The sequence below is a fragment of the Coregonus lavaretus genome (genome assembly GCF_964263955.1).
Source record: "Coregonus lavaretus genome assembly, chromosome: 26".
Lineage (NCBI taxonomy): Eukaryota > Metazoa > Chordata > Actinopteri > Salmoniformes > Salmonidae > Coregonus > Coregonus lavaretus.
Genome location: NC_140013.1, coordinates 32882818 through 33018089, shown reverse-complemented (window position 1 = coordinate 33018089; position 135272 = coordinate 32882818). Strand labels below are relative to the sequence as shown.

General features: G+C 43.6%; 2 protein-coding genes across 2 annotated transcripts; both read right to left on the bottom strand.

Annotated features, from left to right (window-relative positions):
• Positions 1–15126: 15126 nt before the first annotated feature.
• On the bottom strand, positions 15127–98097 carry LOC311102119 (phosphatidylinositol 4,5-bisphosphate 3-kinase catalytic subunit beta isoform-like). Its single transcript, XM_084143353.1, has 24 exons — positions 97676–98097; positions 83886–83965; positions 41450–41636; positions 38514–38742; positions 36522–36760; positions 34080–34262; positions 32874–33041; positions 30367–30456; positions 29963–30214; positions 29732–29828; positions 29449–29579; positions 29301–29351; positions 25300–25488; positions 24923–25044; positions 24420–24563; positions 24104–24203; positions 23090–23286; positions 22865–22974; positions 19218–19296; positions 18474–18641; positions 18144–18267; positions 17896–18041; positions 17632–17764; positions 15127–17388 (listed from the first exon to the last, which is right to left on the bottom strand). The coding sequence occupies exons 3-24, from the start codon at positions 41600–41602 to the stop codon at positions 17251–17253; spliced, it is 3243 nt and encodes a 1080-aa protein (XP_083999479.1). The 5' UTR covers positions 41603–41636; positions 83886–83965; positions 97676–98097; the 3' UTR covers positions 15127–17250.
• Positions 98098–118893: 20796 nt separating this feature from the next.
• LOC311101442 (forkhead box protein L2-like) lies at positions 118894–120661 on the bottom strand (the record flags this gene model as incomplete). The annotated part of the gene is made up of 1 exon (XM_084142589.1): positions 118894–120661. The coding sequence occupies one exon, from the start codon at positions 120659–120661 to the stop codon at positions 119744–119746; it is 918 nt and encodes a 305-aa protein (XP_083998715.1). The 3' UTR covers positions 118894–119743.
• Between the last annotated feature and the right edge of the window lie 14611 nt (positions 120662–135272).

Below are 135272 nucleotides of genomic sequence, written 5' to 3'. Positions count from 1 at the left end.
GCCACCTTCCTGTTCAAGTGAGCACAGCACAACAAGGTGAGTCCAAAAATGTATTGTATGCTGCTGCATAAATGATGTAATATGCCAGGGAAATATGTATACTGTAGCTAAGAAAGTAATACTAAGTGTATGTTGTGTAGTAAGCTGTTAGTAGCCCATGTGCCTCACCCTAATAATTTGGTCCCTTTCCAACCACATAACTTAGCCTACTGTTCTGACTTGGTGGTGCACATGTAGCCTATAGCCTGTTTTAGAGAAATGTAATCATATAATATTGTAAGAGCTTTCATTGTCTGCTTATATGCCCCCTTCATTTATCCTACGGTTCTGACTTGGTGTACAGGGAGAACACTATAAGAACGGCCCATGTTCTCAATTCTGTCGCTGTACATTTCAAAAGTGCTGAACAAATAGTTATATTGACTACGTCTGTCCTAGCTCGCTCATTATTGTCTTAATCAAAATTAGTTTGTACATTTGTTTAAGCAAGTCAGCCATATCAGCTTTTTAACAAAGGCGGTAAATGAGGCTGAATTAACTGTTTCGGTGCCAGACAAGGCTCCGCTGGTTAGCCAGATGTGTAGCAGTGGTAAGGTGTTGGGACTCTGCTGTTGGGACTCTGCTGTTGGGACAGCTTTAATTAGGCCCTAACAGCACCGTTTGTCACCGTTATAGTGCAATTATTGTATTGTTTAGTGTTGTGTTGTGGCTTTGCTGGCATGCATCTTGCTTTATTGCTTAGGAGTGACAGACAGAGTGACAACAGAGGAGCACAAGGAGACGCAAAGACAAACAGTGACACACAGAGGTCAACAAGGAGAAGCACAGACAGACAGACGGACAGCTAGAGACAGTAGAGAGGATGCAGCAATAGGGCTGTTGCAGTGACCGTATTACCGCCACACCGGCGGTCACGAGTCATGAAGGCAGTAAAATTACATGTGACCGTTTAGTCACGGTAATTAGGCTTCTCCAAGCTCTGATGCTGCTGATGGTCATTAGCAGCCTACCAAACTTGCTAACTGCCTGGTACTCAGCACTCTATTGTCCCTCTAATCACTCTGACATCAATGCAAATGTAATCGAAAATCTAATCAAACACTTCATGACAGCCCATGAGCTCATGTTGCGCAACATTTCTATAGGCTATGCAATTGCACGAAAAAACAGAGTGATGGCCTCTATTAAAAAGAGGAGGATCCCATCAGCTTTCTATAGGCTAGTCCTACTATATTTATTTCTCAACTTTCCTAATATTAAGCACATTGCTTCTCTTTACAACAGGAGTATAGCCTACCTGGCTGGCATGAAAATGAACCACGGGAAAAGCGTCCTCCATTCGCTATTTAAGTGCATAGATGACATGTATTTTTTCCCGCTGCCCCTGTTTCGAGACAGGTGCATGATAACGGTCCATTCTAAATCAAAACAAATTTATTATTAGTATATGTAAAAACAAGATTAAATCAAGAATAGTCTGAAGGGTGACAATATTTGCCTATCACTTGTGAATTATATATTATCACTTGTGAATGATGCCCAGCATAAGGCAAGAAACAATGCCTTTTTTTGTGACTTTTTCTAATCATAGTCGCACACCTCATGTAGCCTAGCCCATAGGCCTATATGTTTTAATAAGGTTCGTATCACAACTAAAGTGGCCAAATAATTTCTTAAAATTAAGCACAATCTGCTTTACAAGAGGTGTAGAGCCTAACTGGCATACATAAGCAGCGCGTGAGTTTCAAGTTTGGGGAAAATAATTTTCACCATAAAAATGCACCTTCATAATAAAAGCATTACATGCATAATCGCATTTTGCGGTCACTTTTGATAATGGTCTTTTCCCGCTAATGGAACATTCGTGCTTATAGCCTAAGCCATGTGCACATTGCTGCGCTTATAATGTGAAGAAATAGCCGAATAGTTTATCAACATTTTAAGCTAAACGTTCTGATCGTTTTTTTGATGCTAGTGGTTGTATTAATGTGGGATCTATTGCACCCCACAACTGTTCCAGACTATATTTGGGATATTTATTTCTTGCACAGAGTAGAATAGGTCAACTTTTGTACTATGGGGGATAGTAGATTGACAAAGGCTAGTGCTTTTGCTGTTCGTTAGACCTACTCATCTTGTTGGCTGACGGAAAGTAAATGTGGTCAGTTCTTCCAATATCTTCAATATGCAGCTCGGAATTGGATAAGGATGCGTGCAGTTGCGTCCCCGATGTGTCTGTCTTCACTTGTAGCCTGTGAGAAAGACTGATCATGTGATGGAGAGCCATGTGAGTGAGAGGTGCTTTGGAGCGCACAGCACTCAGGGAGAAGGGCACAACGCAGCACTCCGGGCCAAGGGCACAATGGACACAAAAGGCATGGATTTTTTTAGGGTGCATTATAGGCACACAAAGGGAATGCCGCTGCGAAATTCGAGGCATTATCAAGTGCTTTTGAAGTGTGTACAGCCTGCGCAAAAAAAACAAAGCAGAGCTCATGCCTTTCAAGCGAGTTTTTTATAAATCTTCATTAGAGTCGCATCATGCAGCCTTACAATGTATTAAAAATCAAAACATATAGCCCAACGTTTGTAGAACAACTAAAGTTACATGAATAACTCTAAATTAAGCATATAGGAGTACCTATTTCTTTGTTAACAGTTCAACACAGAATAGCCGCATGTGCGCGCTGCCTCAAATCGTTAAGAGAAAATATCCTTTCTATTTTATTCAGCTTTGTTCAATTGTATTCTTCATACTATAAAACAATATAAAATAATGCCATGGAATTCTAAGCAAATCTTGTTTGCTAAATGAACTAGTGTAGCCCACAGCCATTTGGCATAGCCAGATCAGGACCTAACATAAGGACAACTCAGAGTATGCTATTCTGTTCTTCTGAAATACATGAGTATTGTTGGTTATGACATTTATTTTTCCGTTAAACATGTATTTTAAAAAAGTAATAGAAAACCAACCTGTGCCCTCCAAAATAATGCAATATCATTTTCTGAATATATCTTTACTCCTATTTGTGGACAAGTCCGACACATTTAATTATTTTAGCATCTACTATTCCTCAGTGAACGCCAGGCAGACGATGTGACACACTGCACTATGATTATTCCTCGGTTTACTTCTTCTTGGCCAAGTACTGGTGTCGAATCCTCGAGCTCAAAGCGTGACCTGAATTCAGACTCCTCCCCTGCATCTCCCATGCCTCTCCATCATTGGCTGCAAGCTCAGGGTTTCCATGGAAAACATTACGGTAAGACATCAATTTGATGTCATTGATCCAAAACACCAAGACTGACATAAAATAGTCAGCCTCTGTACGTGGAATCCCATGTTGCGTCATGCGTGCCAGTTTGGTAACAACTGGAGTAACTAGCAGAGTGTAACAGGCTAAGGTGATGCTCCATTAGCTGTTACAGGATAGGTACTGTTTGGCGTAGCAGAGAGTTTTTGACCAAACTTAACTTGGCCAGCCAAACATGCAGGCTATCTTCTAAAATGTCCAAGTCCAGTTGCAGGTCGTTCATTTCAATTTAGAAAATGCTCCGTTATTAAAATAAATACATGTTTTTCTCCATGAAGTAATCAAACAATGTGCATCTTGTCTATTTCAAATCTTCTCTCATTGATTGCGGCACCCCAAAGTGCCGCATGTCATGATGACACTCACCCGTCTCGATCAATGATAGAAGATTTGAAATAGACAAGATGGTGACAAGATGGGCTCCCGAGTGGCGCAGCATGCTAAGGCAATGCATCTATCCTTCCAGGCTGTATCACAACCGGCCGTGATTGGGAGTCCCATAGGGCGGCGCACAATTGGCCCAGCGTCGTCCGGGTTTGGCCGGTGTAGGCTGTCATTGTAAATAAGAATTTGTTCTTAACTGACTTGCCTAGTTAAACAAAGGTTAAAAAAAATACACATTGTTGGATTACTTAATGGAGCAAAACATTTAGAATCATAGAGAAGCAACTGGATACAGACATTTTAGAATATTAATGTTTGGCTGAATCGAGAACGAAGATATCAACAAGTTAAGGTTGGTAAAAAATTATCTGTGCTATGTCCAACAGGACCTATCCTGTAACGGCTAATGGAGCATCATATTAGCCCGTTACAATCTGCTAGCTATAACTGGAGATGGTCCAAAACAACAGTCAGTGGTGAAATTACAAATTGAAAAGTGTAAATTGTCACTAAAGTACTGATCAGACTACAATAGGTGATATAACTCAGATTACATTTCACTTTAGTGGTCGATCATTAACTAGTTACTTTTATTTTACAGAAGTGCTACAATGTTGCTACAATGAGATGTCCATGGTAGCCTACAATGAAAACACTATAAAAAAAGGGCTTACTTTGAGGTTTCTAAATTAACCTCATACAGGGCCGGCCCTAGATTTTTGGGGTGAGATTTGGTTTGGGGGCCCCCCACCTCGAGGGTAAAACATTTTAGTAGTCCCCATCTTGACTGCGAAGAGAAAATGTTGCAGTTATAAAGCAAGTTAGATGTAAATCTACACATTTTGCCATGTTGGGGAAAGAAACATTTGCAGTTTTACAGCCAATTTCCTGCAATTCTACATATCTTGCCAAAACGTGGAGATAATCTTTAGCAGTTTTAAAGCGAATTTCCTGCAATTCTACACATTTTGCCATGTTAATATGATATCTGATTGAGAGTGACAAACACAATCAATGGGGTCCCCCTAGAGGTCAGGGCCCCTACGCAATTGCCTTTCATAGCCAGTCGATAATTAAACCATGATTAGATAAGTTTAGATAGCTGGCTAGACTAATGTACCAATCTAAAATGTTAGCTGACATGGGCTAATTGAGTGACTGTCAGTGTCTGGACATAACAAGAGAAAAACTGCTGATGCACAACCAAATTTTGAAATTGCACCCTGTGTATTCTACTATTCTATCTCTTAACAGTAAGTTGAGACCCCGACTGAGTTCTTAAAAAATTAAATAAATGTGTGACCGTTTATGTCGCTTATTCCCTGCCTGCATCATCACAGCCTGCACTTTAACAAAAGGCTACTGTCCATCACAAACACAATACACACCCACACTATGACATATCCTTTTCTCTGAGTGTCCTGTACCCAGAGACCGAGTGGACCTAGACCCCAGAGACCGAGTGGACCTAGACCCCAGAGACCGAGTGGACCTAGACCCCAGAGACCGAGTGGACCTAGACCCCAGAGACCGAGTGGACCTAGACCCCAGAGACCGGGTGGACCTAGACCCCAGAGACCGAGTGGACCTAGACCCCAGAGACCGAGAGGTGAGTCACTGCAGAAGAACAACTAGATGGTGGGTGTACTTAGTGACGGAAGTACTTAGTGACAGAACATATTTATTTAACCAGAAATCCTCACCATTTAAAGCACACTCCAATATGACTGTACCATGTTCTATTTATCTTAGATATGTGACCATCTAACCATGGGAACATTTATGGAAATATATGATTAAGCAATGCATATCCATGCAATATGTTAAATAAAATCAGTGGTTAAATTATATATATTGAACTAAAATATAAACGCAACATGCAACATTTTCAAAGATTTTACTGAGTTACAGTTCATATAAGGAAATCAGTCAATTGAAATTAATTAATTAGGCCCTAATCTATGGATTTAACGACTGGGAATACAGATATGTACAGTTGAAGTCGGAAGGTTACATACACTTAGGTTGGAGTCATTAAAACTTGTTTTTTAACCACTCCACAAATTTCTTGCTAACAAACTATAGTTTTGGCAAGTCGGTTAGGACATCTACTTTGAGCATGGCACAAGTAATTTTTCCAACAATTGTTTACAGACAGATTATTTCACTTATAATTCACTGTATCACAATTCCAGTGGATCAGAAGTTTACATACACTAAGTTGACTGTGCCTTTAAACAGCTTGGAAAATTCCAGAAAATGATGTCATGGCTTTAGAAGCTTCTGATAGGCTAATTTACATAATTTGAGTCAATTGGAGGTGTACCTGTGGATGTATTTCAAGGCCTACCTTCAAACTCAGTGCCTCTTTGCTTGACATCATGGGAAAATCAAAAGAAATCAGCCAAGACCTCAGAAGAAAAATTGTAGACCTCCACAAGTCTTGTTCATCCTTGGGAGCAATTTCCAAATGCCTGAAGGTACCACGTTCATCTGTACAAACAATAGTAAGTATAAACAACATGGGACCACGCAGCCTTCATACAGCTCAGGAAGGAAACGCGTTCTTTCTCCTAGAGATGAACATACTTTTTTTGCGAAAAGTGCAAATCAAATCCCAGAACAACAGCAAAGGACCTTGTGAAGAGGCTGGAGGAAACAGGTACAAAAGTATCTATATCCACAGTAAAACAAGTCCTATATCAACATAACCTGAAAGGCCGCTCAGCAAGGAAGAAGCCACTGCTCCAAAACCGCCATAAAAAAGCCAGACTACGGTTTGCAACTGCATATGGGGACAAAGATCGTACTTTTTGGAGAAATGTTCTCTAGTCTGATACAAATAGAAAAGTTTGGCCATAATGACCATCGTTATGTTTGGAGGAAAAAGGGGGAGCTTGCAAGCTGAAGAACACCATCCCAACCGTGAAGCATGGGGGTGGCAGCATCATGCTGTGGGGGTGCTTTGCTGCAGGAGGGACTGGTGCATTTCACAAAATAGATGGCATCATGAGGAAGGAAAATTATGTGGATATATTTAAGCAACATCTCAAGACATCAGTCAGGAAGTTAAAGCTTGGTCGCAAATGGGTCTTCCAAATGGACAATGACCCCAAGCATACTTCCAAAGTTGTGGCAAAATGGCTTAAGGACAACAAAGCCCTGACCTCAAACCTATAGAAAGTGTGTGGGCAGAACTGAAAAAGCATGTGCGAGCAAGGAGGCCTACAAACCTGACTCAGTTACACCAGCTCTGTCAGGAGGAATGGGCCAAAATTCACCCAACTTATTGCGGGAAGCTTGTGGAAGGCTACCCGACACGTTTGACCCAAGTTAAACAATTTAAAGGCAATGCTGCCAAATTCTAATTGAGTGTATGTAAACGTCTGACCCACTAGGAATGTGATGAAATAAATAAAAGCTATTATTATTCTGACATTACACATTCTTAAAATAAAGTGGTGATCCTAACTGACCTAAGACAGGGAATTTTTACTAGGATTAAATGTCAGGAATTGTGAAAAACTGAGTTTAAATGTATTTGGCTAAGGTGTATGTAAACTTCCGACTTCAACTGTATGTGTAACTGATAGATACACACACACACACAAACACACACTACATGTTAATGTTTGTTTTTATTTGGATTTCATGTAATGGACATGCACAATATAGTCCAAATTGGTGAAGTGAAAAAATAATAATATTTGTTTCAAAAAATTCTAAAAAATAAATAACGGAAAAGTGGTGCGTGCAAATGTATTCACCCCCTTTGCTATGAAGCCCCTAAATAAGATCTGGTGAAACCAATTACCTTCAGAAGTCACATATTTAGGTAAATAAAGTCCACCTGTGTGCAATCTAAGTGTCACATGATCTGTCACATGATCTCAGTATATATACACCTGTTCTGAAAGGCCCCAGAGTCTGCAACACCACTAAGCAAGGGGCACCACCAAGCAAGCGGCACCATGAAGACCAAGGCGCTCTCCAAACAGGTCAGGGACAAAGTTGTGGAGAAGTACAGATCAGGGGTGGGTTATAAAAAAATATCTGAAACTTTGAACATCCCACGGAGCACCATTAAATCCATTATTAAAATATTGAAAGAATATGGCACCACAACAAACCTGCCAAGAGAGGGCCGCCCACCAAAACTCACAGATCAGGTAAGGAAGGCATTAATCAGAGAGGCAACAAAGAGACCAAAGATAACCCTGAAGGAGTTGTAAAGCTCCACAGCGGAGATTGGAGTATCTGTCCATAGGACCACTTTAAGCCGTACACTCCACAGTGCTGGGCTTTACGGAAGAGTGGCCAGAAAAAGCCATTGCTTAAAGAAAAAAATAAGCAAACACGTTTGGTGTTCGCCAAAAGCCATGTGGGAGACTCCCCAAACATATGGAAGAAGGTACTCTGGTCAGATGAGACTAAAATTGAGCTTTTTGGCCATCAAGGAAAACGCTATGTCTAGCGCAAACCCAACACCTCTCATCACTCCGACTGGTCAGAATTGAAGGAATGATGGATGGCGCTAAATACTGGGAAATTCTTGAGGGAAACTTGTTTCAGTCTTCCAGAGATTTGAGACTGGGACGGAGGTTCACCTTCCAGCAGGACAATGACCCTAAGCATACTGCTAAAGCAACACTCGAGTGGTTTAAAAAAGGTGGCTCTACAAAGTATTGACTTTGGGGGGGGGGGGGGGGATATTTTACATCTTCAAAGTGGTAGGCATGTTGTGGAAATCAAATTATACAACCCCCCCCAAAAATCCATTTTAATTCCAGGTTGGAAGGCAACAAAATAGGAAAAATGCCAAGGGGGGTGAATGCTTTCGCAAGCCACTGTATGCAAATTGTAAAGTATTTTGTCTGTAATATCTTTTTCGTTATGTGTCGGACCCCAGTTAGACTAGCTGTTGCCATTGGCGTCAGCTAATAGGGATCCTAATAAATCAAATCAAATCACATGACATCATACACGTGATCTGTGGTTGTGAAGCCGGTTGGACGTACTGAGAAATTCTCTAAAACGACATTGGAGGTGGTTTATGGTAGAGAAATTAACATTCAATTATCTGGCAACAGCTCTGGTGGACATTGCTGCAGTCAGCATGCCAATTGCACGCTCCCTGAAAACTTGAGACATCTGTGGCATTGTGTTGTGTGACAAAACTGCATATAGTGGCCTTTTATTGTCCCCAGCACAAGGTGCACCTGTGTAATGATCATACTGTTTAATCAGCTTCTTGATATGCCACACCTGTCAGGTGGATGGATTGTCTTTGCAAAGGAGAAATGCTCACTAACAGGGATGTAAATACATTTGTGTATGGAACATTTCTGGGAACTTTTATTTCAGCTCATGAAACATGGGACCATCACTTTACATGTTGCGTTTATATTTTTGTTCAGTGTGGTTGCACAATCTCTCCTATTCTGCATAACTGCAGGCTTCAGAGGTTTCATTGATTAATGGACTTCTGATTGATTAGTCCGTGCCTGGAGCACAGGTGTCAACCATGGCCATGTATGAAGATCACAGTAAAGAGAGCGTTAACCAGGTGTACATGTCATGATTTATGAACATGCATATAGGATTTGCCATGATGCGAACTGCTGTCTGAGAGATGAGCTACCCTCACTGGAAGAGGCCTAAATAAGCACCATGGCTCCCTCTGCTGGTCATTCCTGGATGTCATAACACAGCAATAGTTGATACCTGGTCTGTCACACAACTGACTGCTTTCAACCGAAATGTGTCTACTGCATTTAACCCAACTCCTCTGAATCAGAGGTGCGGGGGGCTGCCTTAATTGACATCCACGTCATCTGCGCCTGATGAGCAGTTGTTGTTAGGGGTTAACTGCCTTGCTCAAGGGCAGAACGACAGATATTTACCTTGTCTTCTCAGGGATTCGTTTCAGCAACCTTCCGGTTACTGGCCCAACCATCCTACCCGCCAGGCTACCTGCCGCCGAATAGACAATGGATACTGTTCTATTCCAGTACCCTTAATTGTATAATACCTCAACTTGTGGACCATACCCTTGCACATGTATCAAAAAGGGTATTAGTTGATTGACAAATTGAATTTAGGGCTCTTTTTGAACACTAGATCAAAGCTCCGATAGATCTACCAAATGAATGCCAGCAACACAGGTCAAGTCCCATTTTATTTGTCAGATGCTTCGTAAACAACATGTGTAGACTAACACTAGTGAAATGCTTACTTACGTGTCCTTTTCCAACAATGCAGAGTTACAGATAAAACAATTAAATAAAACATAGAAATAGTGACATGAGGAATGAATACACAGCGAATAATGAATAACAATAACGAGTAAAAAAAGAACATGGCTATATACAGGGGGTACCAGTACCGAGTCGATGTGCAGGTAATTGAAGTAGCTATGTACATAAAGGTAGGGGTAAAGTTACTAGGCAACAGGATAGATAAGACAGTAGCAGCAGCTTATGTGGTGAGTGTGAAAGTGTGAGTGGCAGCAGAATGCATATGTGCGAGTGTTGTGTGTGTGTGGGCGTGGGCGTATGTAGTGCGTCTGTGTTGGGGTGTCAGTGTAAGTATGTGTGAGGGTGTGGGTAGAGTCCAGTGTATGTGCATAGCCAGTGCAAGAAAAGCGTCAATGCAGGTTGTCCGGGTAGCCATTTGATTAGCTATTTAGCAGTCTTGTTTAGCTTGGGGTTAGAAGCTGTTCAGTGTTTCAATATGCTTTGTGTTGTAGTCACGACAGACAAAGATATTTAGTTAAGCAAACTTTACTATGCATGTTGTCAACCAGCACATCCAGTACATGCAGACGGTAAGTAACACTTGGTTTCTGTTTCCTGTGCAACATCAATATGAGTAAAATCAATATTGCTACATGTTCTCTTTATTTTAATTTTATTTTTTACAACAAAGGCAGACTCCACCCAACTTTGGCTTGTAGTCCATGTCTGCAATACACTTGAATGTGAACTGAATGTTTGTTTAATGTCTCGGACTGTCCATTACATTATTATTTATTAATTTTTAATTCACACAAAGTCTTTCAGGTGTATAGGTCTTTGGATGGCCCTACCAGACCTTGTGTGGGGAGTGGTGATTACATCTGGAGGTGCCTGACCTGAGATGTTTGGATCTTCTTGTTGAGGTGCAGCGTCCACCTCTAGGTTGTGTTCCACACCCTGCTGAGCATCAGCTGGTGCTCTGTTTACTGGCTCTGTGCCAGGCTCCTCAACAGTGGGGAAATCCTCCTCTATTTCTCTGCTCTTCCTCAGGTGTCTCCTGTTCCTCCTGAAGACTTGTCTCTGTTCTGTCTTCACCGCGTAGGACCTTTGCTCTACTGTGGCCCTCTGCCACCACTGTTTCTGTCCTGTGAGTGGCTGAACTCTCACCCTGCCATCTCGTTGCAGCTCTGTGAGATCCTTAGCAGAGGTGTCGTAGTACTTTGCCTGTCTCTGCTGTCTTTCTTTGAACTTCTCCTGCTGACAGTTTGCCATCACCGGTCCCAGCAGATTTTCACTCATGATCAGTAGTGTCTTTGTACGTCTTCCTATGAGCGCCATTGCAGGGCTGCTGTCTGTTCCTTGTGACAGGGTATTTCTGTGATCCAGCATGGCCAGGTATGGGTCAGCACCTGCTCTCTTTGCTTTTGCCATTAGTCTTTTGGCTGTTTTCACTGCCGGTTCCACTTTCACATTACTTTGCGGGTATCCTGGAGACAATGTTTTGTGTGTAAAGTCCCAAGCCTTGCTGAAACTTCGGAACTCGTCTGAAGAGTACTGAGGGCCATTGTCTGAGTAAAGGATGTCGGGTATCCCATAGCGTGAAAAGGAACCTCATAGTTTTGGAGTCTCATGAGCATGCGTTGTAGTCTTTTTGGTGCGCTGAGGAGAGGCTTTGTCATGATGCTCTCTAGAGCTTGTGATCTGACTGCACTTCCACAGTTCGTCCATATGTGAATTGGTGTAACCTCTCCATGCCAAACACCACTGCAAGCAGCTCCTTCTCTGTGCATACCCTTTTTCAGTCTCTGTCAGGGCTCTGCTAGCGTATGCTATTGGTCGTCCTCCCTGCATCAAGGCTGCTCCTAACCCACTCTCTGAAGCATCACATTGTAGTAGAAGCTGCTCTGTTGGGTTGTAGTATTTCAGCGCAGGGGTCTGTGCAATGGTATCCCTGATTGTATTGAAAGCCAGCTCATGTCTCTCTGACCACTCCCACAGTGAGTCCTTGTGTGTTATCTGTCGCAGTGGCTCGCAGAGCTCCGTGGCGTGGCTGCAGAACGTGGCTAGGTAGTTTACCATGCCCAGGAAGCGCTGCACCCCCTGCACATCTGTAGGCCTAGGCATCTGTCTGATGGCTGTCACTTTTCCTGGGTCCACTTTCAACCCCTCTGATGTTAGCAGATGGCCAATGTAGGGCACTTCCTTCAGCCTGAGCTGCAGCTTCTCCGGATTCAGCTTGATATTGAGATTCCTGCATCTGTCCAGGAGCATTCTCAGGTTCTTGTCATGGTCCAGAGTCGCTGCTTCATCGTAGTCTCCTTCTCCCACAATCAGGATGTCATCTGCAATGATTTTGACTCCTGGAAGACCTTCCATTGCCTGGTTCAACTTTCTCTGAAAGATCTCTGGGGCTGGACTGATTCCCATTGGCATGCGCAGCCACATGTAGCGTCCCATGGGAGTAGAGAACGTGGTGAAATAGATCAATACACACATAGTTTTCCAGACGGTTTCTTCACTACGATCAGGCTGCTAATCCAATCTGGGCTTTTTTCAAACGCTTTTATCATCCTCCTTTTCTCTAGACCACCAAGCTCCTCTCTGGGTGGTTTATATAGTGCTACTGGCACTCTTCTCTCTGGGTGGTTTATATAGTGCTACTGGCACTCTCCTCTCTGGGTGGTTTATATAGTGCTACTGGCACTCTTCTCTCTGGGTGGTTTATATAGTGCTACTGGCACTCTTCTCTCTGGGTGGTTTATATAGTGATACTGGCACTCTTCTCTCTGGGTGGTTTATATAGTGATACTGGCACTCTCCTCTCTGGGTGGTTTATATAGTGATACTGGCACTCTTCTCTCTGGGTGGTTTATATAGTGCTACTGGCACTCTTCTCTCTGGGTGGTTTATATAGTGCTACTGGCACTCTTCTCTCTGGGTGGTTTATATAGTGATACTGGCACTCTCCTCTCTGGGTGGTTTATATAGTGCTACTGGCACTCTTCTCTCTGGGTGGTTTATATAGTGCTACTGGCACTCTTCTCTCTGGGTGGTTTATATAGTGATACTGGCACTCTTCTCTCTGGGTGGTTTATATAGTGCTACTGGCACTCTTCTCTCTGGGTGGTTTATATAGTGCTACTGGCACTCTTCTCTCTGGGTGGTTTATATAGTGATACTGGCACTCTTCTCTCTGGGTGGTTTATATAGTGATACTGGCACTCTTCTCTCTGGGTGGTTTATATAGTGATACTGGGACTCTTCTCTTTGGCAGCTGGACAGGTTCCACTCGCTCATCCACTTCCAGCTTCAGTTTGCTGGGTAAGCATCCACCTCCCTGGAATACTGAGGGGGAAGAGGCGCTGTCATGCGCTCTTCACAACTGTGTGGACCATGTTAGTTCCTCAGTGATGTGGACACCGAGGAACTTGAAGCTCTCGAACCGCTCCACTACAGCCCCATGTGGATGGGGGCGTGCTCGCCCCTTCGTTTCCTGTAGTCCACGATCAGCTCCTTCGTCTTGATGACAATGAGGGAGAGGTTGTTGTCCTGGCACCACACTGCCAGGTCTCTGACCTCCTCCCATTGGCTATCATAGACCATAACAGACACACGTTGCACACAGATCTACAGTAGGCAGGAAAACCCTCAATATCACACAAGCCTCCTACTTACGCAGGAGACCAAGATCGAGGGCTCTAACCCCATTACCATTCAATGGTGGTGGACATCGAAAAGGAAATTGGTGGCCAAACGTCACAAACACACATCTTATGGCTTGCGATTATTAGACACCCAGGATCTGCTACTCTGGCTTGTTATATTCACTAATGTCAGGGTTTAAGGCCGTCAATGACCTGGTTTGGTATTCACGGACGTCAACACGGTCTGCTCGGACTACAGTCATTCACCTGATTGTCAACTTTGAACAAGGGAAGGACACATAGGACAAAGGTAGACACAAGCCCTCTGAAGATATCTGTGTGATGGGGAAAATGGTCTTATACAGGACTCTGAAGATATCTGTGTGATGGGGAAAATGGTCTTATACAGGACTCTGAAGATATCTGTGTGATGGGGAAAATGGTCTTATACAGGACTCTGAAGATATCTGTGTGATGGGGAAAATGGTCTTATACAGGACTTAGGGCCATCAACAACTTGTTTGGCCTTCACTGACATCAAGAGTGACCTACAGCTGTGTTATGACGGTGAATACAGTACTGAGGAAGATTCAAACAGAGCGATTGGGTTCAACTGGGGTCTTGAGTGGGTCTCCATCATCATTTCCACTGGAAACACAAAGAGCAAGAGAAAATACTAGTTATTTCAACTGCAGACAGAGCATAGGGGACAAACAAAAGATTTGTAGTGTGGGAAGAAAATTCAATAGGGGAGGGAGGGGCTATTTACCCTTCCCCCTTTGAATTCAGAGTTGTTGAAGTAAATAACTATAACCCAAGCTAGATTGCTGGGGAAATGATACAATGGTAATCATTGCATAAATGCTCCATAATTAGCTCCATAATTAGCCATTGCAGTCAAAGACGACAGCACATGTAGTAGTTGAGTCAATGAGTGTTGCTGACTTGGAACAAGACTAAGTCGCTTTGGATAAAAGCGTCTGCTAAATGGCATATTATATTATTATATCACTTCCTTTTCACACTTGCGCGTGCAGTTCTTTTTCAGTTATCATTTTTGACCCAATAAAACAAGCTTGTGTTCAACTGGACAGCTCGCAGACAAACAACAACCTCTCAATCATGGCATTTGCAGGTATTAACAGCTACATAGCACTGTGACCTGCCATCTCCAAATGGAATCCTGTTAGCTGTTGACCCACAACCAAGTTCTATTCAGGATCCATATTCTGGCAATAAGGGTTATGTATGGCATCCCCACCACCACATGACATCAGCAGAGAGGCATGTTGGTCCCCTCCAGCAGAGCAGAGCTGGGCCCGCTCTCACAACCACAGTGGAAAGAATGCAGGATCTCTGGGCCTGGAATTAATCTGCATTCATCAGTGCCCCAGCCACAGGGACCAAATCTGTGCTCGTCATTGTGCCCTGCCAAATTGTTAGGCAAATATACCACATCTAATACACAGACTCGCTGGCACTGCAGTGATTGAACGGGCACACACGCAAACACACACAAAAACGTATTACAAAAGGAAAATGCAGTTAGATGGAAAATAACTTTAATAAAACTCATTTGAAAACAAAAAACAGCAAAACAATAAAAGCCTGTACATTTGACAATATTCAGTGTCTGAGAGACTTAAGAAGGCTAGCGGTGAGAAATACAGCAGCATTACACATTAACCCACAGTGACAACCATTATAGGCTCAGGCATTACGGCCCAAGGGTTCATTTACATAATATACATGTAGACTCCTATACGGATATTGCACAAAATAAAACACAGAGAACCTCATTACAAAACCAGGAAGTAGCTTTGAATCGCAGTGTTAAACCCTCTGCTGGCAAACCCCTCCCACAGGTCCTAAACACCCGCTGATCTAAACATAAAATAAATTAAATAAAAAAAGACACATTTGCACACAAACATTCAATTTCTGAACAGATTATTTAAACAGTAAAAACAAACCTAAAATCGACTGAAGGTTCTCTCTTAGTTTTGGTCCTAAAAGGCATTTTAGTTACATGCTTTGTTTTTCTTATTGAGTTTATTCATTGTGGTTATTGTCATGTGAGCAGTTTGGTGCTTTGAAAGACTAGGTCTGACAACCATAGGCAAGTCTACGTCTAAGACAGAATCTCTATGGGGTAGTGATAATACCTCTATGGGGTAGTGATAATACCTCTATGGGGTAGTGTGGTGATGACGCACCCTTTGTGCCTGTTCTGTTTGTCCAACAACGACCATGATTTGATAAAATGGAACACAGGAATGCTAAATCCACATTCCAAAGCAGGAATACAAAATGAAGTTTTAGAAACATTTTAAGCGCTCTCTTCCTCGTATTTCAAACGGTTCCAGTATTTGATGGTCTAATTCACCCTATTTCTCAAAGGCTGAAGCTGCGCGACCGAATCGAACCGCCCCGCCCACCTGGACGCCTCTTCCCTAGAGCTAAACCACCAAATCAACCGGCGAATGTTAACTCGTCAAATGTTTTCCTACAGTTTTTTTTATTCCAAGTAGGATAGCAGCCTTCATGAGAAATATTATAATATTGGTAACCATCTGGATGTCACCGGGATAGTTTATACAGTGTGGAGCGCATGCACGGGAAATCTGTGTTTCACAACACCAGGACACAGTTTCCTTTGCCCCAGCTTGCTGAGCACAGCTTTTCCAAAGTTCTGCTAACGTTACGGCGAGGGAAATAGCTAGCTAGATACTAGGAGGGGACAGCGGCAGCGGAGTGCGTAAAGTTGAAAAACCTGCACATGCGCATAAAGTTTTGTTTAGCTATCGGGAAGAGAATTTGGATATGCAGCGATTCAGTTTCTCAAAACCTCTCTTCATCGCTCTCTCTGCAGTAGTAAAGTAGTCTGGCACATATACATCTCCGATAGAATAACATCTTAAATGGCAATAAAATTTAAAAAACTAAACAAATACAATCTTCTCGCAGTTTTTAGGCACACTTTCGAGATGAACTGGAGGCCTCGCGAGGACAAGTCCAATAAGACGCACTTCCTCTAGCCATTTGCACGTTTTGCCGTCGTTTTAAGACACTGGGTGAGATGCTTTGGTCCTCAGTCTTTACACACCCACTCTTTACGTGTGCTGTCAATCAAACCGTCTGGTGAGGGGCCTGGAGTGGGTGTGGTCAACCCTGACCTCTCCCTTTAAGTCCAACACAAGGCAGATCAGAAGTCTTGCTGATAGGTGGGTGAAACCACCCCCATCCCCTTCCTCATTGGTTCAGTCTAGTCCAGGCTACAAGGGGGCAGTCCATTCACAACGGGGGGGCTCTGACTCTTACTTAGCAGTGCAAAACTCGCAACCACATTACCCACAAATATGTCACATGATCAGGGAGAGGCAATGGGACTGCTGGACTGGCTGGAGGCACACAGCAGCTTCAAAAGCCAGAGGAAAGGGGTATTTTAAGCCTGTAAGAGCATGTGTGTTTGCTGTGTGTGTGTGTTTAAGATAGTCTTCTAGATTCCCTTCTTTGCGTCCCCAGGCCCAGTCCTGTCTGGTCTGGTCTTCACCCCTTAGCGTCACCCTTAGCCCCCTCCATCACGGTTGTCCCAGCCCTGGATAGACCTCAGACCCTCCTGACCCCTGACCTTTAACCCTCCAGCTCCAGGTTGTGCGTCTGTCTGTTCTAGGAGCGGTTGTCTTTGACCACGTTGTGGGCCATCCAGTTGACTTTGGTGGTCCAGCTCTCTCTCAGCGCCTCGTCAAACTTCTGGCGGAACTGTTTCAGTGCCTCGTCGTCAGTCTTCCCCAGGGCCAGAGAGTCCTACAGGGGAGAAGAGGAGGGAGTTGGAGACTTAACAACTATTCTTATCGCAACATAACATCACATACATGATTTTGGACACCGTATCTTTCTGTAGCACATGTGAAGTGGCCAACTATATACTGCGTGGGTCTGTGCGTGGGTCTGTGTGTGTGTGGGTGTGTGTGTGGGTGTGTGTGTGCGTGGGTCTGTCTGTGCGTGGGTCTGTCTGTGCGTGGGTCTGTGTGTGTGTGGGTGTCTTACCTTTAGGTACTGTATATCCTTGACGGAGGTGAGCTCGGGCAGTCCAGCAGTCAACATGAGAGCAAACAGGGTGATGAAGAGGTTCCCATTCCGCCTCAGAATCAGGTAGGCCTGTTCACAATAATTACGGAAACTAGGGACAACACACACATTCAGTTTACTATACATTCACTCAACTAGCACGTAGACAAATGATAAAAGCTAGGCAACAGATAGTGTTCCCAGGCTGGATCAACTGAGTAGTGAAAGGGGACAGATGCTCACCTGCCAAACTTCTCAGTGTTGCCAGTCTTTCCCTGTTGGATGACGTGGATGAAGTCATGGGTAAGGATGAAGGGGACACGTTCCCTCTTGATGCCAAACTTGGACTTGAAGTTCCCCAGGATATGCCCAAAGTCTATGTGGAAGAGCTGAGAGGCACACACACACACAGGATGTAAGAAATTGATTCTGAACTCCATAAATGAACCTTAGTGATTTTGCCTGCCGTAGAGGGGAGCACCACCACCCACCTGTCCAGTGCTGCGGACCATGATGTTGTCACTATGGCGGTCACCTATACCCAGGACATAGGTGGCCACGCAATAGCCTGCACATGACAGGGTGAACTCCTCGATTGCCTTCTCCAGAGCATCTCTGCATAGTACACAAACACAAAACAAAGTGTTGGCCAAGTGGGAGCTTTCACTGAGTTTGCACCGCCAAAGCATAGCAACTCACCAACATGTTGCCTGTTATATACATATCTATGAAATAGGTCAGATACACATTTTTTATATTAAACATCTAGAACTTTTGGAAAGTCACATTGAGAAAGAGCCCCGGTGTAAGTGTGGTCTTACCCAGAGTTCTTCTCTTTGAGCCAGTTGAGTAGCGCATCCTTGTTGAAGGCTGCGGCGGCCGCCACGTTGCTGCTGGTCAGCTGGATGTTGGCGATGGTATCCGCCGACGACACCACCTCGATCAGCCCTGATCGGTCTCCAGTTGCTAGGCAACCGTAAGGTACGATTCTGCAGACACGAGGAAAAATGGTTTTCCAATTAATGATCATCAACGCCATTGAGATGCATCCTATTTTCTTCATTATTTTTCCTCCCCGCCCACTCTGTCTCGGCACACGACCAGAATGTACGCATGATTACACTCCAACCACCACATCAGTGGTTTTTTATCCTCACCATCTTCATCATCATCATCATCATCCTCTCTGCAGAGTTCCCTCTCCTCTCTGAACTCTTGTCCCTGTAACCTAACGGCCTGCCCCCTAGCTCAACTGTCAAAACAATCCCACACACTGCTCAGCTCCAGATGTGTGTCTGACTGTGTTAAGAGTATGAGAGCGAGCGCTAGTGTGTGTGGATTTGATTAGGATGAGAAGCGGGGTAGTGTGTGTGTGATGCTGGGGGTATGGATGTGGGGGGGTTAGGGGTTAGAGGTCAGGCTAGCAGGGGGTGATTTAGGGTCCCCTCCCCCTCTGTACCCCCCAACACAGCTTCCCCTTCCCTACAGAGAGCAGGAACAAACAAGCCTGACTGACAGAGTCCGCCTGAGGACACACACACCTCTTATCATATTAATATACACACCTAAGGTCCAGATTGGCCTCCTTCCATAGCAGGTCCATCAACCTCAAGATCTGCAGTGTCAACATGTCTTGTCTCAGGTCTGGAGAGAGAAATGAGAGGAACACAATGTCTTTCATTCATCCTTCCAGCTTCAATCAAATCAAATCAAATCAAATTTTATTGGTCACATGCGCCGAATACAACAGGTGCAGACATTACAGTGAAATGCTTACTTACAGCCCTTAACCAACAGTGCATTTATTTTAAACAAAAAAAGTAAGAATAAAACAACAACAAAAAAGTGTTGAGAAAAAAAGAGCAGAAGTAAAATAAAGTGACAGTAGGGAGGCTATATATACAGGGGGGTACCGTTGCATAGTCAATGTGCGGGGGCATCGGCTAGTTGAGGTAGTTGAGGTAATATGTACATGTGGGTAGAGTTAAAGTGACTATGCATAAATACTTAACAGAGTAGCAGCAGCGTAAAAAGGATGGGGTGGGGGGGCAGTGCAAATACTCCGGGTAGCCATGATTAGCTGTTCAGGAGTCTTATGGCTTGGGGGTAGAAGCTGTTGAGAAGTCTTTTGGACCTAGACTTGGCACTCCGGTACCGCTTGCCGTGCGGTAGCAGAGAGAACAGTCTATGACTAGGGTGGCTGGAGTCTTTGACAATTTTGAGGGCCTTCCTCTGACACCGCCTGGTATAGAGGTCCTGGATGGCAGGGAGCTTTGCCCCAGTGATGTACTGGGCCGTACGCACTACCCTCTGTAGTGCCTTGCGGTCAGAGGCCAAGCAGTTGCCATACCAGGCGGTGATGCAACCAGTCAGGATGCTCTCGATGGTGCAGCTGTAGAATTTTTTGAGGATCTGAGGACCCATGCCAAATCTTTTTAGTCTCCTGAGGGGGAATAGGCTTTGTCGTGCCCTCTTCACGACTGTCTTGGTGTGTTTGGACCATGATAGTTCGTTGGTGATGTGGACACCAAGGAACTTGAAGCTCTCAACCTGTTCCACTACAGCCCCGTCGATGAGAATGGGGGCGTGCTCAGTCCTCTTTTTTTTCCTGTAGTCCACAATCATCTCCTTTGTCTTGGTCACGTTGAGGGAGAGGTTGTTGTCCTGGCACCACACGGCCAGATCTCTGACCTCCTCCCTATAGGCTGTCTCATCGTTGTCAGTGATCAGGCCTACCACTGTTGTGTCGTCGGCAAACTTAATGATGGTGTTGGAGTCGTGCCTGGCCATGCAGTCATGGGTGAACAGAGAGTACAGGAGGGGACTGAGCACGCACCCCTGAGGGGCCCCCGTGTTGAGGATCAGTGTGGCAGATGTGTTGTTACCTACCCTTACCACCTGGGGGCGGCCCGTCAGGAAGTCCAGGATCCAGTTGCAGAGGGAGGTGTTTAGTCCCAGGATCCTTAGCTTAGTGATGAGCTTAGAGGGCACTATGGTGTTGAATGCTGAGCTGTAGTCAATGAATAGCATTCTCACGTAGGTGTTCCTCTTGTCCAGGTGGGAAAGGGCAGTGTGGAGTGCGATAGAGATTGCATCATCTGTGGATCTGTTGGGGCGGTATGCAAATTGGAGTGGGTCTAGGGTTTCTGGGATTATGCTGTTGATGTGAGCCATGACCAGTCTTTCAAAGCACTTCATGGCTACAGACGTCAGTGCTACGGGTCGGTAGTCATTTAGGCAGGTTATCTTAGAGTTCTTGGGCACGGGGACTATGGTGGTCTGCTTGAAACATGTTGGTATTACAGACTCAGTCAGGGACATGTTGAAAATGTCAGTGAAGACACTTGCCAGTTGGTCAGCACATGCTCGGAGTACACGTCCTGGTAATCCGTCTGGCCCTGCGGCCTTGTGAATGTTGACCTGCTTAAAAGTCTTACTCACATCGGCTACGGAGAGCGTGATCACATAGTCGTCCGGAGCAGCTGGTGCTCTCATGCATGCTTCAGTGTTGCTTGCCTCGAAGCGAGCATAGAAGTGGTTTAGCTCGTCTGGTAGGCTTGTGTCACTGGGCAGCTCGCGGCTGTGCTTCCCTTTGTAGTCTGTAATAGTTTTCAAGCCCTGCCACATCCGACGAGCGTCAGAGCCAGTGTAGTATGATTCAATCTTAGACCTGTATTGACTCTTTGCCTGTTTGATGGTTCGTCGGAGGTCATAGCGGGATTTCTTATAAGCGTCCGGGTTAGAGTCCCGTTCCTTGAAAGCGGCAGCTCTACCCTTTAGCTCAGTGCGGATGTTTCCTGTAATCCATGGCTTCTGGTTGGGGTATGTACGTACGGTCACTGTGGGGACGACATCATCGATGCACTTATTGATGAAGCCAGTGACTGATGTGGTGTACTCCTCAATGCTGTCTGAAGAATCCCGGAACATGTTCCAGTCTGTGCTAGCAAAACAGTCCTGTAGCTTAGCATCTGCGTCATCTGACCACTTTTTTATTAACCGAATCACTGGTGCTTCCTGCTTCAGTTTTTGCTTATAAGCAGGAATCAGGAGGATAGAGTTATGGTCAGATTTGCCAAATGGAGGGCGAGGGAGAGCTTTGTATGCGTCTCTGTGTGTGGAGTAAAGGTGGTCTAGAGTTTTTTCCCCTCTGGTTGCACATTTAACATGCTGGTAGAAATTAGGTAGAACGGATTTAAGTTTCCCTGCATTAAAGTCCCCGGCTACTAGGAGCGCTGCATCTGGATGAGCGTTTTCCTGTTGATTAATGGCCTTGTACAACTCATTCAGTGCAATCTTAATGCCAGCATTGGTTTGTGGTCGTAAATAGACAGCTATGAAAAATATAGATGAAAACTCTCTTGGTAAATAGTGTGGTCTACAGCTTATCATAAGATACTCTACCTCAGGCGAGCAAAACCTCGAGACTTCCTTAGTATTTGATTTTGTGCACCAGCTGTTGTTTACAAATATACACAGACCGCCGCCCCTTGTCTTACCAGAGTCAGACGTTCTGTCCTGCCGATGTAGCGTATAGCCTGCTAGCTGAATGTTGTCATTGTTGTCGTTCAGCCACGACTCCGTGAAACATAAGATATTACAGTTTTTAATGTCCCGTTGGTAGGATAACCGTAATCTTAAATCGTCAATTTTATTCTCAAAAGATTGAACGTTGGCTAATAGGATTGATGGGAGAGGCAGTTTACTCGCACGCCGTCGGATCCTTACAAGGCACCCGGATCTGCGTCCACGATATCTCCGTCTCTTCCTCACGCGAATGACGGGGATCTGGGCCTTGTTGGGTGTCTGTAGAATATCCTTCGCGAACGCCTCGTTGAAGAAAAAGTCTTCGTCCAATGCGAGGTGAGTAATCGCTGTCCTGATATCCAGAAGCTCTCTTTGGTTATAAGAGACGATGGCAGAAACATTATGTACAAAATAAATTACAAATAACGCGGAAAAACACACATAATAGTACAATTGGTTAGAGGGCTGTAAAACGGCAGCCATCTTCTTCCGGCGCTGTTCTGGGGGAGGGAGGGTTCTGGAAGGAATCACCTTCCATAATACACATCCCTCCATCTTGACCTCACTATTCTTCCCTCTCACTCTCCTCCACTCCCTCTCTCCCCCTGAACTTTAGTGATCTTACATTTCCTCTGTTAGATCCACCTCCTTCCCTCCCTCCCTCCCTTGCCCCTCCCCCTCGTACCGTCTCCATTCTTGAAGATGATTCCCAGGGTGTCTCCCCCCAGCAGCTTGTTGTTGTAGACGATCCACAGAGGCTTCATCTTAGAGTCCATGTACCGACACTTCTCCACACTAGAGAAAGAGGGGGAGAAGAAGAGCAAGTGGGTCAAATCAAAATCATCCAACCACATCCACTCCCAGATCACCCTCTCTACTCCCATCTAACCCTCTCCCCCCTGCCCCTTACTTGATTCCAGAGAGCAGGACGCTGGGGTTGAGAGGGGAGTGCAGGTCAGAGAGGGTCTCTGTGTAGCCACTCTGTCTCAGACAGGTCATCATGGCCTCCTTGGTGAGCATGGCCTCCTTGGTCTTACTGCGGGCGTTCTTGATGGTGCCCAGCTTGATCAGCTCGTTCACAGACTTCAGCTTGCTCAGAGCCTCCACCTAGAGGGAGAGAGGGGGCGTAATGTTGTTACAACATAGAAGCAACGTGATGTACCCCCAATCCATAAAAATCCTGAACAGCTAATCAAATGGCTACCCGGACTATTTGCATTGTCCCCCCAAGCACCCCCTCTTTTACGCTGCTGCTACTCTCTGTTTATTATCTATGCATAGTCACTTTAACTCTACCTACATGTACATATTACCTCAATTACCTCGACTAACCGGTGCCCCTGCACATTGACTCTGTACTGGTACCCCCTGTATACAGCCTCCCTACTGTTATTTTACTGCTGCTCTTTCATTATTAGTTTTTTTTGTTTTTTAGTTGTCTATTTTTTACTTACCACCTATCTTTCTTAAAACTGCATTGTTGGTTAAGGTCTTGTAAGTATGAAAACGTTTGAAAAATACAATTTGATTTAATAATGAAATAATGATTCAATTATACCACAGATGTATGCGGTATTTATGCACTATAATGCAATTGCCTTCCAAATATGACACGGATGCTATGCATGACAGCATGGTCTTACTGAAACATCCCACAGGAAGGAGAGGGGGGATGGACAGCGGTGGACAGGAAGTGGGAGGAAGCTGCCAGCAGTGCGGATGTCTGGGCTAATACAGTGTAGGTCAGAGGTCAGGGGTTTGAGGTCATGCTGCTGTCATCTGACTTCTTTATAAATAACCCCACTCTGAACTGACAGAGGAACTATAGAATTAGAGGTGTTGACTGAATTAGATGTACTGTAGGGATTAATTCACGGATTAAGGTTGGAGTCAGGGCGTGTGTGTGTGTGTGTTGGGGTCCTACCTGTTTCTTCAGGACCTCAATGTGAGGGATGCTTCCGCGACAGTAGGCCTCCAGGATGAGAGAGAACTGGACGGAGACGGCTGGCATGTGCATCTCTGACCTGCAGGGGGCAGCACAGTCACCCTACAGTTAGTCATACCTAGGGTGGGTTAACGCACTTCACGTCACTGAACTTATAACATTAATAAAATACAGCCTATATCTCTGAAAATGTATTTTTGTTCTTTGCACACATGCTCTTTCTCTCTCATATGTACACACAAACCCTTACACGCACACTGTCGCTCTTTCATGTACACACGGCTCTCTCTCTCACCTGAGATGCCAGAAGAGGAAGTGTCCTATGTTGCGGTTGCACTGGGCTCTGTTCAGCAGGAAGCGGGTGAGCGCACAGTCATAGTAGGGTTCATAACGTAACACCTGGACCAGCTGGAGAAGGTACTGAGACAACTCCTCATCACTGGGGGGGGGGAAGAGAGAGAGAGAGAGAGAGAGAGAGAGATGGGGGGAGAGAGAGAGAGAGAGAGAGAGAGAGAGAGAGAGAGAGAGAGAGAGAGAGAGAGAGAGAGAGAGAGAGAGAGAGAGAGAGAGAGAGAGAGAGAGATGGGGAGAGAAAGAGAGAGAGAGAGATGGGGAGAGAGAGAGAGAGAGATGGGGAGAGAGAGAGAGAGATGGGGAGAGAGAGAGAGAGAGATGGGGAGAGAGAGAGAGATAGAGAGAGAGAGAGATGGGGAGAGAGAGCGAGGGGTGGTGAGTAAGTAATACAACAGTAAGTGAACTAGGAATAGGTATGTGTGTCTGCGAGTGTGTATAGACTACCTCATATCCCTCAGGCAGCCCACAGCGTACTCTCTGACGTACTGGTCTGGGTAGTTAAAGTCCAGCAGCTCCAGAGCGTCCCTGGGACTCAGCTTGGGCCAGATCTGCAGCAAGGCCTGGAGCTGAGAGACAGAGAGAGAGATATAATTCACTATGCTTTATAACCAATACAGGAGCACATCAGATATTTGAAGGGGAATGATGAGGGGCATAGTGGTATGGGCTAGGGGTCCATTTAGAATCTGACCATTGAGGCACACTCACAGACAACATTGTCATCAGACTGGATAGAATAGTTTATTGCCCTGGAGAAGGAATTGATTGTGTTAAAAAACACTGTCAATACACAGGCCAGGTTCATGTGGCACAGTGTGTACCTGGGCCATGTCCTCATGTTTGCTCCACTTGACGGAGAGCAGCAGTTTGGGCAGTGACTGGGGGAAGTTCTCCATGCAGTCGTAGCGTAGTGTCCAGATGAGGTCCTTCTCGTTCTCACACAGCTGGGACAGAGGGTCCCTCTCCATGATCTCCTTCAGCTCAATGTGGAACTTCTTACCGCCTCGGCCCTGTGGGGAAACAGTAGTGGTGGTCAGTCACCACTAGGTGGCAGCACAGGGCAAGGAATTACGTTATGTACAGAGGAGTCGCAAGGGGGCAAAAGGTAGAAGTGACCATTAACCACAGATCTGGGATCAGTGGACACTGCACGTAATCCTATCCCCTATTAGAGGGATAAAAATAGATCTGTACTTGCATGCATGTTTGATTGCTTTATGGATCCACAATGGAACATTGTTAGTCGACACACAGAATAAGAGCCCCCCCCCACCCCCCCCAAGAGGCATGTTTTGGCAAGCCCTCTGCATTCACATGGTGTTACACACATATATATATATATATACATATATATATACACACACACATACACACACATATGTATATATATAACCATATATATACAGTGAGGGAAAAAAGTATTTGATCCCCTGCTGATTTTGTACGTTTGCCCACTGACAAAGAATTGATCAGTCTATAATTTTAATGGTAGGTTTATTTGAACAGTGAGAGACAGAATAACAACAAAAAAATCCAGAAAAACACATGGCAAAAATGTTATAAATTGATTTGCATTTTAATGAGGGAAATAAGTATTTGACCCCCTCTCAATCAGAAAGATTTCTGGCTCCCAGGTGTCTTTTATACAGGTAACGAGCTGAGATTAGGAGCTCACTCTTAAAGGGAGTGCTCCTAATCTCAGCTTGTTACCTGTATAAAAGACACCTGTCCACAGAAGCAATCAATCAGATTCCAAACTCTCCACCATGGCCAAGACCAAAGAGCTCTCCAAGGATGTCAGGGACAAGATTGTAGACCTACACAAGGCTGGAATGGGCTACAAGACCATCGCCAAGCAGCTTGGTGAGAAGGTGACAACAGTTGGTGCGATTATTCGCAAATGGAAGAAACAAAAAATAACTGTCAATCTCCCTTGGCCTGGGGCTCCATGCAAGATCTCACCTCGTGGAGTTGCAATGATCATGAGAACGGTGAGGAATCAGCCCAGAACTACACAGGAGGATCTTGTCAATGATCTCAAGGCAGCTGGGACCATAGTCACCAAGAAATCAATTGGTAACACAATACAGGACAACTTCACCGCATCAAAGGGACGATGGACGGGGCCATGTACCGTCAAATCTTGGGTGAGAACCTCCTTCCCTCAGCCAGGGCATTGAAAATGGGTTGTGTATGGGTATTCAAGCATGACAATGACCCAAAACACACGGCCAAGGCAACAAAGGAGTGGCTCAAGAAGAAGCACATTAAGGTCCTGGAGTGGCCTAGCCAGTCTCCAGACCTTAATCCCATAGAAAATCTGTGGAGGGAGCTGAAGGTTCGAGTTGCCAAACATCAGCCTCGAAACCTTAATGACTTGGAGAAGATCTGCAAAGAGGAGTGGGACAAAATCCCTCCTGAGATGTGTGCAAACCTGGTGGCCAACTACAAGAAACATCTGACCTATGTGAATGCCAACAAGGGTTTTGCCACCAAGTACTAAGTCATGTTTTGCAGAGGGGTCAAATACTTATTTCCCTCATTAAAATGCAAATCAATTTATAAATTTTTTTACATGCGTTTTTCTGGATTTTGTTGTTGTTATTCTGTCTCTTCAAATAAACCTACCATTAAAATTATAGACTGATCATTTCTTTGTCAGTGGGCAAACGTACAAAATCAGCAGGGGATCAAATACTTTTCCCCCCCTCACTGTGTGTATATATATATATATATATATATATATATATATATATATATATATATATATATATATATATATATATATATATATATATATATATGTGTGTGTGTACAGTGTGGAAAAAAATTATTTAGTCAGCCACCAATTGTGCAAGTTCTCCCACTTAAAAAGATGAGAGGCCTGTAATTTTCATCATAGGTACACGTCAACTATGACAGACAAAATGAGATTTTTTTTTCTCCAGAAAATCACATTGTAGGATTTTTAATGAATTTATTTGCAAATTATGGTGGAAAATAAGTATTTGGTCAATAACAAAAGTTTCTCAATACTTCGTTATATACCCTTTGTTGGCAAAGACACAGGTCAAACATTTTCTGTAAGTCTTCACAAGGTTTTCACACACTGTTGCTGGTATTTTGGCCCATTCCTCCATGCAGATCTCCTCTAGAGCAGTGATGTTTTGGGGCTGTCGCTGGGCAACACAGACTTTCAACTCCCTCCAAAGATTTTCTATGGGGTTGAGATCTGGAGACTGGCTAGGCCACTCCAGGACCTTGAAATGCTTCTTACGAAGCCACTCCTTCGTTGCCCGGGCGGTGTGTTTGGGATCATTGTCATGCTGAAAGACCCAGCCACGTTTCATCTTCAATGCCCTTGCTGATGGAAGGAGGTTTTCACTCAAAATCTCACGATACATGGCCCCATTCATTCTCTCCTTTACACGGATCAGTCGTCCTAGTCCCTTTGCAGAAAAACAGCCCCAAAGCATGATGTTTCCACCCCCATGCTTCACAGTAGGCATGGTGTTCTTTGGATGCAACTCAGCATTCTTTGTCCTCCAAACACGACGAGTTGAGTTTTTACCAAAAAGTTCTATTTTGGTTTCATCTGACCATATGACATTCTCCCAATCCTCTTCTGGATCATCCAAATGCACTCTAGCAAACTTCAGACGGGCCTGGACATGTACTGGCTTAAGCAGGGGGACATGTCTGGCACTGCAGGATTTGAGTCCCTGGTGGCGTAGTGTGTTACTGATGGTAGGCTTTGTTACTTTGGTCCCAGCTCTCTGCAGGTCATTCACTAGGTCCCCCCGTGTGGTTCTGGGATTTTTGCTCACCGTTCTTGTGATCATTTTGACCCCACGGGGTGAGATCTTGCGTGGAGCCCCAGATCGAGGGAGATTATCAGTGGTCTTGTATGTCTTCCATTTCCTAATAATTGCTCCCACAGTTGATTTCTTCAAACCAAGCTGCTTACCTATTGCAGATTCAGTCTTCCCAGCCTGGTGCAGGTCTACAATTTTGTTTCTGGTGTCCTTTGACAGCTCTTTGGTCTTGGCCATAGTGGAGTTTGGAGTGTGACTGTTTGAGGTTGTGGACAGGTGTCTTTTATACTGATAACAAGTTCAAACAGGTGCCATTAATACAGGTAACGAGTGGAGGACAGAGGAGCCTCTTAAAGAAGAAGTTACAGGTCTGTGAGAGCCAGAAATCTTGCTTGTTTGTAGGTGACCAAATACTTATTTTCCACCATAATTTGCAAATAAATTCATTAAAAATCCTACAATGTGATTTTCTGGAAAAAAAATTCTCAATTTGTCTGTCATAGTTGACGTGTACCTATGATGAAAATTACAGGCCTCTCTCATCTTTTTAAGTGGGAGAACTTGCACAATTGTTGGCTGACTAAATACATTTTCCCCCACTGTATGTATGTATGTATGTGTATTATATGTGTGTATATATATATATATATATGTGTGTGTGTGTGTGTGTGTGTGTGTGTGTGTGTGTGTGTGTGTGTGTGAGGAACAGCAGAGCTGATCTTCGCCTCGGAGAGAGACATTGTGACCGTGCACCATCCTGCCAACACCATCCTGGATCAGCATCAGGACTGACTGGGTTGCCCTGGAAACCAGTCACAGCAATATCCTCCCTCCCCTCTGACATTTGGTGTCTGTATTTCTGTCCTAGAAATGCCTGCTGCTCTGGAGTAAAAGGAGCACTTGTGTGTGATGTAAGGAGTGTGCATGTGTGTAAGTGTTTGTGTGTGTCTGTCTGTGTGTGTGTGTGTGTGTGTGTGTGTTTGAGTGGTTGGAACTCACGACAGTACCATGGTCGAGCAATCGCTTGACCCGGCGATTTCTGCTGCTTTCTCCAGAATCTGCAGGGGTAGATCACACACATCCATATCAGTGGTAGAAATACTTCATAATTACAACCATGTTTGAATACATCAATGTGTGTGTGTGTGTCCTCACCTTGTCGAAGGGGGGGAATACGATGGGGTGAGGGTTGTAGTCAGGGAGGTGGATGTGGAGTGCTGTAGCGTTCTCAGTGTACGGGTTGGTCTGGATGGTTCCTATGGGGTTCAGCATCTCTTCAAGTTCATCTGGGGAACACACAGAAAAATCACTCATACATGCCACTAACATTTTGTTTCTAAGTATGTAGATGAGTTTCAGATATGTGTGTGTAGGTGTGAGCGTGTATAGGTTAATTAAAGTGCTTGTAAAGTGCATGAGGGTGTTTGTGGGTGCTCACCAGGGAAGGAAGACCAGCTGTGAAGGATGATATCTCCAGTCTTCAGCTGTCCTTTATAGTCAAACACCATGGTGTTCACCCAGGCTATAGGGTAGTGCTGCAGAGAGACAGACAGAGAGAGAGAGAGAGGACAGAGATGAATATTAAATGTCTCTGTGTGTATGTGTGTGTGTGTGTGTGTGTGTGTGTGTGTGTGAGAGAGAGCATGCCTGTGCTTTGTGTGTGTCATACCACTTTGCCGGCCTTGCGGATGGTCTGGTACTTGTTGATGTGGGCATTCTTGGTGGACTTCTGCTTCTTGACCTTGTCCATGATGGCGTAGACGGCGAAGCAGAGGCGGGCCATGCGCGGCAGGTCGCTCACGGCGATGTCGAAGTCTAGCGTGCGGTTCCACACGTGTTCCGAGCGTCCACTGCTCTCGCTGCTCACCGCCGGCTTGCACAGCAGCTCTGTGCCGTGGAACAAGCCTGCACGCACCTGGACCTGGAGGGAGGAGGGGGGGGGGGGGAACAAGGGGTTTAGTTCACCACAATATGGTGATAGTGAGAGCTAACAGTGTTCTACTGCCTATGGGTTATAACTACATCCCAGTGCAAACACCAAAAATTCAAGTTCACGTCATCATCAGTGGTTACCTTGGCGGTCTCCTCAGCGTTCACCTTGCTGCCTTTGATTAGGACGATCTTAAACTGGGTGGACACCTCCCATACACAAGTATGCACTTGCTACAGAGAGAGAGTAGAAGAGTAACAGAGGGAAGAGGAGAGAGAAGGAGAGGAACAGAGGGAAGAGGAGAGAGAAGGAGAGGAGAGGAACAGAGGGAAGAGGAGAGAGAAGGAGAGGAACAGAGGGAAGAGGAGAGAGAAGGAGAGGAACAGAGGGAAGAGGAGAGAGAAGGAGAGGAGAGGAACAGAGGGAAGAGGAGAGAGAAGGAGAGGAGAGGAACAGAGGGAAGAGGAGAGAGAAGGAGAAGAGAGGAACAGAGGGAAGAGAAGAGAGAAGGAGAGGAACAGAGGGAAGAGGAGAGAGAAGGAGAGGAGAGGAACAGAGGGAAGAGAAGAGAGAAGGAGAGGAGAGGAACAGAGGGAAGAGGAGAGAGAAGGAGAGGAACAGAGGGAAGAGGAGAGAGAAGGAGAGGAACAGAGGGAAGAGGAGAGAGAAGGAGAGGAACAGAGGGAAGAGGAGAGAGAAGGAGAGGAACAGAGGGAAGAGGAGAGAGAAGGAGAGGAGAGGAACAGAGGGAAGAGGAGAGAGAAGGAGAGGAACAGAGGGAAGAGGAGAGAGAAGGAGAGGAGAGGAACAGAGGGAAGAGAAGAGAGAAGGAGAGGAGAGGAACAGAGGGAAGAGGAGAGAGAAGGAGAGGAACAGAGGGAAGAGGAGAGAGAAGGAGAGGAACAGAGGGAAGAGGAGAGAGAAGGAGAGGAGAGGAACAGAGGGAAGAGGAGAGAGAAGGAGAGGAACAGAGGGAAGAGGAGAGAGAAGGAGAGGAACAGAGGGAAGAGGAGAGAGAAGGAGAGGAACAGAGGGAAGAGGAGAGAGAAGGAGAGGAGAGGAACAGAGGGAAGAGGAGAGAGAAGGAGAGGAACAGAGGGAAGAGGAGAGAGAAGGAGAGGAACAGAGGGAAGAGGAGAGAGAAGGAGAGGAACAGAGGGAAGAGGAGAGAGAAGGAGAGGAACAGAGGGAAGAGGAGAGAGAAGGAGAGGAGAGGAACAGAGGGAAGAGGAGAGAGAAGGAGAGGAACAGAGGGAAGAGGAGAGAGAAGGAGAGGAGAGGAACAGAGGGAAGAGGAGAGAGAAGGAGAGGAGAGGAACAGAGGGAAGAGAAGAGAGAAGGAGAGGAGAGGAACAGAGGGAAGAGAAGAGAGAAGGAGAGGAGAGGAACAGAGGGAAGAGAAGAGAGAAGGAGAGGAGAGGAACAGAGGGAAGAGAAGAGAGAAGGAGAGGAGAGGAACAGAGGGAAGAGAAGAGAGAAGGAGAGGAGAGGAACAGAGGGAAGAGAAGAGAGAAGGAGAGGAGAGGAACAGAGGGAAGAGAAGAGAGAAGGAGAGGAGAGGAACAGAGGGAAGAGAAGAGAGAAGGAGAGGAGAGGAACAGAGGGAAGAGAAGAGAGAAGGAGAGGAGAGGAACAGAGGGAAGAGAAGAGAGAAGGAGAGGAGAGGAACAGAGGGAAGAGAAGAGAGAAGGAGAGGAGAGGAACAGAGGGAAGAGAAGAGAGAAGGAGAGGAGAGGAACAGAGGAAAGAGGAGAGGAACCGAGGGGGAGGGGGAGGAGGAAGTGAGGGGAGGAAAGAGCGAGGAGAGAAATATTTTCATGAATACGCAAGAGAACATAATTGACTGTAGGAATAACACACACACACATACACACTGAAGGTTGGGCGAGTCAAACTTGTCAAGCAGAGTAGATTTACGAGGGTCAGCACAGCAGGAAAAACACTCCACATGACTGGCCCTCAGCTGCAGCCCACAAACATGAATAAGCAGCACACTTCCTGCTGTCCACTAGCTGTGTGTGTGTGTGTAAACAACATTTTGTTTTTCTAAGTAAGTGTGTGTGTGTGTGTGTAAATGAGTGTGTTTTTGAATGTAAGAGTGTGTACTGTATGTCAGTGTTTGTGCATTTAGGTGAGTGTCTATACGACAGAGGAGTACATGTATATTTTTTGTAATGTCTGACTACAGTACACCACCACAAGAACAGTCTGTCCTTCTCTCATTATCTCCTCACTACCTAGAACAATGCTCTACCCTCCTGGAGAGCTGCTGGGTATACAGGCTTGTTGTGCTTGAAGCCCTACTCACTGGTCCAACTACCACAAGACATCACTGTCTGACCAACATCTTTCTTCTTTTCAGATCAGATGCAGTCTTGTTGATGTTGACATTTAGTTGTGATGATTGACATTTGAAGTGTTAATGATTGTCAGGTGTGTTATTTACTGTCTGATGTCACCTGTCACCGTGGGACGTAGTCGTCACGGTACCGCGCAATTAAGCCATAATGAGCAATTAAACTGCACCTGACCTTTAGGACCAGACGAAACGTCAGACGAAACGTCATTAAAGACTCACTAACACATACCTGCACCTATATGCACATGCGCGAGCACACACACACACAGAGAGAGAGAGACAGTGACTGACCAAGGGTCCCCTCCTCTTGGGGGGCAGGGGTAAGGGGGGGTTGGAGCTCTTGCGGTTGACCACAGCTCCGATGGCAGAGATCTCCTTCTCGAACATGGCCTGAACCGTGCTGACTTGGACCAGGGTCAGGTGGGGACACTCCTTAGCCTGGAGACAGGCTTTGATGTACTGGGTCAGAGAGGAGAAGAGAGGTGATGTTAACACCGAGAGAGTACTATTCTTTTTGCAGTCTTTGGTACACACACATCCAAACATACATTTTAGGGTTGAGTGCATTGCTCAAGGGCACAGACAGATTTTTTTACCTAGTTGGCTTGGGGATTTGAACCAGCAACCTTTCGGTTACGGGCCAAACGCTCTTAACCGCTAGGCTACCTGCCGCCCCTTACAAATGTGAATGGCGTGCGCACACACACACACACAGAGAGAGAGAGAGAGAGAGAGAGAGATGAGAGAGACATCACACAAGCCCATATGTTCTGAGGAGAGGACAGAAGAGGGAGAGTACACAAACTGAGGGATGAGAGGGTTCAAAGAGAGAAAATCAGACACACAGACAGATGGAATGTAACCCATATCTAATGTACAGACATGATGCATGTGGATCAGATGGTTCCTGGTTCTAAACACTTTTCCTGGAACGAGAGTAAATGGGGCCGGACCCACTTCTGCAGGGCGTAATGGTCAGAATGCTTCATCACGCGTACACACACACAGGCACACAGAAACACACACACACACGGATTCAGACATACACACATACCAGGTCTGTGAGTAACAGTAATGTGTTCCAGGAAGACAGTGTTATTAATGAGGCGTTATTAGGACATCAGTCAGATGACTGATTCTGGATCACGGAGTCTCGTATATGGCTAAACACAAGGAGACATTCCTCAACCCTAACCTGACCGCTCCCTACACACACTCTGACCTTGGAACATTAACCGTTACAGTCGAGGAGAGTTTACTAGTTATGACATTAATCATTAAGGAATGGTTGAGATAAACAAGGTCATTTTCAGAGGAGAGTTGAGGTCAGCACAGCACAGAAACTCTAGAGGGTAAGAGATTGAGAAAGGGAGCAGTTTGATGGTAAGAAAGCACTCTACAGAGGGTTTGGGGGTTAAAGGTGAAGGGGTCATAGGGCATCATTAAGGTCCCTTTGCACTGTATGCACTGAGGTTTAGCCTAAGAGTAAGGGGTCACCTTGTACTGTATGAGGGGGTGGTCTCCACAGAGGAACTCCAGCTTATCGCTGACCCTCAGAACGTACTGCTCCGCCTGGCGTCCCTCCTCCTCGGGGCCGTGGGTCGTCAGCCATTTCCTCAACGCCTGTTCCATCAGCTCACTAGGACTGGTGCTGGGGCACACCTTCAGACTGGCTGTGTCCTGGAGGGAGAGAACATTAACATCAACACAACACAGAGACACACAGACAGACAGAGACAGAGAGACACAGAGACAGACAGAGACAGAGAGACAGACAGAGACAGAGACAGACAGAGAGACACAGAGACAGACAGAGACCGACAGACACACAGAGACACAGAGACAGAGACAGACAGACAGAGACACAGAGACACAGATACACAGAGACAGACAGAGACACAGACAGAGACACAGACAGAGACAGACAGAGACAGACAGAGACAGACACACAGAGACACAGAGACAGAGACACAGACAGAGACACAGACAGAGACAGACAGAGAGACAGAGAGACAGAGAGACAGAGAGACAGAGAGACAGAGAGACAGAGAGAGCAATGGCGTGGTGCACTTAATGGTCTATATTGCAAAGTGAAATCTCAAAGATAGCGAGGAGAGAGGACAATGGGGGGTTAGTAAAATAACAGCGAGAAAGACAGGGGGGAAAGGGATATAGCTGATCCTGCAGTGTGTCTGCTGCCTCGCAGACAAGGCTTAACACACAATCCCAGCCAGACACCGAAGGCTTACAAAGCATTCAGACAGAGAAACACACACACACACCCCCCTACCCAACCTAACTTGCCGCCTAGTACCCAACCTGGCCGTGAGGGCACAGCCTTCACCCACTCACAATGCCATGACAACCACCTGCTGCACATCGCAGTTCCAAATAGAGCGGTAATAATTCTTCAAATGATTTCACACTTTCATTACAGCCAAGACTATGGGTACTTTCAGGTAATTGCCTCAAATAAAATGGTAACTATAGCACCTTGTACCTTCAAGTGAAAGACTGCAGTTTTGCAATGTAATGTCCAAGTAAATATCATGTAAAAAGGTAGTAAAATAAGGGTTTGATATAACAGAGTCAACTGAAAACCAGGCCAACCAGCCAATGGAGTTAACAAGACTCTAGACAATAAAAGGTCCACTTCATGTACTTAATGTGGCTTACTGTGTCTGGACTCCTAAATAACACACTGACTTCATGCCACCGTCCACCTGAACAGGAGAACACAGACAGTAAGGGTTTTGGCCATTTGTGAGCAGTGAGCTAGTGACCCTAGCGTGTGTTGATCTGAGCTGACCTGTTGACATGCCACGGAATCTACAGAATCTAAACACACTTATTTGAGATAAGACAGAAGATAAAAGACAGGGGAGTATATCTTTATGTGAGAGAGTTTGTTTACTAGTCTGTAGACTACTGAGTATACCAAACATTAGGAACACCTTCCTAATATTGGGTTGCACGCACGTACCCCCCCCCTTTGCCCTCAGAACAGCCTCAATTCGTCGGGGTATGGACTCTACAAGGTGTTGAAAGCGTTCCACAGGGATGCTGGCCCATGTTGACTCCAATGCTTCCCACAGTTGTGTCAAGTCGGCTGGATGTCCTTTGGGTGGTGGACCATTCTTGATACACACGGGAAACTGTTGAACGTGAAGAAAAACCCAGCATCGTTGCAGTTCTTGACACAAACCGGTGCGCCTGGCACCTACTACCATACCCCGTTCAAATGCATTTCAATCTTTTGTCTTGCCCATTCACCCTCTGAATGGCACACATGCACACAATCCATGTCTCAACTGTCACAAGGCTTAAAAACTATTCTTTAACCTGTCTCCTCCCCTACATCTACACTGATTTGAAGTGGATTTAACAAGTGACATCAATAAGGGATCATAGCTTTTACCTGGTCAGTCTATGTCATTGAAAGAGCAGGTGTTCTTAATGTTTTGTAAAATCAGTGTCTGTCTGCATACTGTTGTCTGTATGTGATGGCAGCTGATTGATGACAGCCGAGGGTGTGTAGTATTGTAAATGTTACTACTGATTGATGACGGCCGAGGGTGTGTAGTATTGTAAATGTTACTACTGATTGATGACGGCCGAGGGTGTGTAGTATTGTAAATGTGACTACTGATTGATGACGGCCGAGGGTGTGTAGTATTGTAAATGTTACTACTGATTGATGACGGCAGAGGGTGTGTAGTATTGTAAATGTTACTACTGATTGATGACGGCCGAGGGTGTGTAGTATTGTAAATGTGACTACTGATTGATGACGGCCGAGGGTGTGTAGTATTGTAAATGTGACTACTCGAAGAGAGCGATAATGGCCTCATTCACCCCATTGCTGGTTATATGTTGCTGTGTGTGTAAGTATTTCTGTTATGAAATATTGTGCTCAGTGTGTACAGATACTGTAGTTACCTGGGACTGGTCGAAGTGCATGGTGACTTTGAGGCTGGCCTCGGCCTGTTTGTCGTTGACACAGTCTGTGACGGGTGTGGCTCCTCCCCCTGGCTCCAGCTGTGGAGAGAAGCAGGCCTGCAGCCACTCGCTCCATGTCATCAGCTGTACCCGCTGCATCTTCTCCTCGCTGATACGGAACATCTTACTGCGGAAGTCCTTCACCTCCTGGTCCAGCAGAGCGTCCAGCTCGTGGAGACCTGTGAATGGTTCATGAAGCTTCATAAGCTCTTCATAAACACTCCATGACAGCATTATATGCATTGCATAACGACTTTGCAGGTGATAAGGAGTGCATAACAAGGCCACAAGAGGTGTTACAACATTTTGCACCAAAGATGAATTTGCCGATAGTGTTCCGTTTGTGAACATCTGTGAGCAGTCATTAAGCTATATAAGCACGGTGTAACAGCTTCATTAGAGGCCACACGCAGCACCACAATGACAAAAGCACTAAAGCACGTGAATAACCAGAGTATAACTTCTGCATGAGTGGGTCTAACAGCACTGCATTAAAAGGCATCACCATTCATGTTTAATGCATTACCTCTGTGACTGACATTTGTTTAATGCACTGCCTCTGTGAATGACATTTGATACCTGGCGTGGTAACAAGTAGCAATGGATGTTTATGAGGGATTACAAAAGACAATCCAACCTCAACAGTGTTGAACTCTAACCTGCTGTTTTCATTGAAATACAACTGTCACTGGGTATAAAATCTAGATCATAAATTCATTATACTGTATCTACCAGTTGAACAGAGCTCAGTATTTTGGGGCCGTAGAACGCTTTGAATGATAAAAACATGTTGACATTTAAAACCATTAAACATTCATACATTTATGACCCTCAGCTCTCAGTGTGTGTGTGTGTGTGTGTGTGTGTGTCTGCTTCTTTGCGCGTGTGTGTGTGTGTGTGTGTGTGTGTGTGTATGCCTTTCAGAGTGTGTGCTTTCAGTGTGTGTGTGTGTGTGTGCTTTCAGTGTGTGTGTGGCTAGCCTGCGCCTGAGGGATGTTTTGAGTACCGCTTACTGACAAAAGCCTTTTACAGATCACATCTGACAAAAGTGGAGCCAAGAGGGAGAATATCAATATGGGACGGGTCTCCTTCAATTACTATCACTGACTGACTCCCTCTCTGAACAGGCCTGGTTGGCCAGCAGCCTGGAGGACCTCCATAGACCCCTGACTGACTCCCTCTCAACAGGCCTGGTTGGCCAGCAGCCTGGAGGACCTCCATAGACCCCTGACTGACTCCCTCTCAACAGGCCTTGTTGGCCAGCAGCCTGGAGGACCTCCATAGACCCCTGACTGACTCCCTCTCAACAGGCCGGGTTGGCCAGCAGCCTGGAGGACCTCCATAGACCCCCACCATCACTGTCCTCACACACCCTCAGACCAACACGACGCTGTGTGTGTGTGTGTGTGTGTACACATATACCTATGTGTGTATGCGTGCGCATATTTGTGTATCAATAGACTGACCTTCCCACCCAGTGGCTATATCTTCCCTACCATTACAGTGGTGGTCTGGCTTGCCTCCTCCACTCAGCACAGCATCTTATCACCATCACAGATAATAGTGAGTGACGGATTATGTAACAGACATCAGGAGCCTGTCTATTCTAACCTGACTGTTTCAGCTGATACTGGGATGATGACATGAGACCTCTGGGCAAGACTCAGATCTGACAGCAAAGGCAAAGATATCAATATATTGGAGACAGATTAAACGGTGCTGGTGTGTCTGAAGAGTATATTTGTGTGTGTGTGTGTGTGTGTGTGTGTATACACGTGATCACTGTCTAGGAGCATCCCTACTCTGTTCAAAACACAGGTTACATAGGTCAAACATCAGTGTGGGGGTCTACTGTTACTGTGTGCGTGTGTGTGAGTGAAAGAGTGAGTGAGTGAGTGAGTGAGTGAGTGAGTGAGTGAGTGAGTGTGTCACCTTTTCCGATGAGCACGCCGATCTTGGAGTCGAGCAGGCGTTCGGCGCGGCCACAGTTGCGTGTGACCAGTTTGAGCATGGGCCAGAAGGGCCTGACATCACAGAGGCGCCTGGTTTCATCCTCCAGCTCCTCGTGCACCGCTGCCTGGTTCACACACTCAAACATGTGGCCCTCCATCTCCCCAAGAGACGGGAACAGGGGGTACGACTGGGCCTGCTTCCATAGGAGCTATGAGGAGAAGAGGGGGAGGAGGAGGGGGATACCACAGTTATTACAGAAACTATGGCAAGACAAGTTGACAATCTACCTGTATGATCACGGTCTACACAGACACAGGCTCAGACTCTACAATACACAATCTACAACAACAAGTGGAACCTCAATTATTTGCCAATCGCATCATGACTCACATCACAATAATCCAGATTCTAAAGCCAACAGTAGTTCTAAGAATCATCATGACAGAAATGTTAAGAACCCATGGATGAACAACAACCATATGATGTCATATGATGACAGGGGAACGAACATGATGACACAGGTCCTGAATAGACCAATCAGAACATTAATCATACTTTCATGAACCCATCAGGCATGAATCATGTCTCATGGCACAGTCACAGGGTGTGTGTGTGTGCTTGAAACTAAAGGGCACTAAGAAGAGAAACATGGGGACAGACTAGAAGACAAGGAGTCATGTCACCTCTCCTCCCTTCAGACAAACAACTTGAGTCTCCTGCAACAACAGTCGTGTGTCATAACCAACTTACTGACCATAACATCAGACTAAGTCCCCTCAAAGTATAGACCTTCTTTAGAGGCTGAAACAAACATTTTTTATGTCATGCATGTTGGATGGACTTCCAAAGGTCACAAAAAAAAATTTTTCCTCTAAACCAACACTTATTGAGTACACATCACAGTAGTTCTGGTACTGTTGGCTAGCCGAGGATGAATATCAGACCAGATTTCCTTCCATTATAATAAAAGTGAAAGACGAGGTATTCTAATGGAGGTGGAGGAGTTGTGTGTCATTGTGCCCCTGATAGATGTCATGCCCACATTACATCTGAGAAGGGGAGACATCTTTATTCTCCACCCAGCCAGTGTGTTGTCTATAAATCACTATCTGTTGTTTAACATTGTTAGCTGGCTGGCAGGCCTTCCATCTGGGGACTAATATCCTCCTAAACATCTTTAGTTGAGGAAATAAATACATCTTCTGCTGGTCTACCTGAGCCTCTCCCTCCATTTCTTTCTGTCTCCCTCTCCCTCCATCTCTTTCTTTCTGTCTCCCTCTCCCTCCATCTCTTTCTTTCTGTCTCCCTCTCCCTCCATCTCTTTCTGTCTCCCTCCCTCTCCATCTCTTTCTTTCTGTCTCCCTCTCCCTCCATCTCTTTCTTTCTGTCTCCCTCTCCCTCCATCTCTTTCTTTCTGTCTCCCTCTCCCTCCATCTCTTTCTGTCTCCCTCCCTCTCCATCCATCTCTTTCTGTCTCCCTCTCCATCCATCTCTTTCTTTCTGTCTCCCTCTCCATCCATCTCTCTGTCTCCCTCTCCATCCCTACCCCCCTTATCGCATTCTGCCGTCACACACAGATGCTTTTTAATTTCTATGAGCTTCATATCTCCTCTTCACTGGCTCCACAGAATAGATTTCCACTGAACAAGCCCTCAATACTGCTCCCTGAACCTAATCCAACAACAGGTAGCCAGACTGTAGCTAGCCTACACACCAGGACATAACTGATAAGACTGCATAACTGTCTGCATAACTGCAAGACAGATCATAAGTCATTGAGTCTGTTAGTTTTGTTTTGTAGACATATGGAAAAGCAGAGAGACAAACAAGCACTTCTGTGAATTGGAGTGTTAGGTTACTCCTCATTAGGAACACTGAAGCCAAGGGTGATTCAGAGAAACAGACATTACACACTGTTGTTCACACTCACAAAACAAACGTCTGAACTCCAGGCGCTATGCAACAAAGCCTGTCTGAGAAAAACATGCTGTGTCTGTATGTGTGTGTGTGTGTGTGTCAGAAATTGTGTCTCAGACTGGAGGAAAACATGACATGAGGAGAACACCATCAGGGAGAGGGTCACAGGGAGAGGGATCTCACCACAGGGTCAAATAAAAAACGAACATCCTCCAAGGTATTTACAATTTAAAAGGTCAAAACTAAAATCTTAAAAACATTCATAGTGACTGAAGTATGACACCTTCCATGATGGTAAAGATTACAATGCATTGTTACATTCCTGACCTTTGGAAGTCCATCTCACCCCACCTGTACCCACTAGCTGGGTCACGCATGATGTCATAGGATATTTGCATGCAGTGAGGCTGCAGTCAGAGTGCAGCTCAGAGACAAACAAACAGCCGCCAGTGGTGTCATAACACCCATTAGAAAGCGTCTGTCTGGACTGGAGAGGAGACAACAGTTTACAGCAGCCTACTGCTTGTTATAGTTGTTATGATGGCTTTTAAAATGGCTCAGAACCAGAACTTCAGCCAGGCAGCACCCAGAGTCATTCATTAAAACAATCCTAACCAATCTGCATAATGTTAAACTAATATATGTTGTAAACTAATGTGTTCCTTGAGGGTTGAGTCTAATTGAAGAGATAAAACAACCTGAAAGGTTGAAGATGCTGTAGTGCAGGGAAGGCAATGTGGATAGAAATCCATGTAATTAGAATTGTACTGAATTCTCATGATCACAATAAGAAGAATGATAAATAAAAACATTGAGATTCCTATTATAGGCCTCTGGGCTACACTTTCCAATGCTGTTCTAAATTGCAACTGCACTGTTTTGACTGCTGTCTCAAATGATTAACCTTAGGCTACAGGCAATCCTGTTAATTACAGAATACCCAGCAAAATATCATATAATTACACTTTTCACACACACACCCCGTCCCACTCTCCTACCAGTTTGATGTGTTGTATGGTGGCCTCTCTGGGGACATCCATCTGGATGTAGATGCCGGTGGGTAACAGGAAGTCCACAGTGACCAGGTCCTCTCCAGACAGCTGGGAGTGGGCCGCCCACAAGTCCAGGAGGTCTGTCATGGCGGGAGGCATCGCAGGGACCAACACCCAGCTCAACCATAAGGACCTGGGAAGAGGAAAGAGGACCGTTAAGGAGAGTAACCATGAACTGCTGAAGAACCACACAACCACATGCAGAGAGTATAGAACTGTGACCGTGAATGGCTGAACCACACCTCACAGAGTTCTTCCAATTCCTATTATCCTATTGATATGCAGCCATAGTCTGATGCTCTTTAGTAATGACTGAAGGTTGGGTGGTGTCTGGCTGAGGAGACTGTAATACTCCATCTTTACCCCCAGGGGTAGCCCTGTATAACACAGACTGGCCATGGTTGGGTGAGCACCAGCCTTCAGAGGAATGCCCACTAAGCAAACACAGGAACAAAAAGGTCACCAACCCCTCCCCTCACAACCTTCTCTGGTTTCCCCCCCTTGCATGGACCTGAGGCCGTTGCCAAGGCAATTATCAAGTAAACGGAGAGTCGAGGTACAGTGGCTTGCAAAAGTATTCACCCCCCTTGGCATTTTCCCTATTTTGCTGCCTTACAATCTGGAATTAAAAAGGATTTTTGGGGGGTTTGTATCATTTGATTTACACAACATGCCTACCACTTTGAAGATGCAAAATATTTTGGGGGGTGAAACAAACAAGAAAGACAAAAGAAACCCGGAAAACTTGAGCGTGCATAACTATTCACCCCCCCCCAAGTCAATACTTTGTAGAGCCACCTTTTGCAGCAATTACAGCTGCAAGTCTCTTGGGGTATGTCTCTATAAGCTTGGCACATCTAGCCACTGCGATTTTTGCCTATTCTTCAAGGCAAAACTGCTCCAGCTCCTTCAAGTTTGATGGGTTCCGCTGGTGTACAGCAATCTTTAAGTCATACCACAGACTCTCAATTGGATTGAGGTCTGGGCTTTGACTAGGCCATTCCAAGACATTTAAATGTTTCCCCTTAAACCACTCAAGTGTTGCTTTAGCAGTATGCTTAGGTTCATTGTCCTGCTGGAAGGTGAACCTCAAATCTCTGGAAGACTGAAACAGGTTTCCCTCAAGAATTTTCCTGTATTTGGGGCAATCAATCTTATTTCTTTCTTTAAGCAATGGCTTTTTTCTGGCCACTCTTCCACAAAGCGCAGCTCTGTGGAGTGTACCGCTTAAAGTGGTCCTATGGACAGATACTCCAATCTCCGCTGTGGAGCTTTGCAGCTCCTTCAGGGTTATCTTTGGTCTCTTTGTTGCCTCTGATTAATGCCCTACTTGCCTGGTCCATGAGTTTTGGTGGGCGGCCCTCTCTTGGCAGGTTTGTTGTGGTGCCATATTTCCATTTTTTAATAATGGATTTAATGGTGCTCCGTGGGATGTTCAACGTTTCTGATATTTTTTTATAACCCAACCCTGATCTGTACTTCTCCACAACTTTGTCCCTGACCTGTTTGGAGAGCTCCTTGGTCTTCATGGTGCCGCTTGCTTGGTGGTGCCCCTTGCTTAGTGGTGTTGCAGACTCTGGGGCCTTTCAGAACAGGTGTATATATACACTGAGATCATGTGACAGATCATGTGACACATATTGCACACAGGTGGACTTTATTTAACTACTTACGTGACTTCTGAAGATAATTGGTTGCACCAGATCTTATTTAGGGGCTTCATAGCAAAGGGGGTGAATACATATGCACGCACCACTTTTGTCATTTATTTTTTAGAATGTTTTGAAACAAGTTATTTTTTTAATGTCACTTCACCAATTTTGACTATTTTGTCTATGTCCATTACATGAAATCCAAATAAAAATCTATTTAAATTACAGGTTGCCATGCAACAAAATAGGAAAAACGCCAAGGGGGGGAGGAATAGTTTTGCAAGGCACTGTAAATTTAGCTGCCATTTCTTAAATCATCCTGTGAGTGTGCAATGACCGAAGTTAGTGTGGGACTGGAGTTGCCAGGTTAAAAAAATTCCCTTCAAAAATGTACCTGATGTGTTGTTACGGGTTTAGGTGGTTCAAGTACACACACACACTACAGTAAGTGCTTCAGCAGCTTTGGTAAAGAACCACATGCCGCCCAGTTTCCATTCTGGCTCAGTGTTTCACCACAATAGACCATCCACAATCGCAGTTGCCTTTCTGTAATGACCTATTCCTGAAGAGCATGTGTTTAAGTGCTCCAGCAGGCCACAGTTCAATCTCCATTTTGGCTCAATATCACCAGGCCATTAAATCCAGCAGCAGCCCCATTGTCTCTAATGGTGTTAAGTGCTTGGGTCCATTTTGGCTCTGCAGCGAGTACAGTATCATGGCCCATTTGGAGCCACTATCTTGGCCACTTAACATGATCAGCTATGCAGATACAACTGCTCTTTGACTGCCATTCAACACTCCGAACTAGAACATTCTCTCTTAAAGGGACTGTACAATTACTGAGCCACCAAGACGGGGGTAAGGAAACATACTGAACACACACACACACACACACACACACGAGTGGTGGAACTAAGCACTAGAGCTGGGAAGATAAACCTAAAATGATCAACACCGACCATATCGATCACTTCTCAGGCATTTTGCTGATATCGTTCATTACGATAAGTAGCCTTCCATTTTGAATAAGGCTGTAACGTAACAAAAGGTGGAAAATGTCAAGGGGTCTGAATACTTTCCGAATGCACTGTAAAGGATAATTTTTAAAAACTGTGGTGCACATTAATGTTATAAACGTAACATTCTATTTATTGTTATCATATCAATTCAGGCTATTTATCACAATGTTTGTCTATATCACCCAGATCTACTAAGCACCTTGTCAAATGTGCAGTTCAATGCCTGTCTCAGATAAACAACGCAGGGAGCCAGAGGGTGATGTCACAGAGGAGCCCAGTTACACATGAAAGGAAACGTGAGACCACAGTGCATCTGTCTGTCGCAGTTACAACTAACATGAGGAACACACACTGAACATCCCCCCCCCCGCATCACAATGGGATTTGATAAACTATTAGCGTCCGTTGCTATATCAACGGTGTGATGACCTAATGCGTTGCATTGTGGAGATCATTACAGCAAAAATGACGTTCTTTTCATCCCCGCTATGTAAACAAAGCTGATTTTCGCGACAATTTTGCTGTTTAAACAAGTTTGGTTTAGCTAATAAGATTACATGCATGACAGGACCACCCACCTCACGGGCAAAACCTTGTAGTGGCCCCCCCCTTCACGGTGGAGAGAAAAATTATATATTTTAAAAGTTAATTTTGCCATGGGCTGTAGAGAAAATGCTGCAGTTTTAAAGCAAGTGTTCTGCAATTCTAAACTTTTTGCCATGGGGTGGAGATATGTTGTTGTTGCAGTTTTAAAGCAAAACATTCCCGATATTCTGCGCTTATACCTGGAGCCAGCCCTGTGTGTGTCTAAGGAATTAAACACTGCGGACTGAATCCAATACATGTGATACGTGTGTCCCGAACATACCTATATGCAAATCTCACATTGACATCAATGTAGGATTTGCACATAAGGTCAAGTTAACCGTACATAGCTGATGAGAATATTTCCCCTGGAATAGTGAGTTAATGAGTGTGTATGAGACGTACAGGTGTGATGTCATCATGACAGTGTAAAGGGTAGGGGAGAATGTATAGGGTTTCTGTGATAGCAGAGGAGTCACTGCAGAACTAGGACATCCTAGTCCATATTAATGACACGTATTCCACTGTCACACTTAATGAAATAATTCCATCATGGTCAGTATGGAAAGAAAGGACTGTTGTCATGGTAACACACCATTGTTCTATTGAAACAGTCTCTCCAACGACTGACAAATACATTATGATTAGGATTATTAACAAGTATGTTCTTTGTAAACTGTCGCGGAGTGTCCCTCTAGTACTCTAGTCTACAAATGGGGCAGTGTGTGTGTGAGGAGGGGGGAGGTATGAGGTCATGGTCAGTGATTAAGGACCCTGTGACACTTCTAAAAATACTACAGTGAGTTCACAAAGAGGAAGAACCCCCCCTCCTCCTCACTATAAATACAGTACTCTCTCACACACACACAATCTATACTAGGGCATCCTGAGTCAGCTTTTCCACTAGCTCACTAGCTGAGTGGGTGTTGTTCAGGGGGGAAATGGGGACTTAGGGACTGTACTGACCACATCCAGTCACATCGGCCCACATGGTGCAATATCATGCCCCTTCCCTCTCTGAACATGTTAACTCCCCTTGTGAGTGGGGGGGAATAGAGTGTGAGTGGTCAGTAGGGTGGCGAGTGGGAATAGTGTGTATGTGTGTGTGTGTGTGTGTGTATGTACAGCGGCTTGCGAAAGTATTCACCCCCCTTGGCATTTTACCTATTTTGTTGCCTTACAACCTGTAATTAAAATTGATTTTTTGGATATTTGTATCATTTGATTTACACAACATGCCTACCACTTTGAAGATGCAAAATATATTTTATTGTGAAACAAACAAGAATTAAGAAAAAAAAGAAAAACTTGAGCATGCATAACTATTCACCCCCCCAAAGTCAATAATTTGTAGAGCCACCCTTTGCAGCAATTACAGATGCAAGTCTCTTGGGTATGTCTCTATAAGCTTGGCACATCTAGCCACTGGGATTTTTGCCCATTCTTCAAGGCAAAACTGCTCCAGCTCCTTCAAGTTGGATGGGTTCCGCTGGTGTACAGCAATCTTTAAGTCATACCACAGATTCTCAATTGGATTGCGGTCTGGGCTTTGACTAGGCCATTCCAATACATTTAAATGTTTACCCTTAAACCACTCAAGTGTTGCTTTAGCAGCATGCTTAGGGTCATTGTCCTGCTGGAAGGTGAGCCTCCGTCCCAGTCTCAAATCTCTGGAAGACTGAAATAGGTTTCCCTCAAGAATTTCCCTGTATTTAGCGCCATCCATCATTTCTTCAATTCTGACCAGTTTCCCAATCCCGGCCGATGAAAAACATCCCCACAGCATGATGCTGCCACCACCATGCTTCACTGTGGGATGGTGTTCTCGGGGTGATGAGAGGTGTTGGGTTTGCGCCAGACATAGCGTTTTCCTTGATGGCCAAAAAGCTCAATTTTAGTCTCATCTGACCAGAGTAACTTCTTCCATATGTTTGGGGAGTCTCCCACATCGCTTTTGGCGAACACCAAACGTGTTTGCTTATTTTTTTCTTTAAGCAATGGCTTTTTTTCTGGCCACTCTTCCGTAAAGCCCAGCTCTGTGGAGTGTACGGCTTAAAGTGGTCCTATGGACAGATACTCCAATCTCCGCTGTGGAGCTTTGCAGCTCCTTCAGGGTTATCTTTGGTCTCTTTGTTGCCCCTCTGATTAATGCCCTCCTTGCCTGGTCCGTGAGTTTTGGTGGGCAGCCCTCTCTTGGCAGGTTTGTTGTGGTGCCATATTCTTAAAAATTTTTAATAATGGATTTAAAATGGTGCTCCGTGGGACGTTCAAAGTTTCTGATATTTTTTTATAACCCAACCCTGATCTGTACTTCTCCACAACTTTGTCCCTGACCTGTTTGGAGAGCTCCTTGGTCTTCATGGTGCCGCTTGCTTGGTGGTGCCCCTTGCTTAGTGGTGTTGCAGACTCTGGGGCCTTTCAGAACAGGTGTATATATACTGAGATCATGTGACAGATCATGTGACACATATTGCACACAGGTGGACTTTATTTAACTAATTATGTTACTTCTGAAGGTAATTAGTTGCACCAGATCTTATTTAGGGGCTTCATAGCAAAGGGGGTGAATACATAGTGGGGAAAAAAAGTATTTAGTCAGCCACCAATTGTGCAAGTTCTCCCAGTTAAAAAGATGAGAGAGGCCTGTAATTTTCATCATTGGTACACGTCAACTATGACAGACAAAATGAGAAAAAAAAATCCTGAAAATCACATTGTAGTATTTTTAATGAATTTATTTGCAAATTATGGTGGAAAATAAGTATTTGGTCAATAACAAAAGTTTCTCAATACTTTGTTATATACCCTTTGTTGGCAATGACACAGGTCAAACGTTTTCTGTAAGTCTTCACAAGGTTTTCACACACTGTTGCTGGTATTTTGGCCCATTCCTCCATGCAGATCTCCTCTAGAGCAATGATGTTTTGGGGCTGTCGCTGGGCAACACAGACTTTCAACTCCCTCCAAAGATTTTCTATGGGTTGAGATCTGGAGACTGGCTAGGCCACTCCAGGACCTTGAAATGCTTCTTACGAAGCCACTCCTTCGTTGCCCGGGCGGTGTGTTTGGGATCATTGTCATGCTGAAAGACCCAGCCACGTTTCATCTTCAATGCCCTTGCTGATGGAAGGAGGTTTTCACTCAAAATCTCACGATACATGGCCCCATTCATTCTTTCCTTTACACGGATCAGTCATCCTGGTCCCTTTGCAGAAAAACAGCCCCAAAGCATGATGTTTCCACCCCCATGCTTCACAATAGGTATGGTGTTCTTTGGATGCAACTCAGCATTCTTTGTCCTCCAAACACGACGAGTTGAGTTTTTACCAAAAAGTTCTATTTTGGTTTCATCTGACCATATGACATTCTCCCAATCCTCTTCTGGATCATCCAAATGCACTCTAGCAAACTTCAGACGGGCCTGGACATGTACTGGCTTAAGCAGGGGGACACGTCTTTCACTGCAGGATTTGAGTCCCTGGCGGCGTAGTGTGTTACTGATGGTAGGCTTTGTTACTTTGGTCCCAGCTCTCTGCAGGTCATTCACTAGGTCCCCCCATGTGGTTCTGGGATTTTTGCTCACCGTTCTTGTGATCATTTTGACCCCACGGGGTGAGATCTTGCATGGAGCCCCAGATCGAGGGAGATTATCAGTGGTCTTGTATGTCTTCCATTTCCTAATAATTGCTCCCACAGTTGATTTCTTCAAACCAAGCTGCTTACCTATTGCAGATTCAGTCTTCCCAGCCTGGTGCAGGTCTACAATTTTGTTTCTGGTGTCCTTTGACAGCTCTTTGGTCTTGGCCATAGTGGAGTTTGGAGTGTGACTGTTTGAGGTTGTGGACAGGTGTCTTTTATACTGATAACAAGTTCAAACAGGTGCCATTAATACAGGTAACGAGTGGAGGACAGAGGAGCCTCTTAAAGAAGAAGTTACAGGTCTGTGAGAGCCAGAAATCTTGCTTGTTTGTAGGTGACCAAATACTTATTTTCCACCATAATTTGCAAATCAATTCATAAAAAATCCTACAATGTGATTTTCTGGATTTTTTTTCCTCAATTTGTCTGTCATAGTTGACGTGTACCTATTATGAAAATTACAGGCCTCTCTCATCTTTTTAAGTGGGAGAACTTGCACAATTGGTGACTGACTAAATACTTTTTCCCCCCACTGTATGCACACACCATTTTTCCTATGTTCATTACATGAAATCCAAATAAATATCCAATTAAATTACAGGCTGTAATTCAACAAAATAGGAAAAACGCCAAGGGGGATGAATACTTTTGCAAGGCACTGTATGTGTGCGTGGGGAAGTGTGTGTGTGTGTGTGTGAGTGAGTGGTCAGCAGGGCACTGAGTGGGGGGGAATAGAGTGTGTAGTGGCTTCCTTTCCTCTGTACCATAGCCACTGCCCTTGCCTGAAGCGGGGTTGTTTCGGACGCATACAGTCCACACTCAACGTTTCCAAACGGCCAAACATTCAATGAGATCCAGGGATATAGTGCAACAAAAAATGTTTATTCTTCTTATCTAACAAAAAGGTATTCTCCAATCAACTTAAAGCAGAGATTACTTGAAATGCAAATACATAATATAATATGACCTGTCTGTCTGTATTTCTGTATGTCTATATGGTCAAAAAACTATACCGCTCCCGCATCTAGCAAGGACTCCTCCCCCCGAAGGCCCAACTTCCTGCCTTTATACTAACACAATTAACACAGTACAATGAATGGGCAAGAGGGGGGGCCAAAACTGAGTTACACTAATAACAAATGAATATATCTCAATCCGGTAAATAAATCATAAAGGTACGTACCTAATATTTCATCATATACATTAATATTTAATATATTTACACAAATGTACATGGAGCTCAGTATGTTCAGTCTTTTATACAAAATATGCCCAAATCGGCTCTAACATACCGGCCCCTAATTGTTGACTGCACTGAATGCACAACAATTACTTAATATTCAAACGTAGAGCCAATACAAAAACATTCTATACCAGAGCACCATTACAGTTCATAGCTATATACAAATATACAAGGTGCCATATAGGAAAATAGTCCATAGATCTCAGTCTGAGTTGAAGTGTAAAGGTGTTCAACTTCCAAAAAATGTCAAGAGTTTGACGTCCACAAAATGTATGACATCAAAGAATGTAAGAGTACGACATCAACGAATCAGAGGTGCACGTGATTCAAAGATGGAGCACTGTGTGTGTGTGTGTGTGTGTGTGTGTCTCACTTCGTCGCCTCAAGGAGCAGACAGAGTTTATTGATAGGTCTCTGTAGGACATTGGTCTTAGTCTTAACCATGACGCTCCGGACAAGACCTTTGGCCCCTGGCAAAGCCTTCACCACACGCCCCATTAGCCAAGAGTTCCTTGGGGCGGTGTCATCGACGATGACCACAAGGTCACCAGGACTGAAGTTTCTCTTAGTTTTGTTCCACTTGTTCCGCTCCTGCATAGGTGGAAGATACTCCCTGATCCATCTCTTCCAGAAGAGGTCAGTGATATATTGTACTTGCTTCCATCTCCTTCGTGAGTATAGGTCACTTCTCTGGAATAGTCCTGGTGGCAGGACTGGCTTTGCTTTCAGATGAAGCAGATGGTTCGGAGTCAGGGGTTCTAGATCGTTAGGGTCATTTGTTACAGTAGTGATTGGTCTGTCGTTCATAATCGCCTCAACTTCACACAAGGCTGTCTGCAAAGCCTCATCATCCAGTACTTGCTCTTTAAGGACTGAATAGAGGATCTTTTTCACCAGTCGGATCAACCTCTCCCATACCCCCCCATGGTGGGCTCCAGAGGGAGGGTTGAATGACCATGTCACTCCTTCCTTCAGTAATTTATTTTGAATCTTGTTGTGATCCAGCTCTTTCAGAGCTTCTCCTAGCTCTCTGTGTGTTCCAACAAAGTTGGTGCCATTGTCTGTTCTGATACTTGTTACTGGGCCCCTTCGACAGATGAACCTGCGCAGGGCATTGATGCAGGAATCAGTATCCAGATAACTAGCAACTTCTAGATGGACAGCTCGACTCACAAGGCAAGTAAAGATCACACCATACCGCTTCACATGAACGCGGCCTCGCTTCACCTCTATGGGGCCAAAGTAATCTATGCCCACATGGGTGAAAGGCGGCAAATCAGGTGCTACCCGATCTTGTGGAAGGTCAGCCATCTTCTGTTCCCCAGCTCTAGCTTGCATCCGCCTGCAGAAGACACAGCTCTTAAGGATCTTCCTTGCTAAGGAGTTGGCACAGGGTATCCAATATCGCTGGCGAAGTCTAGAAAGCATGTGACCTCTCCCAGAGTGGCCAACCTGCTCATGGATGTGGAGTAAGATCAGTCTGGAGATGTAGGAGTCTTTGGGCAGGATCATAGGATTCTTTAGTTCCGTAGGCATAGCAGCTTTGCTTAACCTTCCTCCTACTCTCAGAATGCCATTGTCAACTATTGGATCAAGCTTACAGATTGAGCCGCTTCTCTTGGCACATTGTTTTCCTTTTACAACTAGTGCAATTTCTTGTTTAAAGTGCTGTCGTTGCTCAAATCGAATGATGACCTTTTCTGCTTCATTTAGGTCATCTACAGACAGACTTTCTTTTCCAAACGTCAGTTTGAACTTGTCAATTTGTTCCTTCAGTGAGTTTGTCAGACTCTGATCTGATCCTGGATCAGTTTGGGTGAGAACTTTCCTTTTCTGGCTTAACTGTAGTAGAAGTCTCTTCAGTTTCAGCATCCAGGCAACTGCTTTCTTCAAGCTGTTCCATGTTGAATAGTACTCAATCAGTTTGCTGGTCGGACTCTTTTCTTCCACACATGTACTGTTTACGATGACGTCTTTTCTCACCTCTGGATCATCTGGAGGGATGGAGCCAAGCTCCTCGGGGACTTTCGGCCATTGTGTTTCTGTTTTCTCCAGGAATTCTGGTCCTTTGCGCCATCTCTTTGAGTTCAGGAAAGTTTCAACATGTAATCCTCTTGAGGCATCATCGGCTGGGTTGTGTTTGGAGTTCAAATACCTCCACTGTTTTGCTTTCGATAGGTCACGGATCATAGCAACCCTATTAGCCACAAAAGTATGGAATCTCTTGGTATCGTTGCGGATGTATTTTAGCACCGACTGGCTGTCTGTCCAGAAAGTTGACTCCTCAAGTTCAATCTGGAGCTCCAACCTTAACATCCTGTCCACTCGCACTGCCAATGTTGCTGCAGCAAGTTCCAGTCTGGGGATCGTCATCTGCTTGAGTGGAGTCACCCTTGATTTCCCCAGTATGAATGCGATGTGGACCTTTTCCATAACGTTTGTGAACCTAAGGTAGCTTGCCGTGCCATAACCTTGTTCACTTGCATCACCGAAGTGATGCAGCTGTGCGGTCTTGATTTGACCAAAGTTCTCCGGCATCATACACCTGTTGATCTGGAATCTGGAGAGCTGGTCCAGCTCTGAGAGCCATCTCTTCCATGAAATAGAGTGTTCTTCAGGGATAGAAGCTAGTACAGTGCGGCTGTTGCTGACCCACTTGGTCAATTTGAACCCACCTTGAGAGCACACATCCCTGAGGTTTCTTGTGAGAGCTATGGCTTGTTCTTCTGTGGCCACTGACTTGAGGCAGTCGTCAACATAGAAGTTGGACTTGACTGTTTGAGTCACCTCTTCATCGTACCCCTCACAGTTGTCTTCTGCAGTCTTTCGCAGTGCAAAGTTTGCACAACTTGGAGAGGATATAGCACCGAAAAGATGTACTGTCATTCTGTACTCCTCCAATCTTTTGTTAGTATCACCATCCGGCCACCATAGGAATCGCAGGAAGTCTAAGTCATCTTCATGGACACGTACTTGATGGAACATTCCTTCGATGTCTGCCATCATGGCAATGTGCTCTTGCCGAAATCTTAGCAAGACTCCTATAAGCGTGTTTGCCAGGTCAGGGCCTTGAAGGAGTTCACTGTTAAGAGATGTACCTTTATAGGATGATGAACAGTCAAACACCACTCGTATCGTTCCTTTGCGCTTATGGTGAACGCCATGGTGTGGTATGTACCATACCTTGCCTTTCTCTCTGAGGAGCTGTTCTTGTGGTACCTTCTCGGCGTAACCTTTTGTTATCATCTCTTCCATGAAGCCTTTGTACTCTGCAGCGTAACCTTTGTCCTTCTTGAACTTCCTGATAATATTTAGAGGCCGCTGCTTTGCCATGTCGCGGTTGTTTGGCAGGACTACATCTTTGTTGCGAAAGGGCAACGGTAAGTAGTAGTGATGGTCTTTGAGGGTTATGGAGCTTGATACTATCTCCATAAACCTACGATCCTCAGCTGACATCTCACTTTTCTCTTCATACTCTCTCTCAGGGAAGTCATGGTTGTACTGATTTACAAGAAGAACCCCCAGGTCGGCCATTGAGATACGATTGGCCATCACCGTAGGACGCCCGGATTCTTCTGCCATGGTACAACTGTTGAGAGGACCATTCATCACCCATCCAAAGAGGGTTTTCACTGCATACGGTCCGTTGCCTTGGCTATTTATGATTTGCCAGGGTTCCATTGCCTTTGGAGCATTTACGCCAATCAGAAGTTCGACGTCAGCATCAATCTCCTTCAACTGAACCTCTTTCAGGTATGGCCACCTTTTGAGCTCTTTCTGAGTGGGAATGTTCTCTCTTGTCACTGGGATCTTATGTTGGGTGTAGACCTTTGGTAATGCAAGAAATGTGTCGCCTTCCACATTGCCAATCTCTAATCCAGATATCTCAAAGCTCTTGGTAGGACTCTCCTGCCCCATTGTGCGTAGCAGAATTTCAGTCGCACTGCCTTTAGCTTGCAACTGCCTCATGAGTCTCTCCGTACAAAATGTTGCTGAGCTACCAGAATCGAGAAACGCATAGGTTAACACAGACTTGCTTCCATTTGCCACCTTTACTTGAACTGGCACAATTGCAAGTGCACAATCTGTACCGGCCCCGGTATCTTCACCAGCTTCCAGTGAAACAAGAGCACTGCTGACAGTCTCCTCCCGCTTTACTGCTACACCACTCGTATCTGCCTTTTGAGATCTAAATCTCTCTCTTCCTTCAATGTGCAGGATAGTGGGGTGCTTTCTTTGACAGCTCTGACAGGTCATCCTTCTTTTACATTCTCTGCTTAAGTGTCCTCTCATCAAACAGCCAAAACAAAGGCCTTTTGATCTCAGAAACTCAACCTTGAATTCATGTGGCTGTGCCTTCACCTGTTGGCAGTCGACCAATAAATGCGCACCAGCACAAAATATACATGAGATACTGGGAGCATCAGAAGGGTAGGTGCCTGGTCTCTTTACTTTGAATGTTTGTTCTTTTAAAGGTTTTTCAGAGTCACAATCTGCCACTACAGCTACTGTAGTGGCAAAGCTGCTTCCCCTACTCTTGGACTTGAACTGCTGTTTAAAGTCAGCTTCTGTTTTGGGTTTTAAAAACCTTTTGTTGTACAGGGGATCTTGAATATCTCCATACAACGGATCCTGCAGTATTTTGGCCTGTTTTTCCATGAACGTTACCAGGTCACTGAACTGGGCCCTCAGGTGACTTCTCTCTAAAATATCACATGCCATAGACCTCCATTTTTCCCTTAGTTTGTAGGGAAGTTTTGACATGATCAGCTTTATGTTGGAGGGAAGATTAAGCTCTTCCATGTTCTGTAGGTCTTGCATAGCGTTACAGCAACCTCTTAGATAGAGTGCATAACCACCCAGTCCCTTTCCATCATCGGGTTTGATGTTTGTCCAGTTCCAAGCCTTTTCCATGTAAGCAGTGGTGACTTTGATTTCATTGCCAAAGTGTTCCTTTAACAACCTCTTAGCTACTGCATAGCCTCTTCTGGCTTCCATATGCAGACAACTACGGACCAGATCCTTGGACTGACCAGAGGTGTATTGTTCCAGGTAATAGAGCCTATCCTGGTGACTGCTTGTCTTATCTTCTATACCATGCTCAAATGCACGCATGAATGGCCTAAAGTTTAGAGGATCACCGTCAAACATAGGTATCTCCCTAACAGGGAGTGTGGCTTGTTTGTGCTGTAGTACAAGGAGGTCAGCAATTTCATTCTGCCTTTGCATGACAGTAGAGAGGTTATCATGGCTGGTATTATGGCTGATACCCGCAGTGTTGATTCTGTGTCGATTGCTAGACCTTGCTGTTGGCTGCTGAAGAGTGTGGTTTACGACTGTTTTCGGAATAGGGTTTGATGGCTTTGTGGTCGGTTGTTGTAAAACTCTTTGTAGTGGGGTCTTTGGAACTGCACCTAATGCAGCAAACTCAACAGGTGATGGTTCAGGTTCCACATAGACCTCTGGTTCCTGTTTCTCAAAATAAGAGTTCATTCCATCTTCTTGGCTTAGTAAATGGGCTGCCACAGAATGGGATTGAGAAGTTGACTCGGTACTCTCCAGGACCTTCAGTTTGGCATTATATGCTGCTATGTCCGTTTCCAGTGCCATTTTTTCCATCCTAACATTCAGTTGAGCTTTCTCCAGTTCCAATGCATGCTCGTCTTGTAATGATGCTTGGCGAGCTAGTAGAGCTGCTCGTTCTGCCTCGGCTTTAAGGCGTTCAGAGGACACTGAGGAAGCAGTCTTAGAATACTTAGTTTTACTTGATATTTTTGACACATTGGAAATGCCGTCATGTGGTTCAATGAGCGTTTGTGGCTCAACTTCAGCCTTTTTCCATATTTCCACCTCTTTCAGGAAATGTTCATAAGTTCTCATTCTTGGTTGATAATAGTTAATGCTCTCCTGTTCCTGTTCCTCCTCTGTGACCAGCTCTAGCACAGATTCATGAGCCTTCTTAAAGTCATTGAGCACAGCATCAAATGCTTCAAGACTCTCATTCACAGTTGCAATGTTTCCTCCATCAACAAGAAGGACTTTTATTTCATTCATTTTGCGTGTACACACTCCAAGCTTGCCTCTCCGGGCTGCATAGAGTGAATTTAGATGCTCCTCTGCCCTCTCCAGTGGAGTCTTATTTGGGATTTCCTCCTCCATCATTCACTTTTAGTTCACTCAATTTACAATGACACGGTTGTTGGTTTGATTGTTAAACGTAATGCCCCTTTAGACCTCCTTTAATCTTTAAAAACACAGTCATCCATTTCAGCATATTGACCCATTTTGAATTGCACATGTGCAAGTTTGGCATTTTAGATGCATTTTAAACATTTCATCCCGTTGAGGTTTTGTCCCTTTAATGAAGTTTTAACACGCAGTATCTTTAGATCCTTAAGTTGCATTCGTTGCGTTGATGGATTGCATTTCCACGTTAGGCCAAATATTAGATATATGATTAGGCTACATTGTGCATAGGATCTGTGTTTCCCAAACTTAAACTTCTTAATTGTTTTCACAGCGCTGTATTTTGAATTCCATTCCCAAGTTTATCAAACATTCCAATTATAAGCACATTTGCGCTTCCATAATATGCATGATCAAACGATCGCCTTGAACAGGGCAGCTCATTCATTCGCAGTGGTTACTCACGGCTGACGAAATCTAGGAGTTCAAATCCTTCCAAGCGAGCTGTCCTTATGGTCCGAATGCAATTTACAAATAGAACAAAATCCAGCGTGTGTCCGAACCGGAGATTTCCTTCCGGTAGTAATCCTTCACGGAGTTTTTTGACTTGAATGTAGTGGCTTCCTTTCCTCTTTACCATAGCCACTGCCCTTGCCTGAAGTGGGGTTGTTTCGGACGCATACAGTCCACACTCAACGTTTCCAAACGGCCAAACATTCAATGAGATCCAGGGATATAGTGCAACAAAAAATGTTTATTCTTCTTATCTAACAAAAAGGTATTCTCCAATCAACTTAAAGCAGAGATTACTTGAAATGCAAATACATAATATAATATGACCTGTCTGTCTGTATTTCTGTATGTCTATATGGTCAAAAAACTATACCGCTCCCGCATCTAGCAAGGACTCCTCCCCCCGAAGGCCCAACTTCCTGCCTTTATACTAACACAATTAACACAGTACAATGAATGGGCAAGAGGGGGGGCCAAAACTGAGTTACACTAATAACAAATGAATATATCTCAATCCGGTAAATAAATCATAAAGGTACGTACCTAATATTTCATCATATACATTAATATTTAATATATTTACACAAATGTACATGGAGCTCAGTATGTTCAGTCTTTTATACAAAATATGCCCAAATCGGCTCTAACAGAGTGTGTGTGTGTGTGTGTGTGTGGTCAGTAGGGTGGTGAGTTGTGGAAGTGTTGTGGTACACAGTGGTAACACTTCTAGGTGAACATAACCCATTTTGATGTAGAACTAGCTTCCTGCCATCCAGGACCTCTATACCAGGCGGTGTCAGAGGAAGGCCCTAAAAATTGTCAAAGACTCCAGCCACCCTAGTCATAGACTGTTCTCTCTGCTACCGCATGGCAAGCGGTACCGGAGCGCCAAGTCTAGGTCCAAAAGGCTTCTTAACAGCTTCTACCCCCAAGCCATAAGACTCCTGAACAGCTAATCATGGCTACCCGGACTATTTGTATTGTCCCCCCCACCCCACCCCACCCCCTCTTTTACGCTGCTGCTACTGTTTATTATCTATGCAGTCACTAACTCTACCCACATGTACATATTACCTCAATTACCTTGACTAACCGGTGCCTCCACACAGTGACTCTGTATCTGTACCCCCTGTATATAGCCTCCCTACTGTTATTTTATTTTAATGCTGCTCTTTATTTTTGTTATTTTTTACTTACCTAATTTTTACTTACTTACTTTTCTTAAAACTGCATTGTTTTTTTTGTTTAAAAAATAAATAAAAAATAACTTCCCCTTTATTACTTTTCAACCCCACCATCCTTTCCCTACTTGGAGTAAATTAGTGAACAACAATAACCAGGCCTCTACTTCCGGTCTATACTTACTATCTACACCTTATGGACAGAGTTAATTTGACAATAATTCTATTATATATATATATATATATATATATATATATATATATATTATTTATTTATTTTTTGCTCCTGAACTTCTTCTACTCTCAACCTCTCCGATCATTTTCATGATGTCCATCCGGTTTGCTTCTATATGCCATATCTTTCTAACTGTGCTCTTTCCCAAAAGCTCCCAACATACAACCTATATACTTATTATGGACACAGTATGCTTACATTATTAGCTATCTTTGTTATTATTTGTTGTTATTTGTTATTAGTCCCATCCTTCAACTCTATTCAATACCTCCCATCTATCTCTTAACACCATCCATATAGGATTTCTATTTGCCATATATATTTCAACCGTACTGTGATGTTTTACAAAAGTTCTGAACCTTTCTATTCTCATTGCTTCTACAGATTATGAATTAAAAATAAACATTTTTGCTAAAAGTATTATTATATTATTGATTGATTGACTATGACTTTTCAGATCACCCAGTAATGCTATCTGCAAGGTTAGTTCCAGGTAAATATTGCAATCCTTTAGCCATTCCTGGACCTGTGTCCAAAAACAAGCTACAAATGGACAGAACCAAAACAAATGATCTAATGATTCTGTCTCTTCACAGCAAAATCTGCAGAGCTGGGAAGATTGTATCCCCCATATAAATAACATTCTATTGGTAGCAATAATTTTATATAATAATTTAAATTGAAAGATTTTAATTTTTGAATCCGGTGTCGTTTTGCGTGTCAGTTCATAAACACTATGCCATGGGATCGGTACGTCAAAGATCTCTTCCCAACTATTTTGCAATCTATATGGGACGGCTGTCAATCCTTTGGTCCTTAAGTGAAACTGATATACTTTTTTATTTATCACAGTTTTCCTTAACCAATTATGTTCTTTAATGCAAGGCCGACAGACAAGTTCCTTACTTTCTCCCCCTTCCACTTTCCTCTTCCACTTTTGCGGTAAGGCTGCAATTATTTGGTTGTAATTTTGGGTAGAGCAGACATTTCCATATGTTTTTGTTAGCTGCATGTGCGACATAACTCCACCAGTCCTACCGATGATATCATTTACGAAGATTATACCTTTTTTAAACATTCTGTCAAAAATTAGTATATTAGTATATTTGAATTTAACCACAATATTTGTTGCATTATTTGTTCTGTCGTTTCTGGAGGATTAAATTGAAATTGCAACCAACTTTCTATGGCTTGTTTTAGAAATAGTGACATTTGGGAGATTATTTCCTTTTCAAATAACTGAAAGTGAGAGGTTGTAATCTGAATAAAGGGAAAAAGGCCTTTCTTGAACATTGGGTGAGACAATCTTACTAATTTGCTGGAGAACCAGTTCGGATTTAAGTATAACTTTTGGATGACTGAAGATTTTAGTGATAGGTCTAATGCTTTAATATTTAATAATTTCTGTCCTCCGAATTCATATTCATTATATAAATATGCTCTTTTAATTTTGTCTGGCTTGCCGTTCCAAATAAAATTGAATATTTTTTTCTCATATAATTTAAAAAACTGTTTGCTAGGCGTAGGCAAGACCATAAGCAAATAGGTAAACTGGGATAATACTAAAGAGTTAAATCAGGGTGATTTTTTCACAAATTGACAGGTATTTTCCTTTCCATGGTAGTAAGATCTTATCTATTTTTGCTAACTTTCCATTAAAATGTATTGAAGTGAGATCATTTATTTCCTTTGGGATATGTATTCCGAGTATATCCACATCACCATCAGACCATTTTATTGGTAAACTACATGGTAATATAAAAATTGTATTTTTTAGTGATCCAATACGTAATATAGTACATTTGTCATAATTTGGTTTTAATCCAGAGAGGTTAGAAAATGTATCTAGATCAGGGGTGTCAAACTCATTTTAGCTCAGGGGCCACATGGAGGAAAATCTATTCCCAAGTGGGCCGGACCGGAAAAATCATGGTATGTATAACTTAAAAACAACAACTTCAGATTGTTTTCTTTGTTTTAATACGATCAACATACAACATAAAGCTGGAGCCTGAGGACAGTGTGTCCAAAATAGTACAAGCACAACATCACTATTAATCATAAAACACGTCAAGTTTATTTGAAAATTCTAAAGAAAAAGAACACACAAACACACAATGCCTCAGTGATTAACAGAACTGTTTCACAGATCACAGAACTATATCAGGGTGTCATTTCTCAGGCAGAAATGTAGATAAAAATAATGAAATCCTGTTCCCCAAACAAGTGCAAGAACCACAGAGTCAAGAATAGGTTAAATATACAAATAAAATAAAATCAATTAAAAACAATAGCACATCAACATAAAAACATATAAACATAAAGCTGGAGCCTGAGGACAGTGTCCAAAAGCACAACATCACTATTAATCATAAAACACCTCAAGTTATTTGAAAGTTCTGAGGACAAAGAACACACAAACACACAATGCCTCAGTGATTCACAGAAGTATATCACAGATCACAGAACTATATCAGGGTGTCATTTCTCAGGCAGAAATGTAGATAAAAATAATGAAATCCTGTTCCCCAAACAAGTGCAAGAACCACAGAGTCAGGAATAGGTTAAATATACAAATAAAATAAAATCTATTAAAAACAATAGCACATCAACATAAAAACATATAAACATAAATCTGAAAGCGTTGCTCAAACTCCCGTAACAGTCCCGTTATTTTATCTTTGAACCGCTTCATGTCTGCCACATGTTGGGTCGCGCACACATTTTTCAGACAGGGGAAGTGAGCTGCATCACCACCGGCAAGTTGCGTCTCCCACAATGACAGCTTCAACTTGAAAGAACGTATGCTGTCATAATACTGCGTGACAACTTTGTTGCGCCCTTGCAGCTGTTTGTTCAAGTTATTCAGGTGCTCTGTAACATCCACCATAAATGCAAGGTCCTGCATCCATTCTGCGGAATGAAATTCTAACACTGGTTTGCCCTTTTCTTCCATCAACTGTTCAATTTCTTCTCGTAAATCAAAGAAACGCCTCAGCACAGCACCTCGGCTTAACCATCTTACCTCAGTGTGGTATGGCAGGCCATAGATGTGGTCTTTCCCTCTGAGAAGGCTGTCAAACTGACGGTGATTCAGGCTTCTGGATCGGATGAAATTAACAGTTTGGATGACCACCTTCATGACGTTATCCATCTTTAATGACTTGCAACACAAAGCCTCCTGGTGCAAAATACAGTGAAAAGACAAAAAATCACGTCCTCCATTTGCAGATTGCACTTTCTCTCTGAACTTTGTCACAACGCCTGCTTTTTTCCCGATCATTGAGGGCGCACCATCTGTAGCCAGGCTGACAGCGCGGGACCAGTCCACTCAGACCCTGTCCAGCGCGCCGACGAGTGCGGTAAAAATATCAGCTGCTGTCGTTGTATCTGTCATTGGCACCAACTCCACGAACTCCTCGGTGACGGTCAATGTGTCATCAACTCCGCGGATGAAAAAATGGCCAGTTGTGCAACATCTGTAATGTCCGTGCTTTCATCAATTGCAACCGAAAACGCAATAAATGACTTTACTTTTTGCTTCAACTGGCTGTCCAAATCCACTGAAAGATCGGAAATCCTGTCTGCAACTGTGTTTCTTGTCAGGCTGATATTTGCAAAAGCCTGCCGCTTTTCAGGGCACACAATCTCCGCTGCCTTCATCATGCATGTTTTTACAAATTCACCCTCACTAAATGGTTTTGAAGCCACTGCGATTTCATTAGCAATGAGGTAGCTAGCTTTCACTGCAGCGTCACTGATGTCTCGGCTGTGAGTAAACACAGACTGCTGTTTCTTCAGACCCGCCAACAGTTCATTCACCTTCTCTCATCTCCGCTGTCCTTGAAAGTTGTCATATTTGTCAGCATGAAGACTCACATAGTGGCGACGAAGGTTATATTCTTTCAGCACTGCAACATGCTCTGAACACACCAAACATACAGCTTTCCCATTCAATTCCGTGATTAAATAGGATGACCATTTTTCTTGGAACACTCTGCACTCTGCGTCCACTTTTCTCTTTTTTGACAGAGACATATTGGGGCAATGAGGGTGCCAAAGCACATAATGTTAAAAGTAGAAGCCGTAATAAATATCGCGGGCAAAACAAAGTAGCTCATTGGCTGCACGTGCTTGACCTACTTGCTCTGCCCCGGTATAAACGGTTTGCTTGCTTAACACAATTGCTATTGCGCCATCCAGTGGACGCAATTGGAACAGCAGTTTATTTTATTGAAAAATTGCAGCGCATTTTTATACTTTACAAAAATATATATATATATTTTTTTTTTTTTATCATCTCGCAGGCCGGATTAAACCCGTTTGCGGGCCTGATCCGGCCCGCAGGCCGTACGTTTGACACCCCTGATCTAGATCCTCTGAGGCTGTGGAGGGATTCTAGTTGTGGATCTAAAAGAAAACATGAATCATCTGCGTACAATGACACCTTTGTTTTTAAGCCCTGTATTTCTAATCCTCTGATATTATTATTGGATCTGATTTTAATAGCTAACATCTCGATGGCCACAATAAATAGATATGCCGATAGTGGACAACCTTGTTTCACTCCTCTTGACAGTTTAAAACTTTCTGAGAAATAGACATTATTTACTATTTTACACCTAGGGTTACTATACATGATTTTGACCCATTTTATAAGAGATTCTCCAAAATTGAAATGCTCCAGGCATTTATATATAAACCCCAGTCGAACTTTATCAAATGCCTTTTCGAAGTCTGCTATGAATAGCAGGCCTGGTTTCCCATATTTTCCATAGTGTTCTATTGTTTCCAATACTTGCCTTATATTATCTCCAATGTATCTTCCATGTAAAAAACCTGTCTGATTAGAATGAATAATATCCGACAATACCTTTTTAATTCTATGCGCTATACATTTTGCTAGGATTTTTGCATCACAACACTGAAGTGTAAGAGGCCTCCAATTTTGTAAATGGACTGGATCTTTATATTTTCCACTTGTATCCTGTTTCAGTAATAATGAGATCAGACCTTCTTCTTGAGTGTCAGATAATCTACCATTTACATAGGAGTGGTTAAAACATGCTAATAACGGTCCTCTTAGTATATCAAAAAAGGTTTGGTATACCTCTACTGGTATGCCATCCAACCCTGGAGTTTTCCCAGACTTAAAGTCTTTAATTGCATCCAGAAGTTCCTCCTCTGTAATTTCACCTTCACATGAGTCTTTCTGTGTGGCTGTTAATTTGACATTCTCAATAGAAAAAAAATCTCTACAATTAGCTTCAGTTAGAGGAGATGGAGGCGACTGAAAAGAAAACATATGCTTAAAGTACTTTGTTTCTTCCTTCAAAATATAATTTGGTGAATTATGGGTGACTCCGTCAATTGTAACCAGTTTCATTAAGTTCTTTTTGGTAGCATTCCTATGTTGAAGATTAAAAAAGAATTTAGTGCATTTTTCCCCATATTCCATCCAGTTTGCTTTATTTTTATAATATATTACACTTGATCTTTCTTGAATAAGTTTCTCCATTTCTTTTTGTTTTTCCTCTAATTTATTCTGAGCCTCTGTTACAGTTTTTATTGCCATCTATCTGTTCAGTTAGACTTTCTATTTCCTTTTAGTATAAACTCTTTTGACCTAAATTGCTTTTGTTTTCGAGATGAGTACTGAATTGCATGGCCTCTAAAGGCACATTTAAAGGTGTCCCATACAATAAGGGGATTCGCTGTACCTATGTTATGTTGGAAAAAGTCAGTTATAAATTCCTTTGTTCTAATTATAAATAAATTATCATCCAATAGGCTTTGATTAAATTTCCAATATCCTCGCCCACGTGGAAATTCAGTAAGAGTAATGTATATGCCTATTATATGATGGTCCGACCGCATTCTGTCCCCTATCAACACTTTTTTTTACTTTTGGTGCCAACGAGAATGAGATAAGAAAGAAGTCAAGACGACTAGCTTGATTCAGTCTCCGCCATGTATATCTCACTAGATCAGTATATTTAAGCCTCCATATATCTACTAGTTCTAATGTATCCATGACATTCACAATTTCCTTAAGAGCATGTGGGTGATTGTTTGTGGTGTGAATTCCTTTTCGGTCCATTGAGCTATTTTGGTGCATTGTTGGTTAAGGGCTTGTAAGTAAGCATTTCACTGTAAGGTCTACATCTGTTGTATTCCGCGCATGTGACAAATACAAATTTGATTTGATTCAGTGGTCCTGTTGGCTGTGAATCACAGTAACCCTGAGGTTCTGACTCAGTGTGAGGCCTGACCTAACAGGCGTGTTAGGAGTGTGCATGTGGGTTGTGAAGGGTGTGCTTGTGAAACAGTCACACCCTCACTGCTGATCAAACATGACAGAAATACAGAAAATCACTAGATACTCCTACTTCTGGATTTAGAGAGTGGCTGTGGGCTTGAGACAGGATATGAGAGAATACAACTGAAGGGGATGAATAGCCTTTACTGTAGTTCACATGTAGGCCTACTGTAGCAAAATCATAGTTGTGGTCTGGTCTGTACAGTCCAAAAACAATCAACTGGACACAGTAGGCCTACTATAGAGGACAGGGTATTGAGGCTTTATATTGTATATGGTGGAGATAACATATTGTATGTGCAAAGTTTTGATTGTATTTACTCAACACACACAGACACTGTGGTTTTCCATCTGTTCCTGCCTCTGTGTTAAACATCAGTGTCATATCTTGTATTTGTCCATTTGGGGGGGAAAGTGGCCCAGGATATTGGATTTAGTGCTACGCTACAACTCCCCCTCTACCGCCCATCTCTCTGCTCTGTCCCTCTCCCACTGCTCTCAACCCTGTATCAGTGGGTACTGATGTGGCTAGGAGTTATGGCCAGGCAGACATCACAAATCATTGTAACATAAAACCCAACAATTGTGAAAACCTAAAATCATCCATAGTGATATCGTAAAGGCTTATTGCGACGTCACAAAGCATCCATGTCGACTCCATAATGCATCCATTATGACGTCATAAAAGCCAGTTATAAAAACTCTCCTCCCCCCTCACTTATCACCCTGTGGGTGGAGGGAGGGAGGGAGAGAGGGAAGGAAATGGGAGGGAGGGAAAAGGGAGGGAGGGAAAAGGGGTGAGAGGGAGGGAGGAGTAAATGTCAACAGATTTATTTCATGCTCAGCACAGCCCACTCAGAGTGCACCACTGCTTAATCCTCCAGATAATAGTGGCTAATGGCAGCGATGGATGCAGGGTGGCTGTGTGTATAACTAGTTCTACTGAGATTGCGGATAGAGATGCAGGTTCTGATTGTATGCATGTACGTTCCGAAGGGCATAGAGGGAAGGGGATAGGATAAACCGTTGGAAGGCACAGCACAGCCCATAGTCAGATACCACTGTGTTAATGAGGGTTAGGCTCAACACATTACTAAGCACTGTACACACCTGGATACTGAGCATGCCTCAACCATTCATCTCCCACTCTTTGAAACTGTTCTGACACTGACAGTTGTGTGATGCAGCATCACTAAAGCAGGGAGTTTGGTGGTGGAGTGTTCCAGTGTGTCATATTCGCTCTGAGACCCGTCTGGCACACCCCTCCTTCTGGGCATGCGAACACACACAAGGAGCCGTCCACTGACGGCAAGGACACACAGATACAGTAGTGATATACTATACCCAGATACTCTACACTATTTTCTCTCTCACACACACGGTTCTTAATCATGTTTTTTTGGGATTCCACTCAGTGTGCAGCGTGGCTGCACTTGACTTGAACCTGAGGCCTCTGGGAGAACATTTGGGTGGAGGCAGAGAACTCACTCCTGCCAAACATAAATGGAGAGAGAGAGAGAGAGAGGAAGAGAGAGAGAGTAATGATGTAACGATGGGGAAAGAATGAGACGGAGAGAATGAGGAGAGAGGAAACAGCGAGAAAGAAGACGTGTATGATGTTAATATTTATTGATCTCTGTGGCTGCAGTGTTAGATGGGTTCAACTGGATGCCCCAGCCCTTCTGTGCCTGTGCCATAATTCTGACCTCGTGACCCCAATTCTAATCCCTCAGATTAAAAGGGGCTTTAAAACATGGCTACTGGCAAACATACTGTAGAGTATAACACAGAAAGAGTGTGTATTAAACCCTGGCAGGTTGACACACAGCGGCTGCTGGAAGTCACCTTGGATTATCAACACATGCATTACAAAAAGGCCATTGGTGTTAAAAACAAGCTACACCTACATTACAATCATAGGAGCTATAATGAGAGACGCTAATGTTTTGCTGATTGTCAAATTCTTACTCAAATTACACACTGTAAACACAACGAAATAGTCATACTGCTGTACATAACACAGCTGTACAAATTACACACTGTAAACACAACGAAATAGTCATACTGCTGTACATAACACAGCTGTACAAATTACACACTGTAAACACAACGAAATAGTCATACTGCTGTACATAACACAGCTGTACAAATTACACACTGTAAACACAACGAAATAGTCATACTGCTGTACATAACACAGCTGTACAAATTACACACTGTAAACACAACGAAATAGTCATACTGCTGTACATAACACAGCTGTACAAATTACACACTGTAAACACAACGAAATAGTCATACTGCTGTACATAACACCGTTTGCCTCCTTATAAAGAAAGGTCTCTGTTGGAGGAGAAGTGCCTAATTGTCCTTTTATCCACTGTACTTTGTTTTGTTTATGCATATACAGTACCAGTCAAAAGTTTGGACACCTACTCATTCAAGGGTTTTTCTGTATTTTCACTATGTTCTACATTGTAGAATAATAGTGAAGACATCAAAACTATGAAATAACACACATGGAATCATGTAGTAATCAAAAAAAGTGTTAAACAAATCCAAATATATTTTATATTTGAGATTCTTCTAAGCAGCCACCCTTTGCCTTGATGACAGCTTTGCACACTCGTGGCATTCTCTCAACCAGCTTCACCTGGAATGCTTTTCCAACTGTCTTGAAGGAGTTCCCACATATGCTGAGCACTTGTTGGCTGCTTTTCCTTCACTCTGCGGTCCAACTCATCCCAAACCATCTCAATTGGGTTGAGGTCGGGTGATTGTGGAGGCCAGGTCATCTGATGCAGCACTCCATCACTCTCCTTCTTGGTCAAATAGCCCTTACACAGCCTGGGAGGTATGTTCGGTCATTGTCCAGTTGAAAAACAAATGCAAGTCCCACTAAGAGCAAACCAGATGGGATGGCGTATCGCTGCAGAATGCTGTGGTAGCCATGCTGGTTAAATGTGCCTTGAATTCTTAATAAATCACAGACTGTCACCAGCAAAACACCCCCACACCATCACACCTCCTCCTCCATGCTTCACGGTGGGAATCACACATGCGGAGATCATCCATTCACCTACTACATCTGATGACATAAAGTACTGTTGCAACATACTACAATTTCAATGATTTTACTGAGTTACAGTTCATATAAGGAAATCCATCAATTGAAATAAATAAATTAGGCCCCAATCTATGGATTTCACATGACTGGGCAGGGGCGCAGCCATGGGTGGGCATAGGCCCACCCACTGGGTAGCCGGGCCAAGAGGAATTAGTTTTCCCCACAAAAGGGCTTTATTAGAGAGAAATGTTACTCAGTTTCATCAGCTGTCCGGGTGGCTGGTCTCAGACGAGCCAGCAGGTGAAGAAGCTGGATGTGGAGGTCCTGGGCTGGCGTGGTTACACGTGGTCTGCGGTTGTGAGGCCGGTTGGACGTACTGCCACATTTTCTAAAATGACGTTGGAGGCGGCTTATGGTAGAGAAATGAACATTAAATTCTCTGGCAACAGCTCTTGTGGACATTCCTGCAGTCAGCACGCCAATTGCACACTCCCTCAAAACTTGTGGCATTGTGTTGTGACCAAACAGCACATTTTAGAGTTACCTTTTATTGTCCCCAGCACAAGGTGCACCTGTGTAATGATCATGCTGTTTAATCAGCTTCTTGATATGCCACACCTGTCAGGTGGATGGATTATCTTGGCAAAGGAGAAATGCTCACTAACAGGGATGTAAACAAATTTGTGTATGGAACATTTCTGGGATCGTTCATTTCAGCTCATGAAACATGAGACCAACACTTTTGTTCAGTATATATTTATTTTTCGATCATATTTTTGGGAGTGGAGGCAACAATTTGTTGCCCACCGCTGCTTAATGGATATAGGGGAAACACTGCACACACACACTCACAGGAAATGTCACAATAACAAGCAGCTCTTCTAACAATTACAGAGAGTTTGAGACTTTTCACACCTCCCTCAGGGAATAACAGAGGGAGGGAGGGAGAAAGAGTTAGAGAGAGAGAGTGTGGGAGGGAGTGGAGGACAGAACGAGAAAGAGGAAAGGGCAAAACAGGACTGTAGAGTAATAGTTTTATTAAGCAATATTATTTCAGGATTCAAATTGCAACAGAAAATCAGAGATAAGAGGGAAGAGGAGAAAAAGTTGTTTATGGATGAGGGAGAGAACAAGAGGAAGAGATTGAGGGTTAAATGGGGATAGATGGTGCTGGCAAGAGAGAGAGAGAGAGAGAGAGAGAGAGAGAACAGAGAGATGGGAAGAGGGAGATGGGAGGCAGAGTTACAATGTTTGCCTGTGGCGGGTGGGCTGGCCTGGGCCGGGTCTCTACAATAGTCCTCTGTCCCCGCTCAACCATCTGCGTGTGTGTGTGTGTCATTCAGAGTGTCAGTGAAGGCAGTCCCGTGCCCGACTCCACACAAACACTGGCCTTGTGTCACCCTGGCCCCCACCCCCGTCAACTCGTCAGACCAGTTGCATTCCCCCTGCAGGAAAAACAGTTGGGCCACAAAAGCCCAACAGGCCATTACGACCCAGAAAAACACAAGGGCCACAGAGGTCACACGGCACTGGGGCCCACACTGGACTAGTGTAATGTGTGTACAGTATATGGTCTATTTTGGCATTGGAGCTGTCAAACTCTTCTCCTGCTGCCACAAACACTCACACCCAAGTATGTGTATTTATATAGCAAACACAGGCTACAAATACTGCATGTAGTCCAGCCCACCAGACATAACCACAACGGTCAAAGTAAAGGCACACACAAACAGACATAAACAAACCCTGGTTTAGATAACCAATGAGGAGAATCATGGTAGTCTCTATAAAAAGAAACTCACTGCTCTCTGTTCTTCTAATCGAACACATACAGCTCCTCCAACTGACCCGCCTACTACTCTCACAGGTCAAAGGAGAGAGAACGAGGTCTACGTAAACTTTTCATTTTATATTTTATCATAGTCAAATATAATTATTCAAAGCATCCTCCCACACACACACACTCCAGGGAAAAACCACACACGCAAAGTAGTCATGCCTCATCAGATTCTGTGAAACAGGGCTTGTAAAAAAAGATCGAAAGAAACATCTCAGCTCAGACACCACGTTCCCATCTCTCACTGACGCCCACTGACTGGACGTGGCTGCTATGGTCCTTCCTGTTTTAACCCTTGACGCCGTGAAGACGCAACCGCGATCACAACGAAACACGTTCAGCGCCGTCCTCTCTGACACAATCAGCTCATTTAACAAATACAAAACATTGAGGAAGTACCCCTCTATGAGCAAATGAGGAAATATGATAAGTGTGTGTGTGCCATGAGGAGGAAGGGTGATAGTTCAAAGTTCCTCAATAATCTAAAGGCATCCTATCCTCTCCTCTCCTCAATCATATTCACTCATCTGAAAAACAGGGTACGTGTGCGAAATATGACGGTTGCCTAAAGGTGATCAAGCCCCTACAGTGGCTTGAGAAAGTATTCACCCCCCTTGGCATTTTTCCTATTTTGTTGCCTTACAACCTGGAATTAAAATGGATTTTTTGGGGGGTTTGTATAATTTGATTTACACAACATGCCTACCACTTTGAAGATGCTAAATATTTTTTCTTGTGAAATAAACAAGAAATAGGTTACAAAAAAATAAAAAATAAAGAGTGCATAACTATTCACCCCCCCCCCAAAGTCAATACTTTGTAGAGCCACCTTTTGCAGCAATTACAGCTGCAAGTCTCTTGGGGTATGTCTCTATAAGCTTGGCACATCTAGCCACTGGGATTTTTCAAGGCAAAACTGCCCCAGCTCCTTCAAGTTGGATGGGTTCCGCTGGTGTACAGCAATCTTTAAGTCATACCACAGATTCTCAATTGGATTGAGGTCTGGGCTTTGACTAGGCCATTCCAAGACATTTAAATGTTTGCCCTTAAACCACTCGAGTGTTGCTTTAGCAGGATGCTTAGGTTCATTGTCCTGCTGGAAGGTGAACCTCCGTCCCAGTCTCAAATCTCTGGAAGACTGAAACAGGTTTCCCTCAAGAATTTCCCTGTATTTAGCGCCATCCATCATTCCTTCAATTCTGAATAGTTTCCCAGTCCCTGCAGATGAAAAACATCCCCACAGCATGATGCTGCCACCACCATGCTTCACTGTGGGGATGGTGTTCTCGGGGTGATGAGATGTGTTGGGTTTGCGCCAGACATAGCGTTTTCCTTGATGGCCAAAAAACTCAATTTTAGTTTTGTTTGGGGAGTCTCCCACATGCCTTTTGGCAAACATCAAACGTTTTTTTTCTTTAAGCAATGGCTTTTTTCTGGCCACTCTTCCGGCTTAAAGTGGTCCTATGGACAGATACTCCAATCTCCGCTGTGCAGCTCCTTCAGGGTTATCTTTGGTCTCTTTGTTGCCTCTCTGATTAATGCCCTCCTGGTCCATGAGTTTTGGTGGGCAGCCCTCTCTTGGCAGGTATGTTGTGGTGCCATATTCAATTTTTTTATAATGGATTTAAAAAATGGTGCTCCGTGGGACATTCAAAGTTTGTTATTTTTTTATAACCCAACCCTGATCTGTACTTCTCCACAACTTTGTCCCTGACCTGTTTGGAGAGCTCCTTGGTCTTCATGGTGCCGCTTGCTTGGTGGTGCCCCTTGCTTAGTGGTGTTGCAGACTCTGGGGCCTTTCAGAACAGGTGTATATATACACTGAGATCATGTGACACTTAGTTAAATAAAGTCAACCTGTGTGCAATCTAATGTCACTTCTAAAAGGTAATTGGTTGCACCAGATCTTATTTAGGGGTTTCATAGCAAAGAATACATATGCACGCACCACCTTTCCGTTATTTATTTATTTGAATTCGTTTCATTTCACTTCACCAATTTGGACTATTTTCTGTATGTCCATTACATGAAATCCAAATAAAAATCAATTTAAAATTACAGGTTGTAATGCAACAAAATAGGAAAAACTGTATGTCCAAAACTTAGCCTATATGTCCGTCCCATTTTACCAGGAGAAACAGACAAAGAGAGTGATACCTATTTCTATATAAGAATAGTAGGCTGAGGCAGGAACAGGGATGTTGAGCTATCCTCTTTCAAAGCAACACTGTGATTGATGATGAAGAGGTATTCTAATGTTGAAGCAGAATGCTAAGAGTGTCTTCTAAACAGGTCGCTGGCTCCAGACTAGCGATAAAGAAGTCCCAAACTGTCTCCGCTCCCGATAATGCTCAGACAGACTGAAGTAGCATTTTACATTTTTTACATTTAGGTCATTTAGCAGACGCTCGTCTCCAGAGCGATTTACAGTTAGTGAGTGCATACATTTTATTTTTATTTTATACTGGCCCCCCCCGTGGGAATCGAACCCACAACCCTGGCGTTGCAAGCGCCATGCTCTACCAACTGAGCTACCCCATGTAGCAGAGACAGAGAACACCAGGAACAAAAAATAACACCAAGCTGTCTTGAATGTAACACGATGTACGCGCACACACACAATCTCTCTATCTCCCTGTGTGCGTCTCTCTCAAACAAAGGGGCGCATGCACAAGCACACACAGGCTCTAACACTATTGAGGTGACTGTTGCCAGGGACACTGCTCTTGTAAGCGATACTTCAGTGTCCTTCCGTTCGTCTGTCTGTGTCTGTCTGTGTCTGTCTGTGTCTGTCTGTCTGTCTGTCTGTCTGTCTGTCTGTCTGTCTGTCTGTCTGTCTGTCTGTCTGTCTGTCTGTCTGTCTGTCTGTCTGTCTGTCTGTCTGTCTGTCTGTCTGTCTGTCTCTGCAGGTTGTAACTCTCCAGCTCTCATTCACTCAAGAGTTATTTTACATTAGCATTTAAACCAATTTCTGCAATCTGCACTGTTGCTGTACATGCATTGAATGGAGTACAATAACATGCATCAGCAATAGGTTCCCATAGTATCACTATAATGTATGTATAGTAATAGATCTACCAAAGTCCTTTATAAATACTGGCTAGTCTCACAAGCAGTACAATAACCTTATAAAATGGGTAGTGGCACACTGTAGTGGAGTGTTAATAATACCACATCAAGAATAGGCACCACAGAAGGGTTTCCTAGGATTGTATGTGAAAGGGTTCATGGTAACACGCCACATATCAACCAAAATCATCACAATGAAAAGAATCCAACTAAAAAAAAAACTATTCCTGAGAGAAACCAAGTTTGAGCTCCATTTCTGTGAATGGAGAGTGCCATGCCATTCCAGAGTTTGGACGGTCAAAAAAGGTTTGTGCCAGCGTTGTAAACATTCATTGTGCTCCGGGGTGATGGCCGAGGTAGGAAGATAGGAAGAGCGACAGGATCAAAGAGACAGGCTGAACTAGAGATAATTGAATCAGGGTCTTTTTCCACATTATTCTGATTGGAAACAGATGAACAGAGCTCAGCTGAAGAGAGGGGGAGCAGGTTGAGAGAGAGAGAAAGAAGGAAGAAGAGAATGAAAGATAAAGGGAGAGAAAAGAAGGTTGACGACATTCACTCCTCATTCACTCAGCCTACTGAGTCCACTGGTGCCACTCACACAGAACTACCCTACGCATTGACCCCTTTCTCCCCAGATGAAATCCTGTGACTAGTGAGGTCCGGCAGCCCGACAACCTGCCCGCTCGACCCCATCCCCTCCTTCCTTCTTCAGACCATCTCTGGCGAGCTCTATTCCTCACTTCCCTCAACCCCGACCACAGGCTGCGTCACCTCTGACTTCAAAATGGCCAGAGTCGCTCCCCTCCCCAAGAAACCAACACTCGGCCCCTCTGACTTCAAAAACTATAGACCGGCATCCCTTCTTTTTTTTCTTTCCAAAACACTTGAGTGTGCCTTCTCTGACCAACTCTCTTGCTATCTCTCACACAACGATCTTCTTGACCCTAACCAGTCAGGCTTCAAGATGACTCACTCAAACGAGAATGCTCTCCTCTGTGTTATGGAGGCTCTCCACACTGCCAAAGCTGACTCTCTCTCCTCTGTTCACATCCTCCAAGAGAGGATACAAGCATTTCGCTACACCCGCAATAACATCTGCTAAATATGTGTATGTGACCAATAACATTTGAAGATCCACTTCCTTCAACACCGTGAACCATCAGATTCTCCTCTCCAACCTCTCAGGGCTGGGCGTCTCAGGCTCCGCACACTCTTGAATTGCATCCTACCTGGCAGGCCGCTCCTACCAGGTGATGTGGAGAGGATCTGTGTCTGCACGACATGCTCTCACTACTGGTGTCCCCCAGGGCTCGGTTCTAGGCCCTTTCCTCTTCTCTCTATACACCAACTCACTCGGCTCCGTCATAACCTCACATGGTCTCTCCTATCATTACTATGCGGATGATGACACTTTTCTCCTTCCCCCTTCTGACTCCCAGATGGCGACACGCATCTCTGCGTGCCTGGCAGATATCTTAGTTTGGATGTCGGCACACCACCTCGAGCTCAACAAGACGGAGCTGCTCTTCCTCCAGGGGAAGTCCAGCCAACTCCAAGTCCTCTCCATCACGGTTGACAACTCCATGGTGTCCCCCTCCCAGAGTGCAAAGAACCTTGGCGTGACCCTGGACAACACCCTGTCGTTCTGCAAATATTAAAGCAGTGACCCTCTCATGTAGATTCATGTTCTACAATATCCGTAGAGTACGACCTTCCCTCACAGAGGAAGTGGCACAGGTCCTAATCCAGGCACTTGCCATCTCCCTTGTGGACTACTGCAACTCACTGTTGGTGGTCTCCCCGCTAGTGCAGTCAAACCCCTGCAATTTATCCAGAATGTTGCAGCCCGCCTGGTGTTCAACCTTCCCAAGTTCTCCCATGTCATCCGCTCCTCCACACACTCCAATGGATTCCAGTCGAAGCTCGCGTCCACAACAAGACCATGGTACCTGCCTACGGAGCAGCAAGAGGAACTGCCCCTCCCTACCTTCAGGCTAAGCTCAAACCCTACACCCCAACCGGAGTACTCTGTTATGCCAGCTCAGGTCTCTTGGCATTCCCACCCCTATGGGAGGGCAGCTCCTGCTTGGCCCAGTCAAAGCTCTTCTCTGGCCTGGCACCCTAATGGTGGAACATGAAGCTAGGACATCCCTGCCCATCTTCCGAAAACATCTGAAACTCTACCTCTTCAAAAGAGTATCTTATACAATCCCACAGCACCCCCACCCCCTAAAACTTGCCTTTCGTGAACTAGCACTTGACTCTTCTCCCACTTGATCATTTGTAATTTTTTAAGAAATCAACAGAAATACCTTTACATAAGTATTCAGACCCTTTGATATGAGACTCCGAAATCAAGCTCAGGTGCATCCTGTTTCCATTTATCATCCTTGAGATGTTTCTACAACTTGATTGGAGTCCACCTGTGGTAAATTGAATTGATTGGACATGCTTTGGAAAGGCACACACCGGTCTATATAAAAAGGTCCTACAGTTGACAGTGCATGTCAGAGCAAAAACCAAGCCATGAGGTCGAAGGAATTGTCCGTAGAGCTCCGAGACAGGATTGTGTCGAGGCACAGATCTGGGGAAGAGTACCAAAACATTTCTGCAGCATTGAAGGTGCCCAAGAAGACCGCGGCCTCCATCATTCCTACATGGAAGAAGTTTGGAACCACCAAGATTCTTCCTTGAGCTGGGCGCCCCAGCCAAACTGAGCAATCGGGGGAGAAGGGCCTTGGTCAGGGATGTGACTAAGGCTGTTGCAGTGACCATATTACCGTATTCCACGTGACCGTTTAGTCATGTAATTAGGCTTCTCCAAACTCTGCTGCTGCTGGTGGTGGTCATTAGTAGCCTACCAAACTTGCTAACTGCCTGGTCCTCAGCACTCCATTGTCACTCTAATCACTCTGACGTCAATGCAGAATGTAATCAAAAATCTAATCAAAACACTTGAGCCCATGAGCTCATGTTGCGCAACATTTCTATAGGCTATGCAATTGCGTGAGAAAACAGAGTGATGGCCTCTACTAAAAAGAGGATCCCATCAGCTTTCTATAGACTAGGCCTACTATATTTATTTCTCAACCTTCCAAATATTAAGCACATTGCTTATAATTTACAACAGGAGTATAGCCTACCTGGCTGGCATGAAAATGAACCACGGGAAAAGCGTCCTCCATTCGCTATTTAATAGATTACATGTCCCCCCCCCCCCCCCGCTGCCCCGTTTTTTTTAGTATATGTAAAGACAAGATTAAATCAAGAATAGTCTGATGGGTGACAATATTAGCCTATCACTTGTGAATTATATATTATCATCACTTGTGAATGATGCCCAGCATAAGAAACAATGCCTTTTTTGCGACTTTTTCGAATCATAGTCGCACACCTCATGTAGCCTAGCCCATAGGCTGTGATTAGGTTTGTATCAAAACTAAAGTGGCCAAATAATGTGCTTAAAACTAAGCACATTCATCCGCTTTACAAGGGGTGTAGAGCCTAACTGGCATACATAAGCAGCGCGTGAGTTTCAAGTTTGGGGAAGATAATTTTCACTATAAAAATGCACCTTTATAATAAAAGCATTAAATGCATCATTGCATTTGCGGTCACTTTTGATAAATGGTGTTTTCCGCTAAATGGAACATTCACCCTTATAGCCTACTACCATGTGCGCATTGCTGCGCTTATAATGTGAAGAAATAGCCTAATAGTATATCAACATTTTAAGCTAAAAGTTCTGATCTGTTGTGTCAGCCACATTGCGTCAAAAAAAATTGGGATGCTAGTGGTTGTATTTATTTGGGATCTATCGCATCCCACAACTGTCCCAGACTATGTTCGGAATATTTATTTTATCACACAGAATAGGTCGACTTTTGTACTATGGGGAATAGTAGATTGACATAGGCTAGTGCTTTTGCTGCTCGTTAGGCCTACTCATTCTGTTGGCTGACGAAAAGCAAATGTGGATAGTTCTAAATGCTAAATGTGTTTGTTAATTAACTGTCAATTACTGTGAGACCGACAGTTATTTGCTTGACAATCGCCGGCTGACGAAATTTCGTGACTGCCACAGCCCTAGAGGTGACCAAGAACCCAATGATCACTCTGACAGAGCTCCAGAGTTCCTCTGTGGAGATGGGAGAACCTTACAGAAGGACAACCATCTCTGTAGCACTCCACCAATCAGGCCATTATGGCAGAGTGGCCAGACTGAAGCCACTCCTCAGTAAAAGGCACATGACAGCCGACTTGGAGTTTGCCAAAAGGCACCTAAAGACTCTCAATGAGAAACAAGATTCTCTGGTCTGATGAAACCAAGATTGAAGTCTTTGGCCTGAATGCCAAGCGTCACATCTGGAGAAAACCTGGCACCATCCCTACGGTGAAGCATGGTGGTGGTAGCATCATGCTTTGGGGATGTTTTTCAGCGACAGGGACTGGGAGACTAGTCAGGATTGGGGGAAAGATGAACGGAGCAAAGTACAGAGAGATCCTTGATGTAAACCTGCTCCAGAGCGCTCAGGACCTCAGACTGGGGCGAAGGTTCACCTTCCAACGGGACAACAACCCTAAACACACAGCCAAGACAACGCAGGAGTGGCTTCGGGACAAGTCTCTGAATACTTTCCGAATGCACTGTACTTGTGTCCAAGAGGATATAAACCCTGACTTGAATGTCCACATGTTTGGCTTCACGTTACATATTTCTCTCTCACACACAAAGCTCTCAGAGACAGAACATTGCTTATTGAGTTCATTGGACTCAATAGAGCTTTCTAGGATCCAGAAGCAATGACCCTTTACCACAGAACACTACTTTGGTATGTGTACATGCGTCTCTATGTACACTGTACACACATAAGCACGCCACACACCATGAGTCAGTCATAGCCCCATGTAACTACAGAATATCATATTTGTCGATCATAGCAGTCTGGAGGAGAGCCACTATAGTTTTCTTCCATCCTGGTCCTGGGGATTTACAAAACAAACATCTGAACACAGGTAAAAACGAAGGATGGAGAATAGCAGAGCAGTAACTTACTTAATCATTTATTGCCCTCCAGGTTCCCTTGGAGAGTTCATCAATGAGCTTGACGCCTTTTTTAGTCATTTTAGCAGACACTCTTATCCAGCTCTTATTACAGTTAGTGAGTGCATACATTTTCATACTGGCCCCCCGTGGGAAACGAACCCACAACCCTGGCGTTGCAAGCACCATGCTCTACCAACTGAGCTACAGGGGACTTGATAAGTTCCTTTCCTGAGAATGGCTCACCCCTCACAGTTCTGGGTGACTAACCTCCCTACGTCTGCCTTTGACTCATTTCTCTCTGCCTCCTTCTTTCCACTCCTTTCCTCTTTTGACCTCACCCTTTCACCGTCCCCCACTACTCACAAGGCAGGCAATACGCTTGACCTCATCTTTACTAGATGCTGTTCTTCTACTAATCTCACTGCAACTCCCCTCCAAATCTCCGACCACTACTTTGTATCCTTTTCTCTCGCTCTCCTCCAACACTACTCACTCTGCCCCTACTCAGATGGTAATGTGCCGTCGCAACCTTCGCTCTCTCTCTCCTGCTACTCTCTCCTCTTCCATCCTATCATCTCTTCCCTCTGCTAAATCCTTCTCCCTCCGATCTCCTGATTCTGCCGTCCTCCCTTTCTGCATCTTTTGACTCTCTATGTGTCCTATCCTCCCGGCCGGCTCGGTCCTCCCCTCCTCCTCCGTGGCTTGATGACTCATTGCGAGCTCACAGAACAGGGCTCCGGGTAGCCGTGCGGAAATGGAGGAAAACTAGACTCCCTGCGGACCTGTCATCTTTTCACTCCCTCCTCTACATTTTCTTCCTCTGTTTCTGCTGCTAAAGCCACTTTCTACCACTCTAAATTTCAAGCCTCTGCCTCTAACCCTAGGAAGCTCTTTGCCACCTTCTCCTCCCTGCTGAATCCTCCTCCTCCTCCCCCTCCCTCTCTGTGGATGACTTCGTCAACCATTTTGAAAAGAAGGTTAACGACATCCGATCCTCATTTATTAAGTCAAATGACACCGCTGGTCCTGCTCACACTGCCCTACCCTATGCTTTGACTTCTTTCTCCCCTCTCTCTTCAGATGAAATCTTGCGACTTGTGACGGCCGGCCGCCCAACAACCTGCCCGCTTGACCCTATCCCCTCCTCTCTTCTCCAGACCATTTCCGGAGACCTTCTCCCTTACCTCACCTCGCTCATTAACTCATCCTTGACCGCTGGCTATGTCCCTTCCGTCTACAAGAGAGCGAGAGTTACACCCCTCCTCAAAAAACCTACACTCGATACCTCCGATGTCAACAACTACAGACCAGTATCCCTTCTTTCTTTTCTCTCCAAAACTCTTGAGCGTGCCGTCTCTAGCCAACTCTCCTGCTATCTCTATCAGAATGACCTTCTTGATCCAAACCAGTCAGGTTTCAAGACTGGTCATTCAACTGAGACTGCTCTTCTCTGTGTCACGGAGGCTCTCCACACTGCTAAAGCTAACTCTCTCTCCTCTGCTCTTATCCTTCTAGACCTATCCGCTGCCTTTGATACTGTGAACCATCAGATCCTCCTCTCCACCCTCTCCAAGTAGGGCATCTCCGGCGCTGCTCACTCTTGGATTGCGTCCTACCTGACAGGTCGCTCCTACCAGGTGGCGTAGCGAGAATCTGTCTCCACACCACGTGCTCTCACAACTGATGTCCCCCAGGGCTCAGTTCTAGGCCCTCTCCTATTCTCTCTATACACCAAGTCACTTGGCTCTGTCATATCCTCACATGGTCTCTCCTATCATTGCTATGCAGACGACACACAATTAAATGTTCTCCTTTCCCCCTTCTGATAGCCAGGTGGCGAATCGCATCTATGCATGTCTGGCAGACAAATCAGTGTGGATGTCGGATCACCACCTCAAGCTGAACCTCTTCCTCCCGGGGAAGGACTGCCCGCTCCATGATCTCGCCATCACGGGTTGACAACTCCATTGTGTCCTCCTTCCAGAGTGCAAAGAACCTTGGCGTGACCCTGGACAACACCCTGTCGTTCTCCGCTAACATCAAAGCGGTGACACGATCCTGCAGGTTCATGCTCTACAACATTCGCAGAGTACGACCCTATTTTACACAGAAAGCGGCACAGGTCCTAATCCAGGCACTTGTCATCTCCCGTCTGGATTACTGCAACTCGCTGTTGGCTGGGCTCCCTGCCTGTGCCATTAAACCCCTACAACTTATCCAGAACGCTGCAGCCCGTCTGGTGTTCAACCTTCCCAAGTTCTCTCATGTCACCCCGCTCCTACGCACACTCCACTGGCTTCCAGTTGAAGCTCACATCTACTACAAAACCATGGTGCTTGCCTACGGAGCTGTGAGGGGAACGGCACCTCCTTACCTTCAGGCTCTGATCAGACCCTACACCCAAACGAGGGCACTATGTTCATCCACCTCTGGCCTGCTAGCCCCCCTACCTCTACGGAAGCACAGTTCCCGCTCAGCCCAGTCAAAGCTATTCGCTGCTCTTGCACCCCAATGGTGGAACAAGCTCCCCCACGACGCCAGGACAGCGGAGTCACTGACCACCTTCCGGAGACACTTGAAACCCTACCTCTTTAAGGAATACATGGAATAGTCTAACAGTAATCCTTCTACACCCCCCCCTCCCCCAGTGGTGGTTGTCCCACTGGCTATCCTAAGTTGAATGCACCAATTTGTAAGTCGCTCTTGATAAGAGCGTCTGCTAAATGGCTTAAATGTAAAATGTTAATAGAGCAGTTAACTAGGCCAATAATCCAGGTTTTGTGGTTAGACAGCAAAGCGAAACCCCATGGAGGCTAGGCTACGTAGCGTTCACCCAGCAGCTTTTCCCAAACTGTGCTGGCGAATATCCAACATTCCTAGCCTGTCAGGACACCACCCTCCCAGATTCCAGCGCACTCAGCGCAATGCATTGATGAACACGCACGCACACACACACACACACACACACACCCCCCCGCTGGTGTCCTTTACAATAATATTTTACAATACAGTGTATTCGGAAGTATTCAGACCCCTTGACTTTCTCCACATTTTGTTACAGCCTTATTCTAAAATGGATTAAGATTGTCTCCCCCCCCCCCCCCCCCCCCCCCCATCTACACACAATACCCCATAATGACAAAGCAAAAACAGTTCTTTATACATTTTTACAAATTAAAAAAATTAACTTTACAAACTGAAATATCACATTTACATAAGTATTCAGACCATTTACTCAGTACTTTGATGAAGCACCTTCGGCAGGGATTACAGCCTCAAGTCTTCTTGGTTATGACGCTACAAGTTTAGCACACCTGTATTTGGGGAGTTTCTCCCATTCTTCTCTGCAGATCTTCTCAAGCTCTGTCAGGTTGGACGGGGAGCGTCGCTGCACAGCTATTTTCAGGTCTCTCCAGAGATGTTCGATCGGGTTCAAGTCTGGGCTCTGGCTAAGCCACTCAAGGACATTCAGAGACTTGTCCCGAAGCCACTCCTGCATTGTCTTAGCTGTGTGCTTAGGGTCGTTGTCCTGTTGGAAGGTGAACCTTCGCCCCAGTCTAAGGTCCTGAGCAGGTTTTCATCAAGAATCTCTGTACATCTTCCCCTCAATCCTGACTAGTCTCCCAGTCCCTGCCGCTGAAAAACATCCCCACAGCATGATGCTGCTACCACCATGCTTCACCATAGGGATGGTATTGGCCAGGTGTTGAGCGGTGCCTGGTTTCTTTCAGATGCTTGGCATTCAGGCCAAAGATTTCAATCTTAGTTTCATCAGACCAGAGAATCTTGTTTCTCATGGTCTGAGAGTCTTTAGGTGCCTTTTGGCAAACTCCAAGCGGGCTGTCATGTGCCTTTTACTGAGGAGTAGCTTCCGTCTGGCTACTCTACCATAAAGGCCTGATTGGTGGAGTGCTGTAGAGATGGGAGAACCTTCCAGAAGGACAACCATCTCCACAGAGAAAACTCTGAAGCTCTGTCAGAGTGTCCATCAGGTTCTTGGCCACCTCCATGACCAAGACCCTTCTCCCCCGATTGCTCAGTTTGGCCGGGCAGCCAGCGCTAGGAAGAGTCTTGGTGGTTCCAAACTTCTTCCATTTAAGAATGATGGATGCCACTGTGTTCTTGGGGACCTTCAATGCTGCAGACATTTTTTGGTACTCTTCCCCAAATCTGTGCCTCGACACAATCCTGTCTCGGAGCTCTACGGACAATTCCTTTGACCTCATAGCTTGGTTTTTGCTCTGACATGCACTGTCAACTGTGGGACCTTATATAGACAGGTGTGTGCCTTTCCAGATCATGTCCAATCAATTGAATTTACCACAATGGAAACAGGATGCACCTGAGCTCAATTTCGAGTCTCATAGCAAAGGGTCTGAATACTTGTATTTTATGCAAACATACGTAAAACCTGTTTTCACTTTGTCATTATGGGGTAGTGTGTAGATTGATGAGGGATTATTTTTAAAATCCATTTCAGAATAAGGCTGTAACGTAACAAAAAAGGGGTCTGAATACTTTCCGAATGCACGTGGGAAAAGCACCTTCTAACTTGCCAAACAATTTGGCTATGATATACAGTGCCTTCAGAAAGTATTCACACCCCTTGACTTTTTCCACATATTGTTGTGTTACAGCCTGAATTTGAAATTGATTAAATTGAGATTTGTCGTCACTGGCTTACACACACACACACACACACACAATACCCCATAATGTCAAAGTGCAATTATGTTTTTCGAATTTCCAAAGCAGAAATGTCTTGAGTCAATAAGTATTCAACCCCTTTGTTACAGAAAGCCTAAAGTTCAGAAGTAAAAATGTGCTTAACAAGTCACATAATAAGTTGCATGGACTCACTCTGTGTGCAATAATAATGTTTAACATGATTTTGAATGACTACCTCATCTCTGTAGCCCACACATACAATTACCTGTAAGATCCCTCAGTCGAGCAGTGTATTACAAAGACCTGGAAGGTTTTCCAATGTCTCGCATTGGTAGATGGGTACAAATAAAAAAAAGCAGACACTGAATATCCCTTTCAGCATGGTGAAGTCGCTACAAAGATACAGGCGCCCTTCCTATCGCAGTTGCCGGACAGGAAGGAAACCGCTCAGGGATTTCACCATGAAGCAAATGGTCACTTTAAAATAGTTACAGGGTTGAATGACTGTGAAAGAAGAAAACTGAGGATGGATCAACATTTTAGTTATTCCACAATACTAACCTAAATGACAGAGTGAAAAGAAGCATTTCAATTAACAGGTGTGCCTTCTTAAAAGTTAATTTGTGGAATTTCTTTCTTAACGCGTTTGAGCCAATCAGTTGTGTTGTGACAAGGTAGCGGTGGTATACAGAAGATAGCCCTATTTGGTAAAAGACCAACTCCATATTATGGCAAGAACAGCTCAAATAAGCAATGAGAAACAACAGTCCATCATTACTTTATGACATGAAGGTCAGTCAACACCGAACATTAAGAAGTATGAACGTTTCTTCAAGTGCAGTTGCAAAAACCATCAAGCGCTATGACGAAACTGGCTCTCATGAGGACCGCCACAGGAAAGGAAGACCCAGAGTTACGTCTGCTGTAGAGGATAACTTAATTAGAGTTAACTGCCTCAGATTGCAGCCCAAATAAATGCTTCACAGAGTTCAAGTAACAGACATCTCAAGATCAACTGTTCAGACGAGACTGCGTGAGTCAGGCCTTCATGGTCGCATTGCTGCAAAGAAACCACTACTAAAGGACACCAATAATAAGAAGAGACTTGCTTGGGCAAGAAACACGAGTAATGGACATTAGACCGGTGGAAATCTGTCCTTTGGTCTGATGAGTCCAAATTTGAGATTTTTGGTTCCAACCGCCATGTCTTTGTGAGACGCAGAGTAGGTGAACGGATTATCTCCGCATGTGTGGTTACCACCTTGAATCATGGAGGAGGTGTGATGGTGCTTTGCTGGTGATACTGTCTGATTTATTTAGAATTCAAGACAAACTTAACCAGCATGGCTACCACAGCATTCTGCAGCGATACACCATTCCATCTGGTTTGTGCTTAGTGGGACTCTAATTTGTTTTTCAACAGAACTATGACCCAAAACACACCTCCAGGCTGTGTACGTGCCATTTGACAAATAAGGAGAGTGATTGAGTGCTGCATCAGATGACCTGGCCTCCACAAACACACGACCTCAACCCAATTGAGATGGCTTGGGATGAGTCGGACCGCAGAGTGAAGGAAAAGCAGCCAACAAGTGCTCAGCATATGTGGGAACTCCTTCAAGACTGTTGGAAAAGCATTCCTCATGAAGCTGGTTGAGAGAATGCCAAGAGTGTGCACAGCTGTCATCAAGGCAAAGGGTGGCTACTTTGAAGAATCTAAAATATATTTGGATTTTTTAAAACACTTTTTTGGTTACTACATGATTCCATATGTGTCATTTCATCGTTTTGAAGTATTCTATAATGTAGAAAATAGTAAAAATAAAGAAGAACCCTTGAATGAGTAGGTGTTATAAAACTTTTGACTGGTACTGTAGGTAAATGAGATATTTCTGTATTTCATTTTCAATACATTTGCTCAAATTTCTAAAAACATGTTTTCACTTTGTCATTATGGTGTATTGTGTGTAGATGGGTGAGAAAAAAATGATATTTAATCAATTTTGAATTCAGGCTGTAACACAACATGTGGAATATGTCAAGGGGTATGAATACTTTCTGAAGGCACTGTATTTGCCTTGGTGCTTTCCCTAGAGACACAAACACATGCAGGTCTTACCTGCGGTCTCCTGGAGGCTCTTATTCCCTGTGGCTCTCCTCCATGCTGGGGGTGTCTGAGGAGGTGGAGGGACACTGCATCTGGAGGGAGAAGGAACAACATCAGTGTGTGTGGCGCGAGGGAGGGAGGGATTGGGAGTGCTAGAGGAAAAGAGAGATCAGTTACAGAGAATCAATGGGAGGTATCAAATAACACTGTATTTGTCACATGCTTCGTAAACTAACAGTGAAATGTTTACTTACGGGTCCTTTTCCAACACTGCAAAGTTAAAGATAAACATATATATATTTTTAATAGTGACAGAGTAATAAATACACAGTGAATAACAAGTAACAATAACAAGTAAAAATAACATGGCTATATACAGGGAGTACCAGTACCGAGTCGATGTGCAGAGGAACAAGGTAATTGAAGTAGCTATGTACATATAGGTAGGGGTAAAGTGACTAGGCAACAGGATAGATAGACAGTAGCAGCAGTGTATGTGGTGTGAAAGTGTGTGTGTGTACGCGAGTGCGAGTATGTGTGAGCATAGAGTCAGTGCAAGAGAGATGGTGCAAAAAAAGAGTCAATGCAGGTAGTCCAGGTAGCCATTTGATTAGCTATTTAGCAGTCTTGTGGCTTGGGGGTAGAAGCTGTTCAGGGTCCTGCTGGTTCTAGGCTTCGTGCACTGGTACCGCTTGCCATGCAGTAGCAGAGAGAACAGTTTATGGCTTTGGTGGCTGGAGTCTGACAATTTTATGGGCCTTCCTCTGACACCGCCTGGTATAGGGGTCCTGAATGGCAGGGAGCTTGGCCCCAGTGATGTACTGGGCCGTACTCACCACCCTCAGTAGCACCTTGCATTCGGGTGCCTTGCAGTTGCTGTACCAAGCAGTGATGCAGTCAGTCAAGATGCTCTCAATGCTGTTGAACTGCAAGGGCCCATGCCAAATCTTTTCCGCCTCCTGAGGGGGAAGAGGCGCTGTCGTGCCTCTTCAAAACTGTGTGGGTGTGTGTGGACCAAGGGTTGCAACCGGTTCATCAAACAGAACTGGAAAATAACGACATTATTTGAGGAACAAAGCCCAAAGTATTATATTTTTTAAATTTAATTTACGTTCCGGACATTTGTTTCCAGCAACAAAGCGCCTGTGCAAAGCTCTGTCACTCTGAAACGTATTCCAGCGTCTGCCTGCCAGTGTGTGGGAGAGGTGTTTAATTAGAGAAGAATGGATTCATTTAATGCTAGTTAAGGATACTTTAGTTATCACGTTTCACATTGGATTTATTAACTACAAAGAAGGTAAAACCCTTTTTAAATTCTAGTGCTGCTCTGCACACACAATATTGTTAGCTAGGTAGCTATCATTTGCTCTGGTCCAATGTTAAAGACATTCAAGGTGAAAGACTTCAAAGTTCCTCCATAATTCAGGACCTAATTCAGATAACGCATGTCATAACAAGACACCCAGTGCTTCAAGGCAAGCTTCCTCCATCCTCTCTCGCTCCTCACCTGCAAAATGTGGCGCAGTGGTCTAAGGCACTGCATCGCAGTGCTAGCTGTGCCACTAGAGATCCTGGTTCGAATCCAGGCTCTGTCGTAGTCGGCCGCGACTGGGAGACCCATGGGGCGGTGCACAATTGGCCCAGCGTCGTCCAGGGTAGGGGAGGGAATGGCCGGCAGTGATGTAGCTCAGTTGGTAGAGCATGGCGTTTGCAACGCCAGGGTTGTGGGTTCGATTCCCATGGGGGGCCAGTATGAAAAATAATGTATGCACTCACTAACTGTAAGTTGCTCTGGATAAGAGCGTCTGCTAAATGACTAAAAATGTAAAAAAATACATCTCGTGCCCTACACTCTAACTGGCAGCACAGTGTGTGTGTTTGTCATTATGATTAAACTATGCTGTTACGGCAAAATACAACTTTCCTATAGAGATAAAATATCTCCCCCCCCCCATCGAGTTCAGAAAGGAACGATATAAACCAGTACTTTTCTTTTCTTTGTTAGAATCAGTTCAGAACTTTATGTTGCTGGTCGAAACAGTACAAAAAACAATTACGGTTCCGTTCAAAATAAAACGATTGGGAAATAATTTCGGTTCCAAACCCCTAGTGTGGACCATGTTAATTCCTTAGTGATGTGTACACAGAGGAACTTGAAGCTCTCGACCCACACCACTACAGCCCCATCGATCAGTTTCCTGTAGTCCACAATCAGCTCCTTTGTCTTGCTGATGTTGAGGGAGAGGTTGTTGCCCTGGCACCACACTGCCAGGTCTCTGACCTCCACCCTATAAGGCTGCTTCATCGTCGTTGATCAGGCTTACCACCTTCGTATTGTCGGCAAACTTAATGATGGTGTTGGAGTCGTGCGCGGCAATGCAGTCATGGGTGACCATGGAGTAGAGGAGGGGACTAGGCACACACCCCTGAGGGGCCCCCGTGTTGCGGGTCAGCGTGTTGGAGGTGTTGTTGCCTACCCTCACCGCCTGGGGGCGACCCGTGTGCAAGTCCAGGATCCAGCTGCAGAGGGAGGAGTTCAGTCCCAGGGTCCTGAACTTGGTGATGAGCTTGGAGGATATGGTGTTGAATGTTGAGCTGTAGTCAATGAACAGCATTCTTACATAGATAGGTATTCCTTTTGTCCAGGTGGGTGAGGGCAGTGTGGGGTGCAATAGAGATTGTGTCATCTGTGAATCTGTTGGGGCTGTATGCGAATTTGAGTGGGTCCGGGTTGTCAGATGATAGTGTTGATGTGAGCAATGACCAGTCTTTTAAAGCATTTCATGGCTATATATGTGAGTGCTACGGGGTGATAGTCATTTAGGCAGGTTACCTTGGCGTTCATGGGCACAGGGACTATGGTGGTCTGCTTGAAACATGTTGGTATTACAGACTGGGTTAGGGATAGGTTGAAAATGTCAGCTGGTCGGCGCATGCTCTGAGTAGGCATCCTGGTATTGCGTCTGGCCCCGCGGCCTTGCGAATGTTGACCTGTTTAAAGGTCTTACTCACGTTGGCTACGGAGAGCGAGATCACATAGTCGGTGAGTGTTTGAGCGAGAAGGAGTGAGAAGAGAGAGATGATGGGGTCCTTCTTCTCGGAGTGTGAGACCGTATTATGTATGGCCCTTCAACCCAAGTGGCATTTCACTCCCTCAAAGGGGCCCCTCTTTCCTCTACATTCAAGATAAGACAATGGATATTGCAAGCACTACAACTCAGAGATTTCTGCGGCTCACCCTCCCTCTCTCCCCTCCTAGCTCTCGCCCCTCTCCAGGGAAGGTCGACGTGAATATAATATTTTCAAACATAGCTGAGGCGTCAGATTTCTCATAAAAGGGTACTTAGAGCTATGGTACACATAATATAGTGGTAGAGGCCTACTGACAGAATATACCACAATATTACCCTGCTGTTTACATAGAGCCCTGTATCACACCAGCTCCCTCACTTCAAAGGGCTATATCCACTCAATGATGGCAGAGGAAACGTAAACTCTGCGGTATGGTAGATAAACATACTGCGGCCACACACACACAGTCCGACTCCAAATACTGAAGACAGACACGTAACACACACACACACTCGAGGAGGAAGGCTGCCGACTTCCTGTTTTTTCCCAATGGCAAAGATGGCCCATCTTGTTTAGGAGGGCGTGACCCAGGAAAACAACACCAGAGTTTAAATTGGGTGTGTGTATCCATGTTCACTATCACAGTGTCACTTAGGATGGAGCACATCACCCACCTATAAAGGGAATGGATAAATTCACAGAAAGAGAGAGGAACTGAGCGTAATCAAATATACTGCACACAGTCACACACACCGTCCATTCTGAGTTTCCATTCTGGACAGCTAAACATAGGTCACACAAACAAGCAGACACACACACACACACACACACACACACACACACACTGCAAAAAACCCTACGAGCGGCAGACTCATGCTCATTCCAGGAACTGTGTGGCTGTAGCAGTACTGATAAGATGTTGTAGTCTGGAGAGTCAATGTTTAACTGACTGGATGGATTCACAGGGAGCTGGGCTTATCAAAGCTCTCACATTATCACATGATCCAATACATCCAAGAGCTGTGTGTTTCTCTGTTTGTCTTGGAGTTTGCTTTTATGTGTGTGTATCTGTCTAAGTATGCGGTTCCTGGCTGTACCAAGAAACCCTGATGCTAAACGCTAACCAACACACCAAACCCCTAGCAACACAGCCTACAAATCAAATCAAATTTTGTTTGTCATATGCTTCATAAACAACAGGTGTAGACTAACAGTGAAATGCTTACTTAAGGTATGTGACCAACAGATGCATATCTGTATTCCCAGTCATGTGAAATCCATAGATTAGGGCCTAATTAATTTATTTCAATTGACTGATTTCCTTATATGAACTGTAACTCAGTAAAATCTTCGAAATTGTTGCATGTTGCGTTTATATTTTTGTTCAGTGTATTTAGCAGTCTTATGGCAGGGACACAGTTATTGATCCATCCCTGTCTGAAACAGCACACCCCTCTACTAGAGATGAGACTTAGAGAGATCCATCTCAGTGGAACGTCACCGGCTGAAAAAACCCTTGCCGAAGTCCAAAACGAACAAAAAGTCATAATATATGCACAAACTGTTCCGAACTGTTTCGGCTGGGAAGCACGCGGACGCCTTTATCCAATTTTTATCCAATTTTCTTAATTAGGACAATTTTCTAACTTTTTCTCTTCGAAAATGTGGAGTAGGTTGTGTAGATCTGTAGGAAGAAAACCTAATTGAATCCCTTTTTAGATGGAATTTTAATGCAGCAAAATGTGAAAAAAAAGTTCAAGGGGGTGTAGACTTTCTATAGGCACTGTACGTAACAGACCCCTTCACCTTGTCTAGAGAACACGGTCTACATGACATGCAAAGACAGACACTTATCGCTCTCAACTGACTTGATCTTCAGACCCAACAGCCAGGGACACACACCACAACCCCATCCCACACCACAACCCAATCTGCCACCTTTACAGAACTCCCAAACCGTTCCACCCTTATCACTGTACCAACACCACACTGGCTGCCTGGCTCAGGCACAGACCCTTTCTCCCTTTCCCATTCCACACACACTTCCTCTCCTCCACCCATCCCCTCTCTGAGGTATGCAAGGAATATAGATTCTGAGGGGTGTATCACACCAACACCACCCAACTCTGTTTCCCTCTCTCCATCCCCCCCACCTAAATTAGCCCCCTTATCCATAAAACTCCCTGCTAGTGCCCCTCACTGATCCCACCTCTTCCCTATGTCCTGCTACCCCCCACCCTTATATAACTATACCCCCCCCTTCCACCAAAGGAGGGGGGTGGGCTTCCTATTCCTACCATTCCATTCCAAAATGGCACCCCCTGAGGTGCAGTGTCCCCATCTCGACACAGTAGAATTGTCTTCTTACATCACAGGAGGCTGCTGAGGGGAGAACGGCTCATAATAAATGTCCAGAACGGAGCAAATGGAATGGCATCAAACACCTGGATACCATGTGTTTGACGTATTTAAAAATGCTTCACCTATAACAGTCTCCCCATTGAGGATGCTTTTAGACCAGGACTAGGCTTCATCTGGGTCTGGGAAACTGGCCCTAGTAGTTGTACTCTTCACATCCTCTCAGTAGTTGTACTCTTCACATCCTCTCAGTAGTTGTACTCTTCACATCCTCTCAGCAACAAACTCAGAGGCTCCTTTAGTCCTAAACACACACTGATCTCAGTGATCAAGTGATCAAGAACCCAGCCACAAAGGATTGCAACAAAACACACACAGGTCCTCAAGGGGTCATTACAGAGGATCCTGCGTCATCACAGCCTGGAAGTAAACAAAAGACCTCTGTCTGTCCATCACCAACACAATACACAGCCACACTAGCACACTTATGAACCCAGACACACATTTATTACAGTTCTACTCAGAATAACACACAGTACACAATCACCCACTTAAAGTCCATACACTTTAATTATCTAAGAGAACTGTGACGATGATGTTGTGTGAGAGGAGTGTCAGTGTGTGTGTGTGTGTGTATCCCATGGAGTGTGTGAGACAGCCTGTGACCTTTCTCCATTCTTCGGTCTAATTTTAGGGCCCATTGTAAGACTGCCCCCAGATGGGAGGGGGCTGTGTGTGTGTGAGGGGGATATAGTTGTCATAGTTCCCCTGGATGCTGTAAATCAGCTACCTACTGCCTGCCTGACTGAACAAAGGCCTGCCCCAGCCTAGGGCATGGTTCCCCAGACACACACAGAGGGTGAGATGGAGGAGTAGCAGACAAACAGTAACAGAACATTTCCATGATGTCTGCTCACCTGGCGCACAAATACTCCCACAATATACTGGAAGTTTACCTTAGAATCCACACCTGCACGTTTTTGTGTAGGTGTCACACAAACAACCTAACCTATAGGAGTGAAGTACAGTATTTGGCTAAGAGCAGGTCAGGTGATAAACAACAGGCAGAGGAGGGAGAGGAAACGCAGCGAGAGAGAACCAGCCCAGACTGACCAGAGGGTCCGTCTAATGTAACTGGGGGTCTGACTATCTCACAGCAGGACAGGGGAGAGAAGGTCATGGGGTTTCTTCACCTTACTTAATATAATGTTGAGATCCATGTGGTTTTCATGAAAACATTCCACTGTCATCAATTGAATGTGTCCCTGACTGTATATAGGTTAACCTGTGTGATTGCATGTACACAAACCACTGCATGGAGGTAAGTAGGTAAGACACTACTTGACGGCACAGCATAATGCTACGTAGGTATGTACACATACATGCATATAGTATGGCATACACTGTATTTAACGCTACTGCATGGACACCAGTAGGTAGGCGGCAGGTAGCCTAGCGGTTAGAGCGTTGGGCCATTAACCGAAAGGTCGCTGGTTCGAATACCCAAGCTGAAAAATCTGTATATGTGCCCTTGAGCAAGGTACTTAACCCTAATTTGCTCCAGGGTCGCTATACTACTACAGCTGACCCTGTAAAACAACACATTTCACTGCACGTATTTGGGTCACATATGACAGTATGTTTTGTAAGGTTCACTAAAAGTACAGCACATACCTATGTAGAACAGCATCTGTGTGTTGTGTGCGGAACTGTAGCAGTGTCCAGCCTTATTAAGGTAGTGTTGCCATGGTGAGGAGGGCAGAGTCCCTCCCTCAAGTTACAGAGAGAAGAGTCTAAACCTCCAGGTTAGGACCACAACACATCCCTCTTTCTCTACCTCAGTCTACCCTGGCCTGACGACTCAAACTGAATTCTTTCTCTACCTCAGTCTACCCTGGCCTGACGACTCAAACTGAATTCTTTCTCTACCTCAGTCTACCCTGGCCTGACGACTCAAACTGAATTCTTTCTCTACCTCAGTCTACCCTGGCCTGACGACTCAAACTGAATTCTTTCTCTACCTCAGTCTACCCTGGCCTGACGACTCAAACTGAATTCTTTCTCTACCTCAGTCTACCCTGGCCTGACGACTCAAACTGAATTCTTTCTCTACCTCAGTCTACCCTGGCCTGACGACTCAAACTGAATTCTTTCTCTGCGCTATGTTCGCTACATACTTCAGTCAGACTGCCATCGTTGAAGTCGCTTGTGGTGACGTCAAAATGAAGGGTGTTGTACAAAACAAAGTCATCAGCGATTGGATCATCTCTAACCAATCAGAGTATCAAAGCCAACAACACATTTTCTAAACGTCGCTTTACCCACGGGTGTTCTAGCTCTGGCCCAACCCATCGGTTTCTGGGACCAATCAGAATGGTTAGAATGTGTTTGCGTTCTAGAAATCGTCAGGGATCTACTTAGATCCAAACTCATTGCGGAGAAGAAACTAACGTCCGTGGGCGTCGTAGTGTTTGGCCGGAACAAGGAGTTTGGGTAGCCAGGAAAAGTCTACCCCTCCTCTCTTCTTTCTCTATCAAACCCTTCTTTTCTACCGCTACTTGCCTCACCTCTCTTTCTCTATATCAAGCAAACCCTCATTCTATACCAAGCCTACCTCAATCCAACCCTCATTCTACACCAAGCAAACCTCAATCCAACCCTCATTCTATACCAAGCCTACCTCAATCCAACCCTCATTCTACACCAAGCAAACCTCAATCCAACCCTCATTCTATACCAAGCCTACCTCAATCCAACCCTCATTCTATACCAAGCAAACCTCAATTCAAAACTAGATATTCTCTTTCTATGCATCTACTTTGTCTTTCTTTCCTTCCATTGACCTCTCAACCCCTGTTAGTATAACACAAACTAACACTGTATAATGATCTTCCTTTCTTTTCGTTTCAATACCTCCCCTTCTATCCTCCTTTATTCTGCCCTGTATACTGTCCCTTTCCTTTCTTTCTCCCTGTGTTCATCGCTCCTCCTCTCTCCGTCTCCCCTCTCTGAATTCCTTTGCAGGTCTTGGCTTGTGAAGCAAGAAAGTGGAGAATTCCATGAGGCTGCTGTTCTCTCTGGTTCAGTCACTGGACATGTCACACTTCCTATATGTCTGCATGTCCTGTATATGCTCATTATTATGTGAAATCTACCTACTGTAAATCTACCTACTGTATATCTCTGTATGTATGTGACCTCATCTGAGGGCATGCTAGTGCTTTGTGCATATTAAGCCACAGAAGGTAATTGGCTCAGGGGATGCGACTGTTCGATGGGGCATGACAACCCCCCCACCCCTAAACACACAGGAGCACAGCTGCTCCTACACACTCCTGGCTTCCCTTCAGATTTCAGAGAGGATGTTACACAAGCCATCAACGGCTGAGGGGTGATTACATTTGACTGTGACAGCAGGAAGTGTGTGTTTGCACGTGTCTGTCAGAGAACCAGTTAGGGAGCGAGAGGACAGTTGAGGAGGATGGTGGGTGGGTGGCAGCAGTATTAGAAGATGCAGGTGTCTCATTCATTCAACAAGAACACTGACTACTGTAGAAACACACATGACCTCAACTATATTGTATAAACAGGCAGGTGGGGAGTATGTCCCTGAAGAGAGTGTTTCAGTACAGTATATGTATTTGAATGAATAGAGAGAAGGAAAGAGAAAGAAGAGGGGAGGAGGAAGAGAGGGGGAGATAGCAGCACACCAGCAGACAGCAGGTGTCATTGAGATGGAGGGGATGTCAATCACAACCCAGCTGGATTGGAGGATGGGGTCCAGATGAGAGAGAGACACCCAGTATGACTGGCTAATTTAAAGGTGTAGGAACCAGTCCTTTTAGCTATCACTTTTCACCAAGAGACCAGGTCATTTTACAACAATGTTTTCATGGGACGCAGATACTTTAATAACATTTACTCCGTCATTTAGCTTCTTAGGAGAGGCCTGGTTTTGGAGTAAATAGCAGGTTGTCTAAAGGGCTGAATTGTTAAGTTGACTGGAGACTGACGTCAGCAGCGTTATCAGTGTCCGTCCCCCCCCCCCCACTACCTCAGAGGGGGCTTGAGAACAGCCCCGCCCAACACGGGGCAACCTGGCCCGCTGCCTGATTAAAAATATCTCAGTTTCCCACAGGGCTAACACACCAACTCAAAATAACATTATCCTTCAAGAGAGAACTAAATAGAAATTAATTTGATTAGTAGACATTTATTTCAATGAGAAGCTACAGTAAATGGCAAATACTTATAATCATCTGTGTACAATCAGTGATCCAAATGTCAACTTAAATCATGACGCATTCGCTAATAATCGTCGCTTTCTGCACTATTGAATACAGTGCAATCATGAGGCTGCACACAAAAACACACACTTAAAATAGTCTACTGCCATCAGTCAGACAGACAATTCAGTTCTGACCTTTCTTTCCAAGTACATTAATGCTCTGAACAATAATTAGTTCTGCAATCATGGCCACCATCTTGGCGCACTCTTAATATAGTGTGTGTATGCAGCATGGCTACTAGATCATAACTGTATGTCTGTGTGAGAGGGCCATAGATAACCATGCATGATTGCCATGTACGAATTAATGTGGTGGAAGTGGGTTTCTGAGGTCGGTGAGTGTGTGTGTGTGTGTGTGTGTGTGTGCTTGTGTAATGTATCTGTAAATAAGTCAAATGTGTGAATTAAGTGTTTATGCAAACAAATTGTCCCCCCGGAAGCACAGAGTTCTCTCTCACATGACGGAGAGAATTGCTCCATTCATGGCTCCAGTCACCACCACCTCTCCCCCAGAACCCGTGTGTTAGTGCTCTGGGGGGCTGTGTGTGTGTGTGTGTGTTGTAACTGGCTCTCATAGCCACAGATACACTGTAGTAGACACACACACAATCCTGTTTGCGTCCCTGACGGTCCCCTGACCTGTGACATCATGACTCCCTCGTCTCGCCCCGCTGGGAAGCTTACTGATTTACTGTCACATGGCGCTTGGGTCTCAGCCAGGCACTGATTCACAAAACCACCACCGCTGCGCACACACGTCTGAATCCAATTATTATTTAGACAATAATAGAGGAATGGGGATTGTGTGTGTTGGAGTGAGATGGTAGCCCCGTGTAGCTCAGTAGGTAGAGCATGGCGCTTGCAACGCCAGGGTTGTGGGTTCGATTCCCACGGGGGGCCAGTATGAAAATGTATGCACTCACTAACTGTAAGTGGCTCTGGATAAGAGCGTCTGCTAAATGACTAAAATGGAAATGGTAAAAAGAAAGAAACAGAGACATGTCTGAGTTGTAAGAAGTGTAATTTCCATAGTCTTATGTTGAAAGGAGAGGAAAGAGTGAATCCCCAGAAGGGTGTGTGGACCACAAATGTACACATCTCAGTCATACAGTGAAGATATATATATATATATATAGATAGATAGACACCTCTTCAAACTAGAGGATTCGGCTATTTCAGCCACACCTGTTGCTGACAGGTGTATAAAATCGAGTACACAGCCATGCAATCTCCATAGACAAACATTGGCAGTAGAATGGCCTTACTGAAGAGCTCAGTGACTTTCAACGTGGCACCGTCATAGGATAGGATATTGTGAAGCGGAAACGTCTAGACCGCGAAGTGGTAGGCCACATACGCTCACGGAACGGGACTGGCGAGTGCTTAAGCGCGTAGCGAGTAAAAATCGACTGTCCTCGGTTGCAACACTCACTACCAAGTTCCAAACTGCCTCTGGAAGCAAAGTCAGCACAAGAACTGTTCGTCGGGAGCTACATGAAATGGGTTTCCATGGCCAAGCCTAAGATCACCATGCGCAATTCCAAGCGTCGGCTGGAGTGGTGTAAAGCTCACCGCTATCGGACTCTGGAGCAGTTGAAACGCGTTCTCTGGCGTGATGAAGCATGCTTCACCATCTGGCAGTCTGACGGACAAATCTAGGTTTGGTGGATGCCAGGAGAACACTACCTGCCCCAATGCATAGTGCCAACTGTAAAGTTGATGGAGGAGGAATAATGGTCTGGGGTTGTTTTTCATGGTTTGGGCTTGGCCCCTTAGTTCCAGTGAAGGGAAATCTTAACGCTACAGAATACAATGACATTTTAGCGATTCTGTTCTTCCAAGTTTGTGGCACAGTTTGGGGAAGGCCCTTTCCTGTTTCAGCATGACAATGCCCCCATCCACAAAGCGAAGTCCATACAAAAATGGTTTGTCGAGATCGGAGTGGAAGAACTTGACTGGCCTGCACAGAGCTCTGGCCTCAACCTCATCGAATACCTTTGGGATGAATTGGAACGCCGACTGCGAGCCAGACCTAATCACCCAACATCAGTGGCCGACCTCACTAATGCTCTTGTGGCTGAGTGGAAGCAAGTCCCTGCAGCAATGTTCCAACATCTAGTGGAAAGCCTTCCCAGAAGAGTGGAGGTTGTTATAGTAGCAAAGGGGGGGACCAAACCCATGTTAATGCCCATGATTTTGGAATGAGATGTTCGACAAGCAGGTGTCCACATACTCTTGGTCACGTAGTGTAAGTCACACACTGTTTGCATCCACTTTAACCACTATAGAATATGCTGCCAAATAATTAGATCCGACTTGCTTAAAGATGTACTACGCAGAAATCGTCCGCAATTTCTTGTTTACTTAAAGCTGCAATTCTAATAGTTCTCCTAATTTCAGTTTTTGTGACAAAACAAGCAAGTATAGTGTAGAGAGTCTTTGTACCATCTAAACCTCTGAAATATATTTTCCAAAACTATTGTATTTTCAGCTGGTTTACAAAACCGAAAGAAAGTAAAAGATGCAGAAATGAAAGTTAAGACCGGGAAGCATAGAAATAGTGCACATAGAACAGATGTACCGCTTCTTAGAATTGCTTTCAATGAGAATTACAGATCTATAACTTACATTTCTATGTGAATTTGGTCAGGTCACCCAAAAAGTAACATATTGCAGCTTTAAAAGAGAGAATCTGCAAGAGAGAGATGCTCAAACTTGCATGAACATTAGAATTTATGAAATATAAGTGAAACTGCATCTAAAATTGTGTCACTTTTATTTCACTAATATATCTAAGGACAGGTAAGGTGAGTTATCACATTGGCTAGGCAATAACTATATCAAAGTCTCAAAGACATAGCCCCCTTGGAATCAATGCATATGTGGTCCTCTGTAGCTCAATTGGTAGAGCACGGCGCTTGTAACGCCAGGGTAGTGGGTTCGATCCCCGGGACCACCCATACACAAAAATGTATGCACGCATGACTGTAAGTCGCTTTGGATAAAAGCGTCTGCTAAATGGCATATTATTATTATTATTATATGTTGTTTGTCACCAAGTGGATGGTAGCCTATCCAAGTGTAAGCAGGCCTACTAGCTGACAAAGTGGGGCAAAAAGCAAATAAACTATTCATTAATTCTTGGGGACATGGCGGACAGTCATCTACAACGGCACTGGCAGGCAGGCAGTCACGACTCAACTCCCGAAATGCCGGTTAACCGCTCATTTCTACCCGTCCTCTCCAAAAACTTCCCGGTTCTACCCATCAAACGTCACGTCTGAGTTTAAATATAAACTACCGCGAGGCAAACGTCGATGTGACTGACGTGCCTTATTTTACCACTGTCAATGTCAATGTTGGCATCGACCACATCCCCTTCAGTTTGAGAACATGGAGGCATCGATGACATACAAAATAAGTGCTGACATAACCAACCGCAGAGAATAGCAATGGTACCAAGTGTAGCCTAAACATGTCCCCACCGTGTCATCCGTAGCCTAGAGTCAACCCGTGGTTTTTTTATAGGCTGAGATAAAGAGGGGAGCAGCAGCAGCGGAATACACCAGCAGTAGGCTACACCGGGTGCAGAGGGGTGAGCGAGTGCGTCAAGCCCGAGTTTTAATTAATGGCAAGTCACCAAACAAAATTATAAAACGACACCCAACATAGCTGCATCGTAAATAAATTGCCTAATAATTGTGAGACCAAAACATGTCGCTGCTTTCAAAGGCCTATATTTAAAAACCACTACAATCCGAGGATCTTTGGCATAGCCCACATAACTCGGAGGGTTTGTAGTTCACATGGTCACAGGTGTGGACGATACTTAGAGATGAGACAGAATGTAACCTTGGATCATGAAAGTCGTTTTGAAACGTTGCCTATTGTTTGACAAAATTAGGAAACTAATATTTTCAAACACGACAAAAGTGGAAACGTAGCCGATATCTTCAAACAACCACCTGGGTGAGGTGTAGATACAAGGTAGCACTTCAAGTCCACCTCGGTCGAGGTGCTCACTGACTCCACGTAGGTTAGCCTACTAATTCGAGATAGCGACGGAATTGTGCCAGGGACTTACCTTGAGTTACACTCCTGTTGGGAATAGGATAATATCGACCGTACGAAAGAGGAAATAGGCCTAGTTAAGTTGTTTTTCTCTCGATTGAATCCACAATAACGATATTTCGGCTTTAAAATAAGAGTATGCCTATGCGTGGCAAGGAGAGCCGTGAGATCCCGCTGTCTTCTCCACGCAGGACAATGCCGCCAGGTGGGCTGATCAGCGTTGGCTTCCTGTTTTTCAGAAGGTGAACCACGCACAGCTCGTGTGCTGTTCGTTTTTTTCTTCTTCTATCCCTCGGGTTCCCTCTCTCCCGCTCCCTGCGTAGCCTACACTGTTCTTGCAGTCGCCTAGTACTCAGCCTCAGCCGGCTTTGCTTCCCCTATCTGCATAGCCCCGGCATGAAACTTCGGCCCCGAGATTTCACCCGGAAACACAAATTTCTGAAACCTCTCCAACTAATTGAGATGAAAGAAAAGAAACGCGAGTGGAATTTGCCAGTTGAAACATTCCTACGTTGCGGAAGGGGCGTCGATTATCCCCGGTGCATTCTTTTGGTGAGGGGGTCGCGTGTTGACTTGAGGCAGTCATTATACAGGGTTTTCTCTGCCTGCCAGTGCCTGCCTGGTTGTGATGCTGTGTTAAAAACAAATAGGTACACTATGCCATATTTTGTATGTTAATAACAGTAAAGGCAGTGCATTCCATCTATAGGTTAGCCTATTGTGAATGCATAACCACATGTAGCCTCCTAGGCTAATGGTTCACATCAAATGAGGCTACATGATTCATCATGGTTTTGACCTAAACCGTATCATAGAAAGTAATGATAAGCCATAGGTATTGATGAGGTATTAATAATGTTATAATAATGCCTGCACCTTGCAACACAAGTCAGTTGCCTCATCATCAATTGAAAGGGCAGCAAGTTAACCACGTTGACCCTTTGGCAAGTTGGTCGTATGTTCTCTGATCCATCATATTTTGTCAAGCACAGTGATAAAACGCAGAAATAAATATGTATTTGGTCAGATACAGCAGTCCACTGTTGCGGCAGAGAGAAATGTAACCGATTAATGAAAGAGCTGTGTCGCCCCCTGGTGACCTGTTTATATATGTGAGGACATGTTCTTACGTCATTCTTGACTGAGAACAGGGGGGCGTTCGGTTCGATTGAAGATTTGCTACGTTGCGTGACAGTTTGTACTAAACGACACGTTTCCCCAAAACGGTGCGCACCGTTCTTCAACAGCCTTTGAGGTACGTTTGCTCCCGTTTGGTACGTTTGCTTCGAGGTGTGGCCTGATTTAATATGGGTGTGACCATTTGAAATAGCAAAACTCATGCAGCACACCATACAGTATTCACCCTCTGTGCCACCATAATCACAACACTTTTCAACTGGTCATTCAGTACCCTTTCCGTTTATTTCAACGTTGCACACCGTCATACTGAACACACACCATGAGTGAGTTTAGGAAACTTCTAGTTAACCAGGGAGGAGATGATGTACTGGCTGTCTCAGAACTGACCAATAGTGTACCAGAGATGACCAAAACAGTGCACTGTATGGGGGATAGGATGTAATGTATGGGTGACTATAACACTGATTGTGAAATAACATTACTAAACTCATCTGACCCCAGATTTGATAAATATGTGGAATATGTGAGACATTTCTACTAGAGCTTTTATCTGATGGATGGAAATGTTTACATGGAAACCATGTTTGATATATTTGATACCATTCCACCAATTCCGCTCCAGCCATTACCACAAGCCCATCCTCCCCAATTAAGGTGCCACCAACTTCTTGTGGTTTACCAATTCCAATGCCACTCCACTCTCTATCCCTCTCTATCATTCTCTCTCAATTTCAATTCAATTCAATTTAAGGGCTTTATTGGCATGGAAACGTATGTTAACATTGCCAAAGCAAGTGAAGTAGATAGTAAGCAAAAGTGAAATAAACAATAAAAATGTACAGTAAACATTACACTCAGAAGTTCCAAAATAATAAATACATTTCAAATGTCATATTATGTATATATACAGTGTTGTAACAATGTGCAAATAGTTAAATGACAAATGGGAAAATAAATAAACATAAATATGGGTTGTATTTACAATGATGTTTGTTCTTCACTGGTTGCCCTTTTCTTGTGGCAACAGGTCACACATCTTGCTGCTGTGATGGCATACTGTGGTATTTCACCCAGCAGATAAGGGAGTTTATCAAAATTGGGTTTGTTTTCGAATTCTTTATGGATCTGTGTAATCTGAGGGAAATATGTGTCTCTAATATGGGCATACATTTGTCAGGAGGTTAGGAAGTGCAGCTCAGTTTCCACCTCATTTTGTGGGCAGTGTGCACAGCCTGTCTTCTCTTGAGAGCCAGGTCTGCCTACGGCGGCCTTTCTCAATAGCAAGGCTATGCTCACTGAGTCTGTACATAGTCAAAGCTTTCCTTAAGTTTGTGTCAGTCACAGTGGTCAGGTATTCTGCCACTGTGTACTCTCTGTTTACGGCCAAATAGCATTCTAGTTTGCTCTGTTTTTTTGTTAATTCTTTCCAATGTGTCAAGTAATTCTCTTTTTGTTTTCTCATGATTTGGTTGGGTCTAATTGTGTTGCTGTCCTGGGGCTCTGTGGGGTCAGTTTTGTGTTTGTGAACAGAGCCCCAGGCATCTTACTTAGGGGACTCTTCTCCAAGTTCATCTCTCTGTAGGTGATGGCTTTGTTATGGAAGGTTTGGGAATCGCTTCCTTTTAAGTGGTTATAGAATTTAACAGCTCTTTTCTGGATTTTGATAATTAACAGGTATCTGCCTAATTCTGCTCTGCATGTATTTTTATTTTTATTTTTTGTACACAGGATATTTTTGCAGAATTCTGCATGCAGAGTGTCAATTTGGTGTTTGTCCCATTTTGTTAATTCTTGGTTTGGGAGCGGACCCCAGACCACACAACCATAAAGGGCAATGGGTTCTATAACTGATTCAAGTATTTTTAGCCAGATCCTAATTGGTATGTCGAATTTTATGTTCCTTTTGATGGCATAGAAGGCCCTTCTTGCCTTGTCTCTCTCCCTCTCTCTCTCTCTCTCTCTCTCTCTCTCTCTCTCTCTCTCTCTCTCTCTCTCTCTCTCTCTCTCTCTCTCTCTCTCTCTCTCTCTCTCTCTCTCTCTCTCTCTCTCTCTCTCTCTCTCTCTCTCTCTCTCTCTCTCTCTCTCTCTCTCTCTCTCTCTCTCTCTCTCTCCTCTCTCTCTCTCTCTCTCTCTCTCTCTCTCTCTCTCTCTCTCTCTCTCTCTCTCTCTCTCTCTCTCTCTCTCTCTCTCTCTCTCTCTCTCTCACACACACACACATCACTGAACTTGAAGAAGCGCTCTCATTTTTAGGTGCAATATCATATTTAATTCCACAAGAGGGCGGTACATAGCAGCCTAGCATGTGCATCAACCTTTATCCCAAAGACCTCCAGATATGTTTTAGGGCCAGGTTCACAGCCAGGATGTAAGCTTCGCTCATTGTCTGAGACCTAAATGGAATTTACCCCTACCCCTCATTATTGTAAAAGAGTAAGCCTAATAATATAAATATGTATACATGCATGAATAAAACAAGTATTATGAAGTCACTTGGAGACTTTGGTTCCATCACTTCAGCATGGGAGACAGGAGCCTACAGTAGGAATGTAACACATGCCTGTAAAACACTATAATAAAAAGGCAACCAATCTGAGGACAGACCCACTTAATACAATACCCCAATTGAACACCTGTTGGTTGATTAAGTGGTGGATATATACAAACAAACCTCACAAGGATTTCCAAACCATGCCCAGCCTCTGAGCCAAGCTGGGAATATGACTAATGAACAGTGGTGGAAAAAGTTCCCAATTGTCATACTTGAGTAAAAGTATAGATACCTTAATAGAAAGTTACTCAAGTAAAAGTGAAAGACCCCCAGTAAAATACTACTTGAGTAAAAGTCTAAAAGTATTTGGTTTAATATATACTTAAGTATCAAAAGTAAAAGTGAAAGTAAAAATCATTTCAAATTCCTTATATTATGCAAACCAGACGGCAACCTTTTCTTGTTTTTAAAATGTACGGATAGCCAGGGGCACACTCCAACAATCAGACATTATTTACAAAAGATACATTTGTATTTAGTGAGTCCGCCAGATCAGAGGCAGTAGGGATGACCTGGGATGTTCTCTTGATAAGTATATGAATTGGACCATTTTCCTGTCCTGCTAACCATTCAAAATGTAACGAGTACTTTGGGTTGTCAGGGAAAATGTATGGAGTAAAAAGTACAATATTTTCTTTAGGAATGTAGTGAAGTAAAAGTAAAAGTAGTCAAAAATATAAATAGTAAAGTAAAGTACAGAACCTGAAAAACTACTTAAGTAGTACTTTAAATTATTTTTACTTAAGTACTTTACACCACTGCTAATGAAATAGATAATCTTTCAAAGGAAACCCTCTGCTCCGTGAAGCAGGCCAGAGCCAGGGACAGGCTGTGTCATGTGTCATATGGCCTACATAGGCAGGGGTGTGGGGTACTCCCTCCTAGCCCCCTCATAACATTCTCATTGTCTTAAATTTGGTAAACATAAGGCGGCTCAAAGGGAATGGCCAGAGTGCTGTATGGCTGACTCCAGCATGCTTCTATTACAGAGTTATTCTCCTCTTATTCAATGAAATGTACCCTAACTCAATCCAAACCTGCTCGCTGCATAATCTCATAACACGAGATAAGCGTGTAATAAAAAGCACATTGGACTTGAAAGGAGACCTCATGCGAATGCGTATAATTACGGGTATCAAAATATAATCATTTGTTTAATTGTGAGCCCTTACCAAGAGGTATGTAATTGCTTGAAAGGAATACATTGTTTCTGGGGCTGAAATTGGATTGTACTGTGATGTGATCTGGGATATGACGAGGCTACGCTTGATTGGAGAGGCGGAGACCCAGGGTCAGGCCCAAGGCAAACTTCCTGTTTTGTGCCCATACACAGCCAATGGAGAGAGAGACTCACTGGAGAGACATTCTGGTCCTTTCTCAGGGTACAGCACATAAATAAATAACATAACTAATAACAACTTATTATAACATGAAAATCATGTTGTAATCAACATGCAATAATATCCATCATCGTATTTTTACTCTGCTAATTAAGTCACCTGTATAGTGCCATGTCACTATATCCTGGTCCTATACCTCTGGCCTGGATATGCTGGTCACCTCATCATGAAATAATAAAGAAATAATAATAACATTATTTTTCAAAATAATTCCTGTATCAGTGAGGTTTAATGAAGCATTTAATGAACACAGAATGGAACCATGCAAAGTGTAATGGTTTACAGGGGTGTGCCCCTAGAGAATGAATGTGGACATAAACTGGCATGTGTAAACAGACTCTTTCAGGGGTACTGAGGGAGTGAATTGGAAACATTGACCAGCACCCCAGCCCTAGGACAACATCATTTAAAGTCAAGATATTATAATTGTTGTGGTAATGGTAAAGGGGCATCTAAGGATATACTTGTTTTAGTCCGTTTTATCCTTATTCAAAACCCCAAGTGAGCCAATGTAGCCTATTATTTGCCGGGCAACCCATCCACATTGCCCCGGCCAACTGACTTTTCTTCTCAATGATGAGTCTCCCCAACAGTTCTAGAATGCATACACATTCTGTCCTTTCTGATTGGTCCCAGAAACCAATGGGTTGGGCCAGAGCTGGCCAACATTTACATTTACATTTTACATTTTCGTCATGTAGCAGACGCTCTTATCCAGAGCGATTTACAAATTGTGATCACGTTATTAACTTTGATACTCTGATTGGTTAGATTTGTTAGAAATTATCTAATCGCTGATTAATTTGTTTTGTACAACACCCCTCATTTTGAATTCACACAAACAACTTCTAGAATGGCAGTTTCAGGCTGAATGTAAAGTATGAAGGCTAGGATCGATAGAGCAGCGGAATTCAATTCAGGGTGAGTCGTCAGGCAATCATATTTCCCAATCAAAATGGATATAGACAAATACCGGAAACGAAACAATAAAAATATGTAATTCAAATTCTGTTTAGCAGGTGTTGAGCCTTAATGGGCCCCAAGGGTCCCAGGTTTCCCGGTTAATCATTGGAAATGTGAAAATGAGAAATGGCCCCAGAGAGCTGCTTAGCCTACCCTTGCCAACTCACCGGAAGTTTTCTCGAAGCACAAGGAGGGGAAGAGGTTAAAAATAGCTTTCATCAACAGGCACTATGGGAAAAGGACTCGCATTTAAAAACCGACAAAGCAATTTAGAGCTCATAATCAAGAGAAGGGGAAGTGCTTTTGTAGAGTGTATCGCATTTCCCTTTGCAGAAGCGGCCAGCCAGTTCCGCCATTTAGAGGTAAACTACTGGTAATTCAGCAGGTTGTGTGAAGGTAAAATTCAAGCAGTTTGAACATGATGATACATTGATTTACCCTAAACTAACCTATATTCCATTGGATTTCAGATGGTCATTTAGCCTAGGCCCAGGTACAGTGGGGGAAAAAAGTATTTAGTCAGCCACCAATTGTGCAAGTTCTCCCACTTAAAAAGATGAGAGAGGCCTGTAATTTTCATCATAGGTACACGTCAACTATGACAGACAAATTGAGAAAAAGAAATCCTGAAAATCACATTGTAGGATTTTTAATGAATTTATTTGCAAATTATGGTGGAAAATAAGTATTTGGTCACCTACAAACAAGCAAGATTTCTGGCTCTCACAGACCTGTAACTTCTTATTTAAGAGGCTCCTCTGTCCTCCACTCGTTACCTGTATTAATGGCACCAGTTTGAACTTGTTATCAGTATAAAAGACACCTGTCCACAACCTCAAACAGTCACACTCCAAACTCCACTATGGCCAAGACCAAAGAGCTGTCAAAGGACACCAGAAACAAAATTGTAGACCTGCACCAGGCTGGGAAGACTGAATCTGCAATAGGTAAGCAGCTTGGTTTGAAGAAATCAACTGTGGGAGCAATTATTAGGAAATGGAAGACATACAAGACCACTGATAATCTCCCTCGATCTGGGGCTCCACGCAAGATCTCACCCTGTGGGGTCAAAATGATCACAAGAACGGTGAGCAGAAATCCCAGAACCACACGGGGGGACCTAGTGAATGACCTGCAGAGAGCTGGTACCAAAGTAACAAAGCCTACCATCAGTAACACACTACGCCGCCAGGGACTCAAATCCTGCAGTGCAAGACGTGTTCCCCTGCTTAAGCCAGTACATGTCCAGGCCCGTCTGAAGTTTGCTAGAGTGCATTTGGATGATCCAGAAGAGGATTGGGAGAATGTCATATGGTCAGATGAAACCAAAATATAACTTTTTGGTAAAAACTCAACTCGTCGTGTTTGGAGGACAAAGAATGCTGAGTTGCATCCAAAGAACACCATACCTACTGTGAAACATGGGGGTGGAAACATCATGCTTTGGGGCTGTTTTTCTGCAAAGGGACCAGGACGACTGATCCGTGTAAAGGAAAGAATGAATGGGGCCATGTATCGTGAGATTTTGAGTGAAAACCTCCTTCCATCAGCAAGGGCATTGAAGATGAAACGTGGCTGGGTCTTTCAGCATGACAATGATCCCAAACACACCGCCCGGGCAACGAAGGAGTGGCTTCGTAAGAAGCATTTCAAGGTCCTGGAGTGGCCTAGCCAGTCTCCAGATCTCAACCCCATAGAAAATCTTTGGAGGGAGTTGAAAGTCCGTGTTGCCCAGCGACAGCCCCAAAACATCACTGCTCTAGAGGAGATCTGCATGGAGGAATGGGCCAAAATACCAGCAACAGTGTGTGAAAACCTTGTGAAGACTTACAGAAAACGTTTGACCTGTGTCATTGCCAACAAAGGGTATATAACAAAGTATTGAGAAACTTTTGTTATTGACCAAATACTTATTTTCCACCATAATTTGCAAATAAATTCATTAAAAATCCTACAATGTGATTTTCTGGATTTTCTTTTCTCATTTTGTCTGTCATAGTTGACGTGTACCTATGATGAAAATTACAGGCCTCTCTCATCTTTTTAAGTGGGAGAACTTGCACAATTGGTGGCTGACTAAATACTTTTTTTCCCCACTGTATGCAACTATTTGAAGCACTATAATTTCAACCCATAGGCCAATTATTTCTGTAAATGACAAATCGGAAACATTAATGAAATGCACATCTATTAATCACCTATAAGTATTCCGTTACAGTGTTACCCCACTTTTCTGGAGCGCCAGACTTATTTGGAGACACGCCATAGCCTATAAACGATCCCCTGTCCCTTGGCAGTGGTGCAAGGTGATATTTTGGTGGCCCCATTGTGGCGGGGGCAGAGAGAGGTCGGTGCGTGATGTTACCCTGGGCACACGGTCAGCCATTCTCCCTGAGTGGCTGACAACACATCCTGCATATTTATAGTCACGTATTTATATACGTTTTATGAACTTCTGTCTTCTTTTGGCCGGGGGTCCTGTCAACAAACCCGTGTGTGTATTTCCTATTTATAAACTATCGTGGTGTATCAAAACACGTCGTCATTATTATTTTGGTTGATTAGGGAATTATTTCATGTAATCTATTGTTTCTCTGGGTTTTCATTAAGATAAAAATCCACTGTAACTGAAAACATCACGTAGATCAGTGTGACAAGTAGATTACATTGGAGATCCACCAAGGGATGTTCAGAAAAAAATAAAATCTGTGTTTGCAATGTCATACAAATAGGACAAAGCTTTTGGACCGAATTAACTTAGTATTTCTGGTACAAGGGAGGGAAAAACTCACTGATCCTAACAATTGCCGGATTTTCTGCGAATCAAATCTTTGCATATTTTCCTGTTTCGAGTTGGTGTATACCAAACAGTGATGACCCCACTCTCCTTTTCAATGAGTTTGGGGTGATGTGCGCTGCGTCCAAATGGAAACGGTTGCGCTTAAATCTCAAACATTCCTAAGAATGCCATGAATTCAATTGTGTGAGAGCATTGGGAAACCGGCAACCTGTGTGTGACTCGGGCGTCCGGGTTGCCCTAGCGTGCGCAGCTGCCGCACTCGCCTGTCACCTTACGAGCCACGGATGGACGCACGCACACACGTGTTCCCAAAACGAGTTCAGGTACGCCTGGAACTTGCGGGTCAAATGTGTTCTGTGAGAATGATTTGACCTCATTCGTCTTGTTGATTATAATCTGTCATCTCTGAGAGCACAACAAAGGATACAATCACGGTTATTCACTGCGCGCTCAATGGAAAGACACACAAAAACAAAACCACACAGTGTGCAAAACCTTTTCACCTCATCATGAAATAATAAAAAAATTATAATAACATCCCTTCGACGGCCCCCCCCTCCGGCACTGACATACACCTAGAATTTTGGATGCAAGGCATGTGTGTGCCTCCATTCCTCTCACCCCGACACACATACCAGTGGTGTAAAGTATTTCAAAGTGTCCTACTACTTAAGTATTTCTGTACTTTACCATACTATTTATATTTTTGACAATTTTTACTTCACTACATTCCTAAAGAAAATAATGTACTTTTTACTCCATACATTTTCCCTGACACCCAAAAGTACTCGTTACATTTTGAATGCTTAGCAGGACATGCAGGAAAATTGTCCAATTCGCCACCTATGAAAAGAGCATCCCTGGTGGAGTCACTAAACACAAATGCGTTGTTTGTAAATGATGTCTGAGTGTTGGAGTGTGGCCCTGGCTATCCGTAAATAATATAAAAACAAGAAAATGATGCCTTATGTTTTGCTTTTATGATTTACATGTTTACTTTCACTTAAGTATATTTGAGCAATTACATGTTGATACTTAAGTATATTTAAAACCAAATACTTTTAGACTTTTACTCAAGTAGTATTTTACTGGGTGACTTTCACTTTTACTTGAGTCATTTTCTATTAAGGTATCTTTACTTTTACTCAAGTATGCCAATTGAGTACTTTTTCCACCACTGACACACACACACACCCACAGACACACACACAGAGACACACACACACACACACCATTTACCCACTCTCGCTTATTATATTGTGCTTTTTGAAAAGAAAATTATCTGCATGCGCTTATACTTCAGTTATACACCACATATTATACAAATATTTAATCTGTAAAGAGGAAGAAAAAAAACATCTAATGCTGTTACTGTTCTTGAAATGATTCACAGAGTTAGATTGTTGGGACCAGTCTCCGATTTAGCAAACTACAACCCAAACTCTGAACACGCAGTATGCAGATGTTACATTTATAAACTTGTAAAAAGGGATGGAATTGAGCGACTGATCACGACTGACTATTATGGAGGGATTGTAAGGAGTGGAGATGCATTGCAATGATTAATAAATATGTTTTTATAAGTATTCAACCCCTTTGTTATGGCAAGCCTAAATAAGTTCAGGAGTAAAAATGTGCTTAACAAATCGCGCAGTAAGTTGCATGGACTCATTCCTTGTTCAATAATAGTGGTTAACATGATTTTTGAATAACTGCCACGTCTCTGCACCCCACACATACAATTATCTGTAAGGTCCCTCAATCGAGTAGTGAATTTCAAGCACAGATTCAATCACAAAGACCAGGGAGGTTTTCCAAAGCCTAGCAAAGTAGGGCACCGATTGATAGATTTGTAAAAATACAAAAAAAAGTAGGCGCTGAATATCCATTTGAGCATGGTGAAGTTAATAATTTGGCATTGGATGGTGTATCAATACACCCAATCACTACAAAGATACAGGCGTCCTTCCTAACTCATTTGCCGGAGAGGAAGGAAACTGCTCAGGGATTTCACAATGAGGCGAATGGTGATTTTAAAACAGTTACAGATTTTTACGTTTGTTATATGAGAAAACTGAGGATGGATCAACAACATTGTAGTTACTCCACAATACTAAACTAAATGACAGAGTGAAAAGAAGGAAACCTTTACAGAATAAAAATATTCTAAAACATGCATCCTGTTTGCAACAAGGCACTTAAGTAATACTGCAAAAACAATAAGCACAGGCAAAATCCTAGAGAAAAACCGTATTCAGTCTGCTCTCCAACAGACACTGGGAGATGAGTTCACCTTTTAGCAGGACAATAACCTAAAACACAAGGCCAAATCTACACTGGAGTTGCTTACCAAGACGACATTGAATGTTTCTGAGTGGCTTAGTTACAGTTTTGACTTAAATCGGCTTGAAAAGCTATGCAAGACTTGAAAATGTTTGTCTAGCAATGATCAACAATCAACTTGACAGAGCTTGAAGAATATTTAAAAGAATAATGCGCAAATATTATACAATCCATGTGTGCAAAGCTCTTAGAGACTTACCCAAAAAGACTCACAGCTGTAATCACTGCCAAAGGTGCTTCTACAAAGTATTGACTTAGGTGTGTGAATACTTATGTAAATGAGATATTTCTGTATTTCATTTTCAATAAATGTGCAAACGTTTCTAAAAACATGTTTTCACTTTGCCATTTTGGGATATTGTGTGTAGATGGGTGAGAAAACAATCTATTTATGATAAGTCAAGCCCTATGAAATTTGAATGCACTGTTTCAAGCTAAGGTTGTAAAAAGCAGATTGGATGTGCCTGGCTTGAGAATGAGGCTCTTCATAAAAAATAAAAATAAAGTTTAACTTCATGATAAAGACTTGTGATTTAACTAGATTCCATACTGAAATGTAGGCTACATTGGGGGCCTACTCAGAAGAGCACACTCAATAGCCTTGTTTTGCAGAAAGTTCAATATTAGGCTAATTTACCATGTGGACCAATATGGTTATTTATTTTTGTTATGTAATAGTTTTCATCTCTTATTATTATCATATCATAATTAGCGTAAAAGCGTGCGTAAACCATGCGTAGCCTAATAGGTTTACACATTTTTTATGTATGCTAATTATATTCGATTCAACGCTCCATAATGCAGGGAAAGACCCTCCAGGTAAGATACAGTGAACTGATATAAGCAACTGTTTTGAATTAATGTATATGATAAACTTACATGAATAATATGTACTGCATTGCAATTAAATGTATCGTAGGACATGTGGACATAATTTGGACTCTGTTAGGCCTATTCAAATGCTATCCTCTCAAGTGAAGTGATGCAAGCATTATTGTGATAGTTTTACACGTGCCACCATAATTGTTTTTGTACTTGGCAAATGTTTTATTGGTAATATGGATCAAATGTTTATAAATAGTTATTGAAAGGACAGGCTACTATGGTGCCTAATGTAGGTTAGCTTATTCCGTAACCCCATGTTTCAGGTATGACATTTTCAGGACATATTGTAGGCCTAAATATCTCTACTAAATTATTAAATCAATGAGCTTCCAAGACAGATTGAATAGGGCTGCTAATTGCATTCAAGGAGTGCAGTCAGATAGCCAACAGTATATTCCAGTCATGGCAATGACCATAGAGATCCTATTAAATTACTCTATATTAAATTACTATATACAGTTGGAGTCGGAAGTTTACATACACTTAGGTTGGAGTCATTAAAACTCGTTTTTCAACCACTCCACAAATTTCTTGTTAACAAACTATAGTTTTGCAAGTCGGTTAGGACATCTACTTTGTGCATGACACAAGTAATTTTTCCAACAATTGTTTACAGACAGATTATTTCACTTATAATTCACTGTTTCACAATTCCAGTGGGTCAGAAGTTTTCATACACTAAGTTGACTGTGCCTTTAAACAGCTTGGAAAAATCCAGAAAATGATGTCATGGCTTTAGAAGCTTCTGATAGGCTAATTGACATCATTTGAATCAATTGGAGGTGTACCTGTGGATGTATTTCAAGGCCTACCTTCAAACTCAGTGCCTCTTTGCTTGACATCATGGGAAAATCAAAATAAATCAGCCAAAACCTCAGAAAAATAATTGTAGACCTCCACAAGTCTGGTTCCACGTTCATCTGTACAAACAATAGTACGCAAGTATAAACACCATGGGACCACGCAGCTGTCATACCGCTCAGGAAGGAGACGCGTTCTGTCTCCTAGAGATGAACGTACTTTGGTGCGAAAAGTGCAAAACAATCCTAGAAAAACAGCAAAGGACCTTATGAAGATGCTGGAGGAAACAGGTACAAAAGTATCTATATCCACAGTAAAATGAGTCCTATATCAACATAACCTGAAAGGCCGCTCAGCAAGGAAGAAGCCACTGCTCCAAAACCGCCATAAAAAAGCCAGACTACGGTTTGCAACTGCATATGGGGACAAAGATTGTACTTTTTTGAGAAATCTCCTCTGGTCTGATTAAACAAAAATAGAACTGTTTGGCCATAATGACCATCGTTATGTTTGGAGGAAAAAGGGGAATGCTTGCAAGCCAAAGAACACCATCCCAACCGTGAAGCACGGGAGTGGCAGCATCATGCTGTGGGGGTACTTTGCTGCAGGAGGGACTGGTGCACTTCAAAAATTAGATGGCATCATGAGGAAGGAAAATGATGTGGATATATTGAAGCAACATCTCAAGACATCAGTCAGGAAGTTAAAGCTTGGTCGCAAATGGGTCTTCCAAATGGACAATGACCCCAAGCATACTTCCAAAGTTGTGGCAAAATGGCTTAAGGACAACAAAGTCAATGTATTGGAGTGGCCAGCACAAAGCACTGACCTCAATCCTATAGAAAATGTGTTGGAAGAACTGAAAAAGTGTGTGCGAGCAAGGAGGCCTACAAACCTGACTCAGTTACACCAGCTCTGTCAGGAGGAATGGGCCAAAATTCACCCAATTTATTGTGGGAAGCTTGTCGAAGGCTACCCGAAACGTTTGACCCAAGTTAAACAATTTAAAGGCAATGCTACCAAATACTAATTGAGTGTATGTAAACTTCTGACCCACTGGGAATGTGATGAAAGAAATAAAAGCTTAAATAAATCATTCTCTCTACTATTATTCTGACATTTCACATTCTTAAAACAAAGTGGTGATCCTAACTGACCTAAAACAGGGAATTTTTACTAGGATTAAATGTCAGGAATTGTGAAAAACTGAGTTTAAATGTATTTGGCTAAGGTGTATGTAAACTTCCGACTTCAACTGTGTTAGTATTATAATTCCTAATTCTATGGCAATGACCGCCTCTGCATGTTTTATATAGTGTGTGACCCTCAACTTTTTAAAAACTATTTTGCGGAAGGAGCTTGTCTTATCTCCCGCAGCCCTGGGGACATCCTGCATGCAGGACCATTGTTCCCGCGCGCCCGGCTCAGCTCAGCTGAACTGGCAACCTTTCTGCTAAAATGCACACCTGCCGCACCCCTACACTGAACAAAGACATGCATGCGCCCCATGCACCGAAAATGTATGGTTTGTGTGTGTGTGTGTGTGTGTTCAAACAAGATCTCACGGTTTTACAAATTTGACTTCAGATTCTGACGTTTATCCACGTTTCTGTAAACATCAATTTTTTTAGTTGCTCCAAAAGTGAAATTTCTAAGTGTTTTTGACACACCAGGTTGACGACTCCTGCTCAGCATCATTCTATTTCTCCAAATGTCAAATTTCGAAGTTAAGGGTTAAGGTTTCGGAAATGGTTAAATCATTAAGTTTAGGCATTCATCAGAATGGTTAAGTTAAGAGTTAAGGTTTGGTATAGGGTTAAAAAAATAATTTTAAAAATTATTGTCTACCACTGGGATTGAACACACAACTTTCAGATCCGGAGTCATGGGACAGTCTTTGACACCCAGTGTTGACTCCTCCTGCTCAGCATCATTCTGTTTTGTCAAATGTCACATTTCTAAGTTAAGGTTTGGGATAGGGTTAAAACATATGAGTGTCTACCACTGGGATTGAACACGTGACCTTCCAATCCGGAGGGTTAAAACATTAAGTTTAGGCATTCATTCCAAATGGTTAAGTTAAGAGTTAAGATTTGTCAACAACTCTCTAGCGAAACCCAAGCCTACTTGATGCCCCTAGTGGCCTGTTTTGAAGGCATTTCCAGACGACTTCAGGACATGGACAGTTGTCCAATTTCGAAATCAATCTTGAACGATCTGCTTGGTGTGTCATATCTGTGCATACAATTATATTGGGTCTGGCTTTATGCACAGGCATACAGTGCCTTCAGAAAGTATTCACACCCCTTGACTTTTTCCAAATGTTGATGTGTTACAAAGTGGGATTCAAATGGATTTTAATTGTCATTTTTTGTCAACGATCTACACAAAATACTCTGTAATCTCAAAGTGGAAGAAAAATTATAATATTTGCAAAAAAATATATACAAAACATGAATATATCTTGATTAGATAAGTATTAAACTCCCTGAGTCAATACATATAGAATCACTTTTGGCAGCGATTACAGTTGTGAGTCTTTCTGGGTAAGTCTCTAAGAGCTTTCCACACCTGGATTGTGAAACATTTGCCCATTATTATTTTCAAAATTCTTCAAGCTCTGTCAAATTGGTTGTTGATTATTACTAGATAACCATTTTCAGGTCTTGCCATAGATTTTCAAGCAGATTTAAGTCAAAACTGTAACTCGGCCACTGTCTTCTTGATAAGAAAGTGTAGATTTGGCCTTGTGTTTTAGGTTATAGTCCTGCTGAAAGGTAAATGAATCTCCCTAGTGTCTGGTGGAAAGCAGACTGAACCAGGTTTTCCTCTAGGATTTTGCCTGTGCCTAGCTTAATTCCATGTATTTTTTATCCAGAAAAACTTAACAATTACAAACATACCCATAACATGATGCAGCCACCACTATGCTTGACAATATGGAGAGTGGTACTCAGTAATGTGTTGTATTGAATTTCCCCCAAACACTTTGTATTCAGGACAAAAATGTAATAGCTTTGGCACATTTTTTTGCAGTATTACTTTAGTGTCTTGTTGCAAACAGGATGCACATTTTGGAATTTTTGTATTCTGTAAATGCTTCCTTCTTTTCACTCTGTCAATTAGGTTAGTATTGTGGAGTAACTACAATGTCGTTGATCCATCTTCAGTTTTCTCCTATCACAGCCATTAAACTCTATAACTGTTTTAACGTCACCATTGGCCTCATGGTGAAATACCTGAGCGGTTTCCTTCCTCTCCGGCAACTGAGATAAGAAAGACGCCTGTATCTTTGTAGTGACTGGGTGTATTGATACACCATCCAAAGCGTAATTAATAACTTCACCATGCTCAAAGGGATATTCAGCTTTCTTTTATTTTTTAGCCATCTGCCAATAGGTGCCCTTCTTTGCAGGCATTGGAAAACCTCCCTGATCTTTGTGGTTGAATCTGTGTTTGAAATTCATTGCTCGACTGAGGGACCTTACAGATAATTGTATGTGTGGGGTACAGAGATGAGGTAGTCATTCAAAAATCATGTTAAAAACTATTATTGCACACAGAGTGAGTCCATGCAACTTATGTGACTTCTTAAGCACATTTTTACTCCTGAACTTATTTAGGCTTGTCATAACAAAGGGGTTGAATACTTACTGACTCAAGACATTTAAGCTTTTCATGTTTAATTAATTTTTACTACAAAAAAAAACCCAAGTCCAATTTGACATGATGGGGTATTGTGTGTAGGCCAGTGACAAAAAAATCTCAATTTAATCAATTTTCGATTCAGGCTGTAACCCAACAAAATGTGGAAAAAGTCAAGGGGTGTGAATACTTTCTGAAGGCACTGTAAACTAAAAGTAAACTAAAACAGAAAGAGCTATTGCAACATCTAAAGTAGGCCTAAAATGCATTGGTCATGTCTTTGTCAAATAATATAATCAACGAATGTAAATAAACAAAACGCAACTCTACCATTGCATGTGCAAGGCCATTTTTTACGCGACGTGTTCGGCTCCTCTATACCTATACTCAAACGTACTCAGAATCCTGTACCTGCTCATATCATCAGCATGAATGTTGTCTGTAGAATTGTAACAATTAATAAATATGGTGCTTTGAATATTGAACATAGCTATGAGAATAATAATAATAATTGTAATTAATCTGCTGTAGCTCACTTGGTAGAGCATGGCCCTTGCAACGCCAGGGTTGTGGGTTCGTTTTTCCACGGGGGCCAGTATGAAAAATGTATGCACTAAATAACTGTAAGTCGCTCTGGATAAGAGCGTCTGCTAAATGACAAAAAATGTAAAAATGTAAAAAATGTAATTATTATTATTATCATGTGCTAATATAGGCTATCATAATCATAATATAAGAATTTCATAATTTCACATGTTCACATGTTCAGTTGGTTAAATAGACAAAGCAAGATATAGGCTACATGTCCATCGGCTAAATGTAGGCTAATCTCCGAAAATGGCTACCAGCTCGCTGACAACATGCCTTATTTTTCGTGAAACGTTGTAGGCTTATTTATTATTTTAAGAAGCTTGTTTAGAATACACTGGCCTTTCAAACGCGTCCTTATCTCCTCGTTGTTTACAAAACATTAATGTGAGGAAGCAGAAAATATATACAGCTAGGCCTACGTTTCAACCTTGCATTGTCGCTCCCTCTGCGCAGCGCTGAACGGTGCTGCACGCGCGCTGCTCAATCCAGCTCGTTAAACAGAGAGACAGACCATTCACAGTAGAAGACGGGATGGAGCGCCAGTTGGCTTCGCTGAGCTTGAATGAGTGCACAACTAACAACTAATGTCTTTCAACTACTGTTTGTTATTTTTACTCTTTGCTGAGGTAGTTTTATTCCCCAAGTTAAATAAAAATATGAATTAGAGTGCACAGCATTATGCAATTTGATGAATTATATATAGGTTAATTTTTAGGCCTAATTAATTTGGTCTTCTATTATTAATAAGAGTACATTGAGTTGAATTCTTCCTCATGTTAGGCTGCCTGTTTTATTATTTATATCCGACAAAGATTTGTTGAATTTAGCTTCTGCTAAAACAACATGCTTCAGTCACTAATGAAATGTCACATTTCGCATTTTTACTCCATTCTAGGCTATAGCTAAATGCATTGACTTTCGTTTGTGGGTCCAAGCGATTTGTTCTCTGATATTCACAAGACATTAAAGGACTATTTGTTTAGGTTAAAAAATAAGAAAATGTATCCTTACACAAATTGGTCGCTTGGTCGTCTATGCTTAAACGAGGGATGCTATACAGAGTTCAACACTCCACATAGGCTCTTATGCAAATCTAGTCTCAAGTATGAAAATGTATGCACTCACTAACTGTAAGTCGCTCTGGATAAGAGCGTCTGCTAAATGACTAAAATGTAAATGTAAATGTAAGTCATGGAATATGCCCACACAGAAAGCCAAAACCTTTAACAATTATGGTTTCTGTTGGGCTGCATGTATCTACAATTTGCCTCATACACGTGATTACAAAGGTGGGCTAATACATTACACCATTCATTTCAACCAAGGCCCTTCAGCTGCAAGTAAAACAATGCAAAAGTGGCACTAGGCCTATTGATAAACATGCACCTGATGAAAGTAGGATAAAACGGCTTTATATACATGGCATAGACTTTAAGGCATAGACTATAACGGGGAAAACTATATACTGTAGGTCAATAAGTCATGCGTTGCATTCTCATCATAATCATATTATCCAAGCATACAAACGACAAGGACAGGTGCTCTTTCCGTGACTCACCGTGCCCGCACAATGAATAACGAATTAAGGAAAGGGTCGCAATATCCTCTGTGCGCGCCACTTTTGCATCCATACAAGCATATAAAGCAAACAAGTATTTGCTTATGATATATGAATGGCAACTTATGTTAACTTGTATGCCACTAAAAATCCTACCAACCATTGTTTTTTTATGCTAGGAATTAAATACAATTGCATTTTCTTGAACTTAACTGAATAATGCACATATTGCCAAAGTGACTAGCCAATTTAGTTTAGTAAGCAAGCATAATTATTTTGGGATTAATCCACAAAGAATATTTACTATTTAAACTGCTGCAAACACTGCTGGACTTACCACTACTCCATTTCTCACCTATAGTTAGTGTAAAATATGTATGTCATGAATGACGCTGCGATGGGGCCAAGGACGTTGTTTGACAGTTGCTATGGAGCGGAGGGTGGATCAAGGTGAATGATATACTGTTGCAAGATTGCTGTCTACGGTCACATAAGGATCTTGTCAGTCTAAAATAAGGCACGAACTCAAACTCACTGAAAGTGGACATCACATTCAGAAGAGCCTAATGCATGACGAAGCCTATGACCCCATATGAGAAAACCTAGAATAAAGCACAAATGGGTTCTGGTAGTGTGCTATCAGCAGCCTATCGTAAAATAATGGCAGAATTGTTGAAAAGGAATTCGTTTCAGAGCTGCAATAGTGATATGAATGATATTCATAATAATCAAAACAATTAAAATGCTATTATGAAATGGTTAATCCTTATTTAAATAAAAAAATTGTCATTGTAAAAACGTTTTAAACCGTACAATAGTCACCCGATAGCTTTGTGAGTGTGAACCTGAGTGTTGTGAAAGTGATAATAGGTGGAAGAGAGTTGAGAATAGACGTGTATTGAAAGCGTTTCACTCGTCACCACGTCTCTCTTTTGAAGAGCGTCACTGCCCCCGGGTTCGGAACGGCTCGTCTAATTCGAGCCGTCAAATTGCACGTCTAATTCAGCACGTTCAGACAAAAACGACAAGGAAAGACGTGTGTAAAGCTGTAACATCATTCTCCAGTGGATAGACTACAGCAATTTAGGCATCAACATGAAACATCGTTTCAACCTAGACTGATGCTATTGTTTTGTAGCCTGTAGGTTTTAAACCTTCATGACACGACATATTGCCTATAGGCCTACGTTTTATTTTATTTTTGATGGTTCGTTTAGCAAAATATGCTGGAAAACAGTATGGTGTCATCTATTACTTTATGCTCAACTCAGCCCACTCACACGTTGCTTCTCTTAGCTCATTTGTAAGAATTGTCTTAGCTAAAATGAATACAAATATTGATTTCTTTGCTAGATTTCCTGCAGGTAGGCCCATACAGGTCTAGGCTATTCAAGTTGAAATTATTTGGCCAAAATGCATTAGGCTAATTTATTCGAATATCTGGACAACCCAACTGATGGCCAAGCAAGGTGTATGACACGTCAGTCCACGTCAATCTTTAGATAAGAATCCTGCAGTAAAGGTTAAAGGTCAACTCCATAGTGTAACCGAACATGTTTTGGGTGGATGGCAAAATAATTTCGAATCCATCCATGGCCAAACTCCTTGGTTCACCAAATTCACCTTATTGTGAATGATAATAACAGGCCATAATAATAATAATTTATAATAATAATAATAATACAATATAAATAATCAAGTGCCACTGTGCAATTATGCATGAAAAGTTGGTAAACACACAGAGAAAACCCTTCATACTCCTTGGAAAAGCCCACTGAACTGAAGCCAATTAGCTTAAACACATAATGTAAGTTCGTTAGCCTACATCATATGGGGATAATGATTAAATGGAATGACTGTGATGGCGACCCTTAACTTCTGCAGCATCTGTTTCTCCTAAGCATTCGGCCTCGGAGCAACGACTGCCAAAAAACCCTCTAAGAAGTTCACGTCTTCCTAAACACGCACAGCTTTTTCTTTGATTTTCTCTCTTCCATTGTTGCACTCTGCTGACAAATGAGATGCCTTAGACGTATTTGGTAACTCTAATTAGGCAAAAGTTCACTGTTTCATTTGGTAATGCATGCAAGTCCCCAGAGTAGGCCCTGCTGTGTTTTCATTTCATTAAGGTCTAATAGCTCAACAGCTCTAATAGTTTATAATTAAATGGCATTTCCCAAAACTACTTTCGAATGGAAGAATATATATTTTGTGTATAAAACTGAAATATCCAACCAACTCCCCAGTAAACTAAACTTTAGCTAAACTGTACAAAAGTATTAGGCCTTATTACGCATCTGCTAGATATTTGGAGACGTTTTACGCAAAGGATTTACATGTCAAAAATAATAAAATTAGTGAAATTTAACATTAGCATTTTCAAGACAAAAAATACACACTCGGGTTTAGGCCTAAGTGAAGAACATTCACGGACAGAATTCCAGTTAACTTCATCTGTGGAATATTTAGTTCCAAGCCTACGTTGCAAGCCTAATACGTTTATATAATACCGTTTTTGCACAAATAAGGCTTAATTCATGACCAATGTTTTACTTTGAAAGAAATACAAGTTTATTAAGAAATTCACAAAACTAGAAAAAGAGGGAAAAGTGCTAATTTAACATGGTCCCAACATGTATGAGACAAAAATAATTACGTTTGTAAAAAACAAGAAAGGTAAAAAAAAAACTGGCACTGGACTGAATGTTATCGGAAACTAAACCATCTCTATCAGAGGCCACGAAGCCTATAACGTCAATGACCCCAGAAGTAACACATCTTTGGTATTGCTCCTTCTGACTGTGCTCTCTCTCTTCACCTGCACCCAGATTAAGAACTGTGAAACGGTAAAAAAACTAAAAACTAAAGACAGGCTAAATAATCCACATTCCACATTGTCTTGGTGTCCGCTCAGTACACGATACTGGTTCAAATACGTAGTTCTAATTCAAGTATCACTCATTCAGGTGATGTTTTGAATTCCAAGACAGGGGGGAGGGTTTTGTGTATTTTGTTTTCAATTAATTGTATTTTTTGAATTTGTATCCCCGTGAATAGGGAACTGGTTGGATTTTACAAATGTTTCTAACATATAACAGTGTTTATAACACACTGTTGCCTTCTGGCCAAGGCAACAATTGGCGCACGAAATGGCCCCAAAAGCTCTGCTATACCTCGTGCCAAATCGTGACCTCTTACTCTCACAATTTCCAGTTTTTGAAAATCCTCTCAGCATCCCCACTTGTATATCTTTCCATATGGATTTTCAGTACATTATTTGGATCAAAAGAGCCCGTCATAGTATTGTCTCTTCAAAAATACTTTTTTTTCTGGTTTGAATACACAGGAATAGACTTATTGTCTTTCTCTCACAAGAGTCCATTTTACAAGTGGCCCTCTGGTAAACTCTAAATGTCAATCCTCGTGTGTAACGCGGAGTGTTTGCTCTCGTGATCCCAATACGAACAGTGCATCATGGAGAGCTCGGTAGGCTGGCGGGAGCAGGCGAACTGCAGGCCCGCTCCGTTGCTGGAGGAGACCGGGGGCGGCGCAGCGGTCGCCGGGCTCAGCTGCTGGGCATGGTGAGCGTGCGGGTGGTGGTGATGGCTCATGCCGTTATAAGAGTTCACCATGCTTGGGAGACCCATGCTTTGCACCCGGGAGTACGGGTTGTATGAGGAAGGAGCGGACAGTCCTTTCACATTGACGGGACTCACGTTGCCACTGGCCATCTGACAGGAGGTGTAGGACATCGGGGTGGGCGGCTGGCCCAGCGACCACGAGTTGTTCATGAAGCTGGATTGCAGGTACTTTGGAGGGGACAGGTAGCCGTACCCATCACCACCGAAGAGGGATTTCCCGGGCTGGAAATGGGTCGGTGGAGGTCTGAAGGGACGTTTCATTCTACGTCTCCTCCTGTAGTTTCCCTTCTCGAACATGTCCTCGCACGCCGGGTCAAGGGTCCAGTAATTCCCTTTTCTCTCGCCGCCTCCCTCACGAGGAACCTTGATGAAACATTCATTCAGACTCAAGTTGTGCCGGATACTGTTTTGCCAGCCTTTCTTGTTTTTCTCGTAGAAAGGGAATTTGGTTATGATATACTGGTAAATACCAGACAGAGTGAGGCGCTTCTCAGTGCTCTCCCGGATGGCCATGGCAATGAGAGCCACATACGAATACGGTGGTTTTTGAGACGGGTCCGTTTTCTCCGAACCCTTTTCCTGGACCGGTTCCTCTTTGGGTCGCTCCTTATCCTTCGCCATGTTGGTGTCGTGGACCATCAGGGCCATTGCGTCATTCTCGGGGTTTTGGTAAGTGGCCATCATTGCGCACACCAAAACAAAAACAAATACAGCACAAATACAGAACAACAAACGCGATTAACTACACTTGCAGAAAATTATATTAGCCGTAGCACCTCAAAATGGACTTCAAAACAAAACTCTGAGGCTGCCTCCTTAACGTTTACCGCGCAGAGAAATCCGTGTTTTGAGCCACAGTTGGTGACTTGTTAGGCACTAGACTCTCCTCTAGAACATACTTTCTTCCAAACTGGTTTGTGATGGAGGCGCAGCCCAGGTTGTGGTTTGATTCCTCTCTAAGCCCAGCCCTTTTCTATTTTTTTTTCCACAGGCAGACGGTAGGCCTACTAGCGGCCGTGGCTCTCCAGTGCGTCGTGCGACGTACTGCTCTTTGATTTGTGAGCATTGGACGAGTTCCACGGCTGCGTGGTGAGGAATCTCTCGTCTACCCACTTCACATGATTAATTTTTCTGTTCACACACGTTGCAAAAATAACACGTGTTAGAGTGGGGTTTAGACAAGATAGCACTCATTGCAAGTGAATAGGAAAATAGCTTAGAGAAAAGTTTGTGTCAAAAATAAATTATTAAGAGGAAGAGAATTTCAAGGTACTGTAATTCATTTCGTGAATTTCAATGCCATTAAAAAGCACGTGTCAATGTTGCATGGGACACAGTTATGATTGACAAAATAGCCAATTGTTACATCCTGTATTTATGTTGACTTATAGTTTGTACAAAATAATAGCCTATAGTCTATTCATAACTGATCTTTTTTTGTTGTTGCATTGACTGCAATTTTCAATATCGTCCAATGATAAAACAAGGTAGCCCTAATATAAATAACATTTTCAGCTATTTTAAGTAAATAGCCTCGGCCTATACACTCAGATTTACCTCAACATGTTATTGCATTCCGGCTGAAGCCTCATTAGCTACTGACCGCTTGTCCGCAGCAGCCGCAGAAAACCTGGATTGATAGTGCCGCTTAATTAGCAGGCATTGTGATGGAGGTGTATGAAGGGGGTATACATTTCCCTGGCCACCCATGTGGGTCCCATCGGCATTCTCCGGGATGGTATTTCCGTGCTATGAGAGCTGACGCAGGTGGAACAGCATTGGCATGTGTGTCATCACCCGCCACCGGCCCACAGTCTGAGGCCCGGCCGGCGGCTGTAGAGAAGCCCCGGCTCTCCTTGCGGAGGAACAGCTGAACAGCGGTGAGAGCCAACCATCTCTCAGCGCGCAATTACTACAAGACACCGAGTGGGCCGTTTCCAGCCCTAAAATAAATAATTTTCTCAGGTTCATGATTATCTTTTTCACATAGCCTATGTTTTTGGACTGAAAAGCATATCCTGAAAAGATATTACTCTGCTTAATTGTGTCTAGTTCAGATAGCGTCGATAGAATACATTATGTGGTTACTTTTTAAATGGGTGTCAATTTATACAAATAGCAAAGATATAAATAACAATAATAATGACTTATCATACATAGCCTATCATAGGCTTACAATGCATAGATAGGCCTATCAAATCTTAGATTTGAGTATGAGTGTGTCAAAAGGCACCAAATGTAGTTACTAAGTGTAGGAACGTATTTTGTAAATAATTATGCTTTCAAAATCATGCTAAATATGCTATAAACATCCATGGAGTGCTGCATATTTTGGAAGTGTTGTATGGTCAGTTCAAATGTGTTTGGGGATATAATTTGACCAAAATGCCCAAACATTCGTTTTCACAAAGATTACAAATATATATTTTGGATAGCAAACACACATGAAAAGTCAAGGATACAGTTTGTTGGTTTTATTTTTGTTTTCAAAATCGAGGTGAATACAGGCCTATACTTCATTGACATGCTGCTTTAACAAAGCGACACAGATGCGGTGATGTGGTCTTTACGTGAGCGAAAACAAAGACGACACCACAAACCCAGAGCCTTTGTTGGGCAGTGATGACAGTGCGCGTGTGTTTAGTAATACCTCGTGATTTGGGGAGTTGTTTACTCTTTATTGTTGCGGAGAAAGTCTGTGGTCTCTTCATGATCCAATGCGCCCAAGTCCACGAGGATTAGAATATGGAACACGAATAGAGAGAGAGAAGAGGAGTTGCTGAACGGTCAACAATCATAGATATTATCAGTCAATAATTGTGTTATTATCATATTGTTATTTAACAATCATTAATAACAACAGTGGCAGTAATGCCTATTGCGCAATAACATCAACGACTGTAATAACATCATTCGACTACCAGTAGGCCTACTCATATGGCTCAGAAAGTTGAATAAATCGAAAAGAAAACGAAAAAACAACAACATTTGGAACAACTTGGGAAGGAAAACAAAACGATGTTCAAAACGATGCTTAAAAGGCAACAAAGTCTCAAACTCAAGGCTAAAACTGCAGATCTGTTTCAATAACTTTTCTTGTTAAAACTGGAATATTTAATAATAATAATATGCCATTTAGCAGACGCTTTTATCCACTTACAGTCATGCGTGCATACATTTTTAGGTATAGGTGGTCCCGGGGATCGAACCCACTACCCTGGCGTTACAAGCGCCATGCTCTACCAATTGAGCTACAGAGGACCACATTATTCAGCATTCCTGTGACATAAATCATGTATGTTGCCTAGGTCAGGACTTGTCTATGCCCTGCATGGATACAAGGAATCTCTTGGCAAAATAGGTTATATTGTATTGGAACCACGTGCTGGCCTATAGGTATTTATCAGCCATTAATGCCATTTAATATGCTTTCTATTTTCAACTACATTTTTCTGAATAACACAATATTATTTTAATCAATAATACATACCTTTTATTGACTGAAACTCTGGACGCTTTCTTGAGACTCACTCCAAACGACTGCAGGAGCGGTCGACTTTTACCCGGGCACACCTCGCTCACCTGCGCGCTGCATCTGGCCCGGGCTGCCACAGTCACGCGCGTCACGTCACAACAAGCTGTAAATAAACATGTTAAGAATCTGTAAACACCGCTAGCGCGAGGCCAATGTGTAACCTGAACTATAGCTTGGCTTTAGAGCGCGCTGAAGAATGTTAATTCGATTGTCGCTTGTTTTCTTTATATCACGTTTTAAATTGGATAAAAGAGAACGAAGGAAAAAGTTGTTGGTTGACAAAAGAAGGTGAAGAATTTTAATCCACCTATTATAACCTTTACAAGCCATGGTTTAGGCGCACTGGCAAATTAACAGTGTCATTGAACCAAGATTGCACCAAAGGGATCATGCGTAATTTTTTATTCACAATACCACGTGCAGAAAGAGAATAGTTGTAGAGGGCAAGATGGGTATAGCTTCTGGATATAGTATTGAAGCTAGGCTATACTGTCTAAAACACCAGGCCTCATTTTTCTTCAACGACTGACTTTTCAACGGGAGTTCTCAATACCAATGGGTACTCGTCATTTGGTGAGGGATATGTTCAAATATTAAACTTAATTATGTAACATCAATACGAATTAACTAGGCCTAATACCAAATGTTTAAGCAAAAATAACAATTCAATTGGTATTGAACAAATTGATCTGGACAAAAAAAGCAGACACGCAATAAACCATAGACAAGGAAGTCCTATCACTGATGTACAACAGAGAGAATACGAGAGAGCCATGAGATAGACACAGGGTAGCCTATGTTTTGTTCTTAGATAAATACACACCCTCTACAAATCCCTCTCAAATTCTCGCTTGATCCCCAACAATCATCGGCGAATAAACGCTTACTGTAATAAAAAAGATACAATGTAAAACAACTCCACAGCTGACAGGGTTCTGTTGCGGCTTTGCAGACACTTTAATTGCAGTAATGATATATCACCTCGTAAATGCACCGAGGTTGTTACAGTTTTCTGTAAGTATAAAAAATAGTAGTCAAAATAATAATATGAATAACGATAATAATAAACTATCCGATTATTAGTGGCAACCACCACAATGATACAGAGAAATAACAATAACACCCAAAATGTACAGAGCCATGAATTCGTCTCTCTCTCTCTCTCTCTCTCTCTGTGTGTGTGTGTGTGTGTGTGTGTGTGTGTGTGCGTTTCGCAAAGCCCGTTTGCAGGTCTACTATAAGATAACAAACCGAACATGGCAGCAACATCTTTTAATGGTCCCTCAGCTTTAATGCACTTTGAAAGACTTAAATTCCTGTCCTCGCGCACTTCCTGCCCTCGGTCTAGGCGAGGATGTTTATGATAGGGTGCGCGGGAGGAATGCGGAGGACGAGATCCGCCAGGTCAGGCCGGGGACCGGGCCGGGGCGAACCCACCGAGTCACAGCCCACGGAGTGAAGCCATGCACTGGTAGCAGTGTATCCAGTTGAAGAGAACAGGACATACATTAGGGTTAGGATAGGGTAGTCTATAAACATATGTATTTGTAATTGTGGTTAACAATACCCATAATTTATTAATTATGTTAATTATAATTATGTTCTCATTAATAATAATAATAATATGATTTATAATAATAATACGTTTTCACTCATTCTCGATCAATATTTGTTATACTAATTTCACTGCTGCAATAACATTTTCCCCCCACAGTGGGGTTATACTGCATCTGGCCATCACATTCAGACCTGGCCATGCATAGCCGTTATTGCTAAGCCTATAAGAATAGAAATGTCGAGCATTATTAGGCTATGCGCACTGTTTGGTATTTAATCTAACCTGCATACATTATTATAAACATGTGACAAATTGTTGAACCATTGAAGAACAGATATTTTAAATATATAATTTATGCATTTCTATACATCTTATGTCGAATAAATCCCTCACAACTTTTACTATCGGATCAGTTAAAAACCAAGACACAGATCCCCCTTTCCCCTTTTACCGTTTAAGCGTTAACTGTATTGGTGTGTGACCAGCCAAAGCCATATCTCTGTTGCGGCGGTTATGGCGAGGTATGATGTTTTCTTTGGATATTGAGTTGCGTGTGACAAACTTTTTTGGCTGTTCCTTGAGCCATGTGGGAGAAAATATGCATCATTCTGTAAGGAAGGAGGATGCGTAACAGTGCTGCTCCATCAGGGTTTCTAGGCTGTACCGACCTGAAAAATATACATTTCAGTTAGTCCAAATTCTGTCAGCTATTCATGTAGCCTATTGAAATATAGATAATGTACTACGTCTCTCTTGCAAAATAGTTTCGTCTGTTCTTTACCTGGAAACCTAATGAGAATGTTTGGGGAATGTTCTGTGGTTGCTATAGATTTTAGCGAATGTTAGGAGAACATTCCAAGGATATTTCAGTCAAAGCATTTTCACACAAAAAAAATACATTTTGTTATCAAAAACATTCTTATTTTTCCATCCTATGGTTAGATAAAACACCAACTAAAACTTAATGGGAATTTTAGCTGATGTTCTGAGAATGTTCCCAGTTTGCTGCGATAACTGGTGAGTGAATATCATAATGTGGTAGAAAATAAAATGAAACCAACCCTGATCTGAACTAACAAGAAAAGCACTCTCTTTTAATGATCATTGTTTACTAAATGTTTCTCAGTCTGAAATGAGAAAAAACAAATTTCGAAACGTTATGTTGTTGTATTATATTTCTAATAGAGACTGATAAATACCGATATGAAGTGAAGTAGGTCACCTCAGGTCATTGGTGCTTGAGTGCTTTTCGTTTGTTCAATCAGGCCTTGTTGCTGGGGTCTCTGGAGTAATCTGTACCAAAAACACACCCTGCAAATCACATCATATAAAGCATGAATGAGTTCACTGTTTGATGCAGGTATGTGTGGATTTGAGAGTGCTTGTGTGTGAAAGTGTGTTTTTGCATGCATGTGTATGTGTGTGTGCCTCATATGTGTGTGTGCACACAATCATTTTTACTATGACAGATATAAGAAATTAACAGAAATTACTCAAAAAAACCTGCTCCATCAGCCCCTCCAGGGTAGGGGAGGAGGGTCACCTGGTCCATCACAGTGTCGGTGCATCTGCACAGGGTAGGCCGAAAGGGGAGGAGAGCCCCCCTGGTTCTCCCAGTTTGATCTCATTGGGTTACTGTGGATCATTTGTAGCTGGCTGGCCTGCATTGATACATCAGCAAAATACTGCCTCCTTTCGGGCCCTTATGTAGGACAGGAGAAGGGGATGGGATGAAAAAGAAGGATGTACCCACATGCAGCGCCTCAAATGTGTCTCTTCTTCCTCCACAGAAAGAAGAGAGAGAGGATAGAGCAAATAAACAGGGACCCTCCCCCCAGTTATCCTCCCTCTACACCCCCTCTACCTCCCCCCTGTTATCCTCCCTCTACACCCCCTCTACCTCCCCCCTGTTACCCTCCCTCTACACCCCCTCTACCTCCCCCTGTTATCCTCCCTCTACCCCCCTCTACCTCCCCCCTGTTATCCTCCCTCTACCCCCCTCTACCTCCCCCTGTTATCCTTCCTCTACCCCCACTCTACCTCCCAACTGTTATCCTCCCTCTACCCCCCTCTACCTCCCAACTGTTATCCTCCCTCTACCCCCCTCTACCTCCCCCCTGTTATCCTCCCTCTACCCCCTCTACCTCCCCCCTGTTATTCTTCCTCTGCCCCCCTACCTCCCAACTGTTATCCTCCCTCTACCCCCCTCTACCTCCCCCTGTTACCCTCCTTCTACCCCCCTCTACCTCCCAATTGTTATCCTCCCTCTACCTCACTCTACCTCCCCTTTGTTATCCTCCCTCTACACCCCCTCTACCTCCCCCCTGTTATCCTCCATCTACCCCCCTCTACATCCCCCCTGTTATCCTCCCTCTACCCCCTCTACCTCCCCCTGTTATCCTTCCTCTACCCCCACTCTACCTCCCAACTGTTATCCTCCCTCTACCCCCCTCTACCTCCCCCCTGTTATCCTCCCTCTACCCCCCGCTACCTCCCCCCTGTTATCCTTCCTCTAACCCCACTCTACCTCCCAACTGTTATCCTCCCTCTACCCCCTCTACCTCCCCCCTGTTATCCTCCCTCTACCTCCCAACTGTTATCCTCCCTCTACCCCCACTCTACCTCCAAACTGTTATCCTCCCTCTACCCCCCTCTACCTCCCAATTGTTATCCTCCCTCTACCCCACTCTACCTCCCCCTTGTTATCCTCCCTCTACCCCCACTCTACCTCCCAACTGTTATCCTCCCTCTACCCCCCCTCTACCTCCCAACTGTTATCCTCCCTCTACCCCCTCCACCTCCCCCCTGTTATCCTCCCTCTACCCCCCCTCTACCTCCCAACTGTTATCCTCCCTCTACCCCCTCTACCTCCCCCGTTATCCTCCCTCTACCCCCACTCTACCTCCCCCGTTATCCTCCCTCTACCCCCCCTCTACCTCCCCCCTGTTATCCTCCCTCTACCCCCCTCTACCTCCCCCCTGTTATCCTCCCTCTACCCCCTCTACCTCCCCACATGGATTAAGCTTTGGGAGGTTGAGGGGACGGGGGCATGAGAGGAGTAGACACACAGTGCGTACACACTGTCTAGTAGACACACACACACACACACACACACACACACACACACACACACACACACACACACACACACACACACACACACACACACACACACACACACACACACACACACACACACACACACACACACGCTATACCCCGTTTCCACCTCAAAACTCAAATAACTAGTGTCTGTGTGTGTGTTCTTGTGTCAGTCTGTTTTAAGAGAGAAAATGTGTTTAAAAAAAGGGTGGGGGGACTTCCTTACTTTGTAAATCCCCCTTTCCAACACACAGATCATTGTCAAAAATGATGAAGGAGCCCCCCTCCTCCATGCCTCCTCTTTCCCCTGTCCTTCACCCTGAGCGGAAGGTGGCTGTGGTGTATTATAGTGGCGTTGTGTGTTTGTCTTTCTTATCGCCCAGGGGGAGCCAATGGGAAGCACTAAGCCCCTCTCCCCTGCTCTGCCTGCTCTCCCCTGCCCTGCTGTCTCATTAATATCATCCATCACTCTCTTATTAACTAACAAGCCTGTAGTCTTTATAGTAACCTGACAGTAATGCCGCAAAGGGACTGCTGCTCGGACAGTAAAGTATCTATTCTATTCTATTGGTTGACCTCTGCCTAGGTCTATGAGCTGCATTCCTATTCCTCTATGGTGTAAAACAACAGATGATCGAACCATTGTGACGGACGAGAGGAGAAGAGAGGAGAGGAGGGGAGAGGAGGGGAGAGGAGAGGAGAGGAGAAGAGGGGAGGGGAGAGAGACAATGTGTTCCTGCTAACCTCTGCTGAGAGGTGAAGCGCTGGAGCCTCCTGCCAACAAGATTCTCTTTGAGGCTTTCTTGAACCGGGGCCAGGGCCTAAATGACTCACAGGAGCGAATGTGTGTGTGTGTGTGTGTGTGTATGTGTATATGTGTGTGTTTGTGTGAGAGAGAGTAAGATAAGGTTATGTTTGAGGAAATCATTGTGAGTGTGTGCATTTGTGTGTGTGTGTGAGTGTATGTGTGTGTGTTAGATGTGTGTGAGGTGTGTGTGTGTGTGTTAGATGTGTGTGAGGAATGTGTGTGTGTTAGATGTGTGTGAGGTGTGTGTGTGTGTTAGATGTGTGTGAGGTGTGTGTGTGTGTTAGATGTGTGTGAGGTATGTGTGTGTGTTAGATGTGTGTGAGGTATGTGTGTGTGTTAGATGTGTGTGAGGTATGTGTGTGTGTTAGATGTGTGTGAGGTATGTGTGTGTGTTAGATGTGTGTGAGGTATGTGTGTGTGTTAGATGTGTGTGAGGTATGTGTGTGTGTTAGATGTGTGTGAGGTATGTGTGTGTGTTAGATGTGTGTGAGGTGTGTGTGTGTGTGTGTGTGTGAGTGTGTATGAGAGAGAGAAGCAGCCTCACCTTCCAAAAAAAAAGCTAATTACAATTTAAAGCATTAAAACTCACCTTTCACAAGGCTAACCTTCCAAACACACCCGTCAAGTCGGAATAACATTCAAATCTTCACAACCCAACAAGAGTTTTAAAAAAACTCAACACTTTTCCTCATCATATCCGATGGAATTAGATTCCAGACCAAATCAAAACAAGCCACTTTGTTAGAGGTAATTACCCAGGTAGCACTACTTCTCTGACCAAACAAACATGGCTGCCGACAGACACCCTGAAGACAGATTAAAGCTACTGTTTGACAGGAATCAGCCGACAGAACTCAAACAACGGCAATTTTACAACCCACACAACTCACTCCCTCTCTCTCTGGCTTAGTGTCAACACAAACTACAAACTGACCACATTGTTCTGATGTCTCAATGCAAAAACACACAGCTAAAAACTGTTCAATCCCCGTGGATTGATGAGGAATTGAAAAGAAAAATGGTATGGTTGAGAGCAGTGGCGGCTCCTGAAAAAATTCTCAGGAGGGGCAATTTTTCTGATGATTTAGGTGACCTACACACATTTTAAAAAAGATATGTCCAGCAACAACATGAAGACAGGGGCAGCATATAAGTCAATACCAGAAGCATTTATTGACTGATCTGGGGAGATGGATTCCAGTTTCTGTGACAGATTATAAATAATCTCTGATGCCTTTGTTATATTAGCTTTTGGTTGAATGTACTGTCGTAGTAAATATATAATGTTATAGCTTGGTCTGACTAAAATCTTGTGCATGACCCATTTTGTGTTGGGCCTTTGTATTCAATACAATGAACAAGAGTCCTATCTTGTCAGCCTTGTCAGCAGGTGGCTAAGGATAACACCCACGCCATAGGTCTCTCAGTTCTTCCAACTCACGAGTTCTTGCCCTGAGGACACACACACACACACCCACACACACACACACACACACACACACACACACACACACACACACACACATCATCACTGATAAACACACACACACACACACACACACACATCATCACTGATAACAAACACACACACACACACACACACACACACACACACACACACACACACTGATAACAAACACACACACACACACACAAATCCTCTTCTCTTAGGCTGAACATCTGAAGACAGAGAACCCGACTCAGAGCCAATGCAACAGTGACACTAGCCTGGAGGTGACCTCGCCCAACTCATCAGGACCAATCAGAAGATCAGAACTACTAGATTCAACCTACTTCATTTTATTGTATAAAATGTCAGCACACAATGTTTAGGGGCTCTTCTGATAAACTCCCTACGAGTTTGACGAACGGGTCCGTGCACGCGATTCCAGATATCTTTACCTCTGAATAAACTGCCTTATATTATACAATTATCCACCTTGTCCAAAAGTCTCTACTTGGTCTCCGTTCTCCAGTAAACTTGTTTTATCAACAATAGTAAGGTTCAATGACACAGAAAGCAGTTCAATGTCGGGGTACAGAGTCGCTCTCTTACCAGGATCGCGGTCCGCTCTGACCAGGGTGAAGCCGGCCGGCTCCACCTCTCTGTCCGGGACTCTGTCATCCAGCCAAGTCTCCCAGCTGTATTGGGATTCCGCTGCCAGCAGCGTTTTCATTATTTAGTCCGTTCGTAGCGGGTATGTACACGATCAACAAGATCAGTCCAAAACCGAAGATCCGTCCAAAGCAGAATGTTTGCAGAATGTTTGTAAACTAAGTCTACAAATTAAAAACATAAAATAACGCCACACTGCAGGTCGCAACATAGACGCTGCTAGCCGCCATTGTCTTAGTTACGTTCAACGTTACGTCACGTATGACGAAAGCGCGTAAGTGCATGCCCACAGACACCCATAGAGAATGTATTGAAAGCTTTGAAATGTGAAAAAAATAGATTTTACATGACAGGCTATGAGAGACTTCTGGGCGATTTTCAACCTGACTGAAATCGCCCAAAAAACGGGCGGGGCCATTTGAAGCACGACTTTAGCCTGATTTGACATTTAGTGGCTGGCAGATCAGACGTGAACACTGATAACTGCTGTTGCCGTGATATAATTGATTAGAAAAAAAATCCCTTCCTTTTCCCGTTTGGCAGTGCGTCGCCCATATCGCCCTATTGAACAAGCCGTCCCTGGTTGAGAGGGATGAGACAAAAGAGATGGCAAATAGGTCTGGCTGTACAACCGATTGGCAAACGTACTGCAAATTGAGAAATCATGTGACTAAACTGAATAAAAAGAAGAAGAAACTACACTATGAAATAAAGATAAATTACATAAAGAATGATAGTAAAAAAGCTTTGGAGCATTTTAAATGGAATTTTGGGTAAAAAGGCAAACTCCGCTCCATCATTCATTGAATCAGATGGCTCATTCATCATAAAACCCACTGATATTGCCAACTACTTTAATTATTTTTTCATTGGCAAGATTAGCAAACTTAGGCATGACATGCCTGCAACAAACGCTGACACTACAATTCCAAGTATATCTGACCAAATTATGAAAGACAAGCATTGTAATTTTGAATTCCGTAAAGTAAGTGTGGAAGAGGTGGAAAAATTATTATTGTCGAACAACAATGACAAGCCACCGGGGTCTGACAACTTGGATGGACATTTACTGAGGATAATAGCGGACGATATTGTCACTCCTATTTGCCATATCTTCAATTTAAGCATACTAGTGTGTGCCCTCAGGCCTGGAGGGAAGCAAAAGTTATTCCCCTACCTAACAATAGTAAAGCCCCCTTAACTGGCTCAAATAGCAGACCAATCAGCCTGTTACCAAACCTTAGTAAACTTTTGGAAAAAATGGTGTATGACCAGATAAAATGCTATTTCACAGTAAACAAATTGACAACAGACTTTCAGCACGCTTATAGGGAAGGACATTCAACAAGCACAGCACGTACACAAATGACTGATGATTGGCTGAGAGAAATTGATGATAAAAAGATTGTGGGGGCTGTTTTGTTAGACTTCAGTGCGGCTTTTGACATTATCGATCATAGTCTGTTGCTGGAAAAATTTATTTGTTATGGCTTTACACCCCCTGCTATATTGTGGATAAATAATTACCTGTCTAACAGAACACAGAGGGTGTTCTTTAATGAAAGCCTCTCTAACAAAATCAAGGTAGAATCAGGAATTCCCCAGGGCAGCTGTCTAGGCCCCTTACTTTTTTCGATCTATACTAATGACGTGCCACTGGCTTTGAGTAAAGCCAGAGTGTCTATGTATGCGGATGACTCAACACTATACACATCAGCTACCATAGCGGCTGAAATGACAGCAACACTTAACAAAGAGCTGTAGTTCGTTTCAGAATGGGTGGCAAGGAATAAGTTAGTCCTAAATATTTCAAAAACTGAAAGCATTGTATTTGGGACAAATCATTTACCAAACCCTAAACCTCAACTAAATCTTGTAATGAATAATGTGGAAATTGATCAAGTTGAGGAGACTAAATTACTTGGAGAGCTAACATTAATAATATGCATGTCAATCTCTCCTGGCTCAAAGTGGAGGAGAGATTGACTTCATCACTAATTGTATTTGTGAGAGGCATTGACATGTTGAGTGAACCGAGCTGTCTGTTTGAACTACTGGCACACAGCACGGACACCCATGCATACCCAACAATACATGCCACCAGAGGTCTCTTCACAGTCCACAAGTCAAGAACAAACTATGGGAGGCGCACAGTACTACATAGTGCCATGACTACATGGAACTCTATTCCACATCAAGTAACTCATGTCAGCAGTAAAATTAGATTTAAAAAACAGATAAAAATACACCTTATGGAACAGCGGGGACTGTGAAGCAACACACACATAGACACATGCATACAAACACACGATAAAATACACACTATACATACATGTACACATGGATTTTGTGTTATAGATATGTGGTAGTAGAGTAGAGGCATGAGGGCACACCCTTAATATGTTGTGAAATCTGTTGTGAATGTATTGTAATGTTTTTAAACTGTAAAACTGCCTTAATTTTGCTGAACCCCAGGAAGAGTAGCTGCTGCCTTGGCAGCAGCTAATGGGGATCCATAATAAATACAAATACAAAAAGAGGATTAAACGTTGAATGACATAAGGGAAAAGACGTCTGGAATCAAACTTGAATGTGTTGACCTTCACAGTTGAGATGTGTGTGAACAGTTGAGCGTTAATGGTGCAGAACCAGAAAGATACAGTCAGGTGGGTAAGACTGGGTTCATTCTACATAGGTGGTCTGTCTGTCTGTGGCTGGGGTTAGTGAGGATATTGGGGCCTGCCTCTAGCTCTACCCTCCGAATCAGAATACCCCCCCACCTACCCTTCATACTCACTTTCCTCATATCCCACCCACTACCTTGCCTCATTGTTGCCAAGTTACAAGAGTTACTCTACAATGTTATACTTTATCTGTGCTCTCTGCTTATACTCTGTGTCTACTATCTCTCTCTCTCTCTCTCTCTCGCTCTCTCTCTCTCTCACACACACACACACACAAAACCTGGGGTTGCCAGAGTAACCATACTTTTTTTCTCTCCAGCATGCTACCTTGCCACTGTACAATAGCTCAGAGTGCATGTGGGTGGCTGTGAATAAGGTAAGAGATGTTATCTCCCTACTCCACTGATAGAGACCAACGAGAAACACAGCCTCTATAAGTCCTGACTGGGTCCACCAGCTGGCCGGCCGGCCCTCCCTCCCTCCCTCCCTCCCTCCTTCCCTCCCTCCCTCTCTCTCTCTCTCTCTCTCTCTCTCTCTCTCTCTCTCTCTCTCTCTCTCTCTCTCTCTCTCTCTCTCTCTCTCTCTCAGACTATTTCTCTGTCTCTCTGTTTCTCTCTACCTCTCTCCTCGATTGACAGGTTATTCATCCATCGTTCATTATTCATTAACCCATCCTAATTTAGTAGGTAGGGGAGGATGCTACGCTACTCTGCTAATGATAGTCGTTTTGATTGACCCACCACACACTGCAGCATTAGTTAGCATCTGTTAGTGCTGTGCTGCCAGCAGATAAAAAAGTATTTTTTATTTTACCAGGTAAGTTGACTGAGAACACATTCTCATTTACAGCAACAGCCTGGGGAATAGTTACAGGGGAGAGGAGAGGGATGAATGTGCCAATTGGAAGCTGGGGATGATTAGGTGGCCATGATGGTATGAGGGTCAGATTGGGAATTTAGCCAGGACACCGGGGTTAACACCCCTACTCTTACGATAAGTGCCATGGGATCTTGAGTGACCACAGAAAGTCAGGACCCCCATTTAACGTTCCATCCGAAAGACAGCATCCTCCACAGGGCAATGTCCCCAATTACTGCCCTGGGGCATTGCAATGTTTTTTTTTAGACCAGAGGAATGAGTGCCTCCTACTGGCCCTCCAACACCACTTCCAGCAGCATCAGGTCTTCCATCCAGGAACAAGCCTGCTTAGCTTCAGAGGCAAGTCAGCAGTGGGATGCAGGGTGGTATGGTGCTGGCTCAAAAACAATGATGTAACTGACATTTGAAGTAACTGAAAAACACACAGAGAGGGGAAACAGTGTGCACTAAGAAAGCACATTGACAGGCCTTCTCAAGTACTCAAGAGTAAACAATAGTGAATTGCTCAAATCAGCCCAACAGAAATATCAGTATATATGTATACCAGCCAGGTCATCCGTGATACAAGTCAGTATTCAACGTCCATCCATGTCTGAGGACGTCGGGAGATGAT

Coding starts and splice junctions, on each gene's coding strand:
- LOC311102119 (XM_084143353.1), bottom strand. CDS start 41,602: ATGCCTCCCGCCATGACAGACCTCCTGGACTTGTGGGCGGCCCACTCC. Junction 22,975..23,089: donor GTCCTGCTCTCTGGAATCAA/GTAAGGGGCAGG, acceptor CTCTTTCTCTAG/TGTGGAGAAGTGTCGGTACA. Junction 18,268..18,473: donor CTCAAAGAGAAGAACTCTGG/GTAAGACCACAC, acceptor TGTACTATGCAG/AGATGCTCTGGAGAAGGCAA.